The sequence below is a fragment of the Lutra lutra genome, chromosome 15, assembly GCF_902655055.1.
Source record: "Lutra lutra chromosome 15, mLutLut1.2, whole genome shotgun sequence".
Lineage (NCBI taxonomy): Eukaryota > Metazoa > Chordata > Mammalia > Carnivora > Mustelidae > Lutra > Lutra lutra.
Genome location: NC_062292.1, coordinates 65,354,697 through 65,490,367, shown reverse-complemented (window position 1 = coordinate 65,490,367; position 135,671 = coordinate 65,354,697). Strand labels below are relative to the sequence as shown.

At 56.6% G+C, this 135,671-nt stretch overlaps 7 protein-coding genes and 3 long non-coding RNA genes across 19 annotated transcripts in view; 2 read left to right on the top strand and 8 right to left on the bottom strand.

The window, feature by feature from the left end:
• Positions 1 to 7,772, top strand: part of SLAMF8 (SLAM family member 8) — an 11,122-nt gene extending 3,350 nt beyond the window's left edge. Inside the window, exons 3-5 of the mRNA XM_047705635.1 lie at positions 3,035 to 3,340; positions 3,421 to 3,525; positions 4,386 to 7,772. Of these exons, the coding sequence (XP_047561591.1) occupies positions 3,035 to 3,340; positions 3,421 to 3,525; positions 4,386 to 4,450 (476 nt within the window). The 3' untranslated portion in view covers positions 4,451 to 7,772. The remainder of the gene's footprint in view (positions 1 to 3,034; positions 3,341 to 3,420; positions 3,526 to 4,385) is intronic.
• Positions 7,773 to 19,509: 11,737 nt separating this feature from the next.
• On the bottom strand, positions 19,510 to 26,629 carry VSIG8 (V-set and immunoglobulin domain containing 8). Of its 2 annotated transcripts, none has more exons than XM_047705061.1 (7): positions 26,529 to 26,629; positions 23,040 to 23,215; positions 22,404 to 22,605; positions 22,094 to 22,315; positions 21,420 to 21,545; positions 20,895 to 21,102; positions 19,510 to 20,053 (listed from the first exon to the last, which is right to left on the bottom strand). In XM_047705061.1, exons 1-7 carry the CDS (start codon positions 26,575 to 26,577, stop codon positions 19,774 to 19,776), a joined length of 1,263 nt encoding a protein of 420 aa, XP_047561017.1. In that variant the 5' UTR covers positions 26,578 to 26,629; the 3' UTR covers positions 19,510 to 19,773. The 2 variants fall into 2 exon arrangements, with proteins under 2 accessions (XP_047561017.1, XP_047561018.1); XM_047705062.1 differs by having other exon boundaries at positions 21,420 to 21,539.
• An 8,994-nt stretch (positions 26,630 to 35,623) lies between these two features.
• On the bottom strand, positions 35,624 to 69,937 carry CFAP45 (cilia and flagella associated protein 45). 6 transcript variants are annotated; one of them, XM_047705134.1, is made up of 14 exons: positions 69,291 to 69,937; positions 64,574 to 64,890; positions 55,102 to 55,275; positions 53,483 to 53,608; positions 51,016 to 51,152; positions 49,073 to 49,217; positions 48,602 to 48,772; positions 47,328 to 47,506; positions 45,404 to 45,533; positions 42,339 to 42,485; positions 39,861 to 39,974; positions 38,948 to 39,141; positions 36,143 to 36,367; positions 35,624 to 35,818 (listed from the first exon to the last, which is right to left on the bottom strand). In XM_047705134.1, exons 1-14 carry the CDS (start codon positions 69,352 to 69,354, stop codon positions 35,740 to 35,742), a joined length of 2,202 nt encoding a protein of 733 aa, XP_047561090.1. In that variant the 5' UTR covers positions 69,355 to 69,937; the 3' UTR covers positions 35,624 to 35,739. The 6 variants fall into 6 exon arrangements, with proteins under 6 accessions (XP_047561090.1, XP_047561089.1, XP_047561095.1 ...); XM_047705133.1 differs by lacking the exon at positions 69,291 to 69,937 and having other exon boundaries at positions 64,574 to 65,751; XM_047705139.1 differs by lacking the exon at positions 69,291 to 69,937 and having other exon boundaries at positions 55,209 to 55,275; positions 64,574 to 64,628.
• Positions 52,080 to 55,268, top strand: LOC125086076 (uncharacterized). Of its 2 annotated transcripts, none has more exons than XR_007123090.1 (4): positions 52,080 to 52,212; positions 53,541 to 53,671; positions 54,273 to 54,406; positions 55,136 to 55,268. It is a non-coding gene; the product is annotated as an uncharacterized LOC125086076 (long non-coding RNA). The 2 variants fall into 2 exon arrangements; XR_007123091.1 differs by having other exon boundaries at positions 52,090 to 52,222.
• LOC125086077 (uncharacterized) lies at positions 67,291 to 68,537 on the bottom strand. The gene is made up of 3 exons (XR_007123092.1): positions 68,423 to 68,537; positions 67,677 to 67,857; positions 67,291 to 67,584 (listed from the first exon to the last, which is right to left on the bottom strand). It is a non-coding gene; the product is annotated as an uncharacterized LOC125086077 (long non-coding RNA).
• A 2,865-nt stretch (positions 69,938 to 72,802) lies between the features above and the next one.
• Positions 72,803 to 79,916, bottom strand: TAGLN2 (transgelin 2). 2 transcript variants are annotated; one of them, XM_047704599.1, is made up of 5 exons: positions 79,781 to 79,916; positions 74,693 to 74,890; positions 74,248 to 74,422; positions 73,844 to 73,946; positions 72,803 to 73,579 (listed from the first exon to the last, which is right to left on the bottom strand). In XM_047704599.1, exons 2-5 carry the CDS (start codon positions 74,870 to 74,872, stop codon positions 73,438 to 73,440), a joined length of 600 nt encoding a protein of 199 aa, XP_047560555.1. In that variant the 5' UTR covers positions 74,873 to 74,890; positions 79,781 to 79,916; the 3' UTR covers positions 72,803 to 73,437. The 2 variants fall into 2 exon arrangements, with proteins under 2 accessions (XP_047560555.1, XP_047560554.1); XM_047704598.1 differs by having other exon boundaries at positions 74,693 to 74,900; positions 79,781 to 79,903.
• Positions 75,116 to 80,037, bottom strand: LOC125085606 (translation initiation factor IF-2-like). Its single transcript, XM_047704068.1, has 3 exons — positions 79,872 to 80,037; positions 78,966 to 79,816; positions 75,116 to 76,021 (listed from the first exon to the last, which is right to left on the bottom strand). The coding sequence occupies exons 1-3, from the start codon at positions 80,035 to 80,037 to the stop codon at positions 75,965 to 75,967; spliced, it is 1,074 nt and encodes a 357-aa protein (XP_047560024.1). The 3' UTR covers positions 75,116 to 75,964.
• Positions 80,038 to 81,334: 1,297 nt separating this feature from the next.
• IGSF9 (immunoglobulin superfamily member 9) lies at positions 81,335 to 98,172 on the bottom strand. 2 transcript variants are annotated; one of them, XM_047704596.1, is made up of 21 exons: positions 98,080 to 98,172; positions 95,888 to 96,174; positions 95,467 to 95,655; positions 91,132 to 91,284; positions 90,299 to 90,459; positions 89,945 to 90,062; positions 88,385 to 88,526; positions 88,155 to 88,300; positions 87,918 to 88,060; positions 86,630 to 86,770; positions 86,008 to 86,124; positions 85,678 to 85,828; positions 85,337 to 85,460; positions 84,911 to 85,086; positions 84,356 to 84,606; positions 84,106 to 84,190; positions 83,838 to 84,014; positions 83,578 to 83,620; positions 82,392 to 83,237; positions 82,013 to 82,140; positions 81,335 to 81,810 (listed from the first exon to the last, which is right to left on the bottom strand). In XM_047704596.1, the coding sequence occupies exons 2-21, from the start codon at positions 95,943 to 95,945 to the stop codon at positions 81,629 to 81,631; spliced, it is 3,531 nt and encodes a 1,176-aa protein (XP_047560552.1). In that variant the 5' UTR covers positions 95,946 to 96,174; positions 98,080 to 98,172; the 3' UTR covers positions 81,335 to 81,628. The 2 variants fall into 2 exon arrangements, with proteins under 2 accessions (XP_047560552.1, XP_047560553.1); XM_047704597.1 differs by lacking the exons at positions 91,132 to 91,284; positions 95,467 to 95,655; positions 95,888 to 96,174; positions 98,080 to 98,172 and adding an exon at positions 90,622 to 90,797.
• Positions 98,173 to 102,555: 4,383 nt separating this feature from the next.
• SLAMF9 (SLAM family member 9) lies at positions 102,556 to 105,281 on the bottom strand. Its single transcript, XM_047705591.1, has 4 exons — positions 105,101 to 105,281; positions 104,329 to 104,670; positions 103,310 to 103,582; positions 102,556 to 102,923 (listed from the first exon to the last, which is right to left on the bottom strand). The coding sequence occupies exons 1-4, from the start codon at positions 105,147 to 105,149 to the stop codon at positions 102,721 to 102,723; spliced, it is 867 nt and encodes a 288-aa protein (XP_047561547.1). The 5' UTR covers positions 105,150 to 105,281; the 3' UTR covers positions 102,556 to 102,720.
• Positions 105,282 to 105,367: 86 nt separating this feature from the next.
• On the bottom strand, positions 105,368 to 108,860 carry LOC125086342 (uncharacterized). The gene is made up of 3 exons (XR_007123159.1): positions 108,664 to 108,860; positions 105,869 to 106,709; positions 105,368 to 105,772 (listed from the first exon to the last, which is right to left on the bottom strand). It is a non-coding gene; the product is annotated as an uncharacterized LOC125086342 (long non-coding RNA).
• Between the last annotated feature and the right edge of the window lie 26,811 nt (positions 108,861 to 135,671).

The window sequence follows — 135,671 nt, the reverse complement described above, 5'->3', positions numbered from 1 at the left end:
GGAACACATCCAAGACAGAGGTCTGGCCTACACTCCAGAATGCTACAGTTATAAGATGTGCCATAGTTAGACAAAACACTAACAAGAAAAAACATATTGCCAAACTATGACACAATGTTTTTTTACTCAAAACTAAAACATAATTGAAGCATGGAATGTTTATTTCATACTGCTTTGAAGAGTTCTTTAGACTAGAGACTTTTAACTATATGACATTCATGGGTTCTCTCAATTATTCATTGTTGCAAAACAAACCACCCCAAAACTTACTGCCTGAAAGCAGCTATTTTAATTTCTCACCACCTGCAGGGTGGCAGGGCTCAGTGGGGGTGGTCTTCTGCTCCCCGTGGTTTGCCAGACTCATCCATGCTGCCAGTCAACACCTCAGCTGGGGTGGCTGGCTTCACCGGCCACTGGGCGAGCTAATTTTTCCAGCAACTTCACCTCCACAATCTCCACCTCCTCCACCATCACCTTCACCTCTACCTTCTTCACCATCACCTCCAACATCATCACCATTATCTCCACCTTCTCCATCACCACCACCATAACCTCCACCATCACCTCCATCTCCACCACCTCCACTTCCACCACCATCACCTCCTCCACCATCACCTTCACCTCCACCTTCTTCACCATCACCTCCACCATCACATCACCATCAGCTCTACCTTCTCCACCATCACCTCCACCATCAGCTCCACCATCAGCTCTACCACCATCACCATCACTTCCAACTTCTCCATCACCTCCACCTTCTCCATCACCTCCAACTTCTCCATTATCACCTCCAACACTACCATCACCTCCACCTTCTCCATCACCTCCACCACCTTCACCATCACCTCCACCTTCTCCACGATCACTGCCAACTCCACCATCACCTCCATCACCACCTTCACCATAACCTTCACTTTCTCCACTATCACCTCCACCATCACCTCCACCACCATCACGTCTATGTCCACCACCTCCACCATCACCACCTCTATCTCCACCTCTACTGCCTCCCCTTCCACCATATTTGTTGCTGATCAAGAAAAAAAAATGGCCTTTTAGCTCTCATTTATCTGTCTAATGGCTTGGAAAAAGAATGTGAGGTACCCCAAATCACTATTTCAGTAAAACCTCAGAAATTTGGTAGGGCAATGGGGAGAAAAAGGTCCACTGTTAAGAATGAAAAGTAGGGGGGCACCTGGGTGGCTCAGTGGGTTAAGCCGCTGCCTTCGGCTCAGGTCATGATCTCAGGGTCCTGGGATCGAGTCCCGCATCAGGCTCTCTGCTCAGCAGGGAGCCTGCTTCCCTCCTCTCTCTCTCTCTCTGCCTGCCTCTCTGTCTACTTGTGATCTCTCTCTGTCAAATAAATAAATAAAACCTTTAAAAAAAAAAAAAGAATGAAAAGTAGGGGTGACAGCTAGGAAGAGGAAGACAGTGAGGGAGAGAAAGTCAGGAAACGGGGAAGGAGAGAGGACCCCAACCACCCCCACCACGAACCCAGGGACAGCTAGCAGGTTGTCTGTGAGCCCCTCAGGATGCCAGCTTGCCATTATTCGTGTGTCCTGGATGCACGCAGCCCTGAACCCAGTTGCACGGCTTGGCAGGCGGAGCACTGGCTGGATTTCAGCAGCCCCACCCTCACTGGTTATCCCCTTAGCCCAGGGCCCTTGTGCAGTGAATAACCTCCACAACCATACAGGCAGCCCTGGAGCCTCTTCCTGCTCTGAGTCTCAGCTGCTGCACGTGTGAAATGAGGACATTGAATGGGATAACAAGCGCAGCACCCACACCACTAAGCTCTCAAATGCCTTGTTCTCAGCGTCTGAATTACAGATTTTAAGGAAATTGCTGTTTTATTGCTTCCAAATACATAGCATGATTAGAACTAATTGCACGACGCTGCCAGCAGCCGTCCTTGGGAGCTCTGCTTTGACAATAGATAAGAATGATTTGAATTAGCAGATCAGTTGCTAGAAATGTCAATGGGTGTTTCTACTGTGCCTGATAGTGTTTGGAAGCAGCTTGTCCTCCTAAGTAGTGTAAATATCCCCCCCACATACACACACGGTAATCTTTGTTTATACTATTAGGGTGCCCAGCAAATCTTTCCTTTTCCATATCACAAATCCCACCAGCTTGAGCTGGCATTAATGAGGTTTTACTCTGCTTGACTCTGGAATGCTGTCAGAGACAGAGCCCTCCTGTTGTCACCAGAATGCTCTCCTGCTGGCCCCCATTGTCACAGAGACTCGGGATTTACTCATCAACCTATACAGAAAAGGCGAGCCTCTGCCGGGGAGGCCGGGACTCCAATCTGTTCACCGGTCCAGGTGGCTAAGCACCTAGAGAGCTGGGTTATGAACATAATGAAACAGAGCCCCCACCCCCGGTCTCCCCCGCAGTTTGCACCCTTGTAATTATTTCCTTAATTATTCAGTCACTTGTCAGCACCTGTCTTCTTCACCAAACTGAAAGCTCTAATAATCCAGGAATGTGTTTGTCTTCTTGCCTGATTTAATAGATGCCTATCACCTGTCTGCCTGATATGTCATGAGGAAAGTGCTAAGACAAAGGACAGACAGAGTTTTGGAGTCTTCCAAGCCTGCGGTGTCAGGGAAGACTTCATGATCAGAAAAGCAAGCTATGTGCTCAAGCTGGGTCTTAAAGGGTTGGTAAGAGTTTCCTAGGAGGAAGAGAAGACAAAGACATACGTGCACAGCTGAGCCAGATGAAAGCGCCCAGGATATGGGAAAGTATGGCGTGCTTGGGAGAACAGGAAATTAATCAGGGTAGGTGAGTAAGACCAGCAGGAGGTTACAGCTACAGAGGTTGACATCAACTATGTCATGAAGGATTTTGAATACCAGACTAAGAAATTCAGCCTCTGTCCTATGGGCAATGGGAAGCCAGACTATGTTCTGGAGCAAGAGTAAGCTGGTCAGAGGTGACCTCTAACCCTGCATGGATCCCAGGGCTGGCACGATATGCCCTTCCCAGCATCACTGTAACCCATGCCTGCTCTACTGTTCTTGTCTAGATGTGGTGCCCAGACCCGTGGTACAAGTATTCATCGCTGTACCAGGAGAGGCTCAGCCACCCAAGACCTGCCAGGTGTTCCTGTCCTGTTGGGCCCCCAACATCAGTGACATAACCTATAGCTGGCGACGGGAAGGGACCATTGACTTTGGTATGGAGCCAAGTGACCTCTTCACGGATGGACAGGTGCTGAGGGTTTCACTGGGACCAGGAGACAAGAGCACGACCTATTCCTGCATTGTCTCTAACCCTGTCAGCTGGGACTTGGCCACTGTCACCCCTTGGGAGAGCTGCCATCATGAGGCAGGTATGCCAAAGGCCTGGGGTCAGTGGTGGAGGGATTGTGAAGAATCAAGCCCCTCTCTGACCCGCCCCCTCCGTATCCAGCCCCAGGAAATTCCTCCTACAAAGATGTGCTGCTGGTGGTGGTGCCCATCTCCCTGCTCTTGACCCTGGCTGGTCTCCTCTCTGCCTGGCACTCCTGCTACTCAGGTAGGAGTCCTTCAGGTGCCAGAGGTGTGTGGAGGTGGGGGATCTGCGGAGGAGGAGAACATGGTTGGACCTCCTCCATTTTAGGCTTCAGATGGTCTGCCCTCCTTACTTACCTCTGCCAACACATTTCCTGACTCATACTCTGGTGTCCAATCAGACTGATCTACATGAAGCCTCATTTGCAGTTCTTCAAATGAACTCTTGTCTTATATATTTCTTCAGGCTTTGCACATGCCATTATCTCTGTCTGGAACACCCTTTCCATGGTTTCCCACCCAATCCCCCACTTCATGTGACTATCTCCTCCACAATCTCCAAGGGACACCAGCTCCAGGAAGCCTTCCTGACCTCCTCCCCTGGTCTGGGCAGAGTGGGTGTTCTTCCTTTAATCTCCATTGCCTACCCTAGTCACAGCGTTCACTGCACTTACTCTCCCACTGAATTCTCCGCCCCTTAAAGGCCGCCTTACCACCCCACCAGGCAACTAGCAATGGTTCCTGGAACAACGCTGGTACAGATAAAGGTTTGCTGAGTGGAAGTCTAGATGAATCCCAACCCACTCTTGCCTACCATTCCTAGGAAATGCCTCTGAAGGAAGAAACTTTCTGGCTAGGGGTTAATGAGGCCTCCTTCTCAAGGAGAAGAGAGCAGGGGAAACTCAGAGGTGTGGCTGGATTCTGAACCGGCCCTCCTGCTTAGCCCTTCCCTCAACCTCAGGATGTCCTGCCCCTGACAGAAACACCCCACAGACCTGGGCTTTGTGGAGATGTCCACCCTAGGCTGTCTGGGATGGCTTCCGGCCAAGCCAAGGATGCTACAAGTCCAGATATCATTGGGTAACTTTCTGATCTCTTTGCCAGGGAAAAAGCAGAAGGACGTCTGTAATGACAGAGTGACTCCAGAGACAGAGAACCCCCTTGTGTAGGGTCTGGATGAAGGAGGACATAAACTGTTGCCTGGACCATCAGGAAGCCCACTGCCCAAGCACATGATACTCTGGAACACGCTAGTGTCCGGAAACCACCATGGGCCTTGTGCTTCCACTGAGACTTCTGTCCCACCTCCGGGAGCAGCCTAGACAGCTATTGCACTGGGAGCTGCCCAACAGAAAACACTAGCACAACCTTCCACATCCCCCCCAACCCCATCCCCACTTCCACCCCGCTCCTGGCTCTGCTTCGGGCAAGATAACAGACCATCCCCTCAAAGACACTTGAAGTTCTCCAGGATCCACAGCGACGTTGATGGTCCCGAGCATTCACCACCCCCACCACGGTTCATGAAGTACTGTTGCAGGCAGAAGTTGTCGCCTCAAAGTCCATTTGTTGAAGTCCTAATCCCCCATCTCTCAGAATAGGACTGTATTTGGAAATCGGACTTCAAAGAGAAGATTAAAATTACATGAGGTCATTGGGATGGGCCCTAATCCCTTATGACTGGTGTCCTTGTAAAACAGGAAGAGACACTAGGGATGCACACACAGAGAAAAGGCCATGGAAGGACACAGAGAGAAGGAAGACATCTACAAGCCAAGGAGAGAGGCCTCAGAAGAAACTTAACCTGTTAACACCTTGGTCTTGTGCTTTTAGCATCCAAGACTATGAGAAAATAAATTTTTGTTGTTGAAGCCACTCATTCTGTGACATCTTGTTACAGCAGCCCTAGCAGACCAAAGCAAGTATTAACTAATTGGCACCAAAGGATTGCCTCCAGTCTGGGTCCCAGACGCTAAAAGACACTAGACATCTGAACTAACAGAGAAACTCTGAACCACCCACTTCTAGCTCTGGCCCCAGCCCAGCCCCTGTAGTTTGAGACCCTGATGTTTCTTGATGTCTGAGACATTATCATAAGAAAAGATCTAGAAATAGGTGAAGGTGAGAGGCAGGGGACAGGGATTCTCTTTCCAGCATGAAGGACTGACATCGTGGCCCCTCAAGGGTAATTCACAGGTAGAGACAATCAAGAGATGGTTGACATAGCCTGGTTGGGGTGGGTGCCATTTTGCAGGTAACACCTTGCAAATGATGTTTTCACCATCTCTGCCGACCACCATGCCTCCTGCAGGATCTGAGGTTCTCTCTGCTCTCTCCAGCACAGTGACCACCAAAGAGGTATTAAATTTTCCGCAGCCAACAGAAAGCTCTTGCACGGCTTCAAGAAAAGCAGCTCAGCCTGAGGGCCTCTGCCTGAGGCCAAGAGGGTGAGGAGCCAGAACAGCTGAGCAGAAAACAAGTGCAGAGGGAACAGGGGCAGAGGCCTGGTAGAATCTGCTACACTCATTTTCAGATGCAAGAGCAAAAGATGCCTTCATGATCAAGGGGAAGAGACAAAGGCTCCACCACTCAGTGTGAAGACGGCCAAGGTCACTGTCTCAGAACAGCATGTGGGATGAAAGCTGTGATGTGGCCAATAAGTGGTTCTGTCTGGGAAAACTCTGGGACTTCGCCATTGGAAATTTCTACTTGGGGGTTCGTGGCTGGCGAGTTCACCGTTACTCCCACCCAGGTGCCACCTGATTCTTTTCTGGGACCTTCCTCAAGGCTTGGTACTAGAGAGGAAGGAGGCCTTGAAGAAACAGAGGCAGGCTATGAGGTATATTCCCGGGACAGTTTCCATCGCTCCGCCCATGAGGTCAGTCCTGTGCAAGGATCCCCCCTCCTTCCCAGGAGCTGGGCAGTCACTTCACCTTCGTCAAATGGTCAGACAATCGGCCTCTAGATTCACAACCCCACTCATCCACTCAACTCATTCTGGAATTTCCCTGCCTTCTGGCTCTGCTCAGAGGTCCGCAACGGGTCTCCAGGCTTCGTCTTTTCCTCCTGCCTTACCTGTGCCCACTCTCTCCCCTCACCTTCCCCCAAGTCCTCCTGTACAATGCACAGGACCTCCCAACCTGTCACCTGGAGGCTTTCCCTGTAGCCACTGACATCTTATGCAAAGCTGTCCTCAGTCCCTAAAAATGATGTGAAAGAGAAAGCCGGGGATCCAGCAAGGAGCCATGGTGACTATGTGGGGAAACACACACACACGGTAACTCCTTCCTTCCTTCCCTTCGTCTCCTGGGCCCCACCTCAGATCAGAGCAGTTCTGGATGGAATGGGGCCTACATTTCTCCCTTCACAAGTTCCCTCTTAGTGACCTTATTAAGTGGTTTGACGGGGCAGCACACCCGGGCTTTTTAAACGGATCCGTGCTACTGGAATACATTGATATTCCCATCCCTCATGATTCACTTGTCAAGTACTAGACTAATGAACCCCCTACACCAGAAAACTCAGAAGACTTCTGAGAGAGCAGTGTGTGTGTGGCAAGCACTGGGATTGATGGTGTGAAGTTCGCACAGAACAAGTATCGATGGACGGTTCGGCATGCCCTAGGTCGAGCTTGAGGCCCTGGGGAACCAGAAGTGAGTGAAGCAATGTCCTTCCTTCATGGAGTTTATATGCTGGAAACACAATAGGCAAGGAAGCATGTGTCAGATTTGATGGGTTCTCGTAAGGAGAGAAAGCAGAGTAAAAGTCTAGAGAATAATGTGTCAGGGAGAGGGAGCCCGTCTCAGATAGGCTGGAGAGAACCATGGGGTGGGTGGGGGGATTAGCCTGGAGATCAGAAGGTGAGAAGGCCCCGGAGGGGGAGCGCGGTTACTATTTTCAAAAAATAGAGTGGACCTGTACCCCTGCGGCTAATAATACATTATATCTTAATTAAAATTTTTAAAAAAATAGAGTGGAGGCCAGGCTGGCTGGGTGAAAACAGAGAGGACATGGTGGGGGAGAGTGGAATGGGGAGGATCCGAGTGGGGGCCTGGGGCCACCATACGTGGGACCCTGGGGTCTTCACAGCACACGTCCCTGGGCTTAGCGTAGCCAGGAGCACCCCTGTCTGTTTGGGAGTCAGATTCCTCCCGTGACGACCTTTCCACCATTGTTTCCAGTTGGCTCATGGTCAGACCAGAACCCTGTCCCTGTTTTTGCTTTTCTCTGTTTTTGTTAAATTTTCCTTGAACACGAGCCTTTGGACCTGTCCTTCTGTGCAAAGCATTAAAGCAAGAGCGGCTAGGGCGTCGGGGTCACAAGACGTGGCGTCAGCGAGAATGGAGAGGGGCATAGCAAAAGACGAGGGTGAGACAGACGTGTTTGTTTTCATCAGTAGAGACAGGAATACCCAGGGCCTTGTTTAAAAACTTTTTTTTCGTAGGGACACCTGGATGACTCAGTTGGTGACACGTCTGCCTTCAGCTCAGGTCATGATCTCAGGGTCCCCGAATGGAGCCTCGCATCGGGCTCCCTGCCCGGTGGGGTGTCTACTTCTCCCTCGGCCCCTCCCCCCTGCTTCTGCTCACACAATCTCTCTCAAATAAGTAAATAATCTTTTAAAAAAATTTTTTGGCCAACGACATCTCTGGGAAACCTTCCTCCCATCTTTGTTCAGAAGCAGCACCTGTTCGGTTAATCAGCCCTTGGTCAGTAACTGGTCTTCAGGGCAAGTACCGTCTCCTTCCAGGTCTGACTCCGTGGCTCCCCACAGCTTTGCTGCTGCAGCATGAGGGGAGGCCTCCAGAGCCGCGCCGCACCCCCACCCCCAGACCCGGGAAGGTTTCAGCGGGTGCCTCCCCTCCGGCTGTGCCATGGTCCTCGTGGGTCCCGTCTGCCAGGGATGGGGGAGCAGGCTGAGCACATGGCAAGTGGCAGGGATACACCCACCGCACCACAAGCCACTGGGAAGCTCAAGGGTCGAGAATAGAATGACTCACATGGAGAAAAGTCTAGAGACCTCATCCTGTGAAAAAACGATTAAAGAAACCGGTGGTACGGAGCCTACGACAAAGGACTCGGAAGGTCCCCCATGGTCTGAAGGGCTCTCGCACCGCCAGGATGTACAACGGAGGCCCCTGGAAGGGGGCCCTGAGAGGCAGACGATGACTCACACGAGTAATAGGATCTTACAGCTGGAAGGGAATCTTGTGGTTTCTCAGTTCAAGTTCTTCATTTCTCAGGCGGGAAGCCGAGGCCCAGAGAAACTGTTCCTCCCCAGAATTACGTAACTGGTGGGCGGCAGAAGCGGAGTTAGCTGGAGGTTTATCTCGTCCACCCAGCCCTGCCCCTGTCCCCTATACCGCCAGGGAGGACTTCCGACAAACGGAGGAAGCCCCACACGAGGCGAGCAGCTTCAGTGAACGTGCTGAAGCTGAAACCATCTCAGAGCAGTTGCAGACGAGAGACTTTTCCTATCAGGTGGGGAGTTGCATTAGCTCAGGAATGACAAACATGCAGTACATGCACACAGACTCCCGCCCTCCGGGACCCTGTCGGGCATGCAGCAGTAATGATGACACATTCTTCCCACGGAGTCCACAGGCAGCACGACGCTCAAGTGACTCGGGCCAATTAATTGAGGTTGGGAGTCAAGACGAAACCTATTAGCCATTCCTGCCCTAGACAACCCTAAGATCCTCCCCACATCACAAACGAATTATAAAGGGCGGATGGAAAGAATGAGTGGAGCATGGAATAAAGGAGGCCAATGAACGGAGTTGACTCGTGTGTGGGAAACACGCCAGCTTCCTGCAAACGAGACTTCTTCTAGCCTCCTTTCCTCTGCCCTGCCCTCAGTGTGCAGCTCGGGGGAGGCATCAGAGCTGAAAAGAAGGCAAGGTCGGCAGAAAGGAGGAAGGTCGCGGCCAAGGATGCACCGAACAGCATGACTTCAGCCAAATAAGTCAATCTCACACCTTTGGCTGCTGGAATGATCCTGTTCTTCGGAATATCTAAGAATAAAGTGAAAACCCTGGCCTCAGAGTTCTTCGGATGCAAGGAACAGAAACCAGCTCTGGTTTTAACTAAAGCAGGAGAAGGAAATGTTCAGAAAGTTGTAGGTAGCTCAGGGTCCTTGTCAGTTCAGGCTGCTGTAAAAGAATACCGTCGTCTGGGCAAATTATAAACCACAGACGATTTATTGCTCGTGGTTCTGGAGGCTGGGAAGTCTAAGGTCAAGGCGCTGGCTGGTTCGGTGTCTGGTGAGAGCCTGTTTCCTGGTTCATGGACAGACACCCAGCTTCCCACTATGTCCTCATGGGGCAGAAGGGGTGAGGGAGCTCTCTGGGATCTCTTTTCTAAGGGCACTCCCCCCACTCATGGGGCTCCACCTTGGGACCTCGTCTCCTCCCAAAGGTCCCACCTCCAAATACCATCACTTTGGGAACGAGTTTATGAACTTGAGGGGGACACAAATATTCAGTGCATAACATTTGAGAACCAAAGAAAACACCAAGGAATCAGGACACAGCCAGGTGGCTTTGGGACAACCTCCTCAGGGCCACCATGGAATAAATCTGTTCTGTTTCTGTTCCCCGATGGCTCCCTGGAGGTTAAAATTCCCAACAAGCAGATCTAGGTTGATCAGCTTAGCTGGGGTCAAGAATCCTCCCTCCAGGGGATGGAGGAGGGTTGCAAAACATCTTGTCAGAAGGGGTATTGGTTTAACAAAATCAAGGATAAAAATTTGAACTGGCATAGGTAGGGAAGGAAATGTGCGTAGGTGTCCATTCAGTCAGTGTTGTCCACTCACCCGCTGCCCCCCGGCGCCCCAGCACTCACTGGGTTTCCAAGAAGTCTGAATAGTGGAATCCCCACCCCCGTCCCCGAAGAGCTCACAGCCTATGGGGGAAGCAATGTGCCAACAACGGTAATACGGCCTCCAGCCTGTGCTCAAGTCATCTCCTGGCCTATGAGAACTTTGTCCCCAGGGAGGGCCAGGCAGGTCCCCGAAGGAAGCTGAGAAAGGGACAGAGACTCTGGCTGGGAGCAAAGCTTCACTGGACAGGGATTGAAGAAGGTAAGGCCGGGGGATTCCTGGGGCAGGTGTCCTAGAGCGGCATCAGGGTGTGGGCTCCCTGTGTTCCCAGGCTGGCAGGTGTCTATCCCTAGGCTCCCCTCCTGGTAGAACACAAAAGGGACGAGGAGATGTAGAGTGCTCACCTAGGACTCATACAAGAGGGAGCTGCACACCGAAGGAAGGCAGGAGTCAGCCGCTAGAGCCCCAGCCAACTCGGGGCAGCTGTTCCTGGAGAGTCCCTTCTTCTGGGGCTTGTGTGTGACAAGGACAGGTAGAGCAGGATGTCTGCCAGTCCCATCCCTGTCCAGTTGTTCTCAGAGGCTGTGAGCACAGAGAGTAACCCCCTTGCACCCAGGCAAGGGGGTCACTGCCCTGGGTGCGCAGTACAGGGACGCTCCCCACGGGCATGGAGCCGAGCCCCCTCCACCTGGAGCTCTCTCTTGCCTTTCTAGAACATGCTCCAGGAATCCAGAATCCTGGAATTCCCTGTGTAGATGGGAATCTGGGACTTGTACTAGCCCCTTTCCTGCATTCGCCTCCAAAAGATGGACCAAAGTACCTGTGTGTGCACCCCTACGTCTGAGGGTCGCTAAGGGGGCTCTTGTGGGAGCCTTGGGTCTCAGTGTGCAGCTCTGACATGGAGCTGGTACTCTCTCCCTGAGCCAGGAGCCCTACCTGGGGCGGTACCAGGACCTGAGCTGCAGGCAGAGGTTCAACTGACTGAGCCACGCAGGTGCCCTCATAAGTAAAATCTTTAAAAAATACAAATACACACAATGTTTAATTAAAACTGTGTTAAGCTCCACAGAGAAAAGAGAAAACGTCAAGCAAGAATGACGAGGGAGAAAGTTGGCGCTGGCACAGGGCGATACACAGCTGTCTCCGAGGACCAGCCCACGCAGAGCCCTGCGGGGACAGGAGTCACCAAGCGTCACCGAGCAGAGCGGGGAGGCCTGCCGCGCTGAGGACCAGGGCCCCCTGAAAGGCCCTCTGGAAAGCTCCTGGCCTAGTGGGGTGTCTGCAGCCTCCTCCCGACCCCCTACCCACGGCCAGAGGGCAGTGAGGAGGAGCACGCAGGGAGGAGGCAAGGGCAGAGGCGAGCCCATGCAGGGTCTGGTAGGACACGGTCAGATTTAAAATTTAATTCTAACGTGAAAGGAGGCCACTGGAGAGTTTTAAGAAGGGAAAGGACAGGACCAGACTTGCATGTTTAAAAGCTCCCTCGGGTGGCCTCGTGAAGAACGGCTGCGCGAAGAAGCCGACGGAGACGGACGCTGGGACAGCCTGGCTGCGGAGAGGGGTCAGGGAAAACCTCTCCCCTACCCAGGGCCGAGGCGTCCTGAGTCCCACGTGGACCGCCCAGGTGGAGCCCCCGGGGCTGCTCTGGAGAGTTTTCCTGGGCGAGGGGCCCCTGGCACGCTCAGACACCTCCGGGAAGCGACAGTCAGACACCGCAACCGTCCAGCGTGGGTTGTGGGTTAAGCCGCCCTAGCCGGGTCAAGGCCACGGGGAGCAAACGACACCGACAGCGAGAGGAGTTGCCTCAGGGTCAGGCCGGCTGGTGAGAGAAGGGTCTGGAGTGCCTCGGCAAATGGGAGGGAGGGTGCAGCCCCCCAGAATGGAGGCCAGCCACTGCCCGCCTGGGGCTCTCAGCCACGAACTGGAGTGGGGCGACACAGGGAATATCTGTGTTACACGGCCACTCCGGGCCGGAAATGTCCCATATTCTCCTGAGGGGTCAATGAGTGCCTGGGGGAGGGGAGGGAGGGGAGGGGAAGGCAGAGAGTCAGGGGTGCAGGAGTCAGGGCTCTGGGGTACGGGTGTTCTTAGGCGGGCAGAGGAGGGGACTGGCGGTCTGCTGTGGCCCATCCCTTGGAGCCGTGGCCACCTGGCCACTACTGGCCCTAGTGGACATCCTAACCCCTCACACTCAGCCTCCCGCGAGGCTGTCCAACCACGCCGTTTGAAGGACACGCAAACAGCCCATCACCAAGTTGCCTCTTTGCCTGAGGGACCAGCAGAGCCTCAGCCAGGCCATGACATTGGCGCCTCCCTCCTGGTCTGCCACCCCACCGAGAAGAGGAAGGCTCCTGTGCTGACCGGGTCAGGAGGCAGGGGAAGGTGGAGAGGAAGCTGCAGTCCTGGAGGGATGAGGCCTCACTGGACGATTTTCAGCAGAAGAAATGAGGTTCTTCAGCCTGCAGGATGGAGGAGGAAACACTCTCCTCGCCTGCACCCCTACCCCTCTCTGGCCAGCATCCAAGATGACACACGCACCGTGCCTAGCCTCTCCCCAGCAAGGCCTTATGGTGGAAATGGCTCATCCACCAGCAGCCCAACCCGCACCATCCATCCCAGGTAGCCGGCTGTCCCCTGAACCTGAGCCTGTCACGCACTCCTCCCCTTTCTCCAGGCTCTTCCTGCCCCTCCCAGGGAGAATACGGCCCTTTATCCACCCTGCTCTCCTACCGAAGCTCTGAAGCCGACCCCAGGTACCCCCATTCCCAGGACCTTTCCCTCCACTGACCTCAGAGCACCCCTATTCCAGCCTTGCAGGGAACGAAATCGACTGTCACTAGCATTATTCTGGAATTTTCCCGGGGGTGGGCTGTGGTGCAGGCGGACAGTGAGGGGCTGTTCTCCAGACATCCGCTCCGCTGGGGAAGCCAGGAGTCTCGGGTCGGGAGGTTTTATGTCTGGACGGCACCCTTCCCGTGCTGCCGTCACCCCGCGGCTGGGCTCAGACAGCCTTCTGGGCCTGGGGGAGCTCAGAGCAGCTCTGGCGGAGACAAGCTGCTTCCCGTCACCTCCCACCGCCTCATGGCCTCCTATGCGCCTGGGATTTTCTTGCATGTTAGGTGCACGAGTGAGTGAAACGCAGATGCCCAACCCCACGGAGGTGACGGACGGGGGGTCAGTTAGTAAAACCACGAGAGCATGTTGGGGGGGATGCGTTCTCGGGGCTAAAGAAAAATAGAGAGGGGGTAGGGCCATCCAGAGTGTGGGCAGAAGGCCCTCCGACCTCAATGAAGGCTCCGTGAGAGCATTGAACAGACTTGAAAGAGGTGAGGCATTAGCTGTTGGGAAATCTGGAGCAAAGCCGTTCTGGGCAAAGAGACCTCGTGGGCTGAGCCCCTGCGCTGCTCACGAAGCAAGGGCCAGTATGGGTCGGGCATGGGGCGGGGGGAGAGCCGAGGGGAGAAGGGCCATAGGGTAGGTCCCTGAGGCACCATGCAGGGTCAGGAGGACCAGTATGAGGATCTCGGCCTTGGTTCTGAGTCAAATGGGAGCTGTTTCAGCATTTTGAGCAGAAGAATGGTCTAAGTAGGATGCTGGCTTCCCTGCTGAGAACGAAGTGTAGGTGGGCGAGGGAGGAAGCAGGGGCTCAGCCCTGGCACTGTTGCTGGAACCCAGGCTGGGAGCCTGCGAGGGAGGAGAGGAGGGTAAGACCCTGGATGGACTCTGAAGGTGAGGCCAGCTGGACTTCTGAACATGGATGTGCAGGGGGAGTGGAGCCGGGGGACAGAGCTGCCCTCAGGTGCAGTGGGGAAGACAGTTGGGAGCAGATGGCGGGGGCAAGGCAGGGTCGGGGCGTGCTGAATTTGAGATGCCTGCTCAAGGTCTAAGCAGGCAGTGAGGGGGCGTCGGAGGGAGGTCCAGCCTCGGTGGACAAGTCTGGGTGCTATGGGCACATGGGCTTCAGAGGGGCAGGTAGAGAGCTAGGGAGAAAATGGTGCCCACCCCCGCAGCTCACTTTCTCTGCACCTGCGCTGTGCTCCTGGAGAGGCTCCTGGGTGTTGAAAGGAAGGAATCCAGGAGCAAAGTTACAACAGCAGTTTCCAATCCGGACCAAGCAAGTTTGTGATGGCAATGATCGTCAACATCCATTTCCTCAAGTCCTTCATGAGCTGGGAATGAGAAGCCCCCGTCGTACAGGGAACAGCTTCCACAGAGCCTGCTGGCCAAAGCTCAGGGCCCAGCCACCTGCCCGGGAGAGCTGGGCCCGGCGCCCTGGCCTGGGAAGCCTGGAGCACCTGTGGGCTCTTGAAGGGAGTAGATACTGAGAAAGGAGGTGACCCAGCTCTGCCCTCAGGGGGAGCCTGGTCTCACGGAGATGGGAGGGTAGCAGGACAGTCTAGGACAGCTCAAAGATAACGAAGTCGACACCATTTCCCCTTCTCTGCAAGCCCATTAGAGCCTGGGATAATAGAACCAAAAATGTTCATTCTGTCTCCTAAGACAATGCTGTCTGAGAAAAAGAGGGGGGGGTGAGGGGGAGAGAGAGGAGAAAGGGGTGGGGGGAGAGGGGGAAGGAGAGAGAAGGAGGTGGGGAGAGAGAGATTGGGGAGATAATGGGGGAAGGAAAGAGAAAGGGAAAGGGGAGAGGAAAGAGAGGAGAGGGGTGGGCTGCAGGGGAGGGAGAGAGGAGAGGAGGCTGGGGGAGGGGAAGCAGAAGGAGGAGGGAGCAGCAAGTGTGGCTGGGGAAGCAGGAGGCCGGGTGGAGGCTGGAGGTGGAGGCTGCGGATTGGGAGGTTGCAGAGTCCGGAGCCTGTGGAGGCGGGTCCTGACAGGGAGGGGCCAGTGGCCTCCCAGCAGGAGAGGGGGCGGAGCTCGGGACCAGGGATGCCCACGGGGGACTGACAGGTGGAGACAGGCAGGAAATGGGACCTGTCCTGAGCTGAAGGAGCTCAGTTCCAAGACTGAACTGATTCTCCCAAAAATGCTAAAGAAAATCTCTACGGCCCCTGCTGGGAGGGTCCCTCCTCAGCTTCGGGAGGGGCTTGGGGACCCCTCAGCAGAGACTGCACCCCTGGGAGGCACATGGAGGTCAGTGCTGGGGGTAGAGGGGCCCACGGCAGGCCTGAGTGCTGGCCGCTGAGAGCAAGGGGGTAGACGAGAAAGAGCCCGGGAGGGCACGCCCAGGGTGGTGGCCCCAGGCTTGACTCCGGGTCCCCGGGGCCCCGCTGAGCTTGTGTTTCTGGTGCTTCCTGTTATTATTAGCATTGTTATTACTAATGAGCATTGTCATCAATATTAATACACACATGTGGATTCCTGGTTCTCCTCCTACTTATTTGCTGCTTGCTGGATCCTCATCTCCTCCCCCAGATGGTCAGTCACCTTCAAGTTCAACCCCAAGGCTTCATTCCTCCCATCTCCCTCCCTGCAGGCCTGCCACAGCCCCAGCCCCCACTCTGTGTGGTTAGATCTCTGCCTGCAAGCCTGCCTTCTTGAAATTCCATGAAATTTCAAATTTATAAGTATGAAATTCCATACTGAGGGCTGGGGGCCGGGGGGCCAACCATTTGCAGAGCCCCAGCAATGTCCCAGGCTCTGTGATAAGCATTCACACACATCAGCCCTGTTACTGTTTCATGTTACAGAGGAAGAAGAGGAGGTTTGGGGGCTTATGGCACAACTGTGAACTCAGGTCTCTCTGCAGAACAGAGGTCTTTTCCTTTGCAGGTGTGAACAAGACTAACTCACACACACTTATCACACGTTTTCTTCCCCTCCCCTTTCTTCTTTTTTCCCCAAGACACCCACCATGGGTCCATCATCACTGGGGGACTCAGCCCCTCGGGTCACCCTATCCCCTTCCTCTCTGTTTCCTGACTTGGCCAAGGGCTCCAGTCCCCCTCCTGGCACGCGGTGTCCCACCCTGTCCTCCCAAAACGCATGCAGGAAGGCCATATGGGCGGCACCAGGCTGCCTTGTCAAGCCTCACTGGCCGGCACAGTGCCTGAGCTCCCCCAGCTTGACCCAGAGCCGCGTGGTTCCACCCCACCTGCAAGGTCCCACTTCCCTCTAGGCTCTGTCCCTTCTGCACGTCCCTCCTGATCAGACTGCAAGAAACTGACTGGAACGGGTTTTGTGTCCACACCCCAGGAATAAATGAGAGATCGAGGCAGAGCGGTTGGGGCAGAGTCCAGACAGCAAGCAGGACTTTCCAGAGATATTCCCGGGAAGCACGGGGCACCCGTCCCCTGCCTCCAGACTGTGACTGTGTAATTCTCAAAACCCCTGGGTTTCCAGGGAGGCAGGAAAACCACCAGTCCCTCCCAGAGTCACCACCAGAGTCTGTGGGCCCAGAGCACTCGCCACGACATTGGGCCGCAGGATGCTGAGACTTACTCTGACGGGAACCCAGAGAAGAAACTCATTGGGATTCCATGCCTCTCGGGTCTTGAGACTTGGTGGCTTATAAGAGGATGACTAGAGCATCACTCCCTAAAATCTGGAGAGACTCGGGAGGGACTGAGTCAGGAGGGACCCGGTGTCTCCTGAATAGATTTCCCAGGGTATCCTGGGAGACGAATTCATGGGAATTCTGTGGATGACAAGCTAGGAAATCTGTGGTCACCCTGAAGGTGACCAGGGACACATAAATAATCTCATTTTTCAGTGAGCAGAGGAGCTGGACTCCCACCCTGGCAAGGCTGGGGAGAGACACAGAAAGCAGCACAAGAAGCCGAAGGGAGACGAGAGACTTTGTGCCGCTAGCGTCTCCACAGAAAACCAGAGAAGAATCAGGACTGTTCTTGGGATTCCCTCTCCTGAGGCAGCGTCTGGGTGCACAGCCGTCTGCTTGCATGGTGACATAGCCCACTTAAAATTTACCAGCCCGTTGTTAAGTGCAGCCATTATTAAAATTAATTTCTATAAGTTTACAATTAAATGACATTAAAACAAAAGAGGTAAGTACTCAGAACTCATCACTGCCTAATTATCTTACTAAGGTTCCTTTTTTTTTCTTTTTTCTTTTTTTTTTTTTTTTTTGAGAGAGAGAGAGAGAGCAAGCACATGTGCAGTGGGTGGGGGACAGGGGGGACAGAAAGAGCAGGAGAAAGAATCCACCCAGAGCCTGCTGTGGGGCTTCATCTCACAGCCCTGAGATCATGACCTGAGCTGAAATCAAGAGTCAGACGCTTACCTGACCAAGCCACCCAGGCACCCCTACTAAGGCTCAGTACTGTCTCGGTGCCGGAGGTCATTTGCTTCCATGGAACCTGGTTCATGCAACTAGCCTACAGGGACGTCCTTCTGCATGCCGCTCCCACTCCGTGCCGGGACACCACGTCCACGCTGGCAGGGCGCACATCTCAGAGAAGGCACATGCTACCAATCAGGGCTCCCCTGCCCCTCACCCCCCTCCACTCCCAAAGCCACCATTACACACTCACCCCCACAAGGGTTCTCCCCCAGCACTGACAAGGGCTCAAGCGGACGGAGAAGAGACCCAGGGGTCCCCGGGGCTGACTCCTCTCCCACTCACCACGGTGGTGAGGGCAGTGGGACTGAGCGAGCGCCCACCTGGGCTTTACAAACCTCCCCAGGGCACACTGGGTCACCCTCTGGGAAGTTGTTTCCAGAGCCTCCCTAAAGTCCCTCTTACTGCTTTATAATGAGCTTTTCTTGCCAGACCTCACTGTCCTCACCCCTCAAATGAAGGCTGTCTGAGCATGGCTCCTTGGTTCCTGGAATGGGGAAGAGGATGTCATTCAACAGCAAGCTGGCCGTCAGTCCGTCCCTCACCGACTTCCAGGAGGCTGAGCTGGAGGCTCCTCAGCTGGGAGAGCCTTCCCCAAGTCATCCTGTGCAGGCTCCTGCCTTAGGGAAAAGTGTACCAGGCGCAGTGCCCGGCCCAAGGTGTAACTCTCCCCGCAAGCAAGTCGTCTTACGGATGCTCATGGATGTGTCCAAAGGCAATGAGGGGTGCACGATCCCTGCAGTTCACGCCCCTAACCACTCGATCCTCTTCCCCTGTACCCCACTCATCCCCAAGAACCCACCCCACTCCATGGCTTTTGTCCCTGGCTCCCTCAGTCCTACCACTGTCTCTCCTTTCTCTTCCCAAGTTCAAGCAAGCCAGAGCCAGCCATGCCTTCGCCCCTTGGCAAATACCCAAGCCAACCGGCAGGGCTTCATAGCTGCATATAGCCAGGCAGGGGGTGAGGGCTTTACCAGTTTAGAAACTTGGAACCCGGGTACTTTGAGGTCCATCCATACCCCACACTTCAAGCAGTCCCAGGGTAGGAGCAGGGCGCATTAGGAAGCCTACGGGGGAAAAGAGGCAAAGAGAAGGAAACGCCTGGGCTCTCCACAGGCAGGCGGCTGGGCAGCAGCTGGTAGAAGCGTGTTCTACCCTCCCTGTTCAGCCCCTCCACCCCTGGACCAGACACACTGTTGCCTGTTGCAGACATCCTGTACGGAGTGGAACCCTTGGTCCCCTAGAGGAAGCGGGCTTGGAAATATGACATTTAGGGCTCCCTGAGAGAACATGGACCAAGAGATAAAAAAGCTCTAGGGAACAAACACTGGGTTCAATAGAAGAAATATCTCTCTGACTGTCAGAGGCCGAAGAGACTGATTTGGGAGATAGTAAGATGCCCCTGGAGGTACGCAAGAGGTCGGAGCATCCTTTGTCAGGAATGCTGTAGCAGGAATTCAAATATCAGAGAGACAGCCTGAGGTCCTAGAGCCAAAGAGCCTGCTTCAACACCTGCGTTACCTTTGTGGCCTTGGTCAAGATACCTATCCCTCAAGCCCTGGTTTCTTCATCTGCACGAGGGGACAGCTCACGACATCATACGACTAAAGGAACGATTAAAGAAGACAAAAATATTGGAAACCACCTGGCCCTTAGTGGGTTCTCAAAAAATGTCCCTCGTTTTCCATTAAATGGGGGCGTGGGGGGGAGCAGTTACTTTTGAGGCCCTCAGAGGTCTTCTACCCCAGAGTGGGGCTCTGAAACCCTTCCTGGCGGTTGAGAAGGAAGGCATAGGCCCGGGAGAGAGGAGGAAGGAGGAGGACAGAGATGTGGGAGGAGGACGAAGAGTGCGGAGGATGGCTGGGAACCTTCGGGGAGGTCAACTCGGCCAGGCCCCCGGTTCCCCTCCTCTACCTTCCAGAATGGGAAGGGAAAGCGGGACGTAGGGTACAGTTGCCCCATCCACCCCCGACCCCCGCAACCCCTTCCCGCCCTCCCGCCGCCTGCCAGAGGTGGGAGGGAGGAAGGGCGGGAGGGCAGCTCCGACTGGGAGCAGCCGCCCGCGTCCCCGGCCCGCGTCGCCCCTCGGCGGAACCACAGCCGGCACAGTCTGAGGTCTTACAGGTGCTTTATTGTGCTAACACTGCCGCCGGGGAGCTCAGCTCTCCCGCGCCACCAGCCAGTCCGGACCCGCGCCCCCTCCCCGGTCCCGGGGCCCTCCGGCTGGGCTGGAGACGCCGGGCCTTCGCTTCGACCGCGCTCGGCGCTGCCCCCTCCCTCCCGCTCCCGGCCCCGGCGCCCCTCTCGCCCGGGCCCCGAGGAGGCGCCGCGGGCCCCCGTGGCCCGGAGGCGCGGGGCGGGCGCTGCGGGCCCGGGGCCGAGCGCATTCCCAGCGGCGGGCGGGCGGCCCCGCGGCGCGCTCACACCAGGAGGCCGTCGGTGCGCTGCCGCGGCCCCTCCGCGCAGTCGGCGGGCTCGGCGCTCTTGACCTTGACGTAGACCGGGGAGGGGCCCGCTTCGCAGGGGCCGGCGGCGGCGGCGGCGCAGGGCGCCAGGGCCACATCCTCGGGGCCGCCGCAGGGCGGGGGCGCGTACTTGCGGCGCAGGGAGCGGCTGACGGTCTGCGTCGGGTACCCCAGCAGGTGGGTGACGCTGCGGCCGCGCCCGCTGGCCTTGCACCCGGGCGCCTCGGCGTCCTCTCTGTGGAAACAACAGGCGGGCGGGTGAGCGGGATCCTCCGGGCGCGGCGTGGGCACGGCCTGGCGGGAGCCGGGGGCGCCGGCAGCCTCTCGGCCCCGCGCCTCCCTCCGCCTGCGCCTCGCCTCTCCCTCGGCCTCCACCTGCACTCCTCTGCCTCCTCTGGGTCGGCGACCCCGGGGCCACCGTCTCTACGCCGCAGACAGAGCCTGTCCGGCAGCCCCGTCAGGCGCCCTGCGGCCCCGTCTGACGTGCGCACCTCCGTCCGCCTTCGCGGGAAGGGAGGCGCGGGGACCCAGGAGGGGCGGCCTTACCTGTCCTTCTCTCCGTAGCTAACACCAGCCTGGCCCTCTCGCTTTCTCTTCTCCACACCTCTGCCCCTCAACCTCCTGCTCCATCCCTTCCTCCATCCCCAGGGCACTGCAGCCATTAGCACGACTAGTCTTGTTCTATTTTTATTACTAGGTGGTTTCTATATGTTATTAGCACTATTCTTACTATTGACGCTTCTTAAATAAGCATGTCCAGAATTGTCACCGGCGCGAAACAGGGGAAACACGCAAAAATACAGACCCTGCCCTCCAGGAGCTTACAGTCTAGACGAGACGGACAGAGAGGTGCACCGACAGGAGGGAAACGGAGGGCAGGGGGTAGAGGTGAAGACCGGCGCGGGAGGGGGAGGAGCCAGACGAGTGGGAGGTCGACATGCTGCGGTCCCAGCACTCCTGGCGATGGCAGGCAGGGTGGGGGTGGGGGTCCCGCCGGCGGGCGGCAGGCGGGGGTGAGGAGGGCAGGGCGCCGGTCCCCCGCCACTTGGCGGCATGCACCATGCATCAGGTTTTACCTGATCTCACTAGCCAAGTCGCCGCAGGCCCCGCCGCCGCCGACCCCGCCGCCAACGCCGTTGCCGTAGCCGAAGGCACCGCGGGCACCGCCGGCCCCCGGGCCCCCGCAGCAGCAGCAGATGAGCCCCCAGATGCCCACCAGCAGACAGCCCAGCATGAGCAGAGAGCCCAGCACTGCGCCTATGATCATGCCGACGCGCCGGGAGTCTGTGGAGAGAAGTAAGACGGTCGGGATCCGCTCACCGGGACAGTCCGGGGCAGGCGCTCGGTGGGAAGGAGAGCCAGGATCCCAGGCCATCTCGGGGCCCTGGGACACCCAGTGAGGAAGGATGGGGAGAGGCAAGGGACCCCGCTAAGTGCATGTTTCTCCCAGGACTTCCTGGCAGCCCCCAGCAGAGCCTCAGGCACTGATGGCAATGGGCTGGCAGAGCCGGTGGGGGGGGGAGGGGCTCCAAACACAGCCCAGGTTCCTTCAGCTCTGCCCTCTGGTCCCCGGCCCCCAGGGTCACAGCCACTGCACCTACCTGAGACCTTCACCTCCACCACACACACACTGTAGCCCACGTGGTTGGCCACTGTACACTGGTAGAGTCCGTCGTCCTCGCGGGAGATGTCCTTCAGCAGCAGGTCACCGTTGTTCAGACCTGAAACTAAAGAGCGCCAGGGGGCTGGAGCGAGGCCCAGGGGCCCGGTGTCTGAGAGCGCCACCCCGGCCTAGGCTGCTGTGGGGGCCGAAAGGCGGAGGCCCACCCCAGTCTCCAGGTGAGTCCCTTTCCCCCAGCTGAAACAGAGAGGCAAGGCAGGCCCCTCGCCCAGCACCAGCACAGAGACACCCTTCGTTCACTCTGTGACCTTAGGGAAATGCATCCCCTCCCCAGGCCTTGATGTCCTTCTTTGTACAGGGAGAACAAGGTTAGACCCGAGAACTTGTAAAGGCCCCTCCAGCCCTGATACTCTCTGGTTGTGAGTCGTGTGCAGCTTCTCCCAGTCTCCCCCCATTTCCTCCTCACACGGCCCTGGAAGGTAGATGTTATTATTCCTTTAATGCAGGAGGGAAGCCAAGGCAGAGCAACGTGCAGCCGCTTGCCTGAGTTTTGCCGCCAACCAGTGGTGCATCCAGGAGCTGAGCCTCGCTCTTACCTATCTGTCCCAGACCCTGCCCTATGCACCCCCGGGCCCGCTGCTCGCTCAGTCCCACCTTGGTTCAGGGAGCTGTGGAAGGACTCCTGGTAGGAGAGCTCGGAGTGGAAGCTGTGCTGGGAGTGGTAGGAGCCAGCGCGGTAGGGGCGGGTGTGCCCGCTGATCTTGGCCCACTTGTAGGAGAGCGGTGGGGTGCCACCGTTGGCAAAACACTTCAGCACCACGTCGTTGCCACGGGTCATGTGGCCCTCGGACCAGCACATGGGCACCGCGGGCCGAGCTGCAGAGAATGGGGCAGGTGTGAGCCAGGGCCCCGCCCAGAGGCGCCGCAGCCTGCGGCAGGGGCGCCCGGAGGCACCCAGCGGTACCTTGGACAGTGACGATGACCTTCCGGCTGGCCATGGTTGTCTTCTTCACCCTGCACTCGTAAGTGGCCGTGTCTGACACCTGCAGGTTCATGAGGTTGATGGAGGCATCGTACTGGCTGGGGTCCGAGGCGGCGAAGCGGACCCTCTGCTGCAGGTGGGGGAGGTTGCCGTGATTGATCCTCTTGTCCTGGTAGCTCAGGAACTGTGAGGAAGAGGAGAGCACAGACATGTGACACAGGCAGAGCAAGGGGCCCCGCGTGGCTCGGCGTCCTCAGGAGCCTTGCTGAACTTCGCGGAGTCCCTGTGGAGGGTAGCAATGGTAGTCATGAAACCCTACCCTAATCCCATGGTGAGTGCGTGAGAGCAGATGAGATCAGGCGCTTTGGAAAGGGCAAGGTCAGGCTGGGACTGCCCTGAGGCCTCCCAAGTGCCCTCTGCAGCAGGTGGGGGAAGGCGGGTGAGGTGTGACTTGTGATGGCGGAGCCCTCCCCCCGTAGCTCCTTTTCCCAGAGAGGCCGTGGGGGAAGTTCAAGGTCTTCATTTGCTTCTCTGCCCTCCCTTTTCCCCTGAGGGTGTCAGCAGCCCTACAGGTTGACACCATGAAGTGCAGGGTAAGGGGGTAAGCCAGACACTCACGACATTCTCCCGATGGGAGGGGTCTGAATTGAGCTGCATCCACTCAATGTCCAGTCCGTTGGGGCCATAGTCCTCAGGGTCCAGGATGTAGGGGCAGCCCAGTCTCACGTTATCACCTTCTGCCAGGTACAGGACCTCCTGGCCATCCCCGTTGATCCGCACAGCAGTCAGCAGCGCTGGGGGAGGGGCAGATGGGGGTGGAGAAGACGGGGAAGTGGGGGCATGAGCTCCAGCCCCTCTCTCCACCATTCTCAGTGGGAAGGAGCGGCCACCCCTCATCGTGTGTGTGTGTGTGTGTGTGTGTGTGTGCGCGCGCATGTGTGTGTGTGACAGAGAGAGAGAGAGACAGAGGTGGTAGGGATTGGTCTGTGCATGTCTGTGCGTACTTGTGTATGTGTCTACAGTCTACACTAGTGTGGGGTGGTATCTGAACACTGTTCGCATGTGTATTCCTGTTACGTGTGCTTGCGTGTGTGCATGCATGATTGTGTGTGCGCATGTGTACACATTGTGTGCTTATGAGTATTTGTGGCTGCTCAGGTGTACTGTAGGGATCCTCCTGCATATAACCAGGGTGTCTTATACACACAGGACTGTGTGTGCGTGTGTGTGTGTGTGTTTGAGCGAATGAAACAACCAGAGTCGTTAAATGCTCTGATGGAGAAGCCGGGCTTGTGAAGAGACGTCTCCTCCGGCCAGGGAGGCACACCGGCTCTAGGAGGATGGGCACCACGGCCTCCAGGGTCCCTTTCCATCCCAAGGAGCAGATGGCTGGTCATGCTTGTGTGTGTGTCTCTGTGTGTGACCCTGCGTGTCTGTGGCCGCAAGCCTGGGTGTGGCTGCGTGTGCCCCGCTGTATAAGTGCTCTGAGCGATCGTCTGTGCCCATGCACGACAGGAGGTAGCCAGGCTCCTGTCTGATGGTTTTTGTCTGATGGTGAGGGATGCTGGGTGTCTGAAATATGGCCCGTGCCTCTGCAGCACAGTCAGAGCCTCGCGTGGTGACATGGCATCGTGGACTTGTGTCCTTCCCTGTACGACGGTACGGCTCAGGGTAGCCGCCCTCTCCTGCTCGCTCCACTTGGGGCCCCTCCCACTCCGAACAGCCTGAGCTGCGCTGAGTCAGCCCTGGTGAGGGGCCAGGATCCGGAAGCTCAGGACTGGGCTCCTTGCCCTCCCTAACCTGAAGCCCCAGGCAAGCGCTAGCCCCAACCGGTTGGACCCAGAGAGGAAGACAAAGGGGGAGGAGGTGCCAGGGCCCCAACCTTGGCAAGCAGGGCAGGAGGGCTCCACCTCCCAGGCCCCTGGCCCAGCCAGGCTCTCTCCCCTTATGCTCAGGACAGCCAGCAGAGCCCCAGCCCTGATCTCAGGTCTCAGCCTCTCCTTCGGCTCTGCCCTTCCCTTGATCTTTCTGGGGCCTGCGTTCTTGGTAGAGAGTGTGTCTCACACACACATGCAGTGATGCGTGGTCACAACCACACAGCAACACACTTTGGCAAACTGTCCAGATGCAGCTGTGCGCCTGTGCCGTCCCACTGCCCTGCCCACCCAGACACTGTCCGACCTGGACGGACCCGCACCCGCACACTGACACCAGTTTGCATTCACCTGGAAGACACACCCGCCGCACACTCCCAGAGTCCCCGTGTGCATTCCTTCAAGACTAGACACATCTTCAGAAGCTTAACCCAGTTCTAGAGAGCCAGCAGGGGCCCTCTCAACAGCCCTGGAGCCCTCAAGAATCACTGAGCTTGCCCCTGGGGACCCTGGCTGGGCAGCAGCCCTAACCCCATAGCTTCCAGAGGGACCCGAAGCAGGCAGGCTGGCCACTGGGCGCTAACGGGATCCGGGGATGCCTCCTCTAGCCCCAGGCCAAGAGAATACCCGCTCTCCTGAGATAAGGATCCTAGTGCTGACTGCCAGTTCCCCAGGCAGCAGGAGGCACACCAGGGATGGGCCGGCTCAGAGAGCAGAGGCTCCGCCCTGAGGAAGAGCTTCTGGGAGCAACCCACAGCCCTGAGGCCTGTCCCCATCCCCAGGGGGCGAGCTGTCCCATCCATGGGGGCTAGTGGGTAGGAGGGTCTGGGCATTGGGAAGGAGGGACAGGCTGAATGAGAGTGCCTCCACCCTCCGCGGTCCCAGGCCAGCCTCACCAGCCTCTCAACCTCCACCCAGGGCTCCAGCCTTTCCACACCCCTTCACGCTGCCCTGAGGAAGTCGTTCCTGCTGTCTCACCTTGGTCCCTCATGCTGTGGCACTAAGGACCTATTCCAGGAAATGGGAGAGAAGAGAGAGATTGGAGAGAGGGAAGAAAGCCAGGGTGGGAGAGAGCTGGTCAGCACAGAGAGGGAGGAAGGACAGGGGCAGTGGCGATACACGGTCCCCCACAAGGGCACAGGGTGGGGGCTGCACTTCCTGCTCTCAGCTTGTAAACTCTCCATGAATACTCAAGCTGCTTCCCCAGCTGCTCACCCTCCCTCTGGAGGTGGGGGAGGGGACAACGGGCAGCCCTTAGGAGAGAGTATTGGAGCACGGGGTCTGCCCTCCTGCACCCACACCACACACATGGACGCGTCCCGAATGGGCTCTGCCGACCTGCTCGCAGCGGCCCAGGGGCTCTGCAAGCACCTTGTTGACGATACAGTCTCTCTCTCAATCTCTCTCTCTCACACATGCACACACATGCACACACACGAGCATGAACAAAGGCTGAAAATGCGCTCCCCTTCCCGAGTTCCTCCCACAAAGCCCCTCTTGCCGAATCCAGAACCCCTGAGGGTCTCGGAGCCATTTCCAGCGAGACCCACACAGAATGGCCCATGCTGGGACTTGCCCCAGCCCGGGCGGGCAGCCACAGCATCTGCTCCCCAGCCCTGCTCTCGGGTGTGCCCCACTGGGGTGAGGGGGCTCTGGGCAGCTCCCTCCTCGCCCTCCTCAGGCCTCATGCCAGGGGTGTGGCGCTTCCCAGGGCCTCTCAGAGCTCAGGGGCCTGGAGCAGGGTCTGTCCTTGCCCCCGCAGACTACGCCAAGGCTCTGCCTTCTCGTGGCAAGCACCGCCAGGCCCTTGACGCTAGCCTGGGTCCGGGGGGTCCACACTCTGGGACCAGCACACGCCGAGGAGAGGGGTCTTTCCCGGCTCCTCCTCGGCATCTCCCACTTTGCTGCTCACCTGACCCCCTGCCCCACCCCCAGAGCCCTGAGTCTCCCAGGCAGGCCTGGGCTCCCATGCACAGGTGCATGCATGTCTGAGCCCCGCCCGGCTCACAGGCACAGCCGAGATCCATCGGGGACTCCTGCCCCACAGACACGTGCCCCAAACCCTCGGGCACAGGGCTCTCCTGAGTATGGCCCCTTGGCCATATGCACCAGAGGCGGGCAGCAGGCGTCTCTGACCACCCCCAGGCTCCTCTGTGGGGCCCTCGATGCCCCTCTACCTGCCCCCTTGGCCCCAGCGTCGTGTGGGCATCGCTGCCCGATGTCCAGCGCATACCTGGGCTCAGGCACACGAGCAGAAGGCGGAGTGCTCCTCGAACTCCCATGTCTCTAGGCTCCGTGTCTCCTCCGCCTGAGCTGGGTTTCCCGGGGGCCGGTGGTGGTGGTGGTGGGCGTGTGGGGACGGGTGGAGGGAGGGGGGACTGAGGGCCCAGACACTGCCCGGGGTGGCAGGAAGGTGCAATGAGTACCCAGCCGCGGCCGGAGTTATTTCTATGGGAGGGAGGGGGCCTGGTCCCCGCCTTGGGGAGGAGCCCCAGGAACCCTAATTATCGGGGTGACAGAGTGGCCTACCCAGGCATTACCCAGCCCTCACCCAAGCTCTTCCCGATCCCGAGAGTGGCGCAGGGCGGCCAGCGGGTCTTGTAATTAGGCTCCTGTTAAACTTCCACTTCCTCCTGGCCCCATCCTCGGGGTAACAACAGTCGCCCCATTTCACAGCGTCCACAGGGCTCCCCTCACCACTCATTTGTCATCTCCTTCCCTGGGGGAAATGGGGAAGTGGAAGGAGAGTCTGGCTTGGGGAGGAAGGGCGGCCAGGCCTTGGAGGGTTAATACTGAGCCCAGGGGCCTGACCCAGCCTCCCCTGCAGGCTCCAGCATTCCAAGTCCCTGCTTCCAGCATCCAGACCCTGGGGACACCCCCCCCACCGACCACGTGGAGGTCTGTGGGAAGTGGCCTGCTGGGAAGGGGACATAGGCTGGAGGGAAGGCCCAGGCAGATGAAAGGGACCGGAGAATGTCTAGCCCACCTTCCCCGGGAGGCTTCTGGCCTTTCAAAGGGAGTCAAGCCTCCAGAGCTGAGAGAAAAGGGTGTCTGGGCATGGGGGTCTTCCTCCCTCCAGAGCCGTGCCCCCCGCCCATACCTGGGTGAGGTCAGCCCTGAGCACAGGGGATCCCTGGGAGCAGGGCTGTTGGGGGATCAAGCCCCCATCCCTGCAGAACCAACACCATTGCAGCGGGGCTTGGCAGGAGAGGAACCAGGGTATGTGGAGGGAGTGAGGGGAGAGCACGGGCCACCGGGGCCGCCAGGGGACTGGCAGGAACAGCCCCAGGAGAGTGGGGGACTAGGGTGGCGAGCCCATGTGCACCTACTCACCCGACATGAGCCACATCTCTGCTGTGTGTACTTATTTTAGGGACCATTTGGTGTCCTTGCTTCTCTGCCCAGAAAGGCAGACCAGGACCCTTGTGACCTGGACAGCTCACTGGAGTGACAAGGCCAGCGCAGCTCTGGGCAGGCTGGAGCTGGGTGGGGAGGTCCTGGCAGGGAAGGGCACAAGGCAGAGCACCAGGCCCACTACTGGTCTCTGGGCCGGGGTGTCCCAGGGCTGCCCGCACACGATGGTGGGGTTCTTGAGTGGCCGGTTGCAGCGGCTCAGCTCCCTCAAAGGAACCCAGGGCCTCCCCCTCCCTGGCAGGGGTTGGGGGAGAGTCTCGGGGAAAGCTCCGGGCTCAGCGGCAGCCCAACCAGGAAGCACGAGGGATCCACGCGTCTCCGCGCTCCGCACCACTCCACTGCGCTCTCTAGCAATGACAGGGTGCTCTGACGTACCAGCGAATATCCTTATTTCCTTGTTTATTTCAAGGTTTATGGGATTGCCCTGCACGCTCAGAACAGGGATTATCATTCCCCACCCCACAGACAGGGGTACACACTCCAGGGGCTGCTGTGGGCCTGACAGAGTGGGGGACAGCCAGGCATCCTGACTCTCAGAGTGGCCCCAGGAAAGGGCTCCGTGGCCCTGTGGGATCGTAGACCCACACGCAGGGGAAAAGCACGGAAGGTCAGGGATGGGCAGGGGGAGAACCGTGTGCAGGAAGAAGGAGATTGGACACACTGGAGTATAGGGTTGGTAGATTGGGTCCTGATGGTTCCTGCCAGAATCAGGGTGAAACCTGGGTCAGTTAGTTGGGATCGCCAATGAGCTCAAGGTCAGCCTTGAGGCCAGGAGGGGAACAAAGCCTAGATTAAGCTAGATTAACAGCAGTATCTGAGGCTGGGGCTTGCGGCGCCCGGTCCCGGCCCGGGTCCACGTTAGGACAAGGCACGAACAGGGGCTCACTTGCATTCACAGCCTGGCTCGGGAAGCTGAAGGCGGGGCTGACACTGACTCGGGCTGGGCCTCCTGCTACAAGAATTTGTTCGATCTGAGTGGGGGACTTGAGTTTGGACGGACGATGGTTCCGTTTAGGACATGAGTTGCTGTTCTACAGGCAGGGTGATGTGTGGGGATCCAAAGTGAGGTTTTATTTATGAGACAGAAAGACTTCAGTGTCTACCTGCTAAATTCCAGACTGGCTAGAATGTTCACCCCTTTGCTCTAGAAGAACACCAGTGTCCTCTCATCATAGCTCAGTGAGTGAACAGAGGTCCCAGGGCTGGGGAGAGAGTTCCACGTATGCACGAACCCACCTAAAGCAACCTAATCCCCTAAATCGTAACCCCAGGAGTTCCACTTCACAGCCTAAGCCTGCCCCCAGTGCAGCTCCCTGGGTGATGGGCTGTGGGGTGCCAGAGCTCTCAGCAGTGAGTGGGGCGCAGACACCATATTGAACCAGAAGACAGGGTCCACCAGCGGCAGTGTTACTGGCTCAGACGAGGCTGGTTTTGGAGTCTTGGGGATGCATGTTGGGAGAGACTGAGGCCTAGATGCTTCTAGAAGAACAGCCACTTTTGAGGGCTCCACACAGGAGCCCCTCAAAGCCTCAAAAGGCAAAGCACATTGCTGTTCTCCTTTGACCCACTGAGGGCTAATTGCCACCTCCTTATAGTTTGGGGCCCATAAATGAGGCTGCCAGCCTTCCTGCCTTGTGCCCTGAGCCCTGCAGGGTTTTGGGGGGAGGCGGCAGAGGGTGGGCCCTGGGGAATCAGCTTGGTTTTCACAGCACAGACCTGGCCCCCAGCCCAAGTGTCACTCTGGGCTCCTCCTCAGCAGAGGAAGAGAGGCCACTCGTGGGAGCCCCCGACCCCAACTCCTCCTTCTCCCTTTCCCCCACGCAGCCTCCACCCCAAACATCCCATGTCCCCACCCACTTTCTCTGCAGGTCTCAGAAAGGTCTGGCCACATCCAGGGGACTGTGGCGGTCTGTCTGCGCCCCAGGGGGACAGAAGGTGATTGGGAGAGCAGGGGCTCGTGAAGGGGCAGAGGTATCCGGGTGGCTCATCAGAGGCTCTGAGAGACAGAGGCGGCAGAGGCCCAGGCTGCCATTCGGGATTTCGTGATGCAGCACCACATTTCCTAAGAAATCCGTCGTTCACCAGGGGAGATGGCCCTTCCTCCGTACAGGTCGCCCAGTGTGGGTTGTATTTCCTTGTTTTCTAAGACAGAGGCAGAATCTCAAGACAGAGACATAGAAAGGAGTGAACAGAGACACCGAAAAGAAGGGAAGAGGCAGACCCAGGAACCAGAGGAGTCCGAGGCTGCCTCTGAGCCGAGGGGCAGCGCAGCCCCACGATGTCTTGGGGAAGGAAGGACAGCAGAGGCTGCAGCCGACCTCCTTTTCCTCTGAAGCCCCGCACGGCAGCCACACGCAGCCTGCTGGGCCTGGCCTCCAGCCTTGCCGCCAGGACCGCAGGCTCAAGCTCGAGCTCCCACCCCCCCTTCCAGGGCCCTGGGTCTGCAGCCTGCCCCCCGAGAAGCTACACACACACACACTCTCAAATGCACACGCTCACAGCAGACTCCTCACCCCCTCAGGACACTGTGTAGACCCAGGCTCACCCCTACCCCACCCAGGGCGCGGGCAGCAAACCCGGGAGGGGCCCCTGGAGGACAGGGTCCAGGAGCAGCCGTCTGAACGGCCACAGGAGGGACACCAGCACACGGGGTCAGAGCGCGCAGACCTGCTTCCGAGTTCAGGGTCACAGAGAAAAGAAGAGCCCCGTGGCTGATCGCCCTTTCCAGCTGTTCTCAGCAACGGCTGCCGCGGGGCGGGCGACCAGGTGAGGCCATGGTGGGGGGGACGAGAAGAGTGGGTTGGGGGGGCACCATAGGCGTGGCGGGAGACTGCCAAGTTCGGACAAGGAAGGGGTGGTCAGTGATGGACAAAGGCCGACATGCATGTGTGGGCTCAGTTTCAGGAACCGGGTTGGGGCCAAGGGGCTGAGCATCCCCGGCTGAACTGGTTTAGAAGGAGTGTGGGGATTCCTGGGGACAAACCCAGAGATCGGAGCGGCTCTGGAGAACCGAGCTGTGCTCCCCTCATAGAGGGCAGCCTTATCCTGCGGGACCCTCATGCATCCCACAAACGGCTGGGCCCGGGGGAGGCGGCCAGCAGAAAAACACCCCCCTGTCCTCCTGGAGCCCCATCTTTGGGGGAGATCAGCAAGGGAAGAGGTGCCCCCTCGCTCACTGGGTCGCGAGCCATGGCGCTAGGCGGGCAGCCCCCTGACCTGGTGGGAGGGGCGTACAAACAGCTCTGGAGGACCACCCGTGATGCCCCCGGGAGCACAGAGAGTGGCCGGAGGAGTGTGTCAGCCCTCAGGAAATAAACCAGGAAGGTGTCCAACCACCGGAGAAGAGGATGAGGCTGGGAGAGTCAGCTGATGCTGGCTTTCGCACTGAGGGGGAAGATCTTTGAGACCTGGACCGCTGGGGAGCTGCCCCCCACTCCAGCAGGGCGATCACTGGGATTGGAGCCGGGCCTGCAGGACGGACCAGAGACTCAGACTGGTCGTCCCAGACGCCTGCACACATCTGTCTGTGGGGAGACCTTGGGCTGGGTGACTCCACACATCCAGTGGGACTCTGACTTTGAATTTATAGAAATAAAATTTGCTTCTGATTATGCCATGTGGATCCCCCAACACATACTGCAGAGCAGCACAGTGGTCCTCCTCGGTGCCCAGAGCGGCCCCTGGCAGTGGCCCTGGCAGTGGCCGATGTGTGGAAACTGGCAGGGGCAGATCCAGGCCCGGTGTGGGTGGGCTTCATGCTGCCCCACGGGGCCACCCGGCCAGCCCTCCCTGGGCTCTCCTTGTGTTTGTTTCCTGTTGCCCAGGCACTGGGAGAGGGGAGGGGAGGCGGTGCCGTGGGGTGGGGCTCAGGGGCAGCACAGCCCTGCCAGCCTGGCCGGGACAGCGGAAGTGTTCACTGTCAGGAGGGCTAAACGCCCAGCTTCTTCCCTCCCCCGCTTCCTCCTTCCAACAACTGCCCCCACCCCACAAAACGCTTAGAAGAGTTCTGTGTTTCCAGAATTTCAAACACGTGCCCACACGGAGCTGGACGACACAGGACCCAGGGTACGAGGTACCTGAAGGGGTGTGGTGTGTAAAAAGGGCCCTGCCGGCAGGTGGGTGCACAGGCAGACATTCTGAGCATCAGGGCTGGTCTGAGAGAGCTTGGGTTGCCTTATGAGGTCATGAGCATCCTGTCTCTCAGGGTATGCAAGTTCAAACTGCCCAGCTGTTTGATTAGAGGTTACAAAGGAGATTCAAGCACCAGAGGGTGTTGTGGGTCCCTTCCAGACTTCAAATTCTCTGATTTGGGGCTCGCCCCACTAGCCTGGGGACGGTCTCTCCCCAGGAGCCATACAGAAACGCTCATTAGCTCTGGCCGCTTCCTCGCGATCTCCTCTCTCACCCACCCCCTTGACTCCTCTTCCCAGGAGCCTCCTGAGAAAGCCACCCAAACCCTCAACCCTATTCCTATCCCAGCATCAAAGCCATCAATGGGCACAAAGATGGCGACCACACCTCTCCCAAGAGGACACAAGGGGGAAAGGAAGACCTTGAGCCAGGGAGGCTACGAGAGAGGGAAGGTCTAACCATGTACAGCCTGGCAGAGGGAGGGGACGCTGGTTTTCTGTGATGTTGCAAATGAGCTTCTTCCGGGGGAACTTGGGTGCTTTGTGGGGATACCTCCCAGAGTGTGGGGGAGGGGCAGGTCACCTTGGCAACAGCCTAGGATGCAGGGGGAGACATCCTCCCACCCAGCTGTCTCCCAGGCTCCCCCTCTGCCGAAGGAGCTGTCAGCCTGGATGAAAAGGGAGACCAGTGAGGAGCTCCATGGCCTCTGCCCCCAGACTTTTTGTCTGAGACTCCCGCGTCTCCCCTCTACTGTCACCTAGACGGCTGCCACCCTTTCTCACCCCAAAAGCCCTGTGTGGCTTTGAACTCTCTGAGCCCCTTTCATCCGAGCCTAATCAAAGTGCTTTTACGGAGACCAATTAATGCCCGGCTGTGACCCCAGTCCCAGATGGGGATGCTGAGGACATCCCAGCGCCCCACTGAGTCAGGGGCAGCCTGGCTTGGCCACCAGGGAAGGCTGCTGAGTCACAGTCAACCGGAGCGGCTTCTCCGGCAGGTGCAAAGGTTGTAGACTGCGCCCAAGCCACAGCATGACGCAGGCAACAGGCACACAGGGGCAGGTAGGGGCACCGGGCCCGCCAGCAGCCGGGGTCACATGCGCGGGAGGCAGCTGCCTGGAGACCTGACCCAGGGCTCCGAGGTGGAGCCCCACCACTGGATTTGCCAGACGACGCCAATCAGCCCAGTCTGACACTACCGGGACCAGAAGACCCAAGGAGCCAGGGACAGGCAGCTGGGGAGCCCCTTGGGTACCCATACAACTAAGTCAGTAGCTTGGGCATGCTTTGTTCTTCCCCACAAATTTCTAACATCTTTACATCAACCAACACAGCGCACCAAACAGCACTCCCTGATTCCCCCAGCACGGCTCTCCCCTTTGCAGCTTCCCAGACACCCCTGAGCTGTTTCGGTGGTTCAATGGGTTCCGACACTTCCACCCCAGAGCAGGGGGAAAAAAAAAACAAAGCCCTCCCTAGGAGAAAACACCGTCCACCCAAAGGCCCAATCTCTAGCAGCAGGACTTAGGCTGGTTGTTCCTGAGCTTGGGGCCCACAAAGTCCTCCAGGAATCCCATGTGTCTCTCCGCTTTGCCCCGGAGTGTCCCACCCCCTCTCTGTCAACAGGGCTCTGCCACCACCCTCCTGCAGCCTGACCCCACTGGCCCCACTAACACGGACCTCTTTCCTGTCATTATCCCCACTGAGGTCCCAGCAAGGGGGCGGGAGGGTGTTTATAAAAGATGCAGCCCTGAAGCCGCCTGCTCGCCTCAGATGCCAGCAGCCTGCCTGGCACTCAGGAATGTCCCATTTCCAGGAACTGGGTTCCTGTGGATGACTCAGGCCTGTCCCGAAGCCTGCGGGAGCCAGCACGGGGCTGTTGAGGAATCCCAAGGGGAGCTACCAAACCTCCCTTCCGCATCACAGGCCGACTCCAAGAATTCCCAGAGCGGGTGACTCCGAGGGCAGAACTGGGAGATTCTCCCCCGAACTGTCCTCCCCTGCTCCGAGGCAGCTGTGTCCCGCCCCCAACCCCGGCCCCTCAGCCTCTGAAGCCAGGCTTTTACTCAGAACTACAGCCGCGAGCCTCTCCCCTATCCAGGCCATGTCAGGATGGTCTCAGTTTTAGGCTGTGGGTTCCGCCAGGCCCTGTACACCTGCGGCTTCACGGGGACCCGTTCTGCCAAAATGCAAGCCTGGCTTTAAGCCTGTGAACGTCGCCAGTTTCTCTCCACATGGTCTCACAAGTTAGCAATGGGCCTGGAACGCCTTTGTTCTTGACCCTCACTCCGGGGATGCCCATTCCTCCCGGCCCTGAGACGGGTGACTCAGGGAGGGATCTGGGCAAACTCCAGGAACCCAAGGCCTTTTCTGGCTGTCCTGGCAGGAGGGTCCCCTGGAACAGGGTAGGGGTCATGGCTCGGTCCCTGCAGGTATGAACAGCGAGAGTCTTCACCCACGGAGGCTGAGCCAGCCAGCCAGCCACAGGAGATGCCAGGACCCTCAGCCGTGCTGTTTGAGATCAGGGGCTCCCTCCCATCCTGGGGGAGTACCACATCTTTCCAAAGCCTCTGGGAGGAAGGGAGCAGCTTCCCCAGGTAGGACGGGCGTCCTTGGGGACGCTGAGCAGGAGGGTAAGCACGGCCCTCCCCAGCAGCTAGCCTGGTCGGGGCGGGGCAGGTGGACAGGGCCTGGAGAGGCTTCTCTGAGGAGGAGGAAGTCCAGGGAGCAGCTTGCCCGCCCACTCTCCCTGGGTCCTATGAAAAGAGGACTCTTGCTCGAGGCCCTTATAACCTGGCGTTGTAAACACTCAGGACGCGCCCAGCTGCTACTCTCTGCCTCCTCTGTGCGGGCCCCATGGAGGGAGGCAAGACTGGGCTCTGGATTGGAGGAACAGAGCACTGAGGGGGCAGGGTGGCCCTGAGGGCTGGGACCTGGGAGGCAAGCCCTTCCCCACGCCCCAGGCACACAAAACGGAAAAATGGCTCTATATCCGGACCACAGCTCTGCAGCCTCCAAGGGGCCTAGGAATCAGGCTGCTTCCAAAGGAGCCGAGACTATTCTAAAGGCACATGACATATGGTGGACCCAGGTCTGCTGCACTGGGGGCCCACGAAGGAGACACCCAAGCAGCATTTGAGTGAGAGACCAAATGACTGAGAGGGTTTGGGGGAAACAGGAGGCAGGCTAACAAGGGCAACAACGGCCGTGGGGAGCCCCACCCATCAGAGTAAGGCGGAACGAGAAGACCCCGGCTGCCCCCTCAAGTGAGGGGGCAGCATGGTCTGGGTGAGGAGTGGGGCCCTGGGTGTGCCTGAGGGGACAGCAGGTGTCTGTGGGACTCTGGCGGGGAGGGTAGAGCCAGAGGGTAAGCCCCAAGTGTACGCGCAACCCCCCCCCACAGGTGAGGTCTGAGTTACAGGTGCCCCATAGAGCTCTGCGTCTGAAGCCCTGCTCCCTCCTGACCCTGCCCCTCCCTGAGAGAGCAGCCCCAGTCCCCCGCCCCGAAATACCTCTGAACCGGGCACAGAACAGAGCCAGAGCAAGGCTGTGCTGAAGATGGACATAAAGGCAATGTCCCCAGGGTCCCAAAAAGTCAGAGGACACAGGGCAAAGGGCCTGTGAGGCTAGGAGGGACCACCAGCAGAGAGCACACTTCCGTCCCCCGCCCCAGAGTATCACACCACCCACGACCCCCGCTCCCACGGCCCACTGGGCTCTCAGAGCAGGATCCCCCACCCCCGTCAGCCACAGCCCCCCAAGAAAGCTGGGCTGTGGCTTAATCAAGTAGAATAAATTTAATCTGTAACTATAAAATGTCTAGGTTAGTGGCAGTTATGGACGCCCAGAGGCTGGGCAGAGCCTGTTCCCGTGGGCATCCCCAGGGACTCCGAGGCTTCCCTAGTTCACAGAGGTGGCTGGCAGGATGTTTGCTTTGCGCTCCGCTTCGATGCAATACTTCTCAGGGAGACCGGTGGCTCTGCAGGGGGACACAGGGCAGGTGTGACGGGGCCACAGGAAGCAGGCCCTGTGGGGGGTTTACAGAACCTGGGGGACTGCCCCCACCCCTGCTCCCACAATCCACCCCCCAAACACATTCCCCCCAAGGCTCCAGCCCCCCGCCTCGGAGTTCCCAGAAAGCCAGGCAGCCCCCGTCCCAGAGCGTTCAGCCGCAGCCCCTTTCAGGAGAAAGGGCCCTCCCAGAGCACCTGTCACCCCCTCGGTCCCCTGACTCCCACATGCCCTGCCCTGGAGTGGAGGGGGAGACAGGGAGAGGCAGTGGGCTGTGCGAACTGCAGCGCACCTCAGCTCCTCAATCTTCTTCTTCTTGATGTCATCGATGCGCTCACGCCGCTTCTGGGCCTCCTCTTTGAGGCGCCGGCCCTCCTCGAAGGTGGCAATGCGGTCCTGCACCTGCTTCTGCTGGTTCTCGCGCACCTGGCGCCTGAGCTCGTTGGCATGCCGCAAGCGCCCCGTGGCCTTTTTCTCCTCCTCTAGACGCTCCTTCTCGATCTGCTCTCTCTGAGCCCTGGAGGAGGGACAAGGGTTGCCGAATGGACTAGGCTGAGCTGGCCCAGTGAGGAGAGGCACTGAGGAAGCCTTCCGGAAGGGCTTCTTCAGGGGACGCGCTTCAGAGCCCTGCCCACTCCCACCCTCTTCTGTGGCTCAGACATCAGCCTCCAAGCTGCCTCTGGGCATGCGGCCCCTCTCCTCTGCCAGGCCTGGCGCTGTGGGCACAGGACTCTATGTCCATGCTTAGAAGGGCCTCACATTGCTTTACTGCTCTTCCATCACTGTTTTGAAATTCATAATACTTATTGAACAAGGGAACCCCCAGGCCCTGCAAATTACTAGCTGGCCTGTACTCAGGGGCTCACCCATCAGAAACTATGTTTCCAGCTCTTCTCTTTTGCAACAATGCACAGCTCCTCTCTAGCTGGTAGGTTCTTTCTCAGTCTCCCTTCCTCCCTTCCCACAAATAATAGCAACGACATTAACAAAACTGCAAAGGGGATGCTCAGAAGTGCTGGAAGGAGGAAGGAGCTGCCCCAGGACCTCTCAGTGCTCCTGCTCCTCCAGCTCTCCAGATTCTTCAGAGGAAGCTCCCCACAAGGGGGTTTTCACGTGCCCCGATACCCTGGAGAAAGCAGCCGTGTGTCACACTAGGGAGCCCCTGGGCTGGCAGGCAGTTAGAAATCTGAATGGGGAAAAGTCTGGTCACTTCATGGGATTAGGGCCATGACCTTGGAGCCTGCTGCCTTACAGGGACCCAGGAGCTTCCAAAACCTGCAGCTGTCTGGGACTCACCCCAGACCAATTACATCAGAATCTGTGGGGTTGGAGCCCAGGACTCAGGGCTCTATGGGAGCTCCTGGACATCTCTAAGAGCCACCGGGTAGGGTGGGTCAGCTATCGCTGCTTAGTCAGTGGGCTGCCTGGCAAAGGCATCCCTCTCCCCAGAAGCAGGAAGCCCCTAGAGAGGCCGTCTACAAGGTCATGTTTTTGACATAGGAAAACCTGGATTGCTGGCTACGGCAGAGATGCTCGGAGCGCTTGAAGACAGTTGCGCTGGCGGTCACATGGCCCCAGGGACACCAGGTCTAGACGCTCACCTAGAAGATCAGGTGAAGCGGAATGTCTCCAAAGGGCTGGTCTCACTTTACTAACTGGCTAGTGCATATGCTTTGAGCAAACAAAGTGAAGAAGGGACAAATGGGTCAGTGACAAAAGTAGGACCTTTAATTCCTTTTCATTAATACTTATTACTCCCTGCTAAAGGCAACACGGGTGTCCAAGAGCATAGAGGTCAGTGATGGCGGACATCTGAAAGGCAGTCTGGAGCCCAGGGGCGGAATCTGTGGGGCCATCAAGGAAGCTGCCTCCTTCAGCAGGCTTCCAGAGACCATGGCATGACCCTTGAGGGCCTGGTACCAACCAGGGAAGCTACAGAGTCAAAGGGCACCGCAGCTAGTGGGCGCAGGCTAGGGGCCCTAGTAAAAGACCAGGAACTTGGCTCTGGCAAGGATGGAGATTCCTACAGGTTGGCTCTGCCTCTAGCTGGGGGCCCTGGATGGGGGGGAGGCTGAGGGGGCCCAGAGCTGGCCTGGCATGCAAGTACCTGGGACAATGCCAAGGACTGAGAGCGGGTAGACCAGAAAGCCAAGCTGCACCATCGCATCTCCACTCACCTGAACAGAATATCTTTAATTTTATATCTACACCCTCCCCCTTCCGATTTTGTTTGTTTCCTTTGAAAGTTTCTGATCTTACAGATTTTGAACCAGAGCAAGAAAGGAGTCATTCCCAGTTAGGCCAGAACAGAGCCAGGGGAGCACCCAGGGGCCGGGTCTGGTGGTGGCAGATCTGACTGATGGACGCTAGAGCGGCTGTGGCTGCTGGCAGCTCTGGGGGTGGACGCAAGGCGGGGAGAGCGACCGGTGTGAGCACTTCACCTCCACTTACGTAAGGGTGGGGGTTATCGCTGAGCCAAAAGAGAACAAAAATAAAAGGATGAGGAGTAGGCAAGCTGGGCCAGATGGATAAATATAGATGAGGTCTCTCCGAATAGGAGTCTTCTGCCTCTTCCCATATGACTGGGCAAGGACAGCCTTTTGCTCACCTCCAATACCTCCCAGACAATCCAGCATGGAGTCTTGAATTTATGTGCTTAATACATATTTATCAAATGAATGGCAAAGACCCCAGCCCCCACACCAGGCTCTTCTCCAGTGACCCAGACCCTTGGTGTTGGAACGTCTCTCTGTCTCTCCTCAACCTCCCTGCTGCGGCTTCATCCCTAACTTGCAGGGGGACGTGGAAGCAGGGGAGGGCAGAGGGACAAGGTACATACTTTTACTCACACCAGTAATACCCAGTTCCTTAGACATGTTCAGGTGCTGTTTTCCAAATCTCTGATCAGAAAATTCTGGGCTTTCAATTTTCGTCTTTGCACATTTCGGCTGGTCATCTCATTGGCATGACTCCACCACCCCAGGCAAGATGAACACACATCCATCTGTGGACATGCCAGGAAGGTCCTCTCCACCCGGTAGAGGCCATCCCTACCACAATACAAGGAAAGGAAGCCAAGGTGCCCAGCCCCACCTACCGAAGAATCCTCTCGAACTCATCCCGGTCCCGTTGCACCTGAACGGCCAGACTGTGCTCCTTGAAAGCCACCTGCTCCAGCCGGCTGCTGCGTAGTTTGGCCTCTGTCTCCATCTTTTTCTGTGCATTTTCCTTTTCCTTTCTGCGCCACTCCCTGTCTGCAACCTCCTGGTTGCGCTTGGCCCGCAGGGCGTCCTGGGAAAGGGGAAGGTGGGGAGACCTGCGAGGGTGCAAACTGACCTTGGTACCAACGGGGCACCTTAGGAAGACGCCAACTGCAGGATCTGACACAGCCTCCTTTGAGGAGGGCTGTGAATTTCCCTGGCAACAAGGTACAGTACAGAGCAAGGTAAGAGTATAAGGTAGAGTGCAGAGCAAGGTGGAGTACAAGGTAGAGTACAGAGCAAGGTGGAGTACAAGGTAGAGTACAGAGCAAGGGAGAGCACAGAGCAAGGTGGAGTGCAAGGTAGAGCACATGGACTCTTGTAGAACTTTCTGGTTGATAGATACCCTGAGGTGTCTTGGCTTGTCCTCTCCCACCACTGATCCCAGTTCTTTTCCTATATCTCCAACACTTCCAGGCGATCCTGCAGCCACCTCTCATTTTAAAAACTGCTAATGATGGAGACACCACAGTTCCTCTGGTGACACTTTCCAGTGAGAGTTAAGGCCGAAAGTTCTTTACATAGCAGCCAAAAGCTTTCTCTTGAACCTTCAGCACATAACACCCTGCCTGCCCTGTTCTCGCTGCGCCAGGCACTGGGGCAGCCCACCCCTTTGCCCTCAGATGACTCAAGTCTAGGTAACCTGCACCCCCTCGTCCACATCTCTGTCCTTCAGGTCGGTTTTGCAGGCTGTCAAGGGAATAGTTAAGGGGTTGCAGAGGCCCAAGGAAGCTGAGACTAAGAAGGTACCTGCTCTGCCTGGTAATCCTGGGCCTTCTCCTGCATGGCCCTCAGACGGGTGATCTCCTTCTCTTTCTCCCTCCGTATTCTCTCCTGCTCAGCCTCAAACTCTGCTTCTCGAGCCTGCCAGGAAGAAAAGGTCTTGTAGATCGGCTCCCCTTGCCCCAGCCTTGCAGAGAAACATAGTTCCTGCCAGTCTGTCCAGTGTCTCCCATATCACTCCCTGACTCTTTTTAAGGTAGGGCAAAATAACTAGCAATGCATGAACAAGGTCAATTAGCATTGCAAAATGCTTCATTGTTTACAAAACGCTTCCCCCTATATGATCCCAGAGGGCCCCTACAACATTTTGTGGGACAGGTTTTATAGATGAGGAAACTGACATTCATATAGATCAAGGGTCCTGCCCAAGATCCCGTAGCTAGTCAACTATCAAAAAGGATTTGAACACAGGTATCCCAAGCCCAGCCTTCATGTCCCTTCCACTGCATTGCAGACAATGTCTAAGTTTCAAGGCCACTGGGTCACGTTTCTACAAGTAACAACTGTGGCAGCCTGCCTGTCTTGTAAAGTGCAGCAGGTGGAAGTTATTTCATTAGTCCCTGGGCGAATGGCCAACCATGCTTTGGGCAGTCCCACTGCGGTTAGCAGATATGAAAGGAGTGAACCATCAAAGTTAGCTCCCTTTGCCACTTCTCTGCAAGAACAGACATACCCCTAAAATCTTCCCAAACCCAGCCTCCCAACCACCATCCTTTGGTAGTCATAAGACAAATGGCTTGAGCTGAGTGGAAATATGATCCTCCCCTAAACAATGTTCCATAACCATTGTTCTACCTGCCCAGACTCCAGGGCAGCCCAGCGAGTTGCCTGATTGTGAGCTGTGTGTCAAAGCTGGTCTCTGTTCCACCTCCCCGAAGACGGCAGGGCACGGAACTCTGGAGGTTTCCACAACCAATCTCTGCCCCTAGCTTTAAAGGGGCAGCCCCAGCTACAAGAACAGAGACCACTGTGAGGTCAGGGATGGACTTGTGATATACTTGGTACTTATGGCGGGCTGTGGGCATGCCCAAGTGCCCAACCCTTTGGCAGTGGTTGGCCTGTGCAGTGGCTCCTCCCACCGATGTCCTTTCCACATATGAAGACAGGCCCTATTCTCAGAAATCTATGGTGACTCCTCCTCATTCCATGCTTCCAGCTCTGCTCAAGGTTCCAGGTATCCCCCAACAATTGCTCTCAGCAACCTGCCTCCTCACCACCTCATCTCTGACCATGACCATCATCAAGTCTGCTGCAGCCAGCCAACCTATTCACCAGCTCATGCACTTGACTGGCTCATCACACCACCTTCACCCATTCAGGAAACGGTGGCTGAGCTCTGCCCAAAGTCCTCACCATTATCCAGCCCAGGCTCATACTGGACACACAGGGAAGCATATAGGATATTTTGAATCACTCAGTGACAGGATTTACAAGGGGTTGTAATGGCTCGGCGAGACCCACAGGGAAAGCATTTAGCACAGAGCCCATGCACAGCCTTCACCTTCACTGAATGGCAGTTGGGTGATCATTCTTAGGCACCAGCCACCCTTGTCCCGTCTTGTGTTGTCTTGTGTTCTTGCTCTGCTGCCTGCACATCCCAGCATCCAATACGAAGCCAAAGCCCAAACATACACTTTGTTGGGCTTCATTTTCTGAGGTTTGCATTCAGAGCATATGGCCATATCAAACACGCCTTTTCGGAGTGCACCCATCTCCCTGCCTGTCACCCCTACCGGAGAAAAGTATGATGTGCTCTCTGTCACCATGGAGCCTCGAAACTAGCAGGGGAGGCAGGACCAACACATGAAGAACCGAATAACATTCCTGCCACGTTCAGTCCTTCTCTTTCTATGTAACCCCATACTCACTCCATCTAAACCGGGCTTAGAAGCTTTTCTCGCCCTCCACTCCTCACTGCCCCCAGTCACTCTGTTACTCAGCCTGGCCCCTGAGTCAGAGCAGCATCTCTGGGTCCCTGTGAGCGGCGTCGCTCTCTGCCCCGCACTGCATTTGTGCTTAGAACTCCCACAGCCACAGTGGGAGAAGCTCTCCTCTCAAAGTCTAGCCCCCAGTACAAGATGCCCAATAGCAGAATTTTCACAAGAAATGTATAGGGCGGGTGACCTCTGATTACTGGGGATGTAATTATGCTTTCCATGAGGAATCCACAAGACTTTACTTTCCCTAATAGTTTTCATCTTCTCCCCGGCCTGTAACTGACCCTCATTCAACTTCTAATCGAAGGTGTTAACGAGGGTATAATGCCCTAATTTGAGTGTCCCTTCTAGCCTAATGAACCACTGGCCAAAAGGAAGAGAAGAAGGAGCCAGGCCCTTGAACGAAGGACACGAATTCTGGAATGGACACATGGCTTTCTGTCGTGAGTCCCCTAGATCTCAGCCGGCCACTCCCCATGGCCAGAAGTCCCAGGCATCAGAAACCTACCATCTTCTTCTTGGTGAACTCCATCACCATCTGGTCCGCCAGCTTCTCCTGAGCCAGTAGCTCTGCCTTCTGTTTCTGGTTTTCATCATTAATGCGCTTAATCTCAGCTTGCATCTTTAGTTTTTGCTGGTGCCTCTGTTCCATGTCCTGGCATCAGAAGGAAGAGAGCCTCCAAGTAGAAGGAGACAAGACCCAGAGACCCTTGCCCATGAGGACAGAAACACACGGGCAGGGGCACATCTGCAAGCCAGCTGCTGCCACTAGCCTCTGGTAAAGCAGCTCTCTCAAGCGTCATCAATGACCCTCGCAGCCAAATGGCCTCTTCTCGGTCTGTACCCACCTGGCTTGGTGGCAACTGGCTCAGATGATTTCTACACACTCACAGGGAAGTGGAGGCTCTTAAAATTCTCCCCAGTGTCTCCCACATGTCATGCGAAGTTCTAGCCATTGTTCCTGGTCTTTTCTCCTGCCTTCAGTTTCCCTCTCATCGTCAAACCCTGGCTTCTGGTCTCTGTTCAATAATGATGAGTGAAATAATGAAGTATTGCCCTAAATGAGTATTTTCTATTCACTGGGCACTTTACATAGCCTATCTCTGAAACCCAGATACAGCTCCAAGCCCTGAAAGGTAGAACCTGTTATTTTTCTCATGCTGATGAAGACAATGAGGCCCCAAATTTACTTGTCCAGGGCCATCCAGCTAGCAAAATCCAGAGCCAGAATTTTGAAACCTGGTCTTTCTAAATTAAAGTTCCAATCTTCTCGGGAACGTTGCCCCAGCTTCCAGTTCTCTCTTCATTTCTGAATCCCCTCTGCACTTAAGACGGTGCCACACCTCTGGGATTTGGTTAGGCACTGCCTTGTCAGTCCCCATTCCTTCCTGTGTGTTTATCCTGTCCCAGCCAGAGGATGGGGACCATGTCACACTCCCTGTCTTCCCTGGCAACATGCATAGCCCAATGAGAGGAAAACAATAAATAATAAACTAAAACAGGAAAGGGTTAACCAAAATGAGTGGCATGTGAGAAAAAGGGGGAAAAAACAGTAGACACAGAGAAAAACAATGAATGATGGAGGTCAGTGTACCAGCGTGACCTTGAGTGACAAGATACCTTCTAAGGAAGGATCCTGAGCCTTTCAAAGCCCCAGATGATTGGAAGAGCACATTCTCAGGCCCCAATGTAGAATTTTTGGCAGCTGGCCTACCGATAACCTCCCACCAATCTCCAACTCTCCTTCAAATTCTTCCACCCAGCAACTCCCCACACACACTGTTCCCAGCTCCCTCCATTCCTCAAAGGCTATGCCCCACCCTCTGCTTCCAGCTCCTCCTCAGGCCAGCTTCTACCTTGACTCATCGGGAGACAATTCTGCTGGCTCTCCCTAAGCTTGACTCACAGCCACGTTCAGGCCTCCTGGAGAGCCTTCTGCACCAGATCTGCACGGTGCTGCCTGCCTCCCACCCGGCTGGTGGTGCGTGACTCATGGCAGCCAGCATTCCCTCACTCTCCCCGTGCCTACTTCTCACTCACCCCACCTTTCCCCACCTGGCCCAGTGACTCTCCACCCCTTTTCCCTCTTCTCCCTTTCTTCCTTTCCTTTCTCCCAGCTTCCCACCAGAGTCAGTCCTGCCGTTGGTACCCACACATTATTTGATCCCACTGACTAGCACAACTGGGAAACCTGCCAAATGCTGATCTAGGACAAATATTCCATCATGTATTGACTTACTTCTTTGCCTATTTATTTACTTTCCATGTTGTTGTTTCTGTTGGTTCCACACCAACATCAAATCACCGGGAGATGACAACCCCATTGTCCATTAACGTGGGGGGAGAGGAGAAAAATTGAAGAATACATGTCCCACTAATCAAATGACACCATGAGGAAATAATCTGACAGATCAGAATGGAGGAAACTCTTCAAGCCAATTGGCCTGGGTGCCCAAAAATGAAGGAAGGAAGGAACGAGAGAATTCTTCTAGGTCAAAGCAGATGAAAGAGGTATAGGTGAATGCAAGGCAGGGAACCTGAATGGATCCTGGCTGGAAAAAAAGAAAACTAAAAATACATTTTTAGAACAATTGGGGAGATCTGAATGTGAATTAAGTATTAAATGATACTGGATTCCATTGGATTCCATTTTTGGAGGAGGGAATGAGACAGCAGTAACGGTAAGAGAACATCTCTGTTCTTCAGAGATGAGGGCTGAAGCATTTAGTGGCAAAGTCTCAAGATGTCCGCAACTCACTGCCAAAGACTTGAACAGTAACAGAATACATAAATGCCCCGAAAAGGGACAGACAACGAAGGCAGATTCACCTTCATTTCATTATGAAATCTAGGTGAAGCATGGACGGGTCTGATACAATTCTTTCAATGTGTCTGTGTGTATAAAAATTTTCAAAGGTAAAGAACTGAGGGGGACAGAAAGAATGACACCCCAAGCTCGCCCGGCCCCCCACGTGCGAGGGGTCCCTGTATTGAAACAGACAGGAGCAGGCAAACAGAAGAGGATTTCTTCAAGCCTACTTGGTCTGAGCGGGCATGTTGTCATTTCTTTTGCAATGGATATGCCTGCTAATCTTATCTAGACTAGTGGGGGTGGGGGGGTTGGCTCCTTCACACAATTAACCACACTCAGATACTGTGTACTTGATATGAGGGAACAGCAGGGAGCCTGAGCCCAAGACAAGGAGGGCTAAGACATCTACAAAATGTATCACATCTCTAACCAGCTGCGGAAAGACCAGGAAACATCCCTATGTTTCCTGGTGCAATGCATAGAGCTGTGTATTTCCTTTCTGCGTCCATGCCCGTGGATGCGTTGGTCTCAGACCCCAAGTCCCCGGGAGGCAGACAGTAGCTGTCCAAATCCCGGCTCGACCCCAGTATGGTGCCACGGCCGGATGAACGTTCAACATGTCCATAAAAGCTGACAGTAATCGTTTTGCAAAGTGAGTACGGGCCTGACAACAAATCGGTCCACCCCCTGACACCCCCAAATCCCGGAGAGCTTTGTCACTTTTGCTGGTAGAATCTGGCATTATCTGTCCAGCCCGTTACCCGTAGATCCTCCTCCTGGAGCTGTTCCATGTATCCCAGCATCTGCTCCTTCTCCTGCTCCCGCTGCTCTGCAAGCAGCGACCGCTCCTCCTGGTTCTTTTCCATCTGCTCCACGATGTGCCGTCTTCCTCTAGGGGTGAATAGTACCGCAGGGGCTTAGAAACCCACACCCACATTTCTCTGCTCCAACCTCCACCCAAATAACCAAGATGGGAGGTGTCGCAGGGACAATCGGACAAGCGCCTCCTACACATGAGCCCAGACCAAAGTCCTCAAGCGTCGAGTGCCGTGAGGGGCTGTCCTCTCCTCTCACAAGCTGCCCGTCTTGAGACTCCCCTCCTTTGTTTGTTTGCCCAAGAGGGCACCCCACATCAGCAACATACCTTCTGCCTTTCAGTGTGTCAAGAGCTTCTGAAATCCTACCACCTCCCAAACCCTCCCAGAGCAACCGTGGGGAGCTAGCTTCCTCTGCCAACGTCACAGACTTAGAAAGCCCAGGACCCCTCCTTCCTCCGGGGCTTCTGCTAGCACCTAGTGTGTCCTGTCTCCCACCCGCCTCCCACACCCACTTCATTCACTATCACGTGCCACGGTTCTCCCACCGCGGGCAGACAGGGCTGGGTCTGAACAAGCCTCCCCACTCAGCGAGGCCCTTGCTCAACAGTAAAAAGCAGAGAGCCCAGAGTCTACAATCAGTGCTGCTGCCAGTGACTCCCGAGGTGTTGCTGGATGACAATAAACTTAGAAGCACCCAGACCCCATGATGTATGAGTAAAGGCTGGGAGAATGAGAGAAGACACAGGGTAGGGTAAGAATCAAGAGGAAGGACAATGGGGTGCCCGTTCAGGTGGAGCACTTGAATGGCTTCATGACTCCAGATGAAATACGCGGGAGGAATGAGTAAAAGAGTTACATGGCAGCAGGCTGGGGCTCAGTGTAAGGACCAGCTCAGATCATTAGAGCGGCCTAATGAGGCAGAGATTTTTCTTTAATTGGAGATGTTTATGCAGAAGATGAAGAGCCACTTAGCCATTAAATCCACATTTATAGGGAGCCTGCCACCGTCGAGCAGGTACCTACTGGAGGTATAGAGATGAATGGTTCAAGAGCACAGAATCAGAGCGGGAGAGAGCAGAGCCGGTCAGGGTGGTTCAAGGTCACACTCGAGTTCTATGGTTGACGTTCTAGACCCGGGACCCCGTGGTTCTGTAATTTACCTGTTCTGGTAAATCTACTTGTCGTTTTGGTGAATAACTTACCTGCTCGGGTAAATTTACTTGTCCTTTTCTGCAAAAGGAAGGGGACTGAATGTATCCCTCTAATGTGTGTTAAGCACCTGCCACAGGCCAAACAGTGCGCTAGTTCCAGGAGCTACGGAAATGAACCAAGCCAGGAATGTTGTCCTCCGTGAGCATGCAGGCCTCTGGTGAGGGCCAGAGAGTCCCAGGGCAAGAAAGCCATGTGCTAGGGTATAAATACGGTGTGGCGGGGCACAGGGAAGGGAGCCCCCAAGCCTGCCTACTAGGGGGAGAGCGCTTTCCAGGGGAGGCGACAGCAAAGCCACATACTAAAAGAAGAGAAAGCATTTTCCAGAGGAAAAGGAAAGACAAGTGTACTAAAAGCGGAAGAAATGACCACAGCATAAACCGTGAGCAGTCCAGGTGTGCTGGGGGACAGCAGAGTGCAAAGGGGATGGCAGGGAAAGGCGGGGAGTGAGGCTGCACTGGGGCCAGGTTGTGAAGCACCTGTTGTGATCTTAGGAACCAGCTTTAAGAAAGTCTGTGGTTCTATGAATCTCTTCATAAGGTTTTGAGATCATAATAGATGGTGGCAATGACCATTTCTCTTCTCTTCCCTCTTGACAAGGCTACCTGTACCTAAAGAAGCATGAAAATGACAGGGAGGGAGATGCCAAAACCTTTACCGGATTCTCTCCTCCCTCCTCTTCCAGTCCAGCTCCTCCTGCCTTTGAATGGATTTCTGCCTTTCCACCTCCATCATCTGGTCCAGTCGCCTTTCCTCTGCATCCAGCTCTCTTTGAATCAGCTGCTTCTCCAGGATCTGGGCATCCCGGATGGCATGGCACTTGGCATTAAGGATGATCTGGGGGGGGGGGGTGGAATGACACGGTGGCACCGGGTCTAGGCACAAAGATAAGGAGGGACGCATCGCGGGGTGAGGGAGCTGGAGGGGGGAAACGGGAGCAAGGTGCTATGGAGTGCGCTAGACACATGCGCAGCCATGCCCAAGCCCGTGAGAGCAAGAGCGTTCTGCTCCCGTGCCCTGACTATAGCTCTGTGCTGGCACTTACTGGGCTCCTGCAAAGTGCTAGTCCGTGCAAGGAGAAGCCATGGGAGTACCTTTTGGGGCGTCAGGCCTTCGTATTTAGGGGGCCATGGACCACTTTTTGAGAGTATGAGGGAAGCAATGGGCTCTGTCCTCCTTAAGATTCACTTTATACATACACATAAAATTTCCATAAAACTACAGAGATTCAAGGTCCCCCTTAGGGACCCATGAACCCCAACATCTGCTCTACTTCTCAGGGAAACTAAAATCCTCATGCAGAGGCCAAACCACTAGATTTTTAAGCTGGAAGAGCCCGACATGACACATCGGGGGACAGCCATCCACGAGAACGAGAGAACAAGAGGAGGCATGAGGACAGATCGGCCTGGGAGAGAAGGTGTAGATGACGGGGTTGGGAGTCAGCAGGGTTCATTTGCTTGGGAAGTGAACCACATGCAAATGAGTACCAAAATATCCACCCCAGCCTCTGGTCTTCTCGCTCTCAGCTAAAGGAAGGACTTCATTTAGTTTGGTTTCTCCTCTTCCTGAGGAGAAGCCCGTTTCCCAGGCCCCCCACATGCAGCCACGACTGAGCCCACGGGAGAGAAACAGAAGGCAGGTCCCCACTTGGCAAAGCTCAGTTCTCCCCACCAATCACTCTGCTAAGTGGTCTGACCCATGAAGAAAATGGCGCCCAGGGCGGGTGAGTGACCTGCTGAAGGTCACACAGCTAGCACGCGGCAGGGCCAGTCCTCCCTCTCACGGCGGCAACAGCCCCCCTCCGGCAGCCTCCCCACCCGTCACCCCCTCCTTGCCCCGAGTCCATCTGGAGCGGGGCTGTCAGAGCCCAAGAGGAGGGAGGGGGAGTGGCCGCAAGTCCTCGGAGGAGGGAAGGACAGACGTCCCCACCTTGCTCATGTCCTTGAGCTCCTCCTCCTGCTCCATGCGCAGCACACTGGCTCTCTGCAGCAGGCTCTGGGCCCTCTCCTGGGCCACCTCCTCCAGGTCACTGAGCTTCTCAGTGTTTCTCCGTGCCATCTCCTTCTGCTTCATGACCTTCTTGCGCTTGGTCACCGCGTCCTACAGGAGACGGTCTGGATCAGCGGGGAATTGCCAGGGGCGCTGGCCCAGCTACCACAGGCCACCCAGTGGGACCGCCCCCCCATGTGGCTTCGCCTGTCCTGCTAGCAGAACCCAGAAGTTTCCCAGCCTGGCTTCCTCCTCACCCCACCCCTGGCCCCCAGCTCTTCCCACACCTGGTGTCCACTCTACCACGTCTCTGGTCTCCACGAGGCACACACTCACACCTCCTTCCAGGGCCCCCAGACCACAGCTCCCCCCTCCCATCTTCAGAGATCAGGGCTGGGGGAGGGCAGCTACCACGATGGCCTCCTTCTCCTTCTTGAAGGCCTGCTCCCTGGCCTCGAGCTCTTCTCTGGTCAGGACGTGGGATGCCGACTTGATGCGCTCAAATTCCTCAGGGCTCATGATGAGGGACTCCCCAGAGGGATCCTTGGCGGGAACGCTGCCCCAGGGGATGGCAGTCAGTGGGGAAGCTCTCAGCACAGTGTTGCTGGTGCTCGGGCCCCCGTCACCCCTCCCCCATCACGACCCATGTCCCACAGTGCCACACCAATGGCAGGAGAGACCGCCTGCTGCACCCCTGGCCCACCGGGGAGAAAGGGTCCCAGGTGAGGGATGAGCCAAACAGAGACATTTTAAGGGCTTTCACTAAAAGGCCTAGTATGTGTGTCACTTTCTCTGTGCACCCATCAGAGAACCTCCCCCCCACGTGCACATAGGCCAGTCCCCCCAGCCAGGCCGAGAGCCAGCCTCCTCGGAGGCCACCACGCTCTGCCCTCATGGGCTGGGCTGTGTCCCCCACCCCCAGGCATGGCCTGTGTGCTCCCCCAGGACGCAGCCTCTACTGGCCACAGTGGCCGCACAGCCCCCCGGCCGCGCCAAGCCCAGGGGGAGACCTCAAAACCGCGCTGGTGAACTAGACTTTAAAAATAGCTTATTTCTCAAGGATGACATAAAAAGGGCAGGGGGGACGCCAGCCCAGTTTGAAATGGATGCTATGAGAAACCCAAGCATGCTTGTCCATCCGGCCCAGAGAGAAGCTTTGAACCCTAAATATTAATTAAAATCTCTGATCAACAACAGTCAGAGGCATGTCTGGGTACCTCTCCTCCGAGCCGCCCAGCACACTCAACAAACCAATAGCTAATTATAATGATTACAAACAAACGACAGGCACTGGAGGTGGAGGCCACGGCAGCAGCAGGGCCAGGAACGAAGCTGCTTCTGGGTGAGGCTCTTTAACAGGGACACAGCAATGAGACGCAGCCGGTCTGAGGCAGGAAGTGAAACCTCATCTCGTAAAACGTGTGTGTGTGTGTGTGTGTGTGTGTGTGTGTGTGTGTGTGTGTGTGTTGGGGGGCAGTCCAGGAGGAAGACTGAATGAGTGAGTGAGTGGATCTGCGGCTTGGCATGGGACCTGGAATGACCAGGACGAATCTCACGCTTGCCAGACTAGACCATTCCAAGAAGGAACCCTTCCTTCACCCCACAGGGGGCTGCAGGACGGCGCCGACCATGAATGGCCATTTGCCACCATGACTGACTAGACCACGCTCCGTGTCCCTGGGCTCGTGACACAGACGCACTTCCTGGGAGCTCAGATTCCCTGAGGGCGAACCCAGAGTTGGGAGGATGGTTTCCAAGATAGCAGCTCACCTCCCCCCACCAACCCGCGTCCAGCGACAGCTCAGTTCCCACTGCTGATAACCCACAGGGGTGCCAAGCCAGGAGGCAGCTCCAGTCAGGAAGCCAGGCTAAGCCAATCCCAAAGGAACCCAAGAGACCCGGGGAAATTTCTCTTCTGGCCTCAGAGCCTGGGAAGAAGCCAGGGGGCCGATTAGCATCTGGTCAGTTTCCCTTTACTTCAGATCCTTGGTGCAGCCAGAAGGGGTTGACTCATCGGGACCATTTCCCTTTACCAAGAGCACTAAGGAGGGCTCAGCGAGGACCCACCAGGCACGGTGCCTCTCACAGTCCCACGGGTCCCTGCACAGCCAGGAGACAGGAAAGAGGAAGGAGCTGGGGATCGAAGGCAAAGGGAAGAATCAATACAAGAGGCAGAGAAATGAGAGAGGCCAGATGCCGAGGAAGGACAGCCAGGAAGCGAACGGGGGAGATGAATAGGAAAGGAGTGGGGCTGGGCTCTCTGGAAGAGACCAGATGGCGACTCTCCCTGCTCAGGTTCTCAGCAGAAACGCAGGCCGGGATGGGGAGGCAGGCACTGTGCCCTGGGTACTCACATGAGCTCCCGGACCATGTCCCGGGTGATGAGCTGGATGGTCTCTGGCTTGTTCTCCAAGCCCAGGGCCGTGAGGGTCTTCCTAATGGCATGCTTATCTCGGAGGAGAACGATGGGGCTGTTGCTCTGGGCCAGAGGCTGTGGGGTCAGGAAGGACAGCTTAGAAGCTGGTCAGCCCACATCCTACGGGTCCATCCCAACTTCCTCAAGGGCAGCCTTCCCCGCTTTCTTCCAGCCCATCCGGTGGCAGAGAAGGCTGGCTGGGGCCCAGACCTCAGGACCACCGAGAGTCTCCAGGGCGCTGAGGAAGCAGCACATGGTTTTGCCCTTGACTATGGCTGTGTGCGTTCCTCCTGACCAGCCTATCTGAGAGCAGGGCCTTCCTGTGTCTCGTGCAGATAGTCCTGGATGGATGGGGAGGGAGTGGCTAGCTTGTGTCCATTCCTAACCTAAAACCATCAGGGATGAAAATCTGGGGTCTCTCGTTGCTCCCCTCCACGACTTAGGAAAGAAGAAATAATGATCTCTCTCCGCCACATTGTGGCTTGAGATAATACAATCTGTTACAGACTCATCTGATCTATGATATTCGAAATTTTTAATCTTTCCTTATGATTAATTTACTTTGGTTCCCCCCAAAAAAATCATATGGAGGACGTTAGAACTGGCCAAATGGAATGCGGTGAGCACGTCAGGGAGTCAGAATTTGTGGGAATACATATTAAATGCATGTTTTGCTTTGTTTTGTTTTGTTTTGTTTTCAAAACATTCCGGCCATGAAGGAGTCAGATAATAAGAAAATGAAACCACTTATTTCAGGAAAATTCTGGACACAGGAGAGAATTTTGTCTCCTGAATGCAGTGACCGTGATCCTGCGTGGAGGCCAGCGGCCGGCCTGGGGGGGCGGGGAGGGCCTTCGGGTCCTGAGCGCCCTTTGCACAGACCGTCCCCAGAGCGCTGCTGCCACCTGCTGTCCATGTGCTTCCAAGAGGGCGCGCCTCGGGGGCGCCACAGACCGCTCCTGCCCCCTGCTGCCAGCTGAGAGACCTCGGACTCCCCCAGCAAGGAGGCCCAAGGGCCAGAACCGGTGTGTCTCCGACGGCCCCTCCCGCGAGCCCGCTGGACGGCGGACACCTGGAGAACTTGGCCATTTCCAAAACATTCCATCACCTCACGGGCCCAAATCAGAACCTGTCTGTAAGTGAGGGTGTGTTCCTTCGATTCCTTCCCCGTGGATAGAAAACTGTCACAGATGGGGGTCTTCTAAATGGAGAACAGCGGGGCACTTAGGGGGCTCAGTCTGTTAAGCATCTGCCTTTGGCCCCGGTGCTGGAATTGAGCCCTGCATCGGGCTCCCTGCTCACTGGGGAGCCTGCTTCTCCCTCCGTGTGCTTGCTCATCTCTCTCTCTCTCTCTCTTTCTCCCAAATAAATAAATAAATAAATAAGAAAAAAAATAAATGGAGAAAGGTGCCCATCTTGAACTCTCTGGAAAGTTTTGTTTGTTTGTTTGTTTAAAGATTTATTTATTTACTTGAGAGAGAGAAAGAGAGCACCCAGGGGCTGGGGGGGGCAGAGGCAGAGGAGAAGGACTCCCCAAGCCGACTCCCATGATCACAGGTCACACCACCGAGCTGACATGCGGGTGGGGGCTCGATCTCACACCCCCGAAATCAGACCAGAGCCGACACCAGGAGTCACATGCTCAGCCAGCTGAGCCACCCAGATGCCCCCAGCTCTGAGGACAGCGAGGAGCACAGACATCCGCTTGCCTCCCGCCACCTGCCCATGCAGAGGCATCCGTGCTGGCGCTCACACAGCTGCTGGCATCTTTCCCGTCCTTTGCTCCGTCTGTCTCTCTGTCTCTCACTGCCCTCTCTCCGTGTCGCGTTCTCCTCCGTCCTTGCCTCTCCTCCTTCTCACCTGCTACACGTCCTGCGCACCGAGAACAGTCCGAGTCATGCTCTAGCCAGCTCTCCTCCTCCGCATGGAAGAAGCTGTTGGCCTTTCAGTGGGGACCACACCGGCCCATGAAGACCTGCTCGGGGTTTCCCAGAGCTGATGAGCCCTGCTACTGGAACACTGGGAGAGGAGGATCTGTGGTTGTCTCTAACGCTGTCTCGGGTTGGGGGGCCATGCGTAGCTCCGGGTCTGCGAGCTCAGTCCGTGGCCCTCGCACACCTTCCTCCTGGGGCACTCATTGGCCCGCGATCTGCTCTCTGCAGCAGAGCCCCCCAACCCCGACATCACAACAGCCAGGGCAGATGTGAAGACTGCAGGGGTGGAAGGAGCCAGGTGCCCCCGTTCACAAGGGCCCCAGTAGGTGCCAGGGTCCTGCTGCTCCGGTCTCCCTCTGAGAGTCAACCGGGGGAGGGGACAGCTTGCCCAGGGCTGGCTTCATCCTGAGCAATGCCAGTCTGCCACTGCCCCCAGGAGCCAGCTGCCGGGAGGGGCTGGGGGACGGTTACCTTGACCCCTCCAAAGAGGCTCTCATCCACCTCGGAGCTCACGGCTTTGGTCCGATAGCGCGTCCTATTCCTCGACCTGTTGGAAGCGGTGGAGGCGGAGCTCAGGATGCCAGCGGTACTCAGCGGCTGCAGGGAGAGGCAGAAAGGTCAGCTCATCCGTACCGAGAGGCCGGCAGGACTCTGGGCAAGGTAGACACTTCACCAGCCCGTGCTGGGGAGAAGCGGGTGGGCATGTGGGGACACCACGGAGGGGAAGCACCGGGTAAACCCTGATATGTAGGAGCCTGGGCACAGGGCCTTGGCTTCACCAACCAGATCTCCAGAGCCGGAGATGGAGGGGAGCTAGTGGCACCCGGAGAGCCCAGAGAAGCTCTGGCGGAGGCAGCATGGCAGCCGCAGCCGGGATCTGGGGGGACCGTGCTGATAGGGACACACGGCAGCACCCCCACGAAGCCACCAGCACTGGGCGGGCCACGGCGCATCCCGGGGCCTCGCCAGACCGGGTCTGGGTTGTGATTTTGGCCCCGGTTCCAGTTGCAGGGCCTCCCTTTGTCCCCATTTTCCAAGCACAGTTTCCCAGCCAGCAAACTCTCCAAAGCCCCCTCCCTGTGTGCCCCTGTACTTGAACCAGAGTTCTGGCTCTGTTGTCTGCACCTAACAGCACTAGGCAACCTCCACTCCCACAGCCCAGCTCAACCCTGAGAGGAGTCTGTCTCCGGCAGGTGACTTCAGCGAGGACTGAGGGCATCTCCCACCTTACTCTCAAGCTGATCCCAATCTCCCTTTGCAGGAGACATCCTGTCCCCCAGTCTTTAAGCTAAGATATCCTGCAGCATGAGCTACCCACTCGGGGTCTCCCGAGCCTGGGAATCAGCAGCCGTCAAGGGGACAGTGTAGATAGGGAGACGGACCCTGTCGTTCCAGGTCACAAGCCCTGGACAGTGTGTTTCCAAAGCTCTCTCCCGTCCGCCCTAACCAGCCAGACTTCCCAGCACCTGCTCCACCGCTAAACCAGTTTATTCTCCAGCTGAGTACCGCCGCACGTGCCTGGCCCCTCTCTGCCTCCCCAGCCAGCAAGAGGCTTACTGGCTCTTGGCCAGTAAGGTGGGAGCCTCCCTTTAGAGCCCCAGGCAGCCCCAATACAGCAGAGCAGGAAAGCTTGGGTTTATTAAAAGGTAAATATAACAGCCCCGAGGACGCCTAATAACAGACTCGGAAGGGTTATTGCGTGGTTAGTGGTGAGCCACTGCTCCCCTTTCCACCAAAAATAGAATCAGAGGAAACGAGTAGACCCAGCAGTAGGTGGGATTGAGGGGAAGCACTGGGAGAGGAGGAGAGGTGGAAGATACCAGATCAGCAGGGACGGGGTGAGTTCTGTCTCTAAGTATGGAAAAAGCCGGGGTGCCTGGCACATCAGAGGAGCTCGACACGCATTTGATGAAGCGCGAATGAACGGAACCAAGAAAGGTGACCCCTCGAGGGCCATGGGCCAGCTTGAGCTGGGAGCTTCCCCAGAACACGCCTGACTCCAGGCCCCTCCCCGACCCCACATCTTCCAAATCGCTGTGGAAAATAACGCAGTGACAGGGCTTTGAAAGGCAGATGGAAAGTATTATTACTGTTTTTGCATGTGTTCTCCTGTTTCTTTCCAAGGGCTCCTGCAGGTTTGCCCTTTGCTCGGGTGCCCACCGGGTGACAGGCTCCTCCAGGGCTGACACTGAGTTACCTCTTTCCTGCACCCTTGGCACCCAGCTCAAGAGGAAGCCACTCAAGGGACGGTCCACCGCCAGAGCCTAGAAGTCAGAACAGAGGAAGGAAAAGAGATGACCACAGAGAAGTGGCCAGTGGGCAGGGCGGAGGGAGGCACTGCGCTGTCTTGGGTTGGGTGGCTGAGAAACCTCACTGAGGAAATGCTGACTTTGAAACCACAAGCCACGCACCATGGTTAGAATGGTCACTTTGGCCAAGAGCAACAAGAATTAGGGAGGTCACTGTGGAACAGCACTCAAAAAAATGAAGAGCCAAGCAGAAATGGAAAGTTAGATCCTCTAGGCCAGAGAGGGTAGCCAAAAGGTTCTTTCAGGAAATGAGGGGCTGGTGTGACTTCTTGGATCACCAAATAAATGTCCCCAAGAGGGTGAGCAGCAGCGCCCAGAGACAAGCCCGTCTAGTTTCTAGTTCCACTGGCAAAGATGAGGACGGGGCACAGATAAAGACGCCAGCTCTGCTTTGATGTTCTCATCTTGCTGACCCCGCTAATTCCCTCCCTTCAAATACCCTCCCATCCCAGGACCGCAGGAATTTGGCCACTGCTAGGAATGTGAGGAGACAGACTCCAATGCCAAAAGATGAGCCGGTCAGTCAGATGATTTTCACTGTCATTGATATAGGACAATCTCCAGAACATATTAAGATCTGAAGAAAGCAGATGAGAAGACCCATGAAAGTACTTCCTGCGAAAATGTCTGTTTGAAGGGTATGCACCCCAAGGGCGTATTAAAAGAATGTTCACCAAACAACATTGAACAGAAATTTGGGGTGAGCATTACTATCTTCCGTCGGTTCCCATAGAGAATAATTTTCTGCCATTGAGTCGGTAACTATTTTTGTAGGTAACACACTGTATTTTTATTTGAAAACAGACTTGGCCTTGGGGCTAGTCCCTGACTCTGAACAGAAGGGTGTAGCCCTTAGCAGCAGCATTCGATGTCCCCGATCCCGTACGTTCAGCTCGAATCCGGTGAGAAGGGGTTGGTACAGGTGGTGTGGACAGCTGGTGAGTTTCCCTGACATGATGGTAACACCTGCCGACTGAACAAAGACCTCTGGCGTCCTTCCCCAGACATCCTCTTCACCCTGCCGCCCCGTTCTCCTTTTGCCTATAGGTTCATCAGGGGCCAGCAAAGGCAAGCTTCCAGCTCTCAGCCCGACGCTATCTCCCTTTCCGTGGGCTGTGGTTACCCAGAAGGTGAGGGTGCCCCAGCACGTGGCTCCTGCCTTTTACTGAGTGATCCACTTAGGGCACCTCTTTCCTCAAATGGGAGACAAGGTGGCATCCTAGTCAGTACGGAGGTCCCAAGCCTCCTCCTGGAGGATGGTGTTATTCACCATTTCCGTAAGAGTCCTGGGACTCTGCCTCCCTGGGCCCCCGCCTTCCCCACGGCCGGCCGCCAGCACCTCTCCCCATCCTTCCAAACACACTCAAAAGCAGGTCAGCAGCAGCCACACCCACGCACACGAGCACACACAGCCTGCCAGGAGGCGGAGACCGCTAACTCCACCCACTGCTTCTCAGAGGTCCCCGCAGACCCAGTCCTGTCCAAGGGATCTCAGAAGTGCTCAGACAGTGGGCTGACCCCTGCCCTGAGTGGCCCTTGGTGGGGAAGCCCGATCTGCTAATTCCCACAAGTCCAGCCCAAGTGCAACTGATTCATTTGCACTGGAAAATATGAATTGTTTTAAACTGGAAAGAAAGGAAGTAACCGTTACTGGGTGCCCTTAGATGCCAGCCGGGATGCCTGAGGTGACGCTAGGCTGTCCCAGATAAACAGATTACACCCTGCACCTAGGAAGCCCTGGGGAGAGCCCGGGATAACTATGTGATAAAACAGATCCGTGAAGGGCCCCCACTGCCACACCACAGGGAGTCCTCAGACACTGAGAGATGCATTGGTTGGAGACTAGTTTGTGTATAATTAACAAAGTTCTTGTAAATCCCTACTTGGGGGCCCTGAATTGGAACCACTGGTCCTAGAGAAGCAGCGTGACCTATGGGCATGAAATGTGTCCACAGAATACCCAGGTCACCATCTCTGCCCCCTGATGTGCCCCAGAAGTTCTTACGTTACTTCCAACACACCAAGGCTCCAGTGCCTACCTTCTGTCTCACTCACTTATCCCTCAGGGACCAACGCGTTCCTTACTGGAAACCAGACACCTCTTCACAGCTCCTCCTGGGCCTGGTGCCCTTGTCAACCCTCACCACTCCGTGGTCCTCCCCACCCCAGGGAAGCCCAGGCCTGCTAGAGCAGACCTGGTCCCTCCCCAGGGCCTTTCAAACCTGGTACCTACCCACCCGTTCATTCATGCACAAGTACTTGGTGAGCCCTAGTGCGGGAACAAAGGTCCCACCAACAGAAGAGAAACCTGAGGCTCAGGGACATTAGGTGACTTACGCATTGTCACTCTGCTAGCAGTGGCCCAGCAGGTCCTATAACCCGCATGTAGCCTCCTCGCGGCGGTTGTCCCGCATCACCGTCCACTGTCCCCAGCCCGTGGAGGCTCTAGGCTGACGGAGAGGGAAGAGTGCGTCCCTCTCTCTCGGCAACTTTCGGGCTAGCACCCCTCCACGTTTTCGAGCCCTGTCGACGCCACCCCCAATTCCCCCAGGGGACCCTCGTCGGACTTCCCTTACTTCTTCTAGGCGTGTCCTCTTTGTCCCTGGCCCTTCCGGACCCCAGACCCTGACTCATCTTCTGCCCTCCCCAGCTCCCCGCGCTCCCCGCTCAGAACCCCAACCCCAGTGAAGGACACACGAGGGCCCCCTCCCTGGTCCTCCCGGGACCTCACCATCTCAGCGGCACGCCCGGGCTCAGCGCCTCGGCCACCTCTGCCGCCGGCACTGCCGCCCGCACTGGATGTTGATGCGTTACCATAGCAACAAGAGAGCGCGCGAGCGGGAGCCGCGGCCCCGCCCCCAGGCCCGCCCCTGGCCCCGCCCCTCGGCTCCAGCGGACAACTCGCGGCGTCCAGCGATTCGGGGACTCGAACCCCCGCCTCGACGGGGAACCGCGCTCGCGAAAGCCTGAGCCCCGCCAGGGCGCCGGGCTCTTCACTGGCTCTGGCTGGACCGTCGGGTCAGAACCCGAAACCTCAAGGGCCTGGCACGGGCCGAGGACGTCCAACTGCAGGCACTCCTGCAAGAGCCAGGCCCGGACGCCCCTGGTTACCATGGTTACTCTTGCCCAAGGGCCGCCTGGGAGATGCCAGGCAACCCTGGATAAGAGACAAGTTGCACACCAGGAGGGAGCCTAGTGAGACCGCAGGACGAACTTCCCGCCGTGAGTGCGTGCGTGTGCGCGTGCGTGCGTGTGCGCGTGCGTGCGTGTGCGCGTGCGTGCGTGTGCGCGTGCGTGCGTGTGCGCGTGCGTGCGTGTGCGCGTGCGTGCGTGTGCGCGTGCGTGCGTGTGCGCGTGCGTGCGCGTGCGTGCGTGTGGGTGGGTGGGTGCGCGTGTGTGTGCGCACGTGTAGCTTCAGGAGCGGTTCCTCGGCCCTCCAGCTCAGGCACCGGGGAGGCCCCAAAGACTACCGGCATGGAAATCTACGGAACTGGCCTTAGGAAATCTGCCTTTTAACGTTTGTGTGGACTGTTCTGGAAGAGGTTTTTGGAGCTCTAGGATTCTCCCAGTTTGGCTTGCCCTCACGCCTCCCAGCCTGCAGGGATGGAACTGAGCTGAGGCCTCGGCCTGCTGACCCCAAGCCCCACGGAGCCTCTGCATGCACCAGGCACGTTTCCCCTCCAGCCCCGACGAGCTGAACTCCCGCCAGAAGGCCGCAATGACGCCGTGATCCTGGGAACCACCTCCCACTGGCGAACCTCTCCCCACGCCCTCACAGCCCGCCTTTCTGAAGCTCCCTCCAGCTTGACTTTTTGCTTCCAAGCCCCCCCTGCATCCGGGACACACTCCGGGCTGGACGGTCCGCAGAGCCAGGGGCCCGAGGGCTGTCCACAGCCCCAGGGGAATGGAGGAAGGCAGCCGGGGTCACCTCCAGTTCTTCTGAAAAGGACTTAACTCCCGCAGACCTCACATTCCTTCTCCAGATTTCCCAGCCTTATCTCCTTTGGGATCCTCAAAAGAACACGGGGGCGGGACTGAGGGAGGCCACAGTGTGGGAGGTGGGATCGGACCTGGAGGCGAGAGCAGCGACCCCTCCGGGCAGGTCTGAAGGGGGAGCACAACCCTCTGGGCTTGGGAGTGAGGGGAGGGCTTTTGGGTTCCTCCCAGCCTCTTCCCAGCAGCATGGAGAGAAGGGACGGGGGACGAGGGCTTGGACGAGGACGTGAGCAGCCTGCCCTGGATGGGACGCTTCCTCTGAGTGTCCCACTGAATCTTCACAGCCACATCTCTGTGTAACCATCCCCATCCCCAGAGAGGAGACAAGCCCAGAGGGGCCACCGTCCAAACTCAAAACTTGGTGTTCTTTTCTCAACCCAGGTGATCTCTGAAGTCCCCGTTTCGGCTGAGGCAGGAAGGAGAGCAGGACACCGTACAGGGTCAGGAGCCCCACGCCCAGCTTTGTTTGCATTGACCTGGAAGCCCAAAATGCTTCCGGGCCTTCAGGGCTCTTCGCTGTGTGTTTGCTTGGAGTTTGCAAAAGGAAGCGGGGTTAGGGATCCATGTATTTTGGCCGGGTGAAACCCGTTTGTGTTGGTTCCCCATCACCTCTATAGTGGCGTTACTGCCTCCGGGGCGGCTGTAGGTGAGGCCGACTGCGACACTCCCCCCACCCCCCTACCCTGCCACCTCACCTGAGGTCCGGACAGGAAAGTGCTGGCCACATTCTCCATGGGAAAGAGGGGCTGTGGTGCCCGACACCAGAAAGATTTGCAAAGTGGAAGAAAAAGTTTGACATTTTTTCAGAAGCCAGAAGCCAGTCCGTGAATCAATGTTAACCCTCCTACTGTGTAAAATTGTAAGTGGAGATTCTGTTCTTATCACTGCCGGGCCAAAACGGAAGTTCTCGCTGGCCAGGAAGAGACCTAGTAATACAACATATATGATTATAAACACATTACACATCTCACCAGAGAAGAAACTGCCTCCAGAGGGCCTAAACGTGTTGACGACTTCTGTTGTTGCCAATGATAACCACAGTTTTTCCTTTTTGCATTCTTCTCATAGATAATTTCTTTTTTTTTTTAAAGATTTTATTTATTTATTTGACAGAGAGAGAGATCACAAGTAGACGGAGAGGCAGGCAGAGAGAGAGAGAGAGAGGGAAGCAGGCTCCCCGCTGAGCAGAGAGCCCGATGTGGGGCTCGATCCCAGGACCCTGAGATCATGACCTGAGCCGAAGGCAGCGGCTTAACCCACTGAGCCACCCAGGCGCCCCGATAATTTCAAACCCACACACCCACTTGAACTCTTCTGAGTATAGTGAGACAGTCTTTCCGTTTAAAAACTGTTCAAGCCTTGTGTATTAGTTTTCTACTGCTGCTCTAGCAAATTACCCCAAATTTAGTAGCTTAAAAGAACACAAATGTATTTTCTCATGGTCCTGGAGTTCCCACTGGCCTAAAAACTGAGGTGTCAGCAGGATTGTGTTCCTTACGGAGGCTCTAAGGTGAATCCTTTACCCAGTTTCTGAAGGCCACGATATTCCTGGGCTCATGGCCCCCTGCTCCTGTATTTAAAGCCTGTCACATCACGCAGCTGAGCAACTCTTAACAAGTCATCCTTCCTTCTACTGGGGAAATTGCTCTCATTTTAGGGACTCCTGATTAGGGCGAGCCCACCACGATAATCCAAGAGAATCTCCCCATGTCAGGATCCTTAACTTACTCATACCTGCAAAGTCCTTTTTACCATGTAAGGTAAATATTTAGAGGCTTGGGGATTAAGAGGTAGGTACTTGGAGGGGAGGTGGTGCCTTATTCTGCCTACCACACGTTGCTCGGTAACATGGACCTTTTAAGGATCTGTAACATATTTTCAAAGGTTGGGGAGAGAAATACAAAAAACGAAATGCAAAACTATTTATTCAAAAAGTTGATACAACTTGAACATGCCTTTCTAAACTGATCTTGGAAAGTCTCTCTGAAGATTTAAATAATATAAGGGAGATTGAACAGACGTGGACCTATGTCAAGAGAACATCCTTTTTGGGGCACCTGGCTGACTCAGTCGGGAGAGCGTGCCACTGCTGATCTCCGGGTCGTGAGTTTGAGCCCCATGTTGGGCACAGAGTTTACTTTAAAAAAAATTTTTTTTAATTTTTTAAAAAGAGCACATTCCCTTCTTTCATCAACTTTAAATGTATGTGTTAAAGAACAGAAAAGTTACTTTAAAATTGATGAGTTTATTCTGCACAAGAAAGGAAAACGATCAACAAAATGAAAAGGCAATCTATCGAATGAGAGAAAATATTTACCAATCGTGTATCTGATAAGGGGTTAATATCCAAAATATATAAAGAACTCCTACAACTCCACAGCAAAAAAAAAAAAAAAAAAAAGAAAGAAAGAAAGAAAGAAAAGAAAAAAATCCAATGAAAAAATGGGCAGATGTTCTGAGTAGACATTTTTTCCAAAGAAGATATAAAAGTGGGGGCACCTAGGTGGCTCAGTCCCTTAAGCATCTGCCTTTGGCACGGGTCATGATCTCAGGGTCCTGGGATTGAGCCTGGGATGGGGGGGCGGTCCCTGCTCAGCGGGGAGTCTGTTTCTCCCTCTTCCTCTACCCCTCGCCCCTGCCCGTGCTCTGTCTCCGTCTCTCAAATAAATAAATAAATAAAATCTTTTTTTTTAAAAAGGCATACAAATGGCCAACAGGTACATGAAAAGGGGCTCAACATCACTGATCATCGGGGCAATGCAAATCCAAACCACAACGAGATATTAGCTCACACCAGTCAGAATGGCTAGTTTCAAAAAGACAAGAAGCGACAAGTGTTGGCAAGGGTGTGGGGAAAAGGAACCCCTTGTGCATTGCTGGTGGCAATGTAAATTAGTGCAGCCACTGTGGAAAACAGTGTTCCGCACACAACTAGAAAGGGAACTGCCGTATGATCCAGCAATCAGCTTCTGGGTATTTATCCAAACAAAACAAAAACACTTAGATCAAAAATATATACACGCTTCTATGTTCCTTGCAGCATTATTTACAATAGCCAAGACATGAAAACAACCCAAGTGTCCACCGATGAATGAATGAATACAGAAAATGTGATATATATGTTATATATAATGGAACACTAGTCAGCCATAAAGAATGAAATCCTGCCATCTGTGATAACATGGATACATCTCAAGGGCATTTTGCTAAGTGAAATGAGTCAGACAGGAAAAGACAAATGGTATGATCCTGCTGTTGGGGGAGGTCATCAAAGACCTCACCACTGGTTGACCCGTGAGCTGGACCCAGGCAATCAGAGGCTCCTGAGCCCCACACTGACCTTGGAATATGGGTTCCACTTGGCTTTGCCCCTCCCAGAGGCTGCTCCAAGAACACAAGCCTTGAGAGAACGATGTGGCACTGAGACCATTTGGCCAGTATATGTGACTGGACCCAGCTAAGGCCTCTCTGTAAACTTTTAAGATTTGGGGGGGGGGGGCAAGTGGAAGATCCACTCGTCTGGCTCCCACCCAAGGCACAAACTCCCAGTTATCAAATAAGTAAGTCACGGGGATGGATGAATGTGCAACAGGACAACTGTGGTTAATAATACCGTGTTGTATATTTGGAAGACGCTAAGGGATAGACCTTAACATCTCCCATAATAAGAAAAAAAATGTGTCACCATGTGCGGTGACAGACACTAACTCGACTTCTCGTGGTGATCATTTCTCAGTTTATACAAACACTGTATCATTCTGTTGCACACCTGAAGCTAATATAGTGTTATGTGTCAATTATATCTCAATAAAAGAACTCAGTAGGTTTATGAAACCAAAGTGATAAAAATGAACGATGAAATCAGTACAAATTATTATGAAATTGAAAACTAAATTGTAGCAAAACTGTTCAGACTCTATCAACAGCATAATTCAATAAGAGAAATAGACAAATATTGAATAAATAGGCCCTTGGATTGTTGAATAATCCAATTAACAAGGAGAAGAAAATCCTATGAACACATCAGGAGTGTATCAGATTTCCTGTTGATCTGACATAAAATACTGACATTGACAAAGCTTTCATAAAACTCAGCATAAAACGCTAGAATCAGAACTGATGACAAGTTGGTTCATGAGTGCCATCAATTCAAAGAACATGTAATTACTGAACAATGTCCTGAAATTCTACAGCCCAGGTAAGGAATTTAGCACAGATTTCCCCAAATTTGACAATTACAAAAACTGATATGATTTTACCAACGGCAAACTGAAATAAAAGAAACATCCTAATCTATTTCTTTTTAAAGATTTTATTCATTTATTTATTTGACAGACAGAGATCACAAGTAGGCAGAGAGGCAGGCAGAGAGAGAGGAGAAAACAGGCTCCCCGCAGAGCAGAGAGCCCAATGCCGGGCTCCATCCCAGGACCCTGAGATCATGACCTGAGCAGAAGGCAGAGGCTTAACCCACTGAGCCACTCAGGGGCCCCCTTAATCTATTAATAATAATAAAAGTGTCAATCAATCCATATCAGAAGGAATGAATTATCACTCTATTCTCTATATAAAATAATATCAATAAAATCACTGTCATTTGGACACAAAGAATAAACAGCCCAAAAAAGGGAAGGGTGAAAGCTATTTCGGGGTTGTCTCAGGCCGTGAATTCCAGATGTTATGATGTTTACTGTATTTGCCAGATTTTGAAACATTTCCAATCTGTCACGATGTATTATACTAAATAAACGTTCAGTCTCGCCGTTAACAGTGCATTCATAATGCGGCCTTGTCTCCCTCCGCTGGGGCTTCCCAGACGGCACGCGCTTCGGGCCTCACCAAGCCTGGTTCCACCCGGATAAGCAGGGAGGCAACCTTCCCCTTAGCACAACTTGGCTCCCAAGTGCGGCCGTATCCGGCGGGGCCGGGGTGGGCTGCCCTCGCTCTCCGCTCCCAGCCTCCGCCGGCTGCGTCCACTCCTCCCCACCGCCCTCTCCCACCTCCTCCCCTGCGCGCTGCCCTCCCTCTCGCCCCTCCTCCTCGCGGTGCGACTTGGACGTCCGCTGCCCGCGGCCCCATCCTCAGGCTCCCGGTTCCCTCGCGTCCTCCGCTCCGCCCCTTCGCAGCGTCCCCGCGGCCCCGCCAGCCCAGGGGAAGAGCAGTCCGGGACGGGAGAGGCTGGAGAGCCCGAGGAAGAGGGCGGTCCCGACTCCCGGCCCCGCCCGAATCCCACCCCCGGCTCCCCTGACCGTCCAACCGCGTCGCCACTCCCAGAGAAGCCACCCCGCGGTCCTCGGGGTGCACTGGGCACCCCCGCAGCTCCTTCTCGCCCCACGGGGCCTTGGAGCCCTCCCGGGCCTCGGCCGCACCCTGCAGGCGTCCCGACGCGCTCCCCACACTGGCTCAGGCCAGAGGGGTAAGAATCTGGACCCTGATGAAGAAGCACATTTACATGGGAGGAGCCGGGGAGAAAAGACCCGGAGGAGCCGAAGGTTAAAACAAGCCTGGCCGCTCGCTGGAGCGCGTCTCCTAAGGCCAGAAGAGAAGCCGATTCCCTTCTATCTCTTTCGATCTCTCTCTCTCTTTCTCCCTCCGTGCTTGAAGCATTTAGGAGCCTGCGTCTTGCAGGCCAGGGACCCGCGAGGCCGAGGGTCCTGGAAGCGGCTGGGGGGTAGCTGGGCCACACGGAGAGAAAGGCCGGCAGCCAGAGGCTTCCAAGAGTTTGTGTTGGTCGCGGTGAGTTCTCTCCTCGCTCCTGTGGTCTCTGAACGCCTTTGATGCACGGGTCTTGGGAGTTCTCCAACATAGGGGCCCCACCTCCTTCCTCTGGACCTGCCTCCCTCGGCCTACCTACCAGCTTCTGCTCAAGGCCGCGGTGACCAGCTGTCCCTGAAGGGAATTGCGGATGCGCACTCGGTTCTCAGCAAACACGCTGCTCCTTGGCTGCCTCGTGGCCAGGAAGTCCATCCAGCCGGGAAGAAGCTCTCCCACGGGGCCTTGGCCGCTCATGTGGTCTCTGAATCTGTGCTCACGGGGCAGCAGCGTGAAGAAGGAAAGCAGTGACTAATTTTTGAACCAGACAAGCAGGGTTGGAGCCCTGACCTAGCCGCTCGCAGGAGAGAGCCCTCGGGCCACCTGCCCAGCCACTGGGCCTTGCGTCTTCATCTGACACGGGGTAATCGCCCGAAAAGGCACTGTGCCCACCAGGCTGGAAAAACAATTTGCACGGTGCCTCGTGGTTACTATTCCTTTTCCTCCCCGCCAGAGCAGGGGGCGTGCGGGCCGCGGAGGCAGGGGACATCTTCGTCCTCGGTGTGGTGCAAATGCGGTCAGGAATCAGGCTGCCAGTCCTCTCAGGTGCAAAGGTGCCTGAAAGCCTATCTCACCACCCCCTTCTTCCTGGAGCACTTGAACTCTCAAAACGGCCTTCGGTTCTCCCCAAAGCAAAGCAGAGCCGGACACAGGAACAAACGCTCAAATCCAAGAATTGTTCTTCCCAAAGCATTCGTTGCCTTCCCTCTTTCTTCACAACTCTCCTCCCCGGCCTTAAACACTGCGGGCCTCTCTGCTACAGTCAGGAGACGGGGCATGGGGCAGGGAGTGTGGAGAGAGCTGGAGGGCCATGGGGCAAGTTGGGAAGCACCCAGGAAAGGGCAGGGGACAGAGGGCTGGGGGAGAGAGAGGAGGGTGTGGCAGGAGGCCTCCAGGGCCCTGGGTCCAGAGGGAGGAAGCAGGGAAGGGGTGAGGGGAACTGGCCAAGGAAGCACTATCACCCAACCCACCTCAGGCCCGGGGGGTGGGGTGGGACGGTGGGGGGTGGGGTGCTGGACCTCCAGAGCGCAGACGGAGCCCTGCAGGTCACATGGCCCACCCCCTACCTGGCCCCAGCCCCGCAGGGCAGAGAGGCCCCAGGCCAAGGAGAAAGACCTTAGAGGAAACCACATCTCCACCCTCCGGCCTGCCCCAGGTCCCTGGTGCCCCCACGCCTGGCACCAGCTTCCCCTCCTACGTGACCAGCACAGACCCGGGACCGCCTGAGGATGTTGAGATAAGGCCAAGGAGGGAAAAGCCGCCGAAGCCCGGAAGTTACAGAGCCCGTTTCCCCTGGCAACCCAGCCACAGTCGCCAAACAGTGCAGGGTGTGGGGGAGGGACAACTCCCAGGCAAGGCCTCTGGCCAGGGCCCTCCCAGACCTCAGTTTTCCGCTCAGAGAAACTTCTCTCTGCATCTCCGAGGACAGGGCTGCCTAAGAATTATGAGGGAAACCCGTTTAAAACCAAATTCCAGAGAGCACCCCCCACCCCCCGGGGAACTGGGGGGTGGGGGGTTCTAAGAGGACAAACTGGAATCTGTGTTTCTAAACATCTCAAACCAGCGCCCGGGGTGACTTCGGTATTGGCACCATGAGGACAGATGTCACTCGGAGAACAGAACACACCTGAGCAAGCTGAGGCTCCTTGTGGGGGACCGGGGGAGATACGGGAGGGGACCTAGAGTAGCCCAACCCTGCTGTGTCTGCTGGCGCCTGCCACCGGCCCCAGGCCTGTTGATGCTTCACTTTAGGTATCTTCAGTGTCCAGGGAGTGACCAGGAGTCCAGAGATCTGGATTCTAGAACATGCAGAGCCAGTGCAAAACCACCAATTCCCCGTGAGCCAGCTGGTGGGCCAGGAGCTACCGGGCTGAGCGCCAGAAGCCAAGGCAGATACACCAGGGGTTCGAGGACGCTGGGACCTAGAGCACGCCACTTAACAGTGTTCAGGTGTGTTTTTCTGTTTTCTGCAAAGGATATAGGAATACTAAAGCCTTTCCTAGACACGGGAGTGCCTTCCAAGTCCTCGTGGTCGCGATAGCCTTTGTTGCCGGGGTAAGCTGAGCAGTCAGAAAGCTCCAGAAAGTCAGAGAGCCTTGAGGACAGGAACCCCGAGTTGCAAGATCCAGGGGCTGGGCCTCGGGGTCTCTCCATTAGCCTCTTTCTGAAGCTGCCAGATCGGCAACGGCCTTGGAAGGGTAGCCGCCTCCGAGCTGAACTTCCTGTCCCGCTTCTGAGGCCTGACCTCCCGCTTCCTCACTGCGGCCCTCGCCTCCGCCCACAGAAACAGCACAGTTCACGCTGGCGGCCAGCCGAACCCTTCCCCGGGTCAGCCCGCTGGCAGGCCCCGATGGGGCAAGCGATAAGCTTGAACTGCTTTGCTCATCAGTTCAAATCCCAGTTCAGCCACCAGCTGGGTTCTGAAGTAACTTTTGCTCTTAGCCTCAGTTTCCTTACCTGGAATATGGGAGAGAAGAGGAGAAGAATCCGTCGTGTTGTGGAGCCCCTGCTCCTGGATTTCGCATCCCGGAGACCACGGCAGCACTCACCTGGTTGCTGAAACCCTCTTCACTCTCCACAGAGCACAAGCCAATCTGGAAATCCATTCTCCCCTTCTCACGCCTGCCAAGCCCCCTAGGCCCCGGGCTCTTCTCTAGCCTGGACCGGTGCAGTAGACTCTTAAGGCTGGCCTGCCTCCAGAGTTTTCCCAACCCCAGGCCTTTCTCTGCCCTACAACGGAGGGAAGCTTTCTAAATAAGACACAACTCTCATCTCTGCAGCCCCCTGCTTAAAATTTCTCAGGGGTACCCCCAAGTCCTTAATGAAATATCCAAAATCTTTCATTTGACTTTGAAGCTCCTTGGAAGAGCTGGGCCTTTCTTCCCTTCTCAGCTGCATTCATGTTCAGCCCATGTTCATGCATGTTCAGCCCATGAACCAGCCTCTACTGTCCGGCTGTACACATTCTCACCTCCAGGCCATGCCCATGCTGCACCCCTGCATGGAACATTCTCCCCACCAGCACGGGCCCCGCCTTTGTGCTTCTTGTCGTCCTTAAGTCCCCAGCTCAGACTCCAGCATCTTCCAGAGATTCTCACAGATCCCCTGCCCATCCCAACACAAGGCTGGGTTGAGTTCCCTGCTGCGGGGTCCTTTGGCAGCTACACTCACTCCCCTTTCCACCCCCCATATCCCATTATAACCTGCTCTTTGCTTTCCCTAGCTCCTCCCAGGAGGGCAAAAACTCTACTTGCCTTGCTGATGCTGTAACCCCAGCACTCAGCAAATACCTTACCCTAAATGGGTGCTCAAGAACTATTTGTTGAGGGGCGCCTGGGTGGCTCCATCGGTTAAGTGTGGGACCCACTGGGGTTGTGATCTCAGAGTCCTGGGATCGAGCCCCACATCAGGCTCCCCACTCAGCGGGGAGCTTGCTTCCTCCCTCTCTCTCTGCCTGCTTCTCTGCCTGCTTGTGATCTGCCTGTCAAATAAATAAATAAAATCTTAAAAAAAAAAAAAAAAAAAGAACTCAGGGTCTGCTGGGCGCAGGGTGAAGTGTCTGAGTTCTTTCATGGTCTCCTCGCAGCCCACCCGTGATGCTGCTCTCTCCCTACCCAGTCCCTGGTGCTCACCCCAACTCAGGCCTCTTTGCCCACCCCCCACTCCAGGATGGAAGGGTACAGCCCCCCTCCACCAGCGCTGAAAGTTGACCTCTGACCACAGAGCAGGACTGCTCCTTTTCCTGGAGGAGCCCCCACAGCCCCCAACCTGCAGCCCCGCTCCCCCTGAGCTGATCCCTGAGATATGCAGTCTCAGCTCCCTGTGATGTCACCCCCCCTCCACTGCAGAAGGGACCCAGGGCTGCGGGAGGTTGGCGAGTGACCCGCCCAAACATTACTGTTTGCTTTTCTCCAAAGGCATGGAGCGCTGGCTTCCCCAATGATCGTGGCTCGGCTCTATCTGTGTTTTATCTCCCCTGTAGGACTCTGCGCTCTTTGAGCAAAGAGATCACGTATTAATAATCTTCATCTCCCCCATAAGGCCTGACATAGAGAACCCCAATAAATGTTGAATGAACGCCTGAATTTTAAAAATGGGTGTACGTATATGCATTCCCAAGCAGACTGCCCATTTTCCACCCCAGACGGGATCCATCCTATTACTGAAAACATGCCTCTTGATCTGTAAGAGAGGCCAGAGGCTAATAACCTTCAGAGCCAAGGGCATCGTTTTTCCTCGGCTAACCTAAATTTCTCTAGAAACAACTTCAGTGCATTTTCTTCTAATCCACCTCTATGGCCACTGGGACTAAAACTCATTGCTTTGCACGAGACAGTTACTAACTTACTCTCTGGGCTTCTCTTCAACAAATTTAATCCCAGACCCTTTATAGTTCCCTCCCCAGGGCCCTATTGCCCAGCCTTTTCCCTGTTCTGCCACTCCTTGGGCTATTTGCCAAGCTCTCCAAGGCCTCCCCCAGCTGAAAGGCAGGAATGGGACACCCTGTTCTCCAAGGACCCATGCGCAAACTCACAGATGCTTACCTTCTGCCTACGCATGCAGGACACACACCTCTCTGCACCCATTCCCTCCGCTCCTTGGCAGACACACTTGTAGGCGGCCTCCACGCGCGGTAACAGACTCTTCTGCTCCCACCTGCGCCCCTGGGCCCCAGCCCTGCAAATTCTCACCCACCTGGACACACGCATGGGAAGGGACCACAGAGACCTGTGCTTTTTCCCCAAGGGTGAGCCAAGCTAGGCTGAGCCCTGGGAGCCCTCTTCCTCTTCCTCCTCCCCACTCTGCCTCCCCCGCCTCTCCCTGCCTTCCTACTGAGTTCTTTCCATTGGGCCACGAGGAGCCGAACCTGCCTTCTCCCCACCTCCTCAGGGATTCTGCACTTCAGATCTGAAGGCAAGGAGTCAATGAACCCGAACCTAAGTCGGCTCCTACCTCTTCCTGCCCTGCTCGCACACACGCCCTGTCTTCCCACAAATCCTCAGTGAGCCTTCCATTTGCACAGACCACACAGGGCTCTCCCCTCCCTCCCAGCCCCACTTCCAGCCTTCTGGAGCCCCACTGTCTTGGGTTTTCCACCTGCTGGAAATGAACCATGGGGGAGCATTGGAAGGAAGCGGACAGAGGCACTGTTTCTATCTCAGACCCAAGGGCAGGCTGGCTTGCTGAAACCCTGGCCTGACTGGGGCTCCGTGTCACTGGGCCAGGGGTTTGAGGAACAGGAGAGTGGGGTGATATTCATTCATTTGTTCAACAAATATTTATCCAGTACAGCGGAACAGGCACCTCTCCACATCCACAAAACCAACACAAACCTGCCCTTAAAGAGTGTACATTCTGTGGGTGGAGACAGAAAGTAAAATACACCTGGAGGTGGTGATAGGAGAAAGCTGGGGGGAGGCCGAGGGAGGAATGCACAAAGTAGGCCGGCCAGGGAAGGCTGCACTTGGAAGGTAAACTTTGAATAAAGACTTGAAGGACAGCCCTGGTGAGACCTGGAGGGGGCAGGGGTCCTAGCAGCAGTGGGGACAGTCCCGCAGGTGGGGTGTCAGGAGACATCAGGGTAGGGAGCCCTGGAGAAGGAAGTCCCACACAGAGGAGATGCTGCCCCCCTCCCCTAGGTCTGGACCCCAAAGGGGTAGAGGTCAGGAGAGGTGGAACAGGCCAGATTCGGCACAAAACTGTGGCCTCCCATGCGACAAAACACACACCAGATTTTGTGGCATCAGTGCAGGCCATTTCCAGAAGGCATTTGCTGGAGCTGTGGCCAGGTGGATTGCGGGCAGCCGCGGTGGAGATGGCTCACAGGGCCTGTGGGGGTGGCGGTCACAGCCAGAAGGGGGGCGCGCCCCTTAACCAAGCACTTCCCCCATCCCCTCCGTGTCTGACTGGAAGTCAGTTGCTCTGGGGTGGGGGGCCTGGCTGTTGCCTGAAGCATCTCAGAGCCCAGCCGGGCAGCACCTCTGCCCCCGCGAGGCATCCACACGGACGCTGCAGCACCTGCACGTCTGTCGCTGGAGCCTTTGCTGGCCCAAGGACCGCACTTGCTGCCCAGGCTGGCAAAACCCCTACGGCAACAGGAGGAGGGAGCCAGTACCTCCAGTTTTCAGAGGAGGGGCACCTACTGCCCCCACATCCCCTTCATCCCCCTGTTCCTCCATGGCCCCCCTTCTTACTGAGCCTCCAAGGGCACGAGATCACAGCCAGGTTGACCTGGCATTGAACCCACATCCCCCCTTTAGTCTTTACGTGGCCATGGATGCCCTGGGACCCAGTGGGCTCATGTGGGGCCAAAACGGGGGAAGGAACACAGTGATGTGCACCTCGCAGGCCACTGTGGGAAGCCACTGGGGGGAGGCAGGGGTCTTGTCTCAGCCCTGGATCAAGCGGAGTGTCTCAGAATGTCGGGAAGCGCCCAGCCAAGGATGGGAAGCTGTAAACAGTTAAATCAGGGAAGGGTGCGAGTAGGTCAGTGTTTCAGTGTAACAATTAGTGAATTCAAGGTTTTCTCTGCAATGATGTCACTCTCCCTCCCTGTAGTCCTGGGAGAAAGCCTTCCAGAGCCAGACATAAAGGGACAGAATGACAGCTAATCCCTGGGAATTCGCACACAGGCGGCAGTCTATCTTATCTGTGCCTCAGCCCCTGAAGTGCAGCAAATTCCATCCCTCGCGCGGGGTCACATCCCGGGGTCACATCGGGACCCTCCAGATGGGGGCTGAGCCTGAGCCTAGCACGCGGCAGGTGCTCCTTGGCAGAGGGAGCCAGTAAGGCAGAGGGAGAAGAGACATAAAGCCCTCCGGTTAGCAACCTCCTGCTCATCTGGGATGCCCTGGCACGGTGCTGGGGCTCTGCCCTCCTAAGGAAACTCGTGCCGAAGTAGAAAGAGGGTAGGGGGACCTTGGTGTGGGGGCTGGCCCAGGCTCTGTCCAGTCCTCCCTAGAAAGTCCCAGGGTCTGATGGGGAGGCCATGGGGTCATGGTGACACCGAGGAGCTGGAAACAGGGGCGGTGGCGGGGGCATTCATGCCTCAATCAGGGCAAGCTCCAGACAACCCGGTACCAGGCCAGTGCCCGGAAGGAAAGTTCTCAGCTCTCCCAAGCACATAGCTCCAAAGTGCATGGGAGCCGTCTGCAGGGCCTCTTCCCTCCAGCTCACTCACAGCCGGGCCATTCCTCCCCAGCACGGCCACCCTTGCCCCAGGCCCCCAAGCTGGTCTGGCCAACTCCCACAGAGGCCACCTTACCCCAGGCCTGCCTGAGGGGCCTCCCGCCCCCAGACTTGCCAGGACTCCGGGCAGGGCCAGCAGCCAGCCCCACCCTCCTGCGGCAGCGAAGAAGCCACTTGGGCTGGGCGAGGGGCCCAACCGGAGCACCAGGGTGGATGCCCGATTCCTAGGCTGGCATGTGGACACCGCCCACATCTCCTGCATTTCGGCTCCAGGCCCAAGGGCCGTGGTCCTCAACCCAACATCCCCTCCCTTAAACCTGGGGACGAAGGTGCCAGGGAAGGAAATCAGAAGATTGGGGTGAGGACTGTAGCCTTTCATCTTGAAGCCCTCTCCCCTGTCAAAGTCAAAGTCAAAGTCAAGGAAGGAAGACATTCCTTCCTTCCCCGTGGAGGGCTCAGAGCCCCAGACACAGCCAGAGACCACCCAAAAAAGACAAGAGATATTTATTGAAATCAGCAAATTCAGATTTTCCGAGCCCTAGCCCATGGTTGCAGTCCTGTCCCTGTCCCCTCACCCCCACCCCGTAGCCACAGCACGGGGAATGGAAAAGGGGAAGCTGAGAGAGAAGGCAGCGGCCAGGGGCAGACCGCCTCCATGTGTGGTGACAGCAGCCCAGCCGGTGGCCACCGCCACAGGCCTCTCCCTATAAATTAAGCCCCTGCAGCCCCAGCTAAGGGGTGAGGCGTACTTGTGGAAGGAAGGCCAGAAGGCAGGGTCTCGGACCCCCAGCCAAGGAACAGATTGAGGGCAGAGCTCAGGGTGGAAAGAAGCCAAAAGGAAAGAGAAGAGGTATGGGGCTGCAGGGTGGCAAGGCCCCCCACTTTTGGTCCCAGGAGGAAGGAGGCCAGTTGGTCCAGTCTGGGTGGGTGTGAAGAAGGGAATGTATTAGTAAGCACGGGGTGGGGGGGCCTGCCACCAGGCGCCCCAGAGGAGGCAGGCCGGGCCCCCACCCTGGCCAAGGGAGTATGAGAGTCCCAGGGGCTCTCAGGGAATGTCACTGCTAAACAATATATATATATATTAACCATCCATGGGAAGGTGGGCACGGGGCTGGGGCGGGGTCAGAGGATCTGGCGCGGCATCCCATAGCCAGTCATGCCGGCCTGGGACGCCCCGCGGTTGGTGCCCATCTGCAGCCCGATGACGTTCTTGCCCTCCTGCAGCTGGTTGTCCGAGAAGCTCCGAGGGTTCTCCTTGGACTTCCTGGGTGGAAAGGAAGGCCGGTGAGGTCGAGCCCGCAGGCTGCCCCAGCGCACGTCTGCCCTTGGACAGGCCGAGGCTTCACGGGGAGCGCAGGAGCCAGAGTCCACCCGTCTGAGAGGCCCGAGCTCTCTCAAGCCACCGCCTCGTGTCTCAAAGGGGAAAGTCCCTTGCCATCCCTGGAGAGTTGAGAGGGACAGGAAAGGGCTTTGTGCCAGACCCTTCGCTAGGGACAGGGACAGGCCTGGGCCACCTTGCCATACTCACTTGGGAAACCAGTTGGGATCCCCAGAGAACAGCCCATCGTCCCGGGCTACGGCCAGCCCGCCCAGGTTCATCAGCGTCCGCTGCACACAAGCCATATTCTTTCCTGGGAAGGGGGAGGGGCCGTGTTGGCCTCAGCGGCGCTGGGGTCCTGGGGGCCAGCCTTCCACCCCGACCACTTAGGCCAGCACCTAATTCCCTAATGTACCTAATGGCTTACTGATTCCCTTTGTCCCCACACCCTCCTCCACCCCAGCCTCCCACATGGCCCATTCCACCATGAAACACACACACACACACACCCTTTGTCTTCAGGGTGCCAGAAACCCACCCCATCTCCCAGGGCTATCTGGCCCCGCCAGGTGTCTGGTTTTCTTCTGGGAGACAGTCCCCTGGCCCCGACCCACCTTCCCAGAGGTCCACGGTCTGGAAGATGTCAGTGGTGTTGATGCCGTAGCGCTCGGCCGCCTGCAGGAACTGGGAGATCTGCTCCATCTGCTTGAAGGCCATGGTGGAGGCCTGGATCTTCTTCACCGGGGCCTGTCCCTCAGGGTATAGCCCATTGATGAGCTCACACAGCACCTGGGTGAGGACAGAAGGTGTGCAGAGGTGAGAGCCCGCTGGCGGGGAGACAGACGGCGTGCCCCCAGGGTCCCTGTCCCACCAGAACACACCCTCCCGTTGTCCTCTCCCTGGAGCACTTCTTCCCTCAGTCCCCCAGGGCATCCCCTTGCACTCCGTGGGTCCTCTGCGAGGTAGAGACCCAGGCTCAGGAGGAAGTGGAACAAACCCAGGCCCCCCAGGCCCCCCCAGCGCTCCTGGCACTTCCAATCAGAAGGGCTCAGCTCTCACCGTGCCATCCTTAAGCCAGTTCTGGAAGTTCTCACGCCCAGGCTGGGGCCGGCCCACGTCCTTGCGGCACTGGGTGGTGATCCACTGGACCAGGATCTGTTCCAGGTCCGCATCGTACTGTTTCTCGATCTTCTGCTGCACCTCCCGGCTCAGGCCGTAGGCAGGTCCCCTGTTGGCCATTCCCTAGGGCAGTGGTGGCTGTGGGGTGCTGGAGAGAGGACACAGTGGGGCCCGCAGTCAGTACTCTGAGCCTGCAGGGACACACCCTGTATCCCCAGGGTGGGCCCCAGAGGTGAGAACCATGGTCAAACGGGGGACTCACCCCAACTCTGGCACAGAGGCCAAAACAACACTGCTCAGAGCTCTGGGGTAAGGGCCCGTGCAGGCCATGTCTGGGCTCCCCACCCCCACGGCAGGCAGACTTCGCTGAGTGCTGCCATTAGACTTCATTCGAACGGCCCCACCACTAGAATAAAACAGAAAACCCACTGGAGTAGAATACGGGGTAAACAAGGCCCCTCGTTCGGGGTGGTCTGCTTTGGCAAAGGCAAACCGGTCATTAGAACCGCAGCCATGGGGAAGAGGAGGATTTGGGGAGAGGAAGACATGGCTAGGGAACTTCTTCCAGGAGCCAGAGAACCGGACACACCCACCCTCACCACCAGCCTCTGGGCTTAACGAAGCACCCCCCAATCCGTGCCCGCACTGTGGAAGCGGTGGAAGTTCTTGGTCCTGGAAAGCCAACAGAGAGACAAAGAGAGCACCCAGGAAAGCGGAAGGCTTGTGCGGGATGAGACTGTACAAATCAGACCCTACGTGACAGAAACGTCGAGAAGAGTGTGGGCAGAAGCAGTCCAGAAGCCTTCCTGGAAGAGTAGGTCTGAGTAGTCCCTTAAAAGATTTCAGCAGGGGGTGCCGGAGTGGTTCAGTGGGTTAAGCCTCTGCCTTCAGCTCAGGTCCTAACCCACATCCCCTGCTTCCCCCGCTCTCTCTGTCTGCTTTTCTGCCTACTTGTGATCTCTGTCAAATAAATAAATAAAATCTTAAAAAAAAAAAAAAAAAGATTTCAGCAGGCAAAAGGAACTTCCCATGAGAAACCAGGCAATCAAAACCAATCCCACCTCCCCTTGACAAGCTATGGTGGGCAGAATAACGGTGCCGCCCAAAGGTGTCTACATCCTAACATCCAGAGCCTGCAAATGTTACGTGGCAAAAAGGGCCTTTGCAGGTGGGACTGAATGAAGGGTCCTGACATGGGAACAGTGTGCTGGATCATCCAAGACGGCCCAGTGTCCTCACAGCCAGGGGCTTTATACACACAGCAGGGGCCTTACAAGCGAGGGAGGGAGGCAGACAAGTCAGAGCGGGAGAAGAAGCTGGAGTCGGGCAGACAGGGGCTTCCAGAGGCTGGAAAAGGCAAGGAAAGGGGTTCTCCCCTGAACTTCCCAAGAAGGAAGGCAGCCCTGCTGACACTTTGATTTGAACCTCTGCTGAGGTCTCTGAACTGCCCCACGTGAAACGGGTGTGGCTTTAAGTCACTGAATTTGCACTCATCTGTTACAGCAGGAATAGGGAACTAACCCAGGAGGTGGGTGGTATTTTTAGGGAAACTTTGGAGGGAAGGGAGACTTGGGGAAACACACTTGAACTTCGGTTGAGAACCTGTATTGGGAAGAACTGGGTGGTTTCCAGACCGCAGGCCCAGGGGCAGTCTGTCCCCACCTCCTACCTCACTCCCTAGGTCCCAGCCCCAGGACCCTGGGGAGCAAGTCCCAGGAATGCTACCCACGGGGGGGCGGGGGGCAGGACCAAAGTGGGGACAGGACCTCACTCCCTGCCGCCATCCCTCTGTGAATGAGCTTCCCTTTCTTCCCCTTCCACTGTGAGATCCAGCTGTGGCCCACATGGCGGGGGAGGGGGGGGACCCCCAGGCACAGGCACCTGTGCCCAAGGACAGGAAAGGAAGCCATTCCTACTCCCCACATTTGGCTCCAGGCCAGGCCAGACTGAAGGGATGAAGTCACTGTCTCCCTCCCTCCCACACACCCCAGGTTCAACTATCCTGCCACCAGCTCCAGGGGCCTCAGGGCTCAGTGGTGGAGCCAGGCCCAGGGGCAGAGCAGCCCCAAACCCCTCCTGCTCTCAGCCCCTGGGTCTCACGCCGGTCCCCTCCCCCACACTCCAGCCTGGCGGCTCCCCTCTACTCCAGCTTATCCAGCAGCACATTTCCGCCCCGATCCTCCCCATAAATCAGTTATTTTTATACCTCATTAAGAGCAACCCACCCTCACTTCCCCCAGCCTGAAGGCTGGCCCAGATAAATGCTGGTCTGGGCCTTGACCCACACCACCAGGCACACATACTCTCGGCTGGGGGAGGGCAAGCCGAGAGAAGCTCGGAAGCAAGGCGGACAAGACTGTCTCCTCCCAGCCCAGCCCCAGCAGCTCAGCCTGGACTCCGTGACACACAGGGGCATGGCTAGGAGACCTGGGGGGAAGGGGGGGACGGGGCTGCAGCCACCAGTAAGCCCCTTTTCAATCTCTCTTCTGGAGCAGCTTCACCAGGGTCCCCTGGGCCTAAGGGTTGTCTCCTTGCAGCCAAGTGGCCTGAGGCCAAGAGATCACAGTGGCCCAGGGAGAAAAAGGGCAGAAAAATCATTAACCCAGGCACCGAGTTAAGAGGGGAGAGCAGTCCTGATGCCCTACCCTTCCAGTGTCCCCCCACAAGGGCAAAACAGACTTGGCCTCCCAGCCGCCCACCGTCCTCCCCGCCCCGGGGCTCCGAGAGGATGCTGAGGGCCCCTTCCCCACTCTGGAGCCTGGACACAGCTGGGCCTGTCACAGCCTCCAGCCACAGTGTCTTGGGTCCCCACAGGGGCCACTGTCCTGGAGCCTGGTAGGTGAGGAGCCCTGGGGCAGAGGTCCAGGAAGGGGTGGCCCAGCCAGCCTGCTCCCAGCTGTTGCTCGTCCCCGCCCCACTGGGCAGGCTCACGCTGATGGGCCCCAGCTGGTGTGCCCAGCCTAGTGACACCCAGGGGACCTTCTGCAGTCCTGCCTCAACAGAACGGAAGACAGCCAGGTGCCTGCTGGGGTGGGGAGCGGTGTAGCCCCAGGGCTGGGGAGCCAAAGAGGAGACAAGATCTGAGCCACTTGGGGGTCGGCCCCCTGGTGAGTAACATAAGCCAGGGGGGCCTACAGCAGCCTACAGCAGGGGAACAGCCCTCACCCCCACCCACAAGACTACAATGTTCCCAGAAGGGGGAGGGGCAGGCCTCTCACCTCACCCCACCCCACGCCGATGCCAAAGGTCCGTGGCTGGGGTGTCTCACGGGGGAAGACAAAGAGACTCTCCTCTCATTGTGCACACAGGTCGCAGGGGAACTTCCCAAGTCAGAATGGGGCTTAGGGCTATTCCGAAAGGACCAGATGGGGGGGGGGCGGCCCCAGAGGGAAGTGCAGAGGAAGCAGGCAGAGGCAAGGGTGGTGGACACCTGGGACCGAGGAGCCCCCCCCACCCCGGGGGGACGGCCCCTCCCCATCAAGTCAGCGAGCAGAGCAGAAGAGCAGAAGAGAAAGCTGAAGCCGCACAAACAGGAAGCCGCAAGGCTACCGGGCGGAGGGGTGAGGTGGGGCCGTTGCCATGGCTTCTGTGTACCAAACACAGGAACCCCGCAGGGTGGGGGCGCCGGGCAGAAACACGCACGCAACACCCATGCAGTGGGGAGGAGGCTCCGCGCACGCGGGCCAGACGCGGCCTCCGTGGAAAAGCCCCCCCACCCCCCGACAGTTCCCAGGTGCAGGCAGGTGCGAGGGATCCCTTGTGGGGCGGGGGGGGGGGACGTAGGTCAGCTGCAGAGGCGGGGGTGGGGGGCTGGAGGCGTGGGAAGTTACACGTCGGGGGACAGAGAAGCGGACTCAAGGAAGAGTTCAGAAGCAATGCTCTGGGCACCGAAGCCAAGTCCGCTCCCTGGAAATCCCGGAGAGAGAAGAGCTGGGGCAGAGGAAGGATCCCAGGCCAATCCAGGAGCAGCAGAGGGCTGGGGCGCTGGAGGGGGGCTGCAGCCGGACAAAGACCACCGGTTGCCCCCCGCAGGGCAGGGCCCCGCCGCCCCACCCTACCTTGGCCCCCCTGCAGCTGCAGGTCTCCCGGGGGAACAAGGAAGGAGACATAGGGAGGGGCGCCGGGGAGGGGAGCTGTCCCTGCGTCTGGTGCTCTGGAGTCAGCACTCGGGAGAGCCCAGCCTAGCCGTACCCGGGACCTCCCCCCCACCCACCCTCACTCCCACCACGCTCCCTTCTGCTCCCAGACGCCAGGCTGCCCCAGAACTCCCCGGGCCCGGGCTCCAGCAGGCTCCGGGGGGCCCGCAGGAGCGGGAAGGCGGCCGTCCACTTCCGGTCCTGCAGGTCCGGCCCCGCCGCCTCGCCACGCCACGCCCTGGGCCGTTAAGGCCGGATGAGTCACCCACCGCCCACCGCCGGGGTGACGCAGTGGTCTGGGCAGCCCGCCCGCGCGCCCGCCCGCAGCCCCCGCCGGCAGCCCCCGCCGGCTTTCCCAGCAGCAGGGGGCGCGGGGAGGGGGTGCCCGGCGGGCGCGGGGGCAGGAGCGCCCGCAACCAACCCCCTCCCCACACCGCCCGCCCGCGCGGGCTGCAGCCCCCGGAGCCCGAGGTCGGGGGGCTGTCCGCGCCAGCCCGAGACCCCGACTCGCCAGCAGGACGGCGGGCGGGAAGAGGAACGGAAAGGGCGGCCTCCCGGCCGCGGAGCGCGGGCAGCTCCCACACGTGCTCCTGGAACCCGGCACTGAGGGTCGCGGGGAAGCTCCGGCGCGCCCGCCCTCGGGGCACGCGGGTCAAGCCCCGGCGCCCGCCGCTCCTCTCCCCCGAGGGCCGGGTCCCCCCTCTCCGGACGGACGCCCTGTCCGGGCACCCGCAACCGGGGCTGACCTCATCGCCCAGCAATGCGGGGTCGGGGCTTGGGGACAGGACCCGACAGCACGGGGCGGGCAGAGCGGTCGTCGGACCCTCGTCGCAGTCCCGGGAGCAAGCACCGACCTCCGCTTCCCGGGGCGCGCCCCCCGCCCCCTGCTCACCGTTGGCCGTTTGCCGCGGTACACTTCTGGCAGGGGCTGCGGGCCGAGTGGCGCGCGGGGCCGGGACCGGGGGTTTTCAGCGGGGTCCCGCCTCGGACGGGGCGGACCCGGGGCGGGGCGAGCGCCCCTGGCTTTAAAGGCGCCGCATGGCGGGCGCGGAGGGCAGAGCTTCTGCGGGAGGGGCGGTGGGCGGGAAGCTGGGCCGGAGGATCTGAGGAGTCCGTGCCTACGCGGGCCATGGCAGCAGCGGTCGCCATCCGTGAGAACCTCGACCTCCACCCCGGGGCTCTTAAACGTATGCCTTGGTGGGAAGCTTTTTGCCTGGAAGGTCAGCTCAAGACTGTGGGCTTGTTTATGTGGGAAGAAGCCTCTTGACTTAAAAAGGGTGGTTAGGTAAATGGAGGCACAGGAAGACCCCCACCCCCATCCCCCAGGTGACTAGGGTGTGACAGTACTGGGGCTGCAGGCCAGGACAGTACTCCTGCTCTCCGCCTTCTTCAGGCCTGGGCAGGAACCCACAGTGAGGTCATTCTTTGCCTTGGGACCCAGGGTTGGAATCTGATTTCTCTCTCCTCCGGTTCCTCCTCTCTGACCTGGCATGTCTTAATCCTGGAGGGACCCCAGGGATCATAAGAGGAGGCCTCAGGGGAGGAGCCTGGCAGTTCTGTGTCTGAGGGTGGAGGGGAGCATAGTTTAAGGGTTGAAGGAGCGCCCCTCTCCAGGCTTCTATGGAAGTTTCTCTTCCCCTCCGGTAGAGTCCCTGCCTACATCCAACAGTGGGGACCTTCCTGTTTGGTTGAAACTGTTTAGCCTGGTTTCCAAGGACATCAACCACCAGTGTCCTCCCTCCACTGCTCCATCCCTGCCTCAATGTTATAACCCACTGTTAAGTGAGCCCTTGGGAAACCAGGTGTTTTTCACTCCTCTGTGCCTTCTGCCTGGGATGCTTTCCCTCCCTTGACCAACTTCTGACCTGCCCTACTCCATACCCGCTGTGTGACCTTTGGACAAATTCCTACAGCCTCCACGCTTCCGTTCCCCATTCTAGAAAATGGAGCCAAGAATGGTTCCTCCCTCTGAGTGGTGGAAAATGATGTGTGTAAGGAGCTTAGAGCCGTGCCTGGCACACAGTGGGGGCTCAGCCCCTCACTACTGCTATCACTCCCACTCCAGGAGGATCTCCCAGCCGGAGGTAGCACTGTCCCAGTACATGGTATAAACACTCATTGTTGACCCCTTCCTTTGTGCAGCCACAATACGCAACACATAGCTTTATCACAGAACTTATCACATCACACTGTAACTGTTTCTCTGCCAGCTTCTCGGACTGGAAAGAACTCGCCAAGGGCAAAGGCTTAACCTAACGAGCTTTGTTTTCTTAGCGTCTAACTCAATGGCTGTCTTTAGTAGCTGGCCTCAGTAGGCACCCAATAAATGCTTTCTGCAAAGATATGCTGAATACACTTCTGTTCATTCAGGAAGAGTCTCCTCCTTTTTCAGGGTTCAGGGATTTTTCTACCTCTCTCTCAGATTCAAAGGCAGAAGATACACAAACATTTTTCAGAATTTCTTTATTCACATGTAAAAAACCTCACCCACACCACAAATACCATCATTATCACCGCGCAGGCAGGCACACACACACACACACACACACGGGCAGACCTAAGATCCCTGTTCCAGTCCCCAGGCTCTAGGGGCCCAGCACAGACATCTCCTGCCAAGCCCTCCCAACCCACCATCAGGGCTATGTCTGAGCACCAAAGGGGCAGGCCGGGCTGTGCTCCAGGCTGGAGCTGGGTCTCCGTGGACCCTCCTCTGCCCAGTCTGTGCATCTTCACCCAGCTTTCACAGCAGGGTGGCCTGTTCAGGATGTGGGACTGGCTGTCTGTACACTGGTAACCGGGCCCTAGTGGCATCTCTGCGGCGCCGGAAAGCCAGGAACTCCTCCCGGAGGGCAGCGCACCGAGCCTCCGGGCCTGGAACACGGGCCATGCTAGGGAGGCTGCCCTCCACCGGAGTCTTCACATCTGCAAGGGGAGACCAGAACAAGGGGAGGGAGAGGTCTAAGGGTCACTGGCCCCATGAAGCCCCCGGGTCCTGCCAGTGCAGATGAGCCACGGGAACAGGAACAGCAAGCCTGGGGCATGGGGGCAATGGGGCCCAGATGGGGAACAGAGTGGGGAGACGGGGAACAGTGGGGCCACACTACCCCTCTGAGGGCTCACACACCTAGCTCTGGCTCAGCTTCAGGTCGGGGCCGAGGGCCAGCCAAGCCCAGGTGCAGAGTCTCCAGCAGTTCCATGTCCCCAGGGAATTCTGAGTCCCACTCGTAGTTCTCATCCACAGACGTGTTCCTCCTGTTAAAAGGGACAAATGTCCAGCACTGGGTGGAGTTTGGAGGGTGACCACAAAAGCCCCAACCCAGAGTCCCCAAGCTGAGGTGGGGCCATGCATTCCCTGCAGATCCTTGGGACCTCAGCCAAAGCTTCTAACAGGGAAAAAGTTTTCCTGGTCCCAGGGTGGGAGTGGAGCCTGAAGGCACAGAGCATTAGGGGAAGTCTGGGCAGGAACGGGAGCCAGGACAGGGATGGACAGAGACTGTCCTCACCTCTTGCTGACTGTCACCACATGCTCCCTCCGGGGCCACCTCTCAGGGCCACTGGCCCAGCTGCTGGTGTCTCCGGGAGCAGGGCTGAGGTAGCTGCCTCCTGCAGAGGGGGCTGTAGAGGGGGGCCGAAGGAACGAGGCACTGCCCCGCCCGCTGCTCTGGCTGGTGAGGCTGCCCCGAGGGGCGGCAGGGAGGAGGCCTGGCAGCAGCCGGTCCCTCAGCGTCCAGTCAGCCAGTGCTGTGTACAGGGGCTCTGGGGCGGCCCCGGCCCCCATCGCAGCCCCGGGGGACACAGTGTCGGGGTCCAGGGGATGAAGGAGAGAGGAGGTGGGGCAGGGCCGGGTATCCATGTAATCTGGGGGTGGAGCAGGCGCGGGCTCCTCAAAAGGGGGCCAGTCCCCGTCCACGTTCATCTCCCGGAAGAAGGGCAGGCTCAGGTACTGGAGCAAGGGTCCCGGAGCAGGCCGAGGACTAGGTGGTGCTGCGGGAGGGGGCCCCACGGGGCTGATGTCTGCAATGCAGAGTGGCTGGGGCTGCCCGCTGGGGCTGCTGCTGCTGCAGTCATAGGACCTGGCCTGGCACTGGGCCGGGGTCCGAGATTCAGCTCGTTCAGAGCCTGACCTTTCTTCAGGGGTTCCCACATTGGGTCCCATCACAAAGCGGCCATCTGGTCCCCGAGAGATGGGCTCCAGGGGTAAGGGCCCCCGACTAGGCGGAGGATCCGGAGGGGGGCTGGGGGGGCCAGCAGGCTCCCCCCAGAGTAGACTCTGGCGCAGGCTGGGGACTGGGGAACCCTGGAGCTTCAGCTTCGCCACGCTATCAGGGCTGCCTGAGCCCGGGGCAGAGCTGGGGAAGGACAGGAGATCAGGCTCTGTGGCAGGCGTCCTATCCCCGGCCAACCCCCTCCTCCCCCCAGGAACCAGCCTCGGGCCTTGAGAGGTTTGGTGTACCACAGAGCGGAGCTGGGGAGAGTAAGGGAAACGAGGACCCCCCCGTGGTGGAGCGGCGGCGGGAAGGCATAGGCAGCAGTGGACAGGCCCCAAGCCGGGGCCTCCGCACTCCCACCCTCACCCCGTTCCCACTTCCGTTCCGCCCCTCCCACCCCGCCCCACAGCACCACCCCAGAAACCGAGATAGTGGGCGCAGAGGGCAGGCAGGAGGAGGCTGCAGAGGTGGAGGGACTTACTGTGGAGCTGACTTCCCGGGAGGAGAGAAGATAAGAGGCGCATCTGTTCGGGCAGGAGAACCAGAGGGGACACCGGCAAAACTCAGGGCCTCCAGGGCCCCAGGCGCTGAGCCTCAACCATCGCCCGCCCGCAACCCCTCCCGCCCCGGGACTGTGCTGGCGGACAGGACGCACCTGGCCCCACCAGCGGCGGGGCGGGGCGGCGGCGGGGAGGGGCTTCCATTCCCCCGTAGGCGGGGCTTAGCGAGGGCGGGGCCTACCTTGGCGGAGGCGCTTGCGGCGGCGACGGGCTGCCCTGCGCCGGTTGGTCAGGCAGGCGGCCAGGATGCTCACGAGGACAGCCACGCCCAGGAAGCAGACCCCGCCCACCACGCCGGCCAGGACCGGCTGGGGCAGGAGGCCAGGCAGCTGTGTGCGCGAGGGGTAGACTTCCAGGCCTGGGCGGGGCCACGAGGGGAATGTCGGTGCCCGCGACCGTAGGCTCGGAGCCCCCAGGCCCAGCGCCCTGCCCTCCCGCCGGCTTCTCACCGGAAGTGGAGACGTTGGCCGTGTTGCTGGGATCGCTGACATAGCTACCGGCCAGGGCCACGAGCCGGAACTCGTACAGTACGTCCTGGGGGTGGGGGTCCAGGAAGGAGTCAGGGCCCAGCTCCCCCCACTGCAGCCCCATTCAGAAAGACTGCAGTTGGGAGGTTAGGGTGGGAGGCTGAGGCCTGGGCTGGAGCTGGGCCCGGAACAGCCGAGGGGAGGACTGTCCCCGTGCCTGCCTCCCACACACCTTGATGAGCCCTGGCACCAGCAGCTGCGTTTCCGTGCCTGCCGCGACGCGGTCCAGCACCTCCCAGCCTTGGGAGCCTTGCCGTCCCTCCAGGACATAGCCGTCCAGCGTCTCAGGGACCAGTTCTGGGGGATCCCAATGCAGGAGCACCCCCCGGGGTGTCCTCACTGCCACCAGGCCTCGGGGAGGTGAGAGGAGCTGAGGCATCTCAGTAGGCGGAAGCCTGGGAGCCGCCGGTGTGGTGGGAAGCCCTGAATAGGACAGAGAGGCATGACGGAGATAGGGTTAGGCTCCCAGTGCCCTTCCCCTATCCCCTGCCCCTTCCACCACACGCCCCTCCAACCCACCTCTCACCACCACCCTTGCCCCCACCTCCGGGCCCATTCTCCCAGAGCCCCGAAGACAAGCCTGAATCATGTTCCACAAACCTCTGCAGACCCCAAGCAGCTGCCCAGCACCTCTGTCCCCTCCCACCCAGGTGGTCACATGTCCGGGTTCTCCCTACCAGTCCTTTCCCACCCGGTTGGCTGCTCTCCCGGGGCAGAGGCTTCTCACCTTCTGGGGCAGACAAGACGATCTCGCTGAAGGGCCCACTCCCCAGCTTGTTCTGTGCTAGGACGCTGAACTGGTACTGGGTTTGGGGCTGCAGCCCCGGCACGAGGAGGTAAGCAGCCCCCACAGGCACTGCCAGGGACACCCAGTCATGGTGGGTTCGGTCAGGACGCTTGGCCCTGGAGGACATGAGGAAATGAGGAAACCTCGTGAACTAGGAGGCCCAGGAAGCTTTTGGAGCATAGAGATCCGACCTGTCCCTTCTCAGCCATCCAGGGTCTCAAGACACGGGGCCTGAACACCTAAGATCCCCAGGAAATAGGGCAGATTTCGGGCAGGGCTGGACTGGAGGGGTGGGGGAAAGGGCAGAGGGTCTGACAGAATGGGGGTTAGGGGGGCAGACAGGAATGGCAGGGGTAGGTCACTTACAGCGGGGTATACCAGACACTGAACCTCTGCAGATAGCCGCCATCAAAGCCAGGCTCCCAGGAGACATTGGCACCCTTGGGCAAAGGCACCACGGACACATTGGTGACAACGTGAGGGCTGGTGCCTGGGGAGGGGGAATTGAGGGAGGGACGATGGTCAGGGCTCTGGGGAAGGTGAAGAACTAAGGGGAGTCCCAGGGCCTCTCACCTCTGTGTATCATCCCAGGCATCCCCTCCCCTCCCCAACCCATGTAGACTTCCAAAAATAATCCCCCTCTCCCGCCCCCGTCTCCTGTCCCACACAGTTTCCTCCAGCTCCTGGCCGGCCCTCCAGCCACTAACCCAGCACATAGACATGTGTGGAGGTGGCCACTCGGGCCACAGCATTGCTGGCGGTGCACTCCCAGCGCCCATGGGCCTCCTTGGTCAGTGGCCGCAGGATGAGGCTGCTGCTGTTGTCCACCTGGGCCTGGGCCTGCAGCCCTCGGCCTACCTACAGAACCACTGGTCAGCCCTGAGGACACACGCAGCCACCCCTCACTGAGGGCAGCTCCAGTGTCCTCCCCCGCCCGGGCCCTGAAGGGCCCCCTCCTTCCCACTGGATGAGCAGGGCAAGGAGAGGCAGGGGTGTAGTGGGCGGGAGCCCAGGCAGAGCAGACTCAGGAGCCTTACCTTGGCCCAAGAGATAGCAGGAGGGGGGTCTCCTTGAGCAGAGCAGGGGATGAGTAGCTCCCGCCCTACTTCTTGAAAATATTCTTCCTTGGGCCGTTCTAGAAAAGCTGGGGGAGCCTGCAAGCCAGATCTGGCATCGGGAGGGGCCTCTCACCCTGCTAGCTAAGGGCCACTCCCCTCTCTGGGTCTCCAGTCATATTCCATTCTCAGGCCCCATCTCCCTCCCTGTAGTCTCTGCTCCCTGGAGGGGCTGCAGGGAATTGGGGGACTGCACAAGGACTGGGGCGCTGGGAAGCCTCTCCGGGGATGTATACACCTCCACAGAACGCCCTTTCACCCTCCCTTCTGCTGCCCACTCCTTCTCCAGAGAGGCCAAGGTTAGTAAGTTGGCCCGACGGGGTACCTTACTTTGGGGGTGTGCGGGCCTTCCATCCGACCTCCCCAGCACCATCTCTGCAGAAACCTCTGGGGTGGTGCCTGACAGCTACGGCTGTGCCCACCATGGGAAAGACGGGAAGCCCCTCCCCACGCATGACTGCCCCACCCCCTGGTCCTCCAGCATCAAGGCCAGGGTGCATCCTCAGCCACCTGGCCCGGTGCGCCTGCCCGTCCACAGGCTCACCTTGAGCAGCACGCGGGTCACCGGGGAGGGCCCAGCGGTACCAAGACTGTTGTAGGGCGTGCAGGAGTATTCTCCCAGAGCGTCCTCATTCCCCAGGGCAATGATCAGTGAGCCCTCCGGGCCCTGGGACCAGCCAGGGAGCTGGAGGGGAGAGGAGAGAGGAGATGGCCACCAGTCCCAGCAGCAGGGCAGGGGTGGGAGAGGGAGGAGAAAGCCGCCTCCCTACAGAGGATTCCTCCTCCAGGCCTGATCTCTCTCTGAACTGGTCCTTCACTTATCTTCCCCAGGGGCACCCCTGGAGCTGAGCCCTGGTAGGGGGCTCCCTGCCTGCCGGGGTGTCCCCCACCTGTCTTCCCATCACTCCACGATGAAAGTCAGCATTTTCCATCCCAAATCCCTTCCTTTCCCTGCTTTCCTTCCCTATTTCTTTGTTAAGGGCCCCACTGTCCCTACTAACCCCAGACTCCTCACTCCCCCATCCGAATGCTCACCAGCTCTGTCCTCTGGGAAGGCCTTTGTCTAGGCGTCAAGCCCGTCCACTGCCATGACCTCCTCACCTCTCCCCTGGACCGTCTCAACAGCCTCTGAACCCCTGTCCCTGCATCCACTCTGTCCTCCACTCACTGACGGACTCAGCTCCTGCTCAGAGCTCCGAAGCTGTCACACCTCTGCTCAGACAACTTCACGGGCTTTTTTGGTAACATTCAACAAAAATGTACTGAGTCCTAATTGCAGAAGCCCCGGGGACCCTGGGATCCAAAGACACGGGGGCAGCCCTCCATGGGTTGTATTCCCTTTGCGAAGATTGCCAGGGAACAATGGAACAGTCACTCGGTATCCACAGAGCTTCCTTCTGGCCCCAACCTATCCCTTGAGCTTTCTCGGTAGCATCACGTCCCCACAGGCACTGGGACTCCCACCAGCCCCCCGCCCCGACTCTGGGGTTCACCATACCCTACACACACTGCACGGTTCCCTGCCCCAGGGCCCTGGCTTCCGCTTGGAATGTCTGTGCATCCCCAAGGCCCATCACCAAAGTCCCAGAAGCCGCTGCTGAGCTCTCCTCAACCAGCCCCAGCCTTCCAGCGTGTGTGCTGCCCTAGCCCCTCCGGCTGTGCTCTTAAGGACAGTTGTGGCATTCCTGTTCCCCAAACACCCCACACAGCCCCGGGGAAGAAGTGTACCCCAGCCACCGACCTGAATTCAGTGGAGCTCCCTCCAGCCCAGCTACTCTGACTAGGAGAACACCAAGCTGAGCCCTTCCTTCCCCTGGGGCCGAGGCCCCTACCTTATCCAGCTGCAGGGCCTGCCCATCCTTGGTCCAGCTGACAAAGAGCAGTGGGGGGTTAGCCCGGACCGGGCACTGGATCACCCCCCGCATGCCCACAGGCAGGGGTGTCTCCGGAGGCATCGCTGTCACCCGGGCTGGGTCTGGTGGAGGGGAGCAGTGGGAGGTTAGAGGGCAGGAGCTCAGCCCGGCCCAGGGGAGGGGAGCAGACTGGGGAGGGAACGGGGTCAGGCTTACAGAGCACTGTGAGGTAGGCAGAGGCCGAGGGCGGGCGCGGGAGGCCGTTGCTGGCCACGCAGGTGTAGCGGCCCGCGTCATCAGGCTGGGCGGCCTGCAGTCGCAGACTCCCGTCCACCAGGATCCGCACGCGGGGCTGCAGCCGTCTGCAAGATGGCATGTGTGGGCCGGGTTCCAGGCTTGTTCCTCGAAGTCTGCCTACCGGCCCCTCACCCACCCCCAAGCCCCACCTGATGTGGAACACGTTGGTGCTGTCCTGGAACCAGCTGTAGGTGAGGTTAGTGGGGTACGCCTCAGCCCGGCAGGCCAGGGAAACATCCTGGGAGGCATTGACCGAACTGTTCCTGGGGGGTACCACGATGACTGGGGGACCTGTTGGGGGAGCACAAGGGGAGGGAGGGGCATCAGCCCCTGAGGTCAGTCTGCCCAGAACCCTGAGGTCCCTTCAGCAGTTCTTCCGGATCTGCCTTCTGGAATACAGAAGGGGCTGCTACAGGGCCTCGGGGAGCCGAAACGGGCTCTGACCCTGTACGTGAAAAAAGTTCCTTCTCTCCCCCAGACCAGCTCCCCTTCCCTCCAGGAACACCACCGTTCACCCAGATTCCCCGGCCTAGAAGCTGTGTGTGTGCGTGGGGTTGGGAAATCGGTTTTATTATTTGCCTATTTACCCTTTACATCCCTCATCTGTCCCACCTGAAGTCACCTCTGTGTGTCTTACCCTACTGCGGATACCCAGTACCTTACCCCAGGGTACTGCGGCAACCTCTGACCCCGGCTCCCCCTCTCTGCCCCTCCGAAAGCCATTCATGTAGAAATGCCTCCCTTTGGCCCCAGGACACTTCTGCCCCAGAACTCACAACAGCTCCTGGCTCCTACCACGTTAAGCTCAAATTTCTTGATCTAGCCTCATGGGGCCTCATGATCCAACAGCTCCCAGCCTGGCCAACGTTACAGACTCAGGTCACTAGGGGCAGCCGGCTCTGCGCCTCATTCCCACTGCCCTGCCTTTGCTCCGAACACCATCTGGAACGCTTTTCCCACGGAGTCGGGCCAGGCCACGCAGTCTGGTGGGCTGCTCCACCGCCCTCGCCCCTCCCTGGGCTCTGCTGTGCCAGTGGTCAGTCCTAAGAGGTAATGATCCAAGCTAGCATAGAGAACACCACCGGCACGCCAGCCGCTCCCATAAGCACGTCACCGCACGACTCTTCACAAGTCCTCACAAGTGCCTTCTGTGGGAGGAGTTACTGTCTCCCCTCCACAGATGAGGAAATGGAGGCTCAGAGGCAGAAAAGTGAGGAGAGCTGCCCCAGGTTAACAGGGCAGGCAAGCCTCATCCGGGCCTTCCCGCCACTGGTGGACTTGGCCCCTAGCAGTTCCAGGTACGCCCGCCCTCAGGACCAAGGAGAGCAACAGGACGCTGGTTCCTCCGACTTCCCTGCGGAGGAGGCATGGCAGGCAGAGTCCAGGCCCCGTTGCTCACTTTCCTCAAAGGGGCTTGGACAGGAATTACTAAGTGCTGATCACTGTGCTCGGTTAAGTTCTTGTAATAGTGCTAAGATGCAAATATGAACCTCCTTATATGTAGACGAGGAAACTGGGCATCGGGGGGGTCACACACTACACTGCTGGGCACTAAATGTCTACTTGTCCATTCACTGATCCTTTATAAAATTAAGATGCTGGTTTTGGAGGACCAGCCTGAACTGGGAGCTCCCTCTCTCTCCACACACCCCTCCCCATTTCTTCTGTGTGCACCCCAGCTGCAGGTCATGGCCCTCCCCCGAGAGCACCTAGCACCAGCAGCTGGGTGGCGTGGGAGGTGCTGCCCTCAGTGCTGGAGGCTTGGCAGGTGTAGACTCCGGAGCTGCCTCGCTCCACCCGTCGGATCCACAGCGTCCCATTCTGCACCTAGGGTAGGAGGGGATGAGGAGGGTCCCCTGTGCCTCCCCCTGCCCTCCCACTGGCCTCCGACCCTGCACTCCCGAGGCTGGCCGGCAGAGGGAGGCAGCACACCGGGCTCAGGAAGCCAACACACAGCCCCTCCTGTGGGAGCATGGCCTTTGCCCGGTCCTCCAGCCCCCCTCCCAGGCCTCCACCTGCCTCCCTCGCTCTATCTACCCTCCTTGCCCAGCCCCAGTACTCACTTGCACCTGACCCTGGCCCTGGCCCTGGCCAAGGTCCTGTCCTCGGAGCTTCCAGGTCACATGAGGCTGCGGGCTGCCCCGGGCCACACAACGCAGGGTCACAGACTCGAGTTCCCGAACTTCCAGCACCTGGGGAGGCGTCTCCAGGAACTGAGGGGACGCTGCAGAGAGGCATGGGGGTGCCAGATATCAGTCCACAGAGCAGTGTCCGAGGGCCAGGAAGGCAGGTCAGGGCTGCAGCCCTCAGCCCACCAGGCCAGGACCACCCTGTCTGCCGCCCTCTGGGCCCAGTGAGGAATGTGTCAGCCTATCCCCACACTGGCCTGTAGAGCTGGCCACGGGGCTGCACACGGCTGGGGGCTGCGGGAGAGCCAGTGGCCTCTGACGCTGCTCCAGGAGACCCGCTTTGCCCCTCATCAGTGGCATCATCCAGTCTCCACAGAGAAATGGGAACAATTAGGACTTCCCTCCCTTCTAGGGGCTGAGAGAGTTCATGAGGTGCTGCGTTAAAAGGTGTTTGGGGAAAAAAAAACTCGCTGAGTATGTCGTGAGCTATGTGTCATTCGGGACCCCACAGCCCCCGTCGCGTCCCCCCCTCCCCGCCAGAGCAGCAGGAACAGGTAAGACTCAAGTTCCAACAGGGCCTCACAGGCAGCTGGGACCCCGCCTGAAGAAGAGGAAGCGCCAGCGTGGGGCGGGGGAGATGCAGACAGTGAGCCAGCAAACAAGGGGTGTCAACAAGGGTGGGGCACGGGAACCCCTGCCCCCCCCAGCCACAGGCCCCCATCATGCTGCTCTCCTCCCTTCGCCACCACCTGCTCCCGGCTTCATACAATTGACCGTGAGGTGCACCCAGGAGCCGTTAGCAGAGTCGTCCTCAGGGCTGTGCTGGTCCAGGAAGAGCACGCGGCACTCGTACCAGCCCTGGTCTTCCACTCGGAGCCCCTCAATCTGGAGAGATGCCCCTTTCTGCAGCCGGACTCGCCCTGGGAGAGGAGCCCCAAAGCCCTGGTCACACTGGTGGTTCTCAGAGCTCAAGAATGGGCCCAGTCTCCTCCAGTTACCCTGATCAAGTGGGGCCCGGCCCAGAGAGACACAGGTGGGGCTGGGTCACTGAGGGCAGGTCCCTCCACTCAGCCCTGGATCACCCCTGCCTTTCAGCAGCTGCGACCCTGTCTAGACCAAGAGAACCCCGAGCGGCAGCAGGTGGACAACACACTCTCCTGAACTGCAGGGGCTGCAAAGGCCGTTGGGGGACGGGGGTGGGGGGTTAAGAGCCACACTTAGTCTCCCTGTGACTCTTACAGGACCTATCCCACCCCACAGCTCTTTATAGGGGCAAGGTCTGGCTCCCCGAGTACTCCTCCTGCCAGAGGACAGTCCCTGGAAACCTCAGCAGTGTTTGGGGCCTGAGCAGGGACCCAGGTCTCGCCTCCCAAAGCCCCTAATCCCCCAGGGCTATTATCAACGGCCTAAGCGCCTTAGGGTGGCCAGAGTCCAGCCCAGCCAGGCAGCAAGGTCAGCAGCCTCTTCACCCCATCCCCCTATGCCCCTGGGCCCCCCACCCCCGCTGGCTGGCCATGTGGAGCTCCACAAAGCCACAGAGCCACAGCCCAGGCAGACACCCCGGTGCACCCTCAGTTGGCATCTGGCACACCAGCAGGTTCAGACGGATGCCACCCCCGCAGATCCCTCAGCACCCTCCCCACACAGCCTCGGGTGTCCCTGAGGCCTGCACTCGGGAGCCAGAGAGACTCCCTTGGACAAGTCAGCTGACTTCAGTGTCACCTGTAAGAGAGGGAAGGCAAACCTGGCCAGGTGGGGTGTGGGGAACACTGGGCTCACATACTGTTGAACAAACGAACAAGCACAAGATTTGAAATCAGAAGCTGGACTTGAACTTGATCCTGCCTCTTGCCTGGTTACACATCCTCTCCTCCAGCCCGAGCAATGGCCAGCCCCAGCACGCACCAAGCTGCCCTAACAGAAACCTGGGACCACCTTAACTCCTGTCGGTTACCTCCCACACCTGCATTTTCAGTACATCTTCGAAATTCTGCCTCCTCGGTATCTGTTTCTTCTCCAGGAACCTCGCCTTGGTGTGGTCCCGTAGCACCTCTCCCCTGCATTCCTCCACGGCCCACCAGCTCGTCTCCCTGCCTCGAGCCCATCTTCTGTCGCATGCATCAGCCACACCTTGGCCTTTGATAGGGATGGATGAGACTTTCTCAATCTTTGGGGTTACACAAAACCACTGCCACTCTTTTTTTTTTTTTTTTTAAAGATTTTATCTATTTATTTGACAGAGAGATCACAAGCAGGCAGAGAGGCAGGCAGAGAGAGAGGAGGAAGCAGGCTCCCTGCTGAGCAGAGAGCCCAATGCGGGGCTCGATCCCAGGACTCTGAGATCATGACCTGAGCCAAAGGCAGCGGCTTAACCCACTGAGCCACCCAGGCGCCCCACCACTGCCACTCTTAAGACAAGTCCTCTCACACCGGCCTGCACCCACGGACCAGACATTGCCCCTAATCGGCCGTTCTAATACCAGAAATTCTGACGCTGTGCGTCTGCTTCCCTTCTACCTCCAGGGTGATGTTTCCAAAATATAAATGAAGCCTGCAGTGCCCCTAGTGTTGTCAGGGAAGAGGAGTATGATCGCATTCAGGCTGGGGTGGTGATCTTAGTAAGGCCAGGGCTTTTTTCTTCTGAGGATGAGGTCCAGAGGTCTGGACTCTCCGGGTGGGGACCTGCTTCACAGGCTGGGAGTTGAATTCCCCACCCAGGAGATAAGCCTACACTTTGCAGGTAAATATTTAACATAATCACACCCTCCACCCTGCTCTGGGATTCCTCCGGCACCCTAACTGGCCTGGCCACAGAGCCCCGCAGACGCCAGTGTGCGGCCTCTCCTAAGTGCCATAGGATAGCAACTTTTCACGATGGTGACCCTCGAGTTCTACAAGGGAGGAAGAAGAGAAAAGGGAGACTGAGCCCTGAACCTGGACCACCAGCACCATATTTAATCCTCCCAAGATTTCACTTAGAGGAAAGGACCGGAAGGGCCGGAGCCTGGTGGGCTCTAGACCTCCCGCATGCAGGGGTGTGTAAAGGGAGCAGGAGACACAGAATCTGCTCTCCAGCTCTTGGAAGGCAGAGAACCCACACTCACGTACATGTACAAGTTCACATACACACAGTTCAAGAAATGGTGTTTGGTGTGTCCGGACAGTCCAACGACCGCCAAGCGAGAAGACTACCGAGCACTTTCAGAGACCACCGGAGGGTAGCAAGGGGAGATGACAGGAGAGAGCGGGGGTTCTGAACAGAAGGAGAGAACTACTTTGAACCCCACAGCTCAGGGCAGAGAGAAAACCCGTGCCTCCCTGCCACACGGGCTACCTTCAAACCCCCAAGAAAGACGCCATGAAAGTCAAAGACCAGAACTGTTTCATGGATTAGAATGGTAGGTCTGAGACAACCCCGCCCCCGGCGAGGGGGCGTAGCGTGAGTAATCCGAGGCTGCCATCCCTCTGGACACCGGGACCACAAAGGCGCCCGGCACAGGCTCCGTGCTGGGCGCTGGATGGACAGTCACTGCCTTCCTCCTGGATGCAGCCCCAACCTGGTCCGTACTGCTCTCCCCTACTCTGTGCTAGTCTGTAAAGCCCGGCGACTCCGCCAGATGGGTTCTGGAGTACTCCAAGAGGGGCTGCTTTGGTCTCGGGCACAGTCCCTCCCACACTCTAGGCCACCGGCCTCACACACAGTCCCGGACCATCTCTCCTTCACTTGCCCAGAGAGCTTATGACAGGACACCATTGTCCTTAGCAACCTCCACCTCCTGTTGCCTAGCAACCACAGTCCCGAGTCCCCTACACAAAGGAAGAGAGGCCCCTTCCACACTGGGAGGCAGTAAGAGAGTTAATGGGCACGGGGGCCTCCCCCCAGGGCCCTGACTCCCCAGACCAGCGCAGGCCAGGCCAGGAGCTCCAGACGAGGGGCAGGGGTGGACAGAAAGGGCAGGGTAGGAAGAGCCCTGGTGGTGACTTCTCCCAGTCCTTGCAGCTCCAAGGAGCAACAAAACGGAAACCCACGGGTCACAAAGTTGCCAGCCACACAGTGGCTTGTCGGCCCAAGGGATCCCAAAGCAGGGCGGAGGGCGGGAAGGACAGTTGCACAGCCCCCAGGAAAAGCCCTCTCCCTCCACAGCCCCACCCGCACCTGCCCCGTCCTCCCCCGGGGAACTCTCTCTAACAGCCCAGCCTCAGCCCCGGGGCCCAAACCCCTCCTGCCTGCCAGACCCCACAGAGGCAGGGAGGGAGGGCTGGTGGGTACGGCCGTTTCCCCCCACTGTCCTCGCTGGGGCCTGCTGTCCTCAGCCCTCACAGGGCCTGTGGAGACACACACGCTCCCACCAGGCTGTTTGCCAACAACTGTCCCCAGTTTGAAAAACTCTTCCTTCAGCAGCACCTGTCGGAGCTCAGCCTGCCCCTCAGGAAGACCTCAGCCAATCCCAGGGCCGATCTCGGGATTCAAACTCAAGAGGGAAAAGGTGGGGGTCTCTTCCCCCACCAACGTCTGCCCAGGTGGCCTTTCCCGGATCCCCCCAGGCAGAGAAAGGCAGGAAGACGGTCTAACCGGGGAGCCCCAGCCCCCACCTTGGGCCCTCCCACACACTGCTCTCTGAGGCCTTCAGGAAACCGCTCAGATTAAGGATCCATCTGGGATTAGAAGGAAGCCAAGCCCTCTGAGGGAGCCAGCGAGGGGGCAGGGGTGCAGAAGGCGGAGAAGGAGGCCCCTGGGAGGCCAATGTACTAGTGGAAATCCTGACAGGAGCCACCAGAAGCAGGAACTCGGCCTGGCCCCATTCATTCCCTAATCTTTAGAGAACCTGGCCCTGGCCAGCCCCCCACCAGACGCACGCACACGTCTTCTGTACTCAGACCAGACTGGGCCCCCACTGGAGCAGCAGGCGAGTCACAGACCCACCCACCCTGCTGCCCATCCGCCCACCCCACAGAGGCCTTGAACCTCCTAAGCGGCATTTGAGACAGTGGGGGAGGGGGAGGCAGAGCAGTAGAGAAGTCCTGACCTCCACCGCCCCCCACCCACCGTCCTTGGTGTGTTGGTAGCACCTCCCAACTTCCCACATGAGGACCAGTCTTACCCACGTAATCAGGGTCGATGCGGGGAGAGTAGAGGCCGAACTGGATGAAGATGGGAAGCAGGAATCCAAAACGCAGCCACTCAATGACATGCAGGGGTGGGCGGCCGGCGGGGGGCAGCAGGTCACAGCCCAGCACTGCAGTCTCGCCCTCTCGGCCCACCACGGACACCACCTCAGGCTTCCCTCGACCTGTGAGGTGGGGCAGGCCCACAGCAGGGACCCTGGTCAGGGCTGGGAGAGGGCGCTCCTCGGTAGCTCTGAGGGCTCCCCCGGGCTTGGCGAAGTGACTGAGAGACTCTGCAACATCTCCAGGACCCGCCCTACCACCACCACCCCCCCCCGGCCCCTGCTCCCCTCCCCGGGGACTGCTCCCCACACCAAGGCCAGCGGGGAGCACCTGAGCCCTGGGAGTCCGGCTCACCGTCAGCCCCCTGGCTGATGATCAGGCTGAGGATGGTCACACCGAGGCACCAAACCATAGCCCACGGCCTGCGTGCCTGGCCCCTCCTATCCACGGGGGCCCAGGCGGAGGGGCCTGGGGGTGTCCACAGCCCAGCAAGCCCCACAGCGCCCTCTGAGTGGGTGGCAGCTTTCAGCGCTCACTCTTCTGAATGATCTGGGTTTGGCTCACATAACACCTGCTGAAGTCGCTCCCGGAGCACCAGACTTAAACGCAAAATGCACAGCAACACACAGAGTTGGCCAATCCTTGGGACCGGAAGAAACCCCACAGTTAGAGAAAGGCCAGGACGAGAGCAAAGGAAGAGAGAGGAGAGAAGATAAGTAGGGGAGGGGCCCAGAGACCAGAGATCCTGTAGCCCTGGGGAATCAGGGCCCTCCAGGGCCAGGGTGGGAGCTCTGGAAGGGCCAGGGAGCACTGGGTGGGGAGACCCGACAGGTGAGGGCACAGGGAGGGTGGGGCACAGTAGTGGGAAGATCTTAAGGAAGACAGAGGAATTCCAGGGAAACCAGGGGTTCCGTAAGTGCTCAGGAGGCTGAGCTGGGAGGGAACTGGGGCTCCTATCCACTTGGAAAAAGATGTCAGGAAAATGGGAGAGGAAGAGGCCCCACGGCTCAGCCTCCTCTGTTCTCCTTCCTTAGCCCTGAGGCTAGTAACAAGATCGCAAGGCTTACACCCCACAGTGACAAGCAGGGACCCCCGGGATCCCAGACAGGCTTGCTCAGGGGCACGGAGCCAGTGAAGGGCAAAACCTGTATCAGAATCACACAAAGCGGCTCCCAGGGAACCCCCACGCACGATTCCTTGCCCATTCCCCCAGCCTCTGTGAACCCTGGAAACTGGAGACCTTACACCTTTCTCTCCACTCGGCCTCCCAACACGGCTCGGGCAGCAAGTGAGTCAGGCACTGGGAGAGGAGGGGCGGCCTCCCCAACCTGGTGGAAGGCTCCCGCCCCCAGCATCCTCCAGGTCTGGGCAGGTCCCCTGGCAGGCCGCTGGCAACTTTCCCTCCGGTTGGCACCTTTCCCTCTGTGATGCTGCCAGGCAGCCCTCGGCCCTGACCCAGGTGCCTCACCCCAGGGCTCCCCATTCACTGTCCTTGGGGCCCAGGGTTTGCCAGGCTTTCCCTTCCCCAACCCTAGAGGCCAGACCCAAGAGAAGCCAGAGAGCCTGCGAGTCCTTAGGGTGTACAGAGTGAGCCCTGGGTAGAGCGGCCCCAGCCCCAGAGCATCTAGGGTAATCACAGCGGGCTAGGGTCAGGGGCACGGCTGCCGTGGGCCCCAGAAAGCCAACCAGGCTCGCACTGTGGCCTCCACCCCACTCTTGGCCTCCCACTTCTGGACTGGTTGTAAAATGTTTTCCACGCCCCGCAGCCTGACCCGGGCTTCTACTTAGCAGCCAGCGGCCCGACAACTCACCAGCAAACATTCCGCTTGCTTCCCCCTGCCCCCAGCCAGCTCTCCCATTCTTCCCTGACAGATCATTTTCCAAGTGGATAGGAACCCCAGTTCCCTCCCGGGTTTCCCCCGAATTCCTCTGTTTTCCTACATCTTCCTACTCCTCTGCCCACCCACTCCCCAACCACGTCCTCACCTGTCGGGTCTCCCCACCAAGTGTTCCAATTCCAGCTATCCCTACTTCTCACCGTACCCCCCCCCCGCCCCCAGTACCCATCTTCCACCCCTGATCTCCAACTGCACCAGGTTCTCCGCGCTTCAAAGAACTCCCCTCCTGTCTCCTCCAGGATCCACACCACCACCCCCTTCTCCCATCCTCTGCCCTGGAATCTCCCTCCCCATATTCTCCAGCCTCAGCCCACAATACTCTTCTGATGCTTCCCCCCCAGTTCCCCGCTCCTTCGCCCGCTCGGGACCCAGAACTCCCCCTTTCGGAACCCCCGGACCCACCCCCTGCACAGACGCGCGCACACACCCACACACCCACACGCGCGCGCGCGCGTTACCTCCAGACGCCTCCGGGTCTCGGGGAACCCCCCCACCCGCCCACCAAAAAGCCCACTTCACTCCCCAGAACTCTAGTTCTGCTCCCCAGAGAATCCCACGGCGCCCCAGCGCTCCCGCGGGCTCCGCGCCCCCCGGACTCCCGAGCCCCGCGGGCGGCCGTCCCTGCCCCCGGCGCGCCCCCGCCCTCACCTGCCCGGCGCCGCGCGGCCCGGCTCCCGCAGCCACACAATAGGGGGCGGGCCCGCCTCCCGCCCGGCGCCCCAGCGCCCGCGTCGCCCTGGAGACCGCCGCGCCCCGCCCGCTGCCGAGGGGGCCGACCGGCGGGGCGGGGCGGCCGCGACCCCCGAGCGGCCTGGGAGTTGTAGTTTCGGTGGCGCGGGACGCGTGGCCGCGGGCTCGGGCCGCCCCCTGGCGGAGCTCCGCGCGCCGGGCGCCACCCGGGGCAGCCGCCGCCAGGACCCAGGCCCCGGCCGACCGGAGCCGGCCCGCCCCTGTCCCGAGCCAGCCGCCCGCGAGCCCCGCCGTCCGCGCTCGGCCGGGAACAGGACCCCCGGGGGACCCGCGCGGTGGGGGGTGGGGCCCGGGCTCGCCTCCCCCGCCCCACCCCCACCGCCACCCACCCGCTTCTGCTCCGGCCCGACTGGAAATACCTGTCTGCGCTGGCGAGCTCCCAGCTCCTGCCCCGGCGCCTCCCACAGGGTGCCCAGGGGACCGTGCGCCCGGGCCGAGGCTGCCAGGTCGCCCCCGCGGCAGCTCGCAGCGCCCGCGACCCCGCGAAACAGTCCCGGGGAGAGGGGGGCGGGCAGGACGGGAGGCATCCGGACAGGCGCATGGAAAGATCGCCTCCTGAACTCTGCAGGGGGCCAGACCCTGGACTACGGGCTTTGCAGCCCTTAGGTCCCCTGGGCCAAGAACCTGGGGAGGAGGCATGGCTCTGCTTTGACTCATGAGAAAACTAGGACTTGCCCCAGACTTCCCATCCCGATCAGCGCAGGGCTGAGCGCACTCCCAGCCTGGACTTCGTGAAACCCACCTCGTTAGAGACTTCAGGCCAAAAGATGTCTGGCACTGCTGCCCCTCAGAGCTTTCTCCTTGGTGACCTGGGGGGCCCCTTAGGGATCTAGGGTCAACATGCCTTCTCCAGCAGGCTTAAGCAGCCATACCTGTGCAGGTCCTTCGCGTTCACTGCTTCCCCCCCAATCTGAACTCCGTGACTCCCATGGAGCCTTCCACGCATCCCATTCGTGGATTCATGGCCTCCAGGTCTACCAGAAGAGACCCTGCAGGACACACTGAACCACTCCCACCAGGACCCCAGCCACATTCTCCTTCCAGGTGGTCTCTGGCCCCACGGGCCCACATCCTGGGCCAGGAAGCTCGCCATCCTCCCACTAATCCGTTCCATCCTTAGGGACAGACTGCTAGAAAGTTCTTCCAGGTGTAAACATCGGGCTCCTTGCGACAGCCTGAGAGGAAAATGTGGCCAGAGGAGAGGGAGGAGGAGAGGAGGCAGGAGAGGTGGTGTGTTATTTCCCACCACCCTTCTGGCGGAGTCTCTCCAGGTGACAGCTTTCCACATTCCTTTACAAGGTACCAGACTTCATGAGGCCACTCAGAGCACAGGTTAGTGGACGCCGTGTGAAAGCCAGGAGAGGGCTTCAAACAGATGTCCGCACCCAGCCTTCTCTACCCCGTGGTCCCTCACTAGCCAGCAGAGAAGATTTCCCTCCCCCTCTGATCCAAGAGTTCGTATCTGCTGTTTCCAATGTTTTCTTTCTATTTTTCTTAATTTTGTTTATTTATTTGACAGAGAGAGCACACAAAGAGGGAACAAGCAGAGGAAGAAGGAGAAGCAGGTTCCCTGCCGAGCAGAGAGCCCAGTGCGGGACTTGATCCCAGGCCCTGGGATCACGACCTGAGCCAAAGACAGACAGACAACTGACTGAACCACCCAGGCGCCCCTGTTTCCAGGGTTTTCTTGAGGAAGAGCTAATTTCATTTGGTTGTAAAATAACTTTTTGTGATCTTGGGATTTAAAATAACTTCCCATTTTTAGAAAGTTGATGGTCTGGTCATTTTCCCCCCGAATCCTTATTTTGTGGATTGTATTATTATTGTCATTTTGCTCTGATTCTGAAGTATCTTGTGGGCTTTTGGGCAAGAACAGGAACCTAGCCCCGAAACTTGTTCCCTCACTGTGCCAGAAGTGAAAGTTAATTAAAAATAGTCCCTGAGTCTCAAAATTAAGCTTTTCTTCTGGGTCCCCCTCGTTCTGTGATTGTTACTCTCTGGGAAAGGGTGTTCAACCCACTAGGATTTTATGTAACCCAAGTATCAGCCGGCCCACATATTTTCAACTTGCTGAGAAGAAGATCAGTCATTGTGGTCAGTTCCACGGGCGCCACTGACCCCTGGGAGCACTAGCCCTATCACCCGGTGTGGTCTCTCACAGACTGTCCCCTCGCCATGGGCATCCCTACCTTCTGTCCCCGTGAGGCTGTAGGTCCAGGAGGGTGTTCCTGCTTGAATGTCCCACAACGCTGAGTCTCTCAGAGGGGCCTGGCCTCCTCTTCAGACCCTCTTCTTACCTCTCCCTTTGTCCCCTGCGTGGTGTGGTCTCAAAGTCCCTAGAAGTCACTGTGCTCTGCCACAAACCAGTGTCTTCCCATTCGTCGTCTTTGAGGCGAGAATGTCCCTTCCTTGGACTCCCGGCTAATCTGGGGTCAGAAACTGTGCTCTCCTCTTCCCTTGGGGGCAGGGACCCCTCCTCCCACTGTGCCCTCACCTTCACCCATGGCCCTTGTCACACCTCGTAATTATGTTCTTCACAGACTGCAGGAAGACTTCCGTGAGGGCAGGCCAGGTGTTTCCTGCCTCCCCAGTGCTAGCCCAGTGCCTGACTCTTAGTGGATCCCTAAATACTGCCCTCCCTCCTCCGCCCCACGCCACTCCTGTCCCCGTTTGCTTCCATCTGTGTCAAAGGGCAGGCAAACTTTGCCAAGGGCGAAGTGCTACCAGCTGATCATTTCCCTGGCTTCCTGCAGACAGAGCGGCCTGGACCTCCCTGAGCCGCAATTCCTCCGTCTGAGGGGCTCTGCCTTCCTCTTTCAGATTCCCCCTGATGCTTTGGGGTTTCAGCCCTTCTCTGTTCGGAGATGGTGGGAGAAAGACTTGGCCAGCTCCGGCGAGAGCCCTGGACCAGCCGGACAGGGACCATCCATCTCTTTACTCGCTTTCCGTGGGCCTGACTCTGAGATCCAGGAAAACCCAGCAGCCCCGTGTGCCTTCCCAGTCAGTCTCCAGAAACGGAATGCAGGAGCTGGAGGAACAGGGGCTGCAGCCTTGGCCCTGAACCACAGGCCTCTTGGAAGGTGGGACCTCCTGGGGGACGGGGCAGAGGGGCAGAGAATCAGCCTCAGGCCAGGACTGACTTCCAGGGGGACAAGGGCTCAGGCCCCCAGGGAGTAGAGCTGATCTGTTGCCCACCTGAGGAGCTCTTTGGGGCCTGGTTTCCCAATGTCACCAACTCCATTCCAGGCCCCAAGGGGCTCCATCTCCTGCCTAGAAACTTAGGACACTCCCCCCCACCGCTTGCCTCATGGCCCTGCTTCCTTTCCAGGCTGGGACCTGGGAAAGAACCCTCCTCCTGGTGTCCTAGTGCCTGGCCCACCTGCCCTGTCTTCCCAAAAGCAGTGTCCTTGGTCCCCACGATTCCCCTAAGCATCCCACTGCCCCTTGGAAGTCATTTTGGAGACCAGCATCCTTCTCACTGAGAGAGGGGAAGGCAAGCAGGAGGAATGTCAGACAGTTTCTGCCACACGGCCCAGCCCTGGTCCCTCACTCTACTTCAGAGATTCCCCCCCCCCAGGGGTACCAGCCAGACTTCCCGTGCCGCCTCAGCCCCAGGAAAGGGTCGGAGCCTGAATGGGTGTCTGCTGGACAAAGGGCTCAGCAGGCTTGGGTGAGGGGTTCAGGCTACTGGGATCAGCGTAAGGGCTTGGCCAGGGATGGGTGCACGTGGAGCCGGTGGGCGTGCCCCCCAGGACAAGGGTCCAGAGAGTAGGTCTGAGACTGGAAATCTGGAGAAGAGGACCAGACAGCAGTACCAACCACAGACAGCGTCAGCAGTCTAGACTCCAGCTACCAGTCCAGCCCAGTTGTCGTCCGTCTTGGGGCCGGCCTCAAAGGGCGGGCCGCAGAGGCCGGGAGCGGCTAGCGAGTGTCAAGTGGACGGGAAGGCGACTGACTGAGGGTCACCGTGGCTCGGCTCAGCCCCGGGACGCAGGACATCTCAATGGGCCACACAGCTTCTGCCCTGAGCCCAGGGACTGGGCAGGCGGCAGGCTCTGAGAGCAGAATCTGAGCGGGAAGTTTATCCCCCCTGGGGCTGCTCAGTGCTCCCACCTCTCTCTGGCATCTCTCTGGCACCTCTCCCCGGCGTAGGACTCCCAGACTCAGGTAGGGTCACAGGAAAGTGTACCCTGGGCGGGGGTGGGGTAGGGGCTGAAGAATAAAGACTGCTGTGAAGGGGGCTTTGGACTCACTCTCCTTAGCAGAGGCAGGCGTGGGAAAGCACAGCGGCTGTGGGGGAAGACGCCCAGATCGCAAGGAAAGCCCGGGAAGCAGGTCTGGGGAGTGGCGCGGCCGAGGACCCAACGTCACCCCCCAGAGCGGTGGTCACCTAATTCGACTTTATTGCGGGATAATCATCCTCTCCCCCACCCCCTGTGGAGTATGGCCCTTACAGCGCCCAGCCCTCGGCCCCCTGGGAGGAGAGGCCCCAGGGGGCTGGGGGAGAAACAGCGCTCAGGACTGTGGTCCCAGGGTCGCTCAGGCCAGGCTGGGGTGGGGCTTCTCCTTCTTTTTCAGTCTGAGTCTGTTTCTCTCGAGCTTCCTCTTCCTTGGTGTTCGGCCCCGTGTTGGGGCTCCAGTGAGCCACAGCCCCGCAGCCAGAACCACAAGGAGCGCGAGGAGCAGCAGCCCCTTGGTCAAGACGCAGGGGTGAGTGGACTTCTCCGAAGGACAGCCGGGATCTGGGGCAGAAGGAGGCAAGGAGAGAGGGGCTCACCAGGGCGGGGGAGGGGGGAGGTCCAGATTCAGAGGCGGACATCCTGCCCAGATCCCACAGAGGGGTCTCAAGTTCACAGCCAATTGCTGTTCCTGGCAAGGGTCCCTGGACATGTGTGTTCTGATCACAGAAGTCAGGAGCTGAGATGCAGGGAATGATCTCAAGCTGAGCGAGAGACTCAAGAACCTTTGGGAGTTGGGAGCGCCGGCCCCGTCCCCAGCCCAGGGGACCAGGTCCCATGGGGAGGAGTGCAGTTCTGGGTACCAGCTACTCTCCTGGGAAGAACGGAGGGAGGGCGGTGGTAGCTGAGAGCCCTGCAGTAGCTCGGGGCTGTCCCCAGGGGCCTGGTACCTGAACAGAAGGACCCGGCAGGGATGGGGCGGGAAGTGATGCTGCTGACGGGGTTGCTGGCCCTGCAGGTGTAAGAGGGGGCATTGTCCCCAGGCCGCCAGGATGTGCTGAGGGCAGAGCTCTCGTGCACTGTGTCCACGCCATCCTCCCTGGATAGCCAGGTGTAGGTCATGTCCAGGCCTGCCTTCTCCACAGAGCAGGTCAGAGATATATTACAGCCATCTTCCTGAGAGATCTCAAAGTTCACGGTGACACGAGGCTCCGACAGCCGGCCTAGATGAAGGAGGGACACAAAGACCCTCTTAAGTAATCAGGGGTCGGGGCTGTTCTCTTAAGGTCCTCAATCCTGAGGGGACAGGGGTGCCTGTCCAGAAACTAATACAGCTGCTGTAAAATCTGGTTCCAGGGTCCCCCAGGCAACTACTAAGGTAGATAGGGCTGCCTTTGGCATTTTCTACGTGCCCCCCAACATGGCCTCACCTTCTCTCCGTCCCCTGCACACCCCACCTTCTTCCAAACCCATTCTACCTCGTTGATCCCAGAAAATACTGTCACACCTCCTGGGGGCATTGATAGTTTAATCAGTGTCTCTGCAAGATTCCAGGTGGAGATCAGTCAGTGTCACCGGCACTGAGAAACTTGGTTCGGGTGGAGAGGAGACATTGATTAGCAGCCCTCACAGGGCACAGGGGGATCGAGCACTCAGGCCTAGAGGCCGCGTCCATTCCCAGGATGCAGGATCTCAGTGGGAGAGAAGGGCCCCCGGACGTCCGCACACAAAGCTCCAGACCCCTCTCACTGCGCGCGGAAGGTCCAGGGGAACAGCCCGCGTGCCCAGGGCCTCGCCGCTCCGGTCACTCCGCAGCTCAGACACCGGGCTTGGGCGCAGAGGAGACAGCCCACCCTCCCATCCCCGCCCCTCCAACCGTAACTCTGAGTCCCGAGACCACTGCTCCTTCGTGTGCAAAGCTGGGGAGAGCCCCGGACAAGCAGCATTGGAGCTCCCAGCTGACACTCACGGTACACACGTAGATGGTAACGCTGCACAATGGAGATCTGCGACGTCCTCAGGTTGACCTGAGCCTGGTACGGCCCTGAGTCCTCCCAGCTGAGATTGCTGATGTGCAGGGAGTAGCCGGGGTCGGGAAAGCTCGCTCGGCCCTTGTATCGAGGGTTGGTCACCTCGATGGTGGCCGGCTGCCCCTCTTTCCCAGGGACCACTGTGGCAAGCCTTACATGAGAGGACCAGACGATATTCTCAACCTCTTCATCGGCTGGAACTTCCAGGGGGAGTCTGACGGACTCCTGAAGGACCGCAACGACGTCCTCTGTATCCCCATCATCTCCAGAACACCCTTCCGCTGCAGAAAAAGGAAGAAAAGACGGGAGCAGCCCAGCTGGTGTGTCTGGGCTGCTGTGCCTGAGGCCGGGACAGTGATGGGCGTGCACCTGTCTCCCACGTGTGGCTTCCGTGGCCCCCGGCTCCGTCCCAACCCTCTCTGGCTCTAGCTCCCGCTGCACCTGACCTGAGCACCTCCCAGGCCTTGGCTTCTGTCTGGGCCTTCCTCCTCCAAATTTCACCTTGGCCGTTTGCTGTGGTGCGCCGGCCCCCTTCTGCGTTGCAGGCTTCCCCACCTCTTGGTCCTAAACCGCAGCCACACCCTCTTCCTCTTTACTCCCGGACAGCTGAAGCATCCAGCCCCGAGCCTTGCCAGCCCAAACCCCAGCGGGACAGGAGAGCAGAGGGAGGGAGATGCTCCCATCCCAGGACTGCAGTCTCTCCTCTCTCACCTGTCTGGACCAGCAAGAATAGGAGGAGAAGCCGCGGAAGGGCCCCCATGACAGCAGCCCTGCCCGCCAGCAGGCTGGCCTCCTGGCCCCCCGAGCTGATGAAGAAGATCAGCTGCGATGTCAGGAGGCTGCTGGAGACGGAGTGACTGACTGACAGCGTCTCGGAAGGGAAATGCTTCTCACCGCACCCCCCCCCCCCCGCAGCCTCCAACTTCCTTCATCCCCATTAAGCCCCCCCCACAGCCTCCAACTTCCTTCATCCCCATTAAGCCCCTCCCTGGCCATCTTGGGAAGTTCTCTCTCGGAGTCTGATTGCCCGGCTGGTTCACCCACTGGCCCGTGCTTCCTGTCTATCACACCCCACTCAGATCCCACTTCCTAAGAGAAACCTTCTTAGACGCCCTGCCGCTGTGTTCCCAGGCAGCCCCCCTCCCCCACCTGTCCGGAGCTCTTGGCCCTGAGCATACCCTGGGTCAGCTCTCGCTTGGCGGTTCCTATGTTGCTGTCATGCATTGACCTTATAAGCGTTTTTGTCTCCCCAGATGGACCCCGTCTTCTGGGACACCTCTATGTCCCATGCTAGACACATGCAGCACCCAGTTGATATTTCTGGAATGGACGAACAAACGAAGCATTCCATATTTCAAGCTTGCCAGGTTCCCACTTGAGAGACTATCAAGAGGAAGAAAAATTTTAACTCTCTTTAAAAAAAAAAAGCACACTTTGGGCCTGAGAGCCCATCTAGGTTAATATTATGGAAAGACTAACTTGTCCTGTGAGGCTGTGACGCGGACCAAAGCTAGAGGAGGTCGGACAGGCGGAGCTGCTCAGGATGCCGAGGTGGCCTCGGGAGGAGTCTCCGTCGCTGGTGTTCAAGCTCACAGGGGACAGTCTTGGGTCGGTGGGTGACTACAGACTCTCTCGCTGGGTACTCGGACAGGAGAACTTTTACGTTTTTCGAGTGCCCAGTCTTACAGGTCTGTGCGGTGATCAGGAAGCAGGAGTGATGGCCTAAGACTGAGGCCACGGCGGAGGCAGCTGGAAGCTCCCCAGGCATTCGCGGTGTCAGATTCAGCCCTTGTCAGATACTTTCTGAGCAGCTGCGTGGCCCGGGTCCTATGTTCTGAGCAATTAGCCGTGACCAAGAGCTTCAGATCAGGACTTCTCAGGGGCTGAGATCTGACCAAGGACAATTAAGAGCGAGTTGGATGAGTTTCACCCATGTACTCGGACTCTTCTGGGTTGCTCAGGACAAGGGGTTTAACAAATCTGAATTCAGGAGGTCAGAGAAAGCCCTCCAGGAGAAATGACCTGAAGGTACTAGGACCTGCTAAGTGGAGAAGGGAAGGGGGTGGGCAGTTCCGGAAGTTTAATTTGGGAACATTAAACCTGAGAGACTATGGTTTTTTGAAAATGCAGATGAAAACGTTCTTACGCAGTCTTCCTATTTAAAAAATTTTAAAGCAAAATTTAAAAAATAAGGAAACAAGGTCACGTGTGTAATACCGAGTTTAAAAGGTGAGTCTATCCTTTGGGGTCTCTGCGAGGCAGGTGCCAGTGGGCTTTGAGTGTGAAGGAGGTTTCCTGTGGGTGGAGGGGAACGCCCGCCCTATAAAAGATAAAAGGGAAGGAAGCAGAGTGGGGCAGGGGGAGCCCACGCCCCTGTCATGCAAAGCAGATCAGCCCAGTCTCTGCCAGAGCAAGTTGCTAAGTTGGTGGGGGCTCTGGGGCCAAGATCCGACCCCCGACCCCGCTGTGCTCTCTGGCTGAACCTGCCCCGGAGGAGCGAGGAGCGGGGATCCAGCTGCAACCCTGCAGCTGAAGACAAGCTCTCTCCGGAAAGGAGACCCAGGGACCCCCCACGGCGGCTCCACGGGGATCCACAAACAGGAGCTATGTTCAGATGGGTTAGACCCGTCTCCACCAACAAGAACAAACAGTGCGTGTGCTTATTGAGTAGAGGGAGGTAATTCACAGACACACACACACACACACACACACCCCCTCCCAGTCCACTGTGGAGAAAGGACTTCTCCGAAGACGATTTTCAACTGTTCTGAAAATCTAATTCATTCTGGCTCATAGATTAGGATCCAAACTCAACTCCATTTCTGTGTTTCACTGCCCCTTCACTTTTTTTTTAAGATTCTATTTTTTTAAAAAATTATTTATTTATTTGAGAGAGAAAGAGCAAGAGCATAAGCGGGAGAGGTACAGAGGGAGAAGGGGAAGCAGGCTCCCCACTGAGTGCATAGCCTGGACCCTTGATCTCAGGATCCTGAGATCATGACCTGTGGGAAAGTCAGAGGCTTCACCAACACCCAGGTGCCCCAGATGTTTTATTAATTTAATTTATATTAATTATTTAATCATTATTAAATAATAAATATTTAACTTATTATTTAATTAACTTACATTAATCTCTACACCCAACTTGGGCCTCAAACTCAAAACCCTGAGATCAAGAGTCCCACATACTCCACCAACTGAGCCAGCCAGGCGCCCTCCACCCTCTCACTTTTATTCAGTGGGGTAGTCTTCTCCTGCCCCAAATGAGAACTCTGGTCTTGGCTTCTGTCTCAATTCAGAGATGAGAACTTCCTGTCTCATGAAGTATACAAAATTTCAAACTAAAATTCAAAGCAATCTCCCCTTCCCCTGGCTTGGCTCTGTCTCAGGTTGGAGGCTGACACTGGGGGATGGGAAAGACCCTCTCTCCTCACTCCCAACTTACCCTGGCATTTCTGCTGCCCTGAACTCCCTTCCCCCAACCTGTCTCCTGCCTCTCCAGCAGGCCCCGCACGAAGGGGAGGTGATAGAATCGTTCTCACCGGGCCGAGTGGCTTTGCTGTCTGGGGGTCTGGCAGATGGATACGATGGTCTCTTCCTCAGAGGAAGAGTTTTGTCAGTTCCTAAGAGTTTCCGCTGGTCCCATCTCTCCTACCCTTGACCCTGGGTTGCTGCATCTCTATTCTGGGTGGTCCTTTGAAGGTCCCCCCACAGCCCCTGGACATCTGGCCAGCTGTCCCCACTGAGTGGCACCAGACACCAAGCAGGCTGTGTCTCCCTGCCAACGCTCGGTGGCCTGCCATATTCCTCCCCTGACACCAAGATCCGCTGTCTGCCTGCGAGGACCCCGATCTCAGTGCACGATGGTTTCCACTCTGCCAGGCCTGGTGTCGACCCCTGTCCCCTGGTCTCCCATCTCTGCGGGGCCCGCATGACAAACCTCCCCAGTCCTGTCCTTCACACTCTCTCACTTGGCCCGTGTCCCTCTATCCCACCACTGGAAGTGGTGAGGACTCACAAGGAAGTAACAGCTGTTTCCAAAGAAATCTCTTCCCAGTCTCCTGCTCTGAGCTCCCTACCCTGGGTGAAGGGACCCAGAGCAGTGACACAGGCTCCCCTTCGTTCCTGCTGATCTGCTGACCCCTGTCCCATAGCCCCGTGGTGGGACCCTGAAGGGAGGCTTCCAGCTAACATCCTGCGGGGGTTTCCTTCCTGCAGCCTGGGGCCCAGTGGATAGCTGCGTGAAGGCTCCCCTCCACCCCCTATGTGCGCACCTCTGCTGCTCCGCTTTGGGGCTTTCAGGGAATGAGCGGAAGGCCACTCAGCCCAGGCGCAGTGTGGGGAGAGTACATACCCCAGAGCACGCCCAGCCATCGACACACCCTTCATTCGTTTTCCTCCTGTTCCCGGTTCCAGGCGTGTGTTCCTCATCCTTTCCGGTTGGCTTCCGAGCTCACCTCCCACAAAGACGTCCTCCACCCAAGTCCATGTCCAAGGCCCTGCTCTGGGAGGGAGGGATCTAGATTATGGCACAATAGTACATGATAAGGTAGTTGAGCCAGTAAAATTTAGATGCCCTGGATTTTTAGGGGCAAATACATCACTGAGAAGGAATAAGACCCGGCCCCGGTTCTCCTGCCATAACAACCCTGGGAAAGAGGAACCAGGAGAAGCAAGTCCTGCTCTGATGGAGGGCTGGGGCGGCGACAAAAGGTCAAACCCTTCATCAGACTCTCTCCTTGGCTTCTCTTTGGGTCTGGAAAGACGGGGACCCACACAGCAAACCATGACCCTGGAGGAGCCATCAACAGGTAAGTCCCCAACAAGTCACCTCCCTCTCAAAGCAAAGCCAGTGGAGACGTGCATGTCTTCTATTTTATTCCATCTGCCTGGTCTGCCTTCTATTGTAAGTGTCAGGGTTAAAGGGCTGGTTTCTCAGCCTCACCAGGAAGGTGTACCCAGAGGGGCCACTGGAGACAGAGGTGACAGCAGCCCTCCCTGCGGAGGAGGGACCAGCCCTCACGGGGTCCCCAAGGTGGGAGAGAACAGCGCACACCCACGGAAGCTCACGGATCTGCCTGGTAGGGCCGAGAGACTGGGTTGCAGGAGCTGAGCGGAAGCAGGTGGGGGGCGGCGGGGGCTGCCGGGAGAGGGGCAGGAGTCAGCTCCCTGAGCCTCACGGGCAGCTTGGGTTTATAAGGCCCCCCTCTCGCCAGCATTCGCCTTTCAGAGGCAGAAGAAATACAGCAGGGAGGAGAAAGCAGAGTGTGGGGTAGAGGGAAAGTTGTATCGCTGTTGGTTTTTTTTAAGATGGGAGAGATCTGAACATATTTAAATGTTGAGGAGAGAAGCAAGCACGGAGTGGGGATAGGGAAGCAGGACATAAAGGAGCCAGGGGACAAGCGAGGCCCCACTGGCCCCCAGAGGAAGGGAGGGAGCTCAGATTCAGAGCCCAGCAGGAATACCCAACCTTAGGTTGCAAGGTGGTCTTTAGTAGAGTAATCCGGCCGGTGATGAAGGGCGGTGCGTCTGCGGCAAGTCAAGGGGAGCCCTGTCTAGCGGTTTCCATTTCCCTGCAAAGTGAAGGCCACATTATTGGCTGAAACCAAGGTTGGAGGTGCGTCCAAGGCAGGTGTTTTAGGAGAAAGGACAGGCTTTGAAACAGGTGAGGTGACTCTGCGTCCAGGTGTCTGGGGGCTGTCCCAGTTTAAGCCTGTTGTCCCCGCCTAATTACCTGTAATGCCCCCTTTCACTCTCAGAAAGGGTCCTGTTTGCAGGATACATTATGTGTTTACTCTAGAACAGCAGCGAAGTCTTACTTCGTGAGCTGCCTAAGCTTTGAGTCCAGGCCCCCCTTAGCTTATCTGGCCAAAGAAGTGCCCCGCAGACCGCGGGGGGCGGGGGGCTGGGGGTAGGAGAACGACCCGCAGACCGCGGGGGGCGGGGGGCTGGGGGTAGGAGAACGACCCGCAGACCGCGGGGGGCGGGGGGCTGGGGGTAGGAGAACGACCCGCAGACCGCGGGGGGCGGGGGGCTGGGGGTAGGAGAACGACCCGCAGACCGCGGGGGGCGGGGGCTGGGGGTAGGAGAACGACCCGCAGACCGCGGGGGGCGGGGGGCTGGGGGTAGGAGAACGACCCGCAGATCGCGGGCGGCGGGGGGCTGGGGGTAGGAGAACGACCCGCAGATCCTTAGCCTGGAGCGAGCTGCTCGCCATACCTGCTCCTCGGGGCATCGGGGAACGAAATGAGACGATGAATGAAATGAGCCTGGCGCACCGGGAGGGTCCGTGCCTGCGAGCTGTGCCTATCGCTGACCGCTGGTGAAGCGGAGAGATCAAGGGCTTTGGTGCCAGAAGGACCCGGAGCCCCCGTGTCGTCGGCCAGGGTCCGCGACTATGGAGAACACACAGGAAGTCTACGATCTAGGACGTGAACGGGTTATTCAAGAACGTTCGCTGGCAGGACCAGTCAGCCCCGGTCTGGGAGGCAGTGGGCATTGCTGGGGGAGGCTCAGCCCAGCTGGGGGTTGCCGTGCACCCCCAGACCCCCCGCCCCCGCTGGGTCAGCCCGGCATGTGGGCAGAGACAAGGGCCAGGCGGGGAACCTTGCATGCTCCGGCAGGGAACTCCTTCCTTGTCTCTCTTGTGCATCCCGGATCCCACACTGGGTTCCCACACACCCCCGGCCTTCCACTTCTCTCTCAGGGGCTCTGGTTCTCAGAGCGGTTTGGAGAACGTGCAGGCAAAGCCACACACAGTGCCAGGGAGGGCTGGTCACAGGGCTGGCTCCTTTTTTTTTTTTTTTTTTTTTTTTTATAATTTTATTTATTTATTTGACAGAGAGAGATCACAAGTAGACAGAGAGGCAGGCAGAGAGAGAGAGAGAGGGGGAAGCATGCTCCCCGCTGAGCAGAGAGCCCGATGCGGGCCTCGATCCCAGGACCCTGAGATCATGACCTGAGCCGAAGGCAGCGACTTAACCCACTGAGCCACCCAGGCGCCCAGGGCTGGCTCCTTTGGCTCCACTCCAGCCCCAAGGAATCAGGGGGAGGCTGTGGGGGGAGGGGCCGCAAATCCACCTGCTGCTCAAGGTCCCCTGGGGGTTCCAGCTGCGCTAAAGTTTGAGAACACCACACTCTGCCTGTTCTTGTGTTTCACTGAAACCGAGAGGAAGTTCCCCAGCCTCCCCCCCCCCCCTCCCGTTGTTAGCCTTTGTCTTCTGTCACAAAAGCTTTCCCTCCCCATGAGTAGGGCAGTGAGACTGCCACCTTCTTGGGCTGGGTTTCCTAGAACATGAGAGGGGCTCTGGGGCTTTCGGTCTGTCCTCCTGGGGGGCCCCCCAGGGAATTTGGGAGCACCATCTCCCAGGCGGTGGGAAACAGGTGTGAGGCCTGGGAAGGAGCACCTGACCCTTCTGCTTTATCCGCTGACATGGGGGGTGATGAAGCAGAACTGGTTGGACACGAGGGCGCTGTTGCCAAAAGAAAAAGTTTAGAATCTACTGGTCTTGTCCAGCCCCTTATTTTACGAATCAAAACCACAAAAGGCAAAAAAAAAAAAAACCAGAGGGCCTGGCATCGGCGGTCTGAGGTGGCACAAGGCGGAGCTGAGCCCAGTCCCGGGTCACCTGGTGTCTTGCTGGCCGGACCGGACTGGAGTAATTCTGCAGGAAACAGACCTGTGTCCGGTGATGTCCCAGCGCACAGAAAATCCTCAGTAAATGTTGTCGCTGTCGGTGGAATTATTAGTTTGCATTTATATCCTTTTGCTCGATGTACTCAAGACTCAAGGCTCAAAGAGGAGGGTGCAGAGAAAAGCTGGGGCCTGGGTGGGGCTGGGGTACCTGGGCGTGGAGGAGGGGGCGTGGAGGAGGGGGCGTGGAGGAGGGGGCGTGGAGGAGGGGCGTGGAGGAGGGGCGTGGAGGAGGGGGCGTGGAGGAGGGGGCGTGGAGGAGGGGCGTGGAGGAGGGCAGGCGATGGGATGAGCCCTGGGCTGAGTTATACGAAACTGGCAAATTATTCAACGCTACCTCTGAAACTAATGGTGTACTGCGAGTTGGCTAATTAAATTTAAATAAATTTTAAAAAGGAAAAAAAAAAAAAGAAAGAAAGAAAGCCGTGGCGGGCAGCCCACGCAGGTCTGTACCTGATGCTGTTTTTCTCACGGAACTTGCCCTGGGTCAGACCCCGGCTCTCGCACCGCAGGCTCAGAACTCCAGCTCTTTCACGTCCCAGAATCGACCAGAACCTGATGCTGCCTGATGCCATCGGAGCTGTCATGAACTGATGTATACAAGAACCCCCTCGTCCTACAGGTATTGACGGAGCTCCGGGTGAGTGCCAGACGCCGCCCAGGACGGGGACAGCAGCCGTGAGCAGGAAAACATGGAGGCCCCATCACGGAGTGAGGCTGGGGGAGATCGGCAATAGACGAGAAGCAAACAAATACATGACATTAGGTAATAAAGTGAGAACTGAGCCGGACAAACTTATGACCCGGGACAGGGGCCAGAAATCCACGCGGCTGAGGGCGCTGGGATCCCGTATGCCAGCAGTAGCCCTCCTGCCCCTACGTGTCCCACATGAACAGTCAGTTTGAGGGAGTATCAACAGAAGGCTGCCAGGAGCATGGGACTCGGGGCACAGAGATGGTGGGGGTTCAACAATTTGGTGACAACCTGCCGTGTCCATTTCCGTGGTGCTCCTTCTGTCAGGCCACCAGGCCGCCACAGGTCGACTGTCAGAGCCCTAGACAGAAGCCAGAAGCCACCATCAGGAGTCACCTCTGTGCCTGTCCTTGCAATGCATCCACAAGCACCCTGTCTTCTTGTTCTAATAAGGCAGATACTTTCGTTGGATCATTTGTTTCTTTGGGGATAATTTGTAAATCTCATCCCGGATCCACTAATTGGTCAATGTACTGATTTGGGACTCAGAAGGCGACCTCAATTTCCTCTTCTCCAGGGCTACCTGGTCCTCCCCCCACCCCCTCACCGCCCCCCAACACACACTAAATACTTTCCTTGAGAAATGCTGTGGGTCCTCATCTCAGATGAAAAACGGTTCCCTCTTCCCTGTCCAGTTCCCCAAAGAGCAGATTCCCTAGAGAGGTTTCATGACACCCAGTGGGTTCAGTCTGCCCTCCGGGTCAAATCTTTCCTCCTAGACAAGAGAGGGGCTCTCTGGGGCCCTGAGCCAGAGCACCGAAGGTGGCCTGGGGGCTAGGCCATCTCCTGGAACTGAGAGGTTACTCTTCTCCGAGGGGGCAGCAGCCTGATAACAGAATACCAACAATGAGCCATTTCCCCTCAATCTGCGGAAATGTGTAAGGAGTGGGGAAGGCCTCGGGGACCCCCATCTACTAGAAGAGGAACTGGAAGGTCATAAGGAAAAGTGGAGAATTAGAGGCTCCCAGCAGGCTGCTCTGTGGGAGGGGGGAGAAGCGATGGGGAGAGTAGTCCCGGGACGGACAGCTCCTGGAGCCCGGGACGGCCAGGCAGGCCGACTGCGCGCTGGGAGGGTGCGCAGCAGGGACAAGGGGCCGAGTCCGAACTCAACGCTTTGCAAAAGCTCGCCTGGTGCCGTGTGACCCGAAGTCTGTGCCTTCCAGTCCTACCTTCAGAACGGGGGGTTCTCAATGTTCAGAAATATCCACATGAGCCGCTTCCTCAAAGGAAGTATTAAGAGAAACCCAGTTTGTGAAACATAAGTGGACTTTTCTGGTGGGAGCTGGAGGGTGAAGCCCCTCTTGTCATAAACCCCACGGCAGCGACTGGGGCCCTCAGGGTCCTCTGGGGTGCCCGCTGGGGACTTACGGACAGGACAGCAGGGAAAGGGGCTTCCAGGCCTCCTCCCTCCTACCCACTTGTTGGGCTTATGAAAAGATTTCTTGGGGGGGGCAGGGGATAACTTGCCTTTAAAAAACCATCCCCCACTATACTAGAAATTCTTTAAAATAGTGTGTTGGTGTTTTGTTTTGTTGTTGCTGTTGTTGTTGTTTTACCAACTTTGTAGCTCTCAAATCGCAAGAGAATACCTTACCCTGCTCTGAGCATGGCCGCTCCGGCCAAGGTCGTCAAGGTCGTCACAGTTGGGGTGCGGGGAGTTTGCCCCGGCCCTGGAGAATCACCAGCCCGGTTACGGCAGAAAGCCAAACCACATCCCGCAGGGGCCCTGCCCACTGGCCCTTCCCAAGCAATTGGCCGCGGGGCCCAGAGCCTGTGTGGGGGCGTGAAGCAGGAACAGTCAGGGGGTCATGGACAAGACGCAGCTAAAGACACTGTTTGCCATTGCCCTGAGATGGGCATAGACCTGTCCTGTGATGCCATAGACCTCGCTGCCATCCCAGAGTCCTGCCGTCAGGGGACAGCCACACCGGCGGCCCGGCCACTGCAGGACAGAGCGCTGACGTGTGCCCTTTGGATCCTGATTCGTTCCTGGCTCTGGCTCCTCTTCCCACCCTGCTGCTTTGGCTCGTTTCCCCCAACGGACTGGCGGCTTGTCCTGCATGCCTTTCACAGACCACACGCACGAGGCTAGCCGCAGGTGCAGTTAGAGAACATGGCCCACCAAGTGCAAGTTCCAGGGGTTTCCAGAACCACCGGGGCTTCAGTGATCTACTAGAAGGATTCCTAGAACACGCTGGAAGCTTTTACATTCACTGCTATGGTTTATTACAGGGAAAGGCGACAGACTGAACTCAGCCCAGTGGAGGAGTCCGTCGGCCCAGGAAAAGAGCCGAGCGCATCCTCTCCCCGAGTTACACACCTGGTGTCCACGTGACAACACGCATGGAAGAGCTCTTGCCGGCCTTGGCTCCCACTGCTGTTGGAGCTCGGTCAGAGTCCGGCCCCTCCAAAGGCTGGGCTCGTGTCCAGACATGACACCACGTGGCCCAGAGCCCTCAACCTGCATCAGTCGTAGACCGTCTGGTGGCCAAGGTCCCCACGCAAACAGAGACTCTCCCATCCGACATGACTCCAAAAGATCAACCCAACCAGCAAAGGCCCAACCTCTCTTCAGGTAAAGTTAATCCTTCACTCCACAAAGTGTCACGTTCATTTTTCAGGCAAGGTGGGGGTAAAGGAAAGACGAGATGAGCCAAACACTCACACTGCCTCCATCTGGGCACGACTAGACTTCTGATGACAAGAGTCCTGGGGAGCAATGCAGAGACAGGATCCCCAGCAGGGACACCATGCCCACGGCCTCTGAGCCCCTCCTCGAGCTGGCTGTGCACGGCCCTGGATGGGGGAGGGGGAGCATTGGCAGTGAACCACGGAGAGCCTCTGAGAGAAGGCGAGCCTCAGGGATGGGGAAAATGTCGGGTCTCTGGGGCCCAGCTGCCCCTCCCCCCAAACTGGAGAAATGGGTTCCAGCCCAACTTGGCTAAGCCCTGAATTCGGGTCCTGTCTAAGAAGGCAACGCTTCCCTGCAAATACATAGACCAAGCAGCAACCGGCTTCTCCTCCTGCGGGAAGGGGGGTTTCTCTCACTCCATCTTCTCTCCAAACCACTCCCAGAAAACACTCCATTAGACTGTGTGGAAAGACAGGCTGCTTTGGGTTTTGTGGTGCAGGGAATTCATCTGTGCTTGCTCACGGCGAGGCACCCCCGAACCCCGGATGTTAACACGTGGGTCCCGTGAGGCTGCAGCTTTCTGTCCCTTGACCTTGTGACTGGCCACGTTCAGTTCCCCTTGTCCTCTTGTGGCTTGCTGGGCACAGCTGCCAGAAGGAAAACTTGCAGAAGTGGGGTGGGTAGGGGGAGCAGTCACAGGGGTTACAGAGCAGGGGAAGTGGAAGCTGCGGGCTGGTGTCCTCCGAGTGGTTTCACAGAAACCCCTCCAATCCCACGTCTCTGGCGTCCACCCCGCCCCACACACGAAATCTCGCTGATTTCTTTCTGGTCACTGTGTTCCGCAAGTTCTTCTTTTAATATGCAAACAGTGCGAGGAAGATAAGAGGAAACCACATCATATCTGCTTAGAAACCCTTCTAGTACGTTTGTAAATGTGCCGGACAATGTAAATCTCCCTGAGCCGCAGGCTTAGATGAGGCCATGTGCTCATTTCAGTAAATGTGCTGAAACACTTAAAGCAAAGGGCTTTAAATCACTCTAAGCTTCAAAGGGCAGGAGTTAAGAGTCAAAGGACGGTCGCCAAAAAGATACCTTCTTGACTGGAAGAGCCCCTCGTGCGTCTCTTTGCCATGAATGACACAGACAAAATAACATCTTCTTCTACTCCAGTTCAACTCAACAAAGATCTCTTTAATGCTACCACAAGGAAGGCACTGTGCTGGCTGGAAATGGGGACAAAATGGCATATGGCGGCCCCATTCCCGGGCGGCCTGGCCACGCAAGACCAAACACACAGACACACAAAGCCGAGGCGGGGGGAGCAGGAGAGCTGGAAGAGGGAGGCAGCCCACCCAGTCGGAGGGCTCTGCCGGCATCTGGAAGGGATTTGCCAGCAGCCCGAAGTGGGATGCGTTGCCTGTGAAGGCGGTGACAGGAAGGAGACACGGAGAGGGGAAGTCACAGGATGCTTTAGGAAACATCCATGGTTGGGTCTGGATGGAGCATGGGGCAGGAGCAGGGACTCAGGAGAAAATAAGGGTGGGACTGAAGATTGGGACGCTCGGAGCAAGACCAAGGCCAAGGGGGTTGGGGCCAATCAGCAACACGTCTGCTGTTCCTCCGTGTTTCTCCTGCTGCTGCTGCTGCTGCTGCTGCTAACTCCTCCCCAAACCACCCGCGAGAAGGGTGATGCCAGGCGTGCTTGCAGGAAGGGACACGTAATCCTTTCTTCCTGGGACATTCTCCTCCCTTCCCCTGCACCCCTCCCACCCAAGATACCCACACAGAACAACCCTGAAGGTGCCGCTTACATCCTGCCATCCTGCTCGGGCGGCAGGCACCCAGCCCAGGCTCCTCTCTCAGGGACGTACCCTGCCCTCAGCACCTGCCTCAGGACAACCACAGGTCTGCGAGGCTCCGTCCCTTTGCGTGCAGCCAGGCGCATAGGACAGGTGGGTATTTGAGGAACCGCAGCCTGAAGTATCCCAGGTGTGAGTGTGTGCTGGGGTTCAGAGGTGGACAGGGAGGCTTCCCTTTCTAGAGAAGAGGTCCCCAAGTTACCAGGAAAAGCAAGAGATCAGATCTCCCCAAGAAGACATTTCCTGGCCACGTTTTTTGTTGTTGTTGTTGTTGTTGTTGTTTTTTTTTTGGCATGAGTTAATTCATGTCCGTTTCTATTACTTGCTACTAAGGGACTTTAATGAATTCATTTGAAAGATCTTTGTTAGAAAGGAAATGACTTGCTCCAGAGGTTAAGCTTCAGTTGCAAGTCAGGGTCAGGGAGGACACAGTAGAGCAGGGTGGTGGCAGGGCAGGGCTGGGAGGTCAGGTTGCATGACATTTGAGGTCCCTTTTAGGAGGACAGAGGTGCCTCTTCTAGTCCATTATGCTGGCCAGTCTCCTCCCTCTTCTCCCCCCCCAAAATGAGAAGCAAAAAAGCAGCAATAAGGACTCCTCACACATCTCCAGCTCCCTCGGAGGAGGAAAGCATGTAATCCAGACAGGGTCACTCTCAGCTGCAAGCCCCCAGGACAGGGGAGAGAGGGGAGTGGCCATACTTCCCCCAGCAACAGCCGTGCTTCTTCAGGTCTGGAGCAAGGGCGGTGGCCCCTGGCTGGAGCAGGGCGCTCTGACAACAAGGAGGGTGAGAAGTGGGCGGGGAAAGTGGCCTAGGCTCAGCGTCCCCCTGCCGTGATTATGAAAAGGGAGGCCCCCTCCCTCCAGGCAGCCTGCATCACATCCCCTCAAGATGTTTCCAAGCCCTAATCCCCGAACCTATCACCATTACACTCTATGACAAAAAGAGACTTTGCAGATATAATTTAAATAAGGATTTTGCAATGGGGACATGATCCTGGGTGATCTGGAAAGACCTGATGTCCCCATGGGGTCCTTAGAAAAGGGACTCTGGAGAGGTCACCGTCAAAGGAGGCCAGGTGATGACGGATGCAGAGGGAAGCACTATCAGCGACAGAAGATGCTATGGGACAGACTCTTTAAAGACGGAAGAAGGGGTCCACAAACCAACGCACCTGTGGTCCTTAGGAGACAGCAGCCACCTCGAAGCGTTGCTACCCGGGAGTCAATGATGGTTAAGTGATTAATCCCCGTCACGGTAGTGACTGTGCACTACCCGCGGCAACGGTGCCACAAGCCACGGGGAACTGCTGAGCACCGGAAACGTGGCCCGTCCGGATTGAGGGATGCCACAAGCAAAATACATCCAAATGTTAAATACTCAATACTGAGGAAAACACAGCCCAATCATTCCTCTATGGAGTACACATCAAAATGATAATATTCTGGATGTATTGGATACGTAACAAAATTATTAACATTAATGTCACCTGTTTTCTGTCCCCTTGCCATTAGTCTCATGGTAAAGTAACTATTAGAACATGTAGGTTTCTGACTGTGGCTCCCATTGTCTTTCCACTGGGCAGCATCCTTGGCATCTCTGGCACATGCTGGCCAAGGTACAGAGGAAAGCTAGACGCATTCGGGGAAGCGGCCCCTGCTCCGGGGCTCACCTGCTCCTTCTCTCAGCATATCCATGATGCTGACCCCAGGATGTTCTGGGGAGCACCCTTCGTTGGTGACTGCCTAGTAGGACTAGACCAGGACTGCAAGTCCGGCTGGCCTCAGACACAGCGTGCGTCCCAGCCCCAGGGCCGCGGCGATGGGGAACTGCCTCTTTGCCTTTGAGACTCACAGTGAGCCAGGAGCACATCCTTACGCCGGCTTCAGCAGGTGCCAGGAACCCCGCCCCGTGCTGGACTGTCCTTTTAATCGCTGCCATCTGTTTCAAAACGTTTACTCGCCAGCTGGCTCCATGCAACCGTTCAGGGTTCGGGTGATGCTTATGAAGAGGACCTTTAACACCGTCTAGAGGTGGAGGATGGGACTGACAACCTGTGAGCCTCCAGAACCATCGGCCTCCACACGCTTTCCTTGCTCCTCTGGCTCCAGAGCGGCCTGTGACCAGAACCTCCCAGCCCCCGAGTCCACTTTGTCCCTGGAGACGCGCACACAGCCCCGTGCCTGCTGCTCTGCTGCCCCTCAAGACGGGGGCAGCCCACAGAGGACAGGGCTGGGCAAACAGGTCCCGCTCGGCTCTTGTAACCAGTCCCAAGTGTGGCACTGAAGCGGGCATCAGACCCTGCCCAGATGCTCAGGGTGGGACTCACCACCACGCGCCTGAAGGTGAGGGCTGCAGGCTCCCGTGTCTGCGGAGCCCACTCCCCGCTAGTAGGCCTGGGTGATGCCCACTTCACTCCCTGCTCCTACCTCCCTCGGGACACCCCTCACCATCCCCATGAAGGTTTGTGTTCCTACGAAACAAGAGAATTAGCACAGATCCAGCCATCCTCCTTCTGGGCATAGACCCCCCAAGAACTGAAGGCAGCCCCTCCAGACAGACATTAGGATGCCCATGTTCACAGTGTTTGCAAGACAGTGTTATTCACCGTCGCCAAATGTGGGAGCTACCCAAGGGTCCATGGGGGGGAACAAAATGGGGTCCACCCACGCGGTGGAACAGCATCCCGCCCTAAAGAGAGCGTTTGGACACATGCTGCCCGCAGGGATGAACCTCAAGGACTCCGTGCTCCATGCAGCAAGCCAGATGCAAAACGGCAACTACTGTGGGACCCACCAGGTGAGGTCGGGAGAGGAGCCCCGCACCTAGGACGGAAAGCAGATTCCAGGTTCCAGGCAGACGGTGAAGGCGGAGGCGGATCCCTGATTAACGGTGCAGAGCTGTGGTCTGGAACGACGATGTCCTGGGGGTCGTGGTGGGGAGGGTCGTGCATCAGTGTCAACGTACCTCACGCCACTGCGTGGTACACTTAAAAATGGTTAAAACGGGAAACTTTATGTTACGGCTATTTTACCACGATTTAAAACAAAAAGTGCCTCCAACTTAGGGGAAAAAAATCTGAGTTTCTAGATCTCTAACCAGAGCCAGGTTATGACCAAACAGATCCCCAAATCTGAAACACTCCTCGCGTGCCCCTCCCTTTCCGGCGTGGAGGAGCCCCCACCGGGGACCCCCCACCCCCCGCCAGGCCTCTCTCACCGCGGGGGCCTGGTGGGCTTCGCTCCCACTCTTCCCCGCCTGTCCTTGGGCCTCCAGAGCGCATGCGCCACAGGACCTACCAGGGGAGCCCGCAGGCCGCGGCAGTAAGTCCCGCCCCTGGGACGCTGGCGAGCACTGCGGGCCTCACGCCTGACACCCGAGCCTGGTGGCATTAAAGCCGAGATCGGTATCTCCTTCTAACCACGGATGCTCCCGGGGCTGGCTCGAAGTCAAGCCCAGGACAGAGAGGTATTAGCCCATGACCACCTCAAATCCCAGCACGGCCCATATTAGACCAGAAGGCCAAGTGCAGTTTTCCCGCGCCTAGCTTTGGGCAAGCTTACCTTAGGACGGTGTACACTGCTTAGGAAGCTATCGTCTGGAGCTTCCAAGTGTGCCCTTCCCTGCTTGGCTCTGCAAATTATGTCTCCCCTCTAACGGCTTGAGACTGCCGGGCTCCGCGGGCAGGGATGCCAGGCAGAGGCCGGAAGGCAGGAGGACGGAGCGAGGTTCCTCCCCAGGCTTGCTCCTCCTCGCAGAGAGGCCCAACAGTGGCAGAAGCAGCTCTCCAAGCTCACAGCCCAGAACCCTGACCTCAGCCCTGGTGCTCCAGCCCCGGAGGGCAGCTGCTTCCTGCACCTGTTTCCCTTGTTACCTCCCTACCTCACGTTTGTTTGTGTTTTTAGTCCTCCAATAACTATTTAACCAATTGCTTACATTAACTATTTTCTGCTAACCTGCCTAGTGTGCTGGTTGTTTTTCTGGCCAGACCCTGACTGCAATGGGGGTTAAGGTCTGTGGCATATAGACCCTTAGAGTGACCCCAGGACTCCTGGCCCCTGGCGTGCAGGCTCCGTAGGCTGTCCCGTTGAGCATGCGCAGGACCTGTGACCTGCTTCCAACCACAGAGCACAGCAGAGGGGAAGGAATTCTGCAGCCGTAATTAAGGCCCCAGAGCATTTGACTTTGTGTTAGTAAAAAGAGAGGTAGTCTGGGGTGGGCCTAACTTAATCAGGTGGAAGTCCTTAAGTGAAGGACTAGGTCCTGCCCGAGGTCAGAGGGCTCTCCTTGGTGACCTGATGAAGTAAGAGCCATTCAGAAGAAGTCCACACAGCGGAGAACCGAGCAGAGCCTGCTGCTGGCACAGAGACCTGTGACCACAAGGGAACTGATGCTGCCAGTGACCCCGTTGGGCTCAGAAGCAGACGTGCCCACAGTCGAGCTGCCAGATGAAAGCACAACCCCGCTAAAACCCCGACTGCCGTCTGGGGAGACCCTGGCAGAGGACTCTGCTGAGCCACGCCTGGGCTCCTGACCCTCCGACACCGTGAGCTGATGAGCGCGTGTGTTTTTCAAGCAGCTAAACCTGTGGCAGTTAGTTACGCAGCAAGAAAACAAGTCATACAGCATCTGCAGACGTTGCGCGAGGCAGAGGAAATTGTGTTAAAATTACCCGAGAAAATCCCTGAAGAAAGCCGACGTGAGAGCTAGGTTTCTCCCTTCTAGACTGGAGCTTATGGTATGAGTTGAAGTAGGTGGCTTTCATTTAGAGACCATGTGGCTCAAAAATGTATGTGTTTTCAACACCACGCTCACACTCAGCATGCTGAGATACTCACATAAGAAAGCTGAGATTAACGGTGCGAGCAGAGCTGGGTCTCCTCTCATCCCCTTCCCAGCGGCAAAGGCACCAACCAGGGCAAGCGCGACCTCCTTTCTTATGCAACGTGCTCTCTGGCTTAGTATGTTCCTGGATTTACTCCTTAAACAAGTATATCCTGCAATTCTCCTGTATTTGAGCTCGGGTGTTTGCATTTTTTTAAATGAATAAGACATTTGTAATAAATGTCGGAGAAGCTGCTTTCATAATCGAAGACACCTCGTTTAGCCAAGACCATACGGAGCTGCCAATAATCCATCAGTAAGAGAAATGAGAGTCTCCCAGGAGGTCGCCCCAGCACAGCACGAATATTTAAGGACGAGGGCAAGTCCCCTACCTCCACCCAGGCCAGAAATAATTAGTGAAAAGTGGAAAATGGCATGTCTGTCACAAAAACTATCTGTAACTCAGGCCAAAGAGATTTCTAAGTGTCTCCCAGAGCAGCGCTGGGCTCGATGCCTATCATCGGGGTCACTTCGCAAGACTGACTCGCGTGAAGCTCGCCATCCAGTAGATAATCTATCGCCAGGTGGGGCACAGAACCGTAAAGGGGTTCTGAATCTAATCCAGCAATCTCAACTTAACACTTCTGTATTAAATTGCATATCTGTTGGGGCTCTTGGGTGGCTCAGTCGGCTAAGCTTCTGCCTTCGGCTCAGGTCATGATCCCAGGGTCCTGGGATCGAGTCCCACATCGGGCTCCTTGCTCATCAGGGAGCCTGCTTCTCCCTCTGCCTCTGCCTGCCATTCTGTCTGCCTGTGCTTGCTCTCCCTCCCTCTCTCTCTCTGACAAATAAATAAATAAAATATTTAAAAAAAAAAAAAAGAAAACTATGCTTTAACCAACGTCCAAAGAAGACAGCAAACACGTGCTAGAAACATCGGTGCATCATCCTGAGACAAGCTCAGGTGGGACAAGCCTGGAGAAAGACTACAGGGTGGTTTTCACCTCTCTTCCTCTTCCTCGAGGAAGCAAGGAAGCACAACCGTCCCTCCCCGCCACCCCACGCTCTGCAGCTTCCCCTGCTCTTGCACAGACAGGGGCCAATGCAAGGGGAGGCCCCCGGGAGGAGCCAGGAAGGGTGCTGATGGGGTCCGGTGAGATGGCGGGCTTCCCGAGGAGCCAAGCAGGAGGCCCAGCAGCAGCAGCATAGGAGGAACAGGAATCACGTCAGACGTCCACAGGCCCCACCAGCCATGAAGCCGGGCAGGGACAGGTCTACAGCCTAAATGACGAGTGTTTCTTAATTGCAAGCTCACACATGCATTATAAGTAAATTCCATCATTGCCAAGCATGAGGGTTTTGTCTTGTTCTCTGCTTGTCTGGCGCCAGTGGGGTGTCCGCCCTTCACTTCGATTCCAACGCTAGGTGCATAGATGGGGGGCGTGAGCTAGCACCGGACCCACGGGCGGCGGGGCTCCGTCCCATTCCGCTGCCCTCCCTTCAGAATCAGTTCCCGGCTCACTCGCACTTCTGCCCAACATTGCTACAAAATCAGGGATTCCCACCAACCCATCCCCAACCAGGTCCCATAATTTGCTGGAAAACTCCCAGAATCCGGAAAATTCTATATTTGCAATTGTGATTTATTACGGTTCTGTTAATTAGACAAGGAGGCCGTTAGACTGAGGTAGTTCCAACTCCCTGATGGCCTAGAGAGCGAACCCAGATCTAAGCTCACAAATGCCTCCAGGTTAGGAAGCCAAAGCCCGAGGACAAACACCGACACAAACCGCCCACGAGCTTGAAGCTGCAGCCGGTCGGTGCTTCCTTGCTTCTGTCCCTGCCGTGTCTTCAGCAGAGCGCGTCTCGCCGCTTCCAAACCGTGTTTGCTCCAGTAAGCTCTTCAGAGTTTTAATATGCTTCAGATTCTCTTTTATCATAAAGCTCACAAGTGAACAAGCCAATGAAACGGCCGGAGGGCAAGGTCCTGAGAAGTCCCGCATCTGGGAGCCTATGTCCCCGTGGGGTGGCCCGGAGCCACCTGCCCAGCACCCGGTGTGTTTGCCAACCCAGAAGCTGCCCGAATCCCATCGTTTAGGGTCTTTATGGGGCTTTCTATGAAGGCATGATTGCTCAGTCATTGGCCACCGGTGATTGACTCAATCTCCAGCCCCCACCCCAACTCCCTGTAGGTTGGAAAGGAGGCAGGAGGGCTGAAGTTTCCAGGCTTCTCTCAAACTGAGGGTAAAAAATATGAAACAAGCATGTAATTGAAGAGGTTAAAAAGAGGAACATTAAAGCTTAACAAAAAAAAAAAAGCATAAGAAATAAATTAAAAAGCTAAGAGATGGAATTAATTGGAAACCCGTGAAAGAGCGGAAGTGGTAAATCAGCCCCAGGGCATGGGGAGTAGCGGCTCCTGGTACATTGAGGGCTCGATCCCTCAGGGTCTTCGGGAGAGATCTCAGCACCAGGACCTGCATCCCTTTGCAAGACACGACAGCTTTTTCTGAGATTGTGGGAGGCCTTTCTACAGATGCCTAAGCCCCCGCAACACGCCCCACCTCCACACACAGGAGCCCTCAACCAACAACTGTTGGAGTTGTGTGTAAATCACTCGACTCCACCATCCCTCCAGTGGGAAGCCTCTGAGACATGCTTCTACCCCCCAGAGTCCCCGGGGTCACATTCCAGTCCCTCCCTACGGTGGTGGATGGCTGAACAATTCATCCTTTTTTGGCTGCTTTCCTTCCCCAGGGTCACCTCCCTGCTGCCCCCGTTTCGCCCAGTGTTTCCCTACACCAACCAAACAAACTACTTGAACTCAGGGGCGCCTGGTAGCTGCTCAGTCCATAGAGCATGTGACTCAAAGAGCATCATTCTCAGGGTCGGGAGTTCAAGCCCCATCCTGGGCATAGAGTTTAGTTAAATTTAAAAAATGAAAGAGAAAGAGAGCAAGAAAGAAAGGAAAGAAAAGAACAGAACAGAACCTGCTTGAACTCAAACCCTTGTCTTGGGAAAACCCTAACTATACACCAAATAAATATCTAAAACAAAAAAACAAAACTCTGCACCTATAGAGGAAGAAAAAAAAAAAGAAAACCAAAATGAACCAAATTAGAGGTAATAGCCACAGATTAAAACTAAAGATTATAGGGCATGGGGGTGGCTCAGTGGGTTAAGCCGCTGCCTTCGGCTCAGGTCATGATCTCAGGGTCCTGGGATCAAGTCCCACATCGGGCTCTCTGCTCAGCAGGGAGCCTGCTTCCCTTCCTCTCTCTCTGCCTGTCTTTCTGCCTACTTGTGATCTCTCTCTGTCAAATAAATAAATAAAATCTTAAAAAAAAAAACTAAAGGTTATAATCACACATATAGGGAGCAAATTTTTAAAAATTCTATATAAAACTTGAAGCCAGATTATTTGAAAATCTTAACGAAATGGCAAATTTATGGGAAAATACAAGGATCAAAATTGACTCAAAAGAATGTAGGTCTGAGAAAACTAAGAAGCATGGGATAAATTGTAAATCATTGCTGAAGAACTACATCTTCCCCATATGGCAGGTCTAGATATAGTCCCTTAACATGACGAGAAATAGATAGTTCAAACCAACAGCCGGTTGTTAATGGAAGCAGAAAGAGTAAGAAGACTCTACAATATTAATGGTGAAAGAGATAGATTTCCAGTCCAAGTCTGACTAAAATAGCACCAAAAAGAGAAAATTACAGACCAACCTGACTCATGAATATAGACACAAAAATTCTGAATAAAATATTAGCCAATTAAATGCAGCACTGTGTTAAGAGAATAACACACTGTGATGGTATAGGTTTATTTTTATAGGAATATAGTAAGAACCAAAATTAGAACATCTATTTATATGTTATTGCCCATAAAGAGAAAAATTAAAAGATTAACTCAACAGACACTATAATCATTGCTTTCTGATATTAAAAAAGAAAGTAAACTTGAGCTGAAAATACACTTATTAATAGGAAAAGGAATATTCATTTCAAACCAATGGGCAATGTTGGATTTAAGGCAAAACTTTAGGGGCGCCTGGATGGCTCAGTCAGTTGAATGTCATGATCTCTGCTCAGGTCACAATCTCATGGGTGGTGGGATCAGTCCCCTTGTTGGACTCTGTGCTCATCAGAAAGCCTGCTTGAGATTCTCTCCCCTTCTCCCTCTGCCCCTCCCTGCTGCATGCACATGCACTCTGTCTCTCAAATAAATAAATAAAACTTTAAAACAAAAAAATAGGCAAAACTTTAGAGACATTCCCAATACAATAAAAAGAGTAAGAAATCGTGATTGCTACTGCCCTCATCAGGTGACACTGTGGTGGTGGTTTCAACCCCACGCAATAAGACAGGAAAAGACGCAAATGTACAGCTGTCAGAAAGGAGGAAGTCTTCATCGCCTTTCATACGATTGCCTGTCTGTTAAAAATCCAAGAATGTTGTGGGAATAAAGAAGCCCACCCAAATGAAAACAGAGGCTATTTGATCAGAGCTGGCTATCTCAGGGGAGTTAACCATCTTCCCTTGCTTTGTGGAAACTCAAAGGCAGGTCAGGGATGGGGAGGCTTTAAAGCGGAAATGGGAAAGCGTCCATATGCTCGAATGGGAGGCTGCTGGCATGAGGAGGCTGGGGGAAGGCTCATGAGGTGCATCCTATGGGTTTGGTTTGGGAGCATCTTTGGTTTTCTCTGGTTGGTGTTGAGTTGGAATCAGAGGTAGAAACTGGGGCAGCTGGCTGTCACCGAGCGAGTCCTCAATTCCTGAGCTGATCCCTCCAGATGTCCTGGTTTGACTTCCTTGGTTGGTCGCTGCCAAGGATGTGGGTCAGAGTGCTACAGTCATTTATGGTGTGACTGTTGTTCATTTGCATATTTAATCTTTTAATATGGGCCAAAAAAGAAATGAAAATCAATAACACAATAAGGTAATGAAGTACAGCTGTAGCCCAGATTTCTGCCACCAGGATGTCTGAGTCATTCAGGCTTCCTGAATTACCTTTCTCTTTAATTCAAACAGAACAGCATCCAGTTAAATGAGATTCTCCGAGGACTTTATACTTCTCCCAGGGACCCGTCTCTTGCTGTGACTCCTGCATTTCACTGATCCGTAGTTTTTGCCCTGAACTCACCTCTCATGACAATTTTATTCTTCTACCATCCCTTAGTGCTACCCTGGACATGACCCTATTCCTTCATGCACCAAAGCACTGTTAACCCAAACCTGTTGTATATAGCAGACGTTTAGCCAAAGCACCCGAGAAAGAGACTTCTTTATTGCAGAACAGTGTAGGTGACAACATGGAATATAAGGCATCATTGTCTTAAAAATGCATCTTTTGTTCCTCAACATGGGAACATTCCCATTGACCATAATCCTTGGGTGCCAGTCTACACTATCATATCAACCTTGGGCACTAGTCTACACCAGCAACTTGACTTTCCATGCCAGTCTACATGGGCATCTCAGCCTCTTTCTCTCCAGTCCCCCTCCACCCCCCCCTCCAGACACCCCTCATTCTCCTTTCACCTTCCGGCTCTTGGCCCCTCACACCCCCAACCTGCTCGCAGGCACTTAAAATTCTTTTCACATTATAATAATGTCATTCAGGCCTCTTTGAGTCTTGCCTAACCAAATATGAAGCTGTGACTTCCTCAAGCAAAATTGCCCATTGAGGAATTTGCTTAAGACAAAGATCCATGGGGCGCCTGGGTGACTCAGCCATTAAGTGTCTGCCTTCGGCTCAGGTCATGGTCCCAGGGTCCTGGGATCGAGCCCCACATTGGGCTCTCTGCTCAGCAGGAAGCCTGCTTCTCCTCTCTCTCCCCCTGCTTGTGTTCCCTCTCTCGCTGTGTCTCTCTCTGTCAAATAAATAAATAAAATCTTAAAAAAAAAAAAGACACAGATCCATGTACTCCAACGAGGAGTTATGACATTGGGGCATAAGCAGAAGTAGTAGTTCTTTCTTTAACCTGCTTTTGTCTGTTCTCTTGCACAAGATGAATTTGTGAAAATCAACTATATTTTAGTATAGGAATTTATGGGGATAAATTCTGTTAACAATATAAACAATAAAAAGGACGCTTGACAATAAATATAAAAAGTATGTAGATTTGATATAAGGAAATATTATAAACCTTATATTGAGGAATATAAAAAAGATTCGAGAAAGAGACACCATATTCCTGGATGATAAAATTCAATATTGTAAAAGTGTCAGTGCTCTTATATTAACTCATAAATTTAATGCACTTTCAATCAAAACCCCAAGGGAATTTCTTTGTTTGCAAATCGACATGATTATCATAAAGTCTACCATGAAGAATAACAAATAAGAATAGCCAAGAAACCATTCTAAATGAAGAAAGACAGGTGTCTGCATTGTCACATACTAAAATGTGTTACAATGTTGAAATCAAATGGCATAATTTGTTACATGAATATGCGAATACTAAGGGAACTTAATAAGAATCTCCATCAGTTAGAATTTGGTTCATCTGCAATGACCAATAAAACAACCTAATAATGGTTTAAACAGTACAGAAGTTTATTTTTCTCTCATTTACTAGAATAAACAATTAACAAGATAACAACAACAACAACAAAAAAAAAACAAGGCAAATAATCCATAGCTGATAGAAAGTCATCAAGAACCCTTTCGGCACCGAGACTTCTATTTTGCCGTAATGTTCAACAAGTAACTTCTGTTCATGGTCCAAGATGGCTTCCAGAATGTTCTTCGTCACCACACTTGTCAGAAAGGAGGAAAAGACATGAAGAAGAGCATGGCCCTTCTCATTCAGGGTAAGTCCTGAAAGTTACATTCAACATTCCCTATGTCTCACATAGCCACATGAGCATACCTACCAGCAAAGGAGGCTGGGGAACATAGTTCTGATTTGGGGGAACCTTGTGCCCAGCTAAATTAGGAAGTTCCGTTACTGAAGATGAAGAAGAGAAGGGCCATCTTGGCACTGAGTGTAATTCAGCATAGCGTAGAGGTGGCATTTACAGCCAGTGGAGAGAGATGGTTATCTAGTAATGGGTGCTGAGATCAGTGGCTAGCCCTTCGAGTAGTTAAGCTAAAGGTCCACTACATTTTTTATATCAAAATAAATTTCCAGTGGATTATAGAGGTGAACATTTAAAAAACAAAATCATAAAGGAGCTAGACAAAAACTTGTACTCTTGGGTTTGGAAGACTCTTAAACCATAACACCAAATCCATAAAGGAAAAGATACACAATTTTGACTGCAGGAAAACTTAAACCATCTCTCAGTCCCAAAATGCCATAATTAAAATTAAAGGCAAATGGTAAATCAGGACAAAATGCATGCAATAATTAACGAGTACAGGTCTATTCTTTTTTTTTTTTTTTTTTTTTTTTTTTTGAGAGAGAGTGTGCAAGCGGGGTGGGGAGGGACAGAGGGAGAGCGAGAGAGAAAGTCCCAAGCAGGTTCCTACGCTCAGCACAGAGGCTTGATCTCACACCCTGGGATCATGCCCTGAGCCAAAACCAAAAGTTGGACACTTGACCGACTGAGTCGCCCAGGAGCCTCGAGGTATATTCTTATTCTATGAGATCACAAAAGTCATTAAGAAAATGATGATCACCTTAGTAGGAAAAATAGGGGAAGGATAGAAACAGACAATTCAACCTCACAAGTAGTGACCAAAAAATGAAAACAAAAATAAGGCTATTTTTTAAACTGTACCTTATGAGGGGACATGAACGACGGCTATCACCCAGTCTTGGGAAGGATAAGTGGCTGGCTGAAGTACCAGTGACAGCGCTTTGGGAAAGACAACTGGTGATGCCGGTCAATGGTCTGAGATGCCCCTTGGGCCCTTGTCACTCCGCTTCCGGGCGTTTCCAAGGAAATCATTAAAGATATGGGCAACCGACAGGTGCAGAGATACCACCACAGCGTCACGTGTATATCTAGCGGCAGGGTCTCTATCTAGACTCGGTGGTGGGGGGAGACCACAGACACTGTTCCACCACGTTGGCAACTGGACCGAGATTACTGCCAGCTCGTTAGTGTCATCCTGAGTCCTGCCGTCCCTTCAACTGTGCCACCAGAAATGCTAGTATTTGAAAAGTGCTATGAAAATCAGGCTGAGGGCCAGGGGTGTGGAAGACTGTCATTTCTGTGAAGCTGTGTTGTTGTTGCATTTTTGCTAAAAAACAACACAGACTTCTACGTGTGCGGTATACTCTGGTTACCCGTAACGTCCTCTCCTGACCTCCATTCCCAGCTCCTTCGCTCCCTTGCGTCTCTCCTTTCTTCCATGCTTCGTTCCAACCAGAGCAACGCAACCCAAGGGTGTTGTTAATAGCACAGTTTTACTGAGGGGTTGAGTCACGGCGGACACTTACCGCCCAGGGGAGGAAACCACTTCCCGTTTAACGGCTGGCATTGCCTGCGATGGGGAATTCCTCACCCGCCATGAGCCTCTGGAGGGTCTACCATGTTCTCTGCTGCCAGTGCTTCTCCTGCGTTTCCTGTTGCTCTGCAGCTCTGCACCCCCGGCCCTCAGGCGTCCCCGTCTCTTGAGCTGCCAGCTCGAAGTTGCCATTCACTGCTCTCCGTGCCCTGGAGGGGAGGTGGGCTGGAAGGTGCCCACCATGCATGCCATAGACACAGTGACAGGAATGTCTCTAAATTAAAACAAATCTTCCTCGAGAGGAGCTCTCTTGTCCTCATAAAGGCAGAAGCAGCCGCCATCGTGTGGACGCATGTTGTCAAGGCGGATGTCTTCGCTTCACCCTTCGTGTTTACATATTTACTACTTACTGTGGTCGCAAAGAAAGACTGGAAATACCAGAGTGTTAACGATGGTTACTTGTGATGGTTGGGATTACAGGAGCATCTTCTTTTCTCTCTCTGGTGATATGATTTTCCAAGGCTTTGGCAACGACTGTATATTAATTTTGTACGTCTGAACGCTGTGTTTTTAAGTAATCACATGAACCAACCCAAAGTCCTTCTGTTACAGAGTTGTACCTCTCAAATGTAAATACCTTTCACTTCCTCTTGGGTTCCTTTATGCCACCAGGCCCCAGACACTCACCAACACACTTAAGGAACAACAGTTCATAGACACCTAAGTCGTGTGAAATATGCATTTCGAAGATGTGCACAGACAAAGATGACTAAAAACCAACTCTTAACTAATGTGCCACATTGGTCCTTGGGTGCAAACTGTGGACGAAGACTGCCCTGGACTGATGCCACCTGCGTTTTGGATTTCTACCGCGGGTTGCCTGTCAGCCGTATTCAGTCGACTGGCAGACATTGGGCCAGGTCCATGGCCCATGAATTTTAAGATAAAATTTGATAAAATCTGTCAATCTTGGTGTTTAGTTTTCAGAAAATATTTATATCAGCCATTTGTCTCAATAAAGTCCCTGAGGGACAGTAGACAGGCTGAGATCAGATACGTACGTGGGTGACGGAAAGCTCGGGTGGGAGCGGACGGTGCGTGGAATAGCGTCCCCCAAAACTCGTGTCAGCCCAGAACCTCCGAATGCATCCTAATTCAGAAATAGGGTCTTTGCAGATGTACTGAATGTATTGTGAACTTAGAAGAGAGTACACGTGAGATGAAAGTGAGGTTAATTAGCAGGAGAGACTACGCTAAGATTCGGGGGAACGGACGGCAGTCTGTTGAGGTGGAGGAAATAGCCCTCAAGCCCCGGTCTGGGAGCCAGGGACCCCTCCCCATGACCAGATGCCTTCAAGGAGGGGAGCACAGCGGGGCATGAGCACACGCTGGGCAGCCCCAGCCTCTAGACAAGAGAGCACTGGCCTCTGGATGGATCAGGATTGGTGGGGGACCAAAGACCACAGCCTCCCATCACAGAGAAGAAACAGCAGGAGCACGGAGGGGGTGTCGCTGGGGAGGAGGTGTTGCTCATTTCTGGGTGCAGCTAGAACATTATTAGTGTGACAGTGCCAGCTGGAAATCAATCCACGGGCGCGTGACTCTGACCCATGAGCCCCAGCGTCTGCCCTGCCAGGCTGAGAAAAGATTGTGATAACTCAGGGTCAGGAGCTATTTTTATATTCAATACATCTTGCATGGGAAGTATTCAGTTCATAAATGATGATGATGAAAACCTTCCTCCCTTCATGGGTGGCAGAAGCCAGCGGCCGCAGGACTAGGCAGACGGCATGTGCAGCCCTGGGCGTGAGCCAAATGTTACAGTAAATCTGTATTTTTCCGTAAGTCTCCGATTGTCCTGTTTCTTCGGAGAACCCCGACTAATACAGGAGGTTTTCACTGCTTTGATGAGGAGACACAATATAAGAGGAAGGAAAGGGCTTCCGTTCAAGGCAGCCGGGAAGTGATTTAATTTAATGTAATTTAATATAAATGACTCCCTGCATCTCAGTTGGGGAGGCTGACCTCGATATTAAGCCAAGAATCTTCCACTTGATCCAGGCTGAGAAAACAGTGACGCTGGAGGTGAGCCCAAAAGGCTGTCAGGGAAGGCTAGCTCCTCCCAGGCCCCAGACCCCCCCAGAGTCTGAAAATTCAAGTACAGTGTCAGGCCAAGACCGGCTGCACAATAACGTGGCACATAGTGACATCTCATGGTCAGTGGGGGTATTGCACTCAATTTCTTTTTATAGGAAATAGGAGCCCCTTAGGGTTGATCCTACTTGTGTCCCCTGTAAATCAAAATAGGAGAAATTCCTGTTATAGAGAGAAAACAGAGGGGAGATCTTGGAGTCTTCCAGAATAAGCCCAAGTTACAAGCCTGAGTTCTGGTCCTCGCTTTGCCAGCTGTATAAACTCGGTTGGGTCGCTTGGTGTCCCCGCCAAAGGAGCCTCATCTAGCATCACAGGGGGTGGGGATCGCCGCATTTCAGGGGCTACAACCTTGTGCCCCTAAAGCACTAAGGGTACCCCCAGCGGCGTGTCAGAAAGGCAGGGCCAAGACAGGCTCCTCTCCTTCCCTCTGATCTAGGTACTTCTCTTTTTGTCTCTTTATATACTAATGTTAAAAATAATATTGTGATTTCGAAAAGAATTTCAGAGCTCTTTCTAAGTTTTCAAAAATTCTGCTTCTGCTATAACGACCCGTGCCCATCAACATTTCCTGTGCCTGCCACATTCGAAGGTCCTGTACTAACTCTCTATGAGCTACAAATACGAGTCCCTTCTCCGAAAGGGCTTACAACCTGATCGTGGACTAAAACAAGCACATAGGCTACTCCTTCCTTAATAAAGCATTTTTGCCAAACCAGTTAGGGTATTTTTCTCCATGTGATCATGTCTTTGATTTTATAATACAAATCAATGGGAAAGAAAATTCTTTTTATAGTCTGTCTTGCTGGAAGTCATCGCCACTGTAAAACGAATGTTTCAGGAGTCTCTTGGGAAGAACCCGTCACGGAGTTGAGATTCACTGTCACTACGTACCCATGTCCTTCTCATGGGAAGCCCGGAGGATTAAGAGACTTTGTAAGCATTATCTTTGTTTTTTTGTTTTTTGTTTTTTTTTAAGATTTTATTTATTTATTTGTCATAGAGAGAGAAGCGAGAGTGAGCACAGGCAGACAGAGTGGCAGGCAGAGGCAGAGGGAGAAGCAGGCTCACTGCCAAGCAAGGAGCCCGATGTGGGACTCGATCCCAGGACGCTGGGATCATGACCTGAGCCTAAGGCAGCTGCTTAACCAACTGAGCCACCCAGGCGTCCCTATCTTTGGTTTTTAAGCAAAGTATATAAGGCTCTAGGCGTCCGGACCCAGAAAACAGGCTATATATCTTCAACAAGGGCAGACATGTAAGGTATCTTCAAATTTCCCATTAGATGAATTTCCTATTCATCTTCATTCAGAATTCAAGTTGTTTAATATTTAAACATTTCTATTAAAGAATAGGGAGAAGGGTGTCTGGGTGGCTCAGTCGGTTAAGCATCAGACGCTGATTTTGGCTCAGATCATGATCTCAAGGTTGTAAGATCGAGTCCCACATTGGGCTCTGTGCTGGGAATGGAGCCTACTCTAGGATTCTCTCTCCCTCTCCCTCTGCCCCTCCCCACCCCTTCCCCTTGTGCTCACATTCTAAAAAAAAATTTTTTTTAAAGTATAGGGAGAAATTTACTCCTCAATGATCCAAATAAGGTAATAATACTATCATGAAGAATTAACACTGATTAAGTACTTACTCTGGCCCAGAAAGGGTTCCAAGAGCATTGTTAACTCATTTAATCCTCACCACATCCCTAGAAAGAACAGTCCATTTTAAACCCCATTTTACAGACCAGGAAACTGAGACACAGAGTCATTAAATAGCTAAGGAAGTTAGGATTGGCTGACGGGGCTGGTCCAGACTTCCTGCCGGTGGCGAAGCATCAACAGCGGTCAGACCAGCCCCACCTGTGCCCACGGCCCACCGCTCACTCTCCAAGGCCCTGCTGTGGGCAGCAGGCACCCGGCTCTGGTCTCCAGGACTATTTGCACCAGGCCCGAGGGGGCATGGACAGTGCGTGAATACTGCCTGGCACTCTGTCCACTAAGAAAAAACAGCCTAAAGAAAGATGGTTCAAGTCCTTCTGGCTGGTCTCTCGTCTTGGCATCCTGGGCCAGTCCAAATTCGATTTATCCAATCTAATCCTCCTGTAGATGAGATAAAGGAGGCTTATCTAATGCTTCCCAGGTTGGGCCCACCTGCCGGGTACTGTAGTCAAAGACGAGTTTCAAGGCTCCAACAGGCAGGAAGGAATCAGAGAGTTATTTTACTCTCCCCTTTTTCCTCCATCCAAGAACTGATGGTCATATGTGCGGTTTCCAGAACTTGGCTGGAGATGCCCTACCCGCCCTGCCAAGCCCCATGGACACAACTGGGAAGGTTCTCGCCCTTGAATTATCTTCGCTGCAGCGGGAGCTGTACGCTGGAGACTCCGGGTCATGACTCAACATCTGAGACGAGCTGAATGGACAGGCCTGCTCTGCTAGACACATTATACAGCGAGTGAAAAGCAAAGAACCTTCACTCAGAAATGTCGTGATCCCCATGCTTTCATCCTTTCTCGTAATGTGTGTGATTTATCTTCTCTTGGAAAGGCGCATATAAATTTTAATGCACTGTACTTAGGAACAGTAAGCAAAGCCACTGTTTGCTACCCCCATGCGTTTCCCAGGACGAAGGGAAGTCATCACAGCCTGATGGGGGCCTTCAGGCCCAGCAAGGGGGCTGCGACAGGAGGGTCCCCGAAGGGAAGGCATCTCGGATTTGTCAGGCCCTAAGACAATAAAAATATCCCTGCGATCACCAGATGGCCCCATTCTTCAAAGCCTGATTACAAAACCATCGGTGACACTGAAGGAGCCGCCACGGAACATCAAGACTCCAGGACTGGAGAGACTCGCCTTAGTGGCGGACAGTGCACCACTGACGGCATTTCTGGACAGAAGAACACGAAGGACACCGTCCGGCCCCTGCCCACAGTGTCCTCGGCAGACGGCCAGCCTCCCCTGTGCGGT

What these genes read in the sequence shown, in the direction of transcription:
- IGSF9 (XM_047704596.1), bottom strand. Translation starts at nt 95,945, where the DNA reads ATGGTTTGGTGCCTCGGTGTGACCATCCTCAGCCTGATCATCAGCCAG. An exon ending in TGGTGCCAGGGCTCATCAAG is followed by an intron (nt 84,191 to 84,355) that starts GTGTGTGGGAGG and finishes CCCCACCCCCAG; the next exon opens with GACGTACTGTACGAGTTCCG. An exon ending in TGAAGCTGAGCCAGAGCTAG is followed by an intron (nt 81,811 to 82,012) that starts GTGTGTGAGCCC and finishes CTCCCCTTGCAG; the next exon opens with ATGTGAAGACTCCGGTGGAG.
- VSIG8 (XM_047705061.1), bottom strand. Translation starts at nt 26,577, where the DNA reads ATGGGAGTTCGAGGAGCACTCCGCCTTCTGCTCGTGTGCCTGAGCCCA. An exon ending in GCTCGTGTGCCTGAGCCCAG is followed by an intron (nt 23,216 to 26,528) that starts GTATGCGCTGGA and finishes CCCCTCCCCCAG; the next exon opens with CGCTGCTGACTGCTGTGCGG. An exon ending in GACTTGGCTAGTGAGATCAG is followed by an intron (nt 20,054 to 20,894) that starts GTAAAACCTGAT and finishes TTGTTTCCACAG; the next exon opens with AGAGGACGCCGAGGCGCCCG.
- LOC125085606 (XM_047704068.1), bottom strand. Translation starts at nt 80,037, where the DNA reads ATGGCGACCGCTGCTGCCATGGCCCGCGTAGGCACGGACTCCTCAGAT. An exon ending in CCGGGTCCGCCCCGTCCGAG is followed by an intron (nt 79,817 to 79,871) that starts GCGGGACCCCGC and finishes CTCGGCCCGCAG; the next exon opens with CCCCTGCCAGAAGTGTACCG. An exon ending in GGAGCGTGGTGGGAGTGAGG is followed by an intron (nt 76,022 to 78,965) that starts GTGGGTGGGGGG and finishes CTCGCTTGTAAG; the next exon opens with GCCCCTGCTGTGTGTATAAA.
- TAGLN2 (XM_047704599.1), bottom strand. Translation starts at nt 74,872, where the DNA reads ATGGCCAACAGGGGACCTGCCTACGGCCTGAGCCGGGAGGTGCAGCAG. An exon ending in ACTGGCTTAAGGATGGCACG is followed by an intron (nt 74,423 to 74,692) that starts GTGAGAGCTGAG and finishes GTCCTCACCCAG; the next exon opens with GTGCTGTGTGAGCTCATCAA. An exon ending in GACCGTGGACCTCTGGGAAG is followed by an intron (nt 73,947 to 74,247) that starts GTGGGTCGGGGC and finishes CCCCCTTCCCAG; the next exon opens with GAAAGAATATGGCTTGTGTG.
- CFAP45 (XM_047705133.1), bottom strand. Translation starts at nt 65,122, where the DNA reads ATGTTGGAGAACTCCCAAGACCCGTGCATCAAAGGCGTTCAGAGACCA. An exon ending in AGGAGGGAGGAGAGAATCCG is followed by an intron (nt 45,534 to 47,327) that starts GTAAAGGTTTTG and finishes ATTCACCCCTAG; the next exon opens with AGGAAGACGGCACATCGTGG. An exon ending in AAGAAGATTGAGGAGCTGAG is followed by an intron (nt 35,819 to 36,142) that starts GTGCGCTGCAGT and finishes GTCCCCCTGCAG; the next exon opens with AGCCACCGGTCTCCCTGAGA.
- SLAMF9 (XM_047705591.1), bottom strand. Translation starts at nt 105,149, where the DNA reads ATGGGGGCCCTTCCGCGGCTTCTCCTCCTATTCTTGCTGGTCCAGACA. An exon ending in ATTCTTGCTGGTCCAGACAG is followed by an intron (nt 104,671 to 105,100) that starts GTGAGAGAGGAG and finishes CTTTTTCTGCAG; the next exon opens with CGGAAGGGTGTTCTGGAGAT. An exon ending in TGCCGGGTCCTTCTGTTCAG is followed by an intron (nt 102,924 to 103,309) that starts GTACCAGGCCCC and finishes CTTCTGCCCCAG; the next exon opens with ATCCCGGCTGTCCTTCGGAG.